Here is a 142,918-nt window from a genome sequence, read left to right on the forward strand (position 1 = left end):
ATGGTTTAATCCTGTTAGAAGGCGATTTTAACTTAATTAGCCCTTAGCGTAAAACATTGATTTTACAGTCTGTCCAATTTTACTCTATTAAAGTCAGTAGAGAATAACTTTAGCTGAGGTGTGGAAACCAGCATTTTAATTGGTCCCATGGGTTGGGATGATGGGTTAAAATCACTCCCAATGTTCCTAGGTTTGTTACCGTCTTGTCAACGAATTATCTTGAATTTACTTAATGGTGCCACCTTGTGGTTCAAATATGTAATAGGTAACAGAAAGTGAATACACTCATTGTTCAACATTGCTATCAATTCTCCTGAATTTTGAAAATTCAGAAAAAAGAGTACACGCCCTAAATTTCAAATAGATCATTTGTAAGTCAGATATTCATGTTATGCTGGACAGAGCACCTTTAACAGGCAGATCCCAACTTACACCTGTATATCAGTAATTAACTAGAATCATTTTGAATTTAAAGTTATATCATAGTTAATGGTTAGAATGATATGTCCCACATTATACATTTCAACATCATAAACACTTCAGGCAAAAGGGAAAATCCTACGTTTTTCTATGACTCAGTCAGTTATTCAGTGAGTTTCCAATCTATTCAAACTGGGAAGATCCCAGTTTATTCCCCTGAAATATGATGGATTAGTTCTCAGACTGGTAGGGGAACTATAATTTATTTCCATGTTCTGGATTAGAGAAGAGGAAATCAGACAGGGCTTCCATTCCTGATCACCACCCAGCAATGAGAAGAGTGAATGTTTGATGAGTGCAGGACTGGGCTTAGATGTCGCACTCAATGTGGTTGAGTAACTTAGTAACACTGGGTGACCAGTGTCCATTGGTCAGTAAGGAAGCACCAATGTCAGGGGAGGAATGGTATGTAGAGAATTGGTGATAGGAAGAAAGAGAATCTTCCAGTACTTAAAATTACAGACTTAGATAACCAACCTTTTTCTTCAATTTCTAGCTTCCAAAACTCTGGTACATAATTTGTACTGAAATTCCAGTGGGTAATTGAGCTCGTCATGGCTGAACAGAGTAGATGCTTAGAGGACGTGGGTAAATCTAGAACTAGCACTAGGGGGCGCTGGTTTAAAAATTAGGGGTCTCCCATTTAAGACAGAGGTGAGGAGGAATTTCTTCTCTCAGAGCTCGTTAGTCTTTGGAATTTTGCTGTCCAGTGAGCAGTGGAGGCTGGGTCATTGGTTATATTCAAGGCTGAGTTACACAGATTTTTGACTGACAAGGGGGTCAAGGGTTATGATTAACAGGCAACAGTGGCAGTTCAGGCCACAATCAGGTCAGGCTCTTATTGAATGGAGGAGCAGGCTTGATGGGCTGAATGGCCTACTCCTGCTTCTATTTATTAGGCCTTATGGAGGTTCCATTCCTCCCATCTGCCTGTTATAATGTTCTGGTTGGATGCTAAAGATCCCAAGGAGCTATTGAAAGAGGGGGGAGATCTCCTGGCATTTTGACCAATATTATTTCCACATGCCCTTAAAGTAGATTAACCTCTTGCTATTATGTGCAAAAAGGCTCCAACATGAGTGAATGAAGAATACAGTTCTTTGCCTCCTTTTACTGGTAGACTGAGGATCGCAGCTGTGGAGGTTGGGGTTGGAAATCCAGACATTCCAAAAACACAGAGGTCTGGCCAAATTTAACGGCAGGAAATCATTATAATTTTGTTAATTCATTCCCACCTGGAAGCTGACCAGATTGACAGGAATCCTGAAATGGCATCTGCTTTCCCAAGAAGAGATAAAGAGCTGACAAGGCTTCTCAAATGATAACTATGTGCTTTTAGTTGACAGGTGGTTGTTTTCTATTGGGATGAAAAAACTTCATTTCATTATCTTATCAGGAAATTATGTTATTTAGTTCTTTCAGTTAACATTGTTCATCTGTAGAAGCTCAGTGGTTAATTAGCTAACTAGTTGAACCTGGTTACTGTAGCCCCAATTCAGTTTACTATAAATTCAGGGTTCTTTAATGCAGCCAAGGCAGAGTGCAGCTGAGGTAACTGGGTGAAGACTTGGAGTTTGGTGAGAGGAGGATTTGGAGGTAGGAGGTGTTCGTTTTCTTTTTCTATCTTTCTCATCTGATATGAATTGGTTCTTGGTCTACTATAGGGAAAGAAGCTAGCTGTTTGGTGAGTATCTGGTAAGTGGGCAAGTTCTAGTCTATCCCTAAGGTTTAAAATAGTACACAATTAGTAAAGTTAATCAAATATATTAAAAAAGCAACATAAATAAGTGATTAATGTAATTAAGTAATTTTTTAAAACATATTAAAGATGGCAGGACAGGTGATGTGTCAAGGCTGCAGCATGTGGGAGCTCTTGGATAACATTGTGATCCAGGGCAAACGCATCTACAGTAAGTGTTTGTGGCTCGAGGAGCTTCGGCTCAGAGTCATTGAGCTGGAGGCTGAGCTGCAGACTCTGCGACTCATCAGGGAGGGGAAAAGTTACCTGGATGCTTTGTACCAGGAGGCAGTCACACCCCTTAGGATAGGGTCTTCTGATTTTGTCAGTGGTCAGGGACAGGAGGGAGTGACTGCAAATGAGGCAAGTCAGGGGACACAGAGGGCAGGAGTGTGAGCCTCTACAATTGCCCAATAGGTTTGAGATTCTCTCAGCTTATTTGGATGAGAGTGGAGGCTACAGGGTGGATGTGCAAACTGACCATGGCACTGTGGTAAAGGAATGTAGTGGTAGTAGGGGACAGTATAGAGAGGGGGATTGACACTGTTCTCTCTAGCAAAGAGAGAGAGTCCAGATGACTGTGCTGCTTGCCCGGTGCCAGGGTTTGGGACATCTGCTCAGGGCTGGAGAGGAACTTGCAGTGGGATGGGGAGAATCCAGTTGTCATGGTCCATGTAGGTACCAATAACATAGGTAGAACTGGGAAAGAGGTTCTGCATAGAGAGTATGAGAAGCTAGGCACCAAATTGAAAAGCAGAACCTCAAAGGTTATAATTTCTGAATTATTACTTGAGCCGCATGCACTTTGGCATATGGTACATAAAATTAGAGAGATGAATATGTGGCTCAAAGACAGGCATGGGAGAAGTGGGTTCCAGTTTGTGGGGCACTGGCACCAGTACTGGGCAAAGGGAGGACTGTACCATTGGGACGGTTTACACCTGAACCATCTGGGTCAGCTATACGAACCGCATAACTAGGGAAGTAGGGAGGGCTTTAAATTAAATAGTGGGGGCAAGAATTAAATAGTGGGGGCAAGGGATCAAATGTGGAAAGATGTGGTGTACCAAAGAGTAGAGACAAGGTAAGAGAGGAAAATAGAAATATGGGAAATGAGGGTCAGAGAACGGCAGGAAGGGGCAGAGAGAAAAACCTAAGAATACACAAAGAATCAAGACTAGGTATCACAAAGATAACAAAAAGACTAAACTAAAGGCTCTTTATCTGAATGCGCATGGCATTCATAACAAAGTAAACAAATTGATAAGGAATAGTAGGGGAAAGAAGTCACTAGTGGGAGTGGTCTACAGGCCCCTTAACAGTAACAGTATGGGGAGGCAGTGGCTTAGTGGTATTGGCACTGGAATCATATATTCCAGAGGCAAAAGGTAATGTTCCGGGGACTTGGGTTTGAATCCAACAATGGCAGATGGTGAAATTTGAATTCAATAAAAAAATCCGGAATCAAAAGTCTAATGATGACCATGAACCAATGTCGATTGTCGTAAAAACCCATCTGGTTCACTAATGTCCTTTAGGACTGAGCAAACTGATGGAGCTGTGGGCTGACAAGCCTTCAGGTCCAGATGGACTTCATCCTAGGGTCTTAAAAGAGGTGGCTAAATAGGTAATAGATGCATTGGTGCTAATTTTCCATTTGCTAGATTCTGGAAAGTTTCCATCAGACTAGAAATTAGCAAATATAACCCCTCTATCCAAGAACAGAGGGAGGCAGAAAACAGGAAACTATAGGCCAGTTAGCTTGACGTTTGTCGTGGGGAAGGTATTAGAGTCAATCATTAAAGAAGTTATAGCTGGGCACTTAAGAAAAACACAAGGTAATCGGGAAAAGTCAGCATGGTTTTGTGAAAGGGAAATCGTGTTTAACCAATTTATTGGAGTTCTTTTGAAGGAGTAACATGTGCAGTGGGTAGAGGGGAGCCTGTAGGCATACTGTACTTGGATTTCCAGAAGGCATTTGATAAGGTGCCACATCAAAGATTATGGTGGAAAATAAAAGTTCAAAGTGTAGGGGGTAACATATTAGCCTGGATAGAAAATTGGCTGGCTGGCAGAAAACAGAGTATGCATAAATGGGTCTTTGTCTGATTGGCAGGATGTGGTGAGTGGAGTCCAGCAGGGGTTATGCTGGGGCCTCAACTTTTACAATTTACTTAGATGAGGGGAGTGAAGGCATGGTAGCTAAATTTGCAGATGACACAAACAGATAGGAAAGTGTGTTGTGAAGAAAACATTAGGAGTTTACAGATGGATATAGATAGGTTGAGTGAGTGGGCAAAAATCTGACAGATGGAGTGTAATGTGGGAAAATGGGAAGTTGTTCACTTTGGCAGGAAGAATAAAAAAGCAGAGTATTACTTAAATGGAGAATGACTGAAGAATTTTGAGGTGCAGAGGGATCTAGGTGTTCTTGTGCACGAGTCACAAAAGGTTAGTATGCAGGTACAGTATGAATCAAGGAGACTAATGGAATGCTATCCTTTATTACGAGAGAAATTGAACGTAACAGTAAGGATGTTATACTTCAGTTATACATGGCGTTGGTGAGACCACATCTTGAATACTGTGTGCAGATTTGGTTTCCTTATTTATAGAAGGGTAAAAATGTGTTGGAAGAAGTTCAGACGAGGTTGACTAGACTGATACCTGGAATGAGCAGGTTGTCTTATGAGGATAGGTTGGACAGGTTGGGCTTGTTTCCTCTGGAGTTGAGAAGAGTGAGGGGTGACTTGATTGAAGCATATAAGATCCTGAATGGTCTTAACAAGGTGGATGTGGAAAGGATGTTTCCTCTTTTGGGTAAGTCCAGAACTAGAGGCACTGTTTTAAAATTAGAGATCGCCCTTATAGGACAGAGATGAGGAGAATTTTTTTCTCTCAGAGGGTTGTGTGACTTTAAACTCTCTGCCTCAGAAGATGTTGGAGGCGCGGTCACTGAATATTTTTAAGGCAGAGGTAGATAAATTCTTGTTAGGCAAGAGAATCAAAGGTTATCCAGGGTAGATGGGAATGTAGAATTCGAAACATAAACAGATCAGCCATATGGCTAGCTAAAACTTTGGCGATCAAAACTGAAGGCTGTCATTTTCAAAACTCCATTCTTTATTGTATGTTCTTCCAGATTTTGGGCATTTAAAGGGTAACATTAAAATTAAATCTGCATGAAAGTGATGTCATAGTTTATTTTTCAAGGGTCCTTTCTAGGTTTTCTTGCATAATTAAAAAGGAAAGGCTTTGCAAATTTGGAATAGCGAACATCTGCCCACACAACACCCCTGCTGTTTGACAGGGTGTTGTGTAAATTCACCGTTGTCAAATTCAAACTGTTCCAGATTGATTGCCATAACACTGGTATCAGTTCTGTCTAATGGAGCTTTAGTCTAGAAATGATACTGGATAAACGGCATTTAAGGAATTAAAACAAAGTCCAGAGCACGATTTCGAGTTAAACCATGATGGCAAGACAAGGGGAGATAAATACAAAATGATAAAAGGCAAGTTCAGTACTGAAAACAGGAAGCACGTGATCACACAAAGTGAAAAATACCTGGAATAGTCTTGAGTGGGGCAGTGGAAACAAACAGAAAATGGCACTAGGACACTAACACTTTTAGCATAAAAGCAAAATACTCTGGATGCTGGAAATCTGAAACAAAAACAGAAAATGCTGGAAAAACTCAACAGGTCTAACAGCTTCTGTGGAGAGAAAACTCTGTTCTTCTCTCCACAGATGCTGTTAGACCTGCTGAGTTTTTCCAACATTTTTAGCATGATGTCTTTCACCTTACACTGTAATGCTCTCGTAGTGTAGTTAAGTATTGACTTTGTATATTGTTTTAATATGTTAAGCGCTAAATTTATTCTTACCCTCTGGTGCCTGTCCACATTATCTTTATTTATTTTATTCTGTCCACAGCATAACTGAGGACTATTTTACTTTCCAATCTGCAATAGCTTACACTGGTCTGTGCTGAATTTCATCTGCTTCTGTTCTGCTCATTTACAAGTTTTATCCAATTCCTTTTGTAGGTCTGCTCTTGCTTTATGAAATTTGACTGTCCATCCTTAGTATCATCCATAAATTTAACCAACTTGCAGTGGGTTTCTGAATCCAAGTCATTACTGTCGGAATAGTCAGAGCCCCAAGAAAACCTTGGACACTTGGTTCCTCCCTTCCACTCCAGCATCTCTTATGGAACGATACAGCATAGAAGGAGGCCATTCAGCTCATTGTGCCTGTGCAGCTCTTGGAATGAGCCATCCAATTAACCCCACTCCTGTGCTGTTTCCCCATAGCCCTGACAAGTGTTTGTTTACGAGTGTATATCCAATTCTCTTTGCTGACTAGCACTTACTGCTTTTTTTAATTCAACGAATTGATAAGCAGATTTTTAACTAAATTTCTGTTAAATTCAGTTTCAGTGATGGCCTTACTTGAGCAATTTTATTGAAGAATTTTTAGAAATCTAAGCAGACCATATCAAAATAAAAACAGAATTACCTGGAAAAACTCAGCAAGTCTGGCAGCATCGGCGGAGAAGAAATCAGTCAACGTTTCGAGCCCTCATGGCTCTTCGGCAGAACTGAAGCATAGTTTCAACAAGGGAGAAATATAAATTGGTTTAAGGTGGGTGGGGGGGAAGAGACACATTGAGGGTGTGGTGTGAGCAGATAATCAAAAGATGTCAGAGACAAAAGGGTCAAAGAGGTGTTGAAGGTGGTGGTCTTTGTCTGAGAAAAGTGCTAATTAAGAATGGAAAACAGGATATTCAAAGTACAGCTCTAGTGGGGGTGGGGTGGAAAGACTAAAGGTTTTAGTTTTAGATTTAAAAATAATGGAAATAGGTGGGGAAAGAAGAATCTATATAAATTATTTAAAAAAAAGGCGGGTGGGAGGGGAAAAGAAACGGGGTGGGGATGGGGGGAGGGGGAGTTTAAGATCTAAAGTTGTTGAATTCAATATTCAGCCCAGAAGGCTGTAAAGTGCCTAGTCGGAAGATGAGGTGCTGTTCCTCCAGTTTGCGTTGGCCATATCATATGGTTTACCACTGTCCACTTAAGACATCGCTGTTAAGAAAAATTGAAGAGATTAGTCAGACAAGATTATCCCCTTCTAAAGAAATGTGGGCTTTATTTACCATATTATTGATGTACAGGTAATCCTCCTCACTGTTCCTGCTGGCATTGCAATTATTTTTTCCGGGCAAGACGAATGAGTTTGTAGTTAGATTACATTTGTCCTTTTTTAAAAGATGGTCCTTTTTAGTGCTAAACCCCAAGCAGCTGCTTCAGTCTGTTCTCAGGATAAGAGTTTTTAAAGTGTGGCTGAACCCCCTTCTTCAAATACAATAGTGTTTATTTTTTCAACCGTTCTTAAAAATTTGCAGCTTTTAATTTTTTCTTTTGTTTTCAGAGATATCTATAAAATTTATGCCTGGAAAATCTAAGCCAAGAGGTTACTGTATGGTGATATAGTGAATAGCTACATCAGGCCCTTTCTGACATGATCCAAATGATAGCAACAGCAGTCCCTGTTTAACTTAACACCACAATGCTTTATAAGTTCTCAGCTTAAAAATTATAGTGATTTCAGTTGCATAGGTCACTTACATTATTGCATTCACCACTCACAGTTCTTTTAATACAACATTTTTTTTTATACCGTGCCCTGCAATGTGTTTGTACAGATACATTCTGTATTCAATCCCGTTAATGTTACAGGGTGCTGTAGGGGTAGATGGTGGCATAGTGGTCACTGGACTAGTATTCCAGACACCCAGGCTAATGCTCTGAGGACATGTGTTCAAATCCCACAATGGCAGCTGGAGGAATTTAAACTCATTCAATAAAAAAAATCTGGAATTGTATTCTAGTCTATGGTGACCATGAAACTATCATCAATTGTTAGGAAATCTCATCTGGTTCACTAATGTCCTTTGGAGAAGGAAATCTACCATCCTTACCCAGCTTGACCTACATGTGATTCCAGATCCACAGCCAATGTGGCTGACTCTTAACTGCCCTCTGAAATGGCCTAGCAAGCTTCAAGGGCAATTAGGGATGGGCAACAAATGCTGGCCTTGCCAGCAACACAAACATCCCATGAAATAATAAATTAAAAACATGCTCTGTTGTAGTCAGGTTTGCTAAAAACAGTGCTAACAATTGAGATACAGGCAACAGTAGGAAGGAAACTTGACCCAAGAAGAGGTAGAATGTTGAAAATAAATTCACAATTCAAACATTTTTTTAAAAATTCAACTGGAATAGAACAGCTTGGAAATTTTCCCTTGGCTTTGATCATAACTGGCAGCTGTCAAATATAGAAAGAAACAGCAGTTGAACCCATATTTATCACTTCTAAGGGGGTGGTGGAGGAGCACCTGCATGACAAAAATCTTAAGAGGCACACGGCATCAATGCTAAAGGAGAATATTCTGACTGTCCACTTGTGGGCCTACCAACGCCCTTCAGGCAGCCAGTGTGCCTCACCTCACTGTGTGTACCTACCTCCCACGTTTAGACTAGCTCCAACTGAGGCTGGATAGGTTGGTGCTGCCAGTGCAGGATGTTCCTGCTCCTCTGAAGCAGGGGATCAAATCTGGGTTGGATGCAGATTTCTCCTCAGATAAGGCTCACCCCAGGTAACTAACAAGCCCTGGAAACAACTGGCAAAGATCAGGAACTGATGCACCTGTATCTCAGCCTACAGGCCTCCAACTGCACTGCCAAAAGTGTCATGCATCTGTTTTTGTAGCAATGTATGAACTACATAATTTAACATGAAAGCTCACTAATGCTATTAAATATTAAAGACTAAAAATGAAACAGATTTGAAATTAAAACCAAATAATCATGTGGAAGGAGACGTGGGGCCTGAAATTCCTCAGAGTGGCAATCAGTGTCAGATTACTAATCTGCTCCTGTTTTTTACCTGAATTTTTTTTCCATTCTGCCTTTCCTGACCTTCTGACTCAGGCCGGGGTGAGGTGGGGTGGTGGGAGGAGAGAGAGATCACAGTAGTGCAGTGCGTCCCTCGGGCTCAGCATCAAAGGGCAGCTCTGTTGAAAGGAAAGAGGCCCTGCCCCATTTTTTACGGCACTAGCTGCTATAAACCAGGTAAGTTAAATGTCCATTGAAGTGTAAGGACTTTTGTCAGGCCAGGGAGAAGGCAAGTGTATAAGGTAAAGGAGGGGAGGGGGGGGCGGTTTATGGGGATGTGGGAGGTCAGGTGAAAGAGGTCGAGGGGGGGTTTGGGCCTTGGGTTGAGTTGGGCCTCAGGGAAGGTGGGGTCGGGGTGGGTGTTGGTCGGGTCTTGTCTCAGGTGCGGGTGAGGGGGTGTCGGGCCTCTCTGGGGGAAGAGGGGGGCGGGGTTTGTGCTGGGTGTCAGGTCTTGGTGGGGGGGGGGGGGGGATTTGTCAGCCATGGGGGGATTGTGTTGAGTCAGGTGTGGGAGTGAGAATTGAGCCTGGCAGGTAGTGAGGGGGGAAGAGTCCCCATGGGGGTGGGGGAATCTGTGGGTTGGAGAGTTCCTGTCTGGGGGTGTAGTCCCTTGTGGATGGGGTAGTCCTGTGGTGGTTGGGGGGGGGGGGGGGGGGGGGAGGGGAGGGAGGAGGAGTGTTACGACCAGTTCCCAGGCCAGGTCCCCCAATTTGTTAACTTCCTGAATGGGACCCCAACTTTGTTAAGCTTCGGGGTGAGGAGGAATGACCTGTCTCCCCTTCTTTATTCAAACACCTCAGTTGATCGCAAGAAGGTTAAAAGGGATCCTTCCCCCCCCCACCAATGGATACCTTTTTGAGTCCAAATGTTATGTTTTAGAAGGAGCCAGTTTGACCAGGCTTTCTTGAGTCAAAGAGAGAGTAAGTTTATTAGTTACTAAAAACCCCCCCAAAAAAATAAAAACACAACACATACACACAGATCAGAAATGAGAAGTTGAGTCCAAATTAAAGTTAAAAAATATATACGCATCAATCTTTGGCTTGTCCGTGAGGCATAGATGGCAAAATGTTGCATGACTCCAGTAGACCTGACTTTGGCAGTTTAACAGTTGGTTTAGAGACACTTAGTTCTGCAGGTTGACTGAAGAAGCTGACCTATTTCCTTTTTGATTGTGGCTTTGCTGACTTGCCTCCAGTAACAGAGAGATAGAGCCTTTGCTGCAAGCTGCAGGGATGCCTAGTTAATCTTCTTCTGCTGTGACTCTCACAGCACACTGGCACACTAGAACACACTAGCAGACTAGCACACATAGATCAGGTCTGCAGCTAGCTTTTTAACACATTTCCTTGTGTATTCCTGGAAGGGAAAAAACATGTCTTTCGTTCAGTCTGTTTTATTTCAACTCACATCATTTACACATTCTGAAATACAACTCAACAGTGATGGTTTTGGATGTCTGCTGAGATATGGCAATCAGTCTCCATTGTCTCCACAATAACTGAAAATTAAAGTTCAGTCTTTTGCATTTCATCTCTTCCTTTCAAGTGTCTCTGTCTGAAGTAAGCCTTGAAACCTTTTTAGGTGTGATATTCCATGTTCTCTCAGGACTAGGCAGTCAAGTATAATCCACATAAGAGTTTTCCAGAAGGTGGTTACTTTACATTCTCAGCCATCTTTTGCTCAGTGTCTTTGCTTGTATGTCAGTTTAACAAGCACATTTCTTCCTTAAAAAGTTCAATATGCCCATAAGTAATTCGGGGCTGTAACCCACTGTCATGACAGGAGACACCTGGGGGGTCGGTGGGGTTGGGATGGGGGAGTCCCGTAGGGGGGAGTAGCCGGACAGGTTTGGGAAAGACCCTTGTGGGGGGTCAGGGAGGTGGGGAAGTCCTGTGGGTGGGAGTAGTCGGGGGTGTGGGGGGAATCCTGTGGGCCTGTATAATAGTTACCCAAAAGTTAGAAGAGGTTTTAACTCTTCTAACTTTTTCTGTATAACCATTGATGTAACCCAGTCGGAACTATCTGTAGTTTGCAATTTAAATTGTATTTTCAGATGGTTCCCAATGCAGGGCAATTGCCTGGGAGATTTTTGCACTTAATTCAAGGTGATTGGTATAAGGATTAGTGGGGACATGAGGAAAAACTTCATCACCCAGAGGGTGGTGGGTGTCTGGAATTTGCTGCCTGGTTTGGTGGTTGAGGCAGAAAACCTCAACTCATTTAAAAGGTACCTGGATCTGCACCTGAAGTGCTATAACCTGCAAGGCTACAGATCAAGTGCTGTAAGGTAGGATTAGAAAAGGCGGCTAAATTTTATTTTTTTTCTTTGGCCGGTGCAGACACGATGGGCTGAATGGCTTCTTTTCTATGGTTCTAAACTATACCGTACCTGTGAACTTCCGAAGGGTTTCCCCAGTGCATCTTTGGGGTAACCCCAATACGACACCCTTGAGCTCAGAAGTATGATGTCTTGCACATTGTGAACAGCCTTCAACTCTGTTTTGTCAGCAGAGTGCTGACTTCACTACAAATCCATTTTATAGTAGATTAGTTGTTTTAACAAGTTACTTTGAAAACAAAGGGTTAAAAGAACATTTCAATGATGCAGCAACATGTCTAAAGCTGGATTTGGGGTGCTGGAAATTTAATGTTACCAATATCGTACATTCTCATGCTTGCAGTTTATTTCTCAAGTCTTTAAAAAAAAAACAGGAAACCTAGTCTTTTCTTTGTTGAATTTCAAAACTAGATAATAATCTGATAGTTTATATCACCTTCAAGTGAAACACTCATTAATTAAACTGCAATTTATTTTGACATGGATTTCTCATTAACATACAACAGGGTGAATTTTAATGCAAGACAACCAAATCTATTTTTAAAATTCATTATTCAGCACTATTTGTGGTTCTTCCAGTCAGTAAGTGGCAGAGAAGGGAGACTTGGTGTAGAAAACCTCCTCATTCAATTGGTCAGTTAATTGGTGAATTATACTTGTCACATGTAACAATTTCTTCCATATGTAGTTTTCCCAAAAATGCAGATAATTATATTTCCATTGGATCAGTTATAAATGAACACAAGAATAATATCATCCAGTTGATTAACCAGCTGCCATTGTCACAATGCTCACAAATGAATAACAGGTTAGTGTTTGGGCAAAAAATACCAGGGAATATCTGGTACCCAACAAACTTCACCCCGGCCGGGAATCAACAGAAGGGAGGAGAGGAGAAAATTGGAGAGCAAAGAAAAGTAGTTGGGATTGTGTTGAGCTTTCACTTTGTGTCATTAATCACTGAATTATGGAACATATTTTTAAAGTGTTTTAAAACTCTCTCCTGAAGTGTTTGGACATTTGTTACTGATAATTCTAAGATGTAATTAACAGCAGACTCTTCTGCTGGCCAATGAGATTTTCAACTTCTTTAAGTCACTTTGAAACAATTATCACTAGTTATAATATTTAACTTTCCATTAACATTTTTTCTAAACTAGGCAGGTCAGTCAAAATTTCCCTTGTTTTTATTTTTGGTTATTCCCTCCTCTCCCAGAGTGTTGACTCCTTCCAAGGATACAATATGCAACCAGTCACCTGTCAGCATCTTGCCCTACCATTGATTATTCGCGTGGAACTCAGCAGATGGTGTCAACAACTTATCCAACCAGGGCCTTACTGAGCCTAATTCTGTCCGTATCCAATTTGATACACTCAGTGGACTCACGGGAAAGTTCACTGGATGGCAAACAGGATTTTTCCCTTCCTAACTCAGTGGCAACGAGGCCATATCTCATGCTGCTACCAAGGTCAGCAAATTCATTACATGAAGAATGAACTTGAGCTTTCCCAGTCTGTATAATTCAACGATTCGTTGCCTAAACTAATTGATCTATTTTCATTAGAAATGGGGAAATTCAAAGATATCAGGGACACTTTACTGTAATGCTGACCTCTCCAGAAAGTCTTCAAAGGGAACTGACTTAATTACAGTATGTTAATAAATTTGATTCGTTTGGAGAGAGAAGGCAAGGTGAGAAAATCCTTAGCAGCAGTTCACCACTATGACATTATGATGTGATCTAAAGCAATTCTGCATTTTTTAATAAACTGTTAAACATTTTTTTGAAAGCTTTGTCCTTTTGTAAACAAAAAGTATTGATTTTACTGTTAATTGTGCTATCACAGTTTATCCATAATAATTAAAAAATAAACTAATCTTACTACAAGAATGTTACAATGCCCCTGAAAGTTTAAGATACTATAAACAACATATCACACCTTAAAACTATCTATAACCAATAGGAGAATTTCTAACATTGTTCCACCATTGAACACAAATGCTGTATGCAATGTGCACTGTAAAATATTCATGAATACCCACTCTCTCAAATTTCTATTCTAAACCACCATTTGATCCAGTGTTAGTCAATTGACAAGTAGCTTATTTCAGAGTGAGTGTAAATCTCTATGCTGACCTGTGCCACATCATAAACTAAGGTGAATCCAACATATAGCATGACTCCCACAAACAGTTCTGGCAAGGTTTCAGACGAACATACAAATTAGGAGCAGGAGTAGGCCACTCGGCCCCTCGAGCCTGCTCCACCATTCAATAAGATCGTGGCTGATCTGAATGTAACCTCAACCTCACAGCTGGAGTGTTTCAGCTTTGAAGAGAGACTAGATAAGGGAAGGCTGAGGGGGGACCTGATTGAGGTGTACAAAATTGAGGGGCGTAGATAGGAAGAAACTTTTCCCCTTAGTGGAGGGGTCAATAACCAGGGGGCATAGATTGAAGGTAAGAGGCAGAAGGTTTAGTGGGGATTCAAGGAAAATCTTTTCACCCAGAGGGTAGGGGGTATCTGGAACTCAATACCTGAAAGGGTGATAGAGGCAGGAGCCCTCACAACATTTAAGAAGTATTTATATGAACACGTGAAACAGCATAGCATACAAAGGCTACGGGCAAAGTGCTGGAAAATGGGATTAGAGTAGATAGCGGATTGATTACCTGCATGGACATGATGGGCTGAAGGGCCTCTTTCTATGCTGTGAAACTCTATGACTCTATAACAAAAACAGAAATACCTGGAAAAACTCAGCAGGTCTGGCAGCATCGGCGGAGAAGAACAAAGTTGACGTTTCGAGTCCTCATGACCCTTCAACAGAACTAAGTATAAATAGGAGAGGGGTGAAATATAAGCTGGTTTAAGGGGGGTGGAGGTTGTAGGGACAAGCAAGCAGTGATAGGAGCAGATAACCAAAAGATGTCACAGACAAAAGAACAAAGAGGTGTTGAAGGTAGTGATATTATCTAAAAGAATGTGCCAATTAAGAATGGATAACAGGACACGCAAGGTACAGATAGCTCTAGTGGGGGTGGGGTGAAATAAGACTAAAAGGGCATAAAAGGTATAGATTTAAAAATAATGGAAATAGGTAGGAAAAGAAAAATCTATATAAATTATTGGAAAAAACAAAAGGGAGGGGGAAGAAACGGAAAGGGGGTGGAGATCGAGGAGGGAGTTCAAGATCTAAAGTTGTTGAACTCAATATTCAGTCCGGAAGGCTGTAAAGTGCCTAGTCGGAAGATGAGGTGCAGTTCCTCCAGTTTGTGTTGAGCTTCACTGGAACAATGCAGCAGGCCAAGGACAGACATGTGGGCAAGAGAGCAGGATGGAGTGTTATAATGGCAAGCGACAGGGAAGTCTGGGTCATTCTTGCGGACAGACTGAAGGTGTTCTGCAAATCAGTCGCCCAGTCTGCGTTTGGTCTCTCCAATGTAGAGGAAACTGCATTGGGAGCAACGAATGCAGTAGATTAAGTTGGGGGAAATGCAGGTGAAATGCTGCTTCACTTGAAAGGAGTGTTTGGGCCCTTGGACGGTGAGGAGAGAGGAAGTGAAGGGGCAGGTGTTGCATATTTTGCGATTGCATGGGAAGGTGCCGTAGGTAGGGGTTGAGGAGTAGGGGGTGATGGAGGAGTGACCAGGGTGTCACGGAGGGAACGATCCCTATGGAATGCCGCCAGGGGGAGTGAAGGGAAGATGTGTTTGGTGACTCTGACTATGACTCTATTCCTACCTACCCCCGATAACCTTTCACCCTCTTGTTAATCAAGAATCTATCTAGCTGTGCCTTAAAAATATTCAAAGACTCTGCTTTCATCGCCTTTTATGGAAGAGAAAATACTCACGACCCTCTGAGAAAAAAATTCTCCTAATCTCTGTCTTAAATGAACGACCCCTTATTTTTAAACAGTGGCCTCTGGTAAGTAGAAGGAGCTCTGCCCCCTGCTCAGCTGCTGGTTGGGATGGGAATTTGTCCATGGTGTATGATTTAAAAAAGGATAAAAAAAACACAGCTTTTATTCAGATGTAGATCTATCCAAATATTTAAGCATCTTTAAGTCAATTTCTATTGACAATTAATTTAATTAATTAAAATTTTCAGGTTTAAATTTAAGTGTTTAAAAAATGGAACTAATTCATTTGGAAAAAGTTGGACCTCAAAAATGCAGTTAAATTCAGAAAAACCAACTTACATTTTTATATAGCGCGTTTAACCTAATAAAACCTCCCACGGCTTAACAGGAGTGATATCAATAAAAAGGCTGCACCACAGAAGGGGATATCAGGACACAGACCAAAAGTTTGATTGAAGGGATAGCTTTTAAGGCACATTTTAAAATGGAGTGAAAGGTTGAGAAGCAGAGAGGCTTAGGAAGAGAATTTCAGAGCTTAGGGCCAGGACAGCTGAAAGTATGACTGCCAATAGCGGAGTGATTAAAATCAGGGATGCATAAGAGGCTAGAATTGAAGGAGTGCAGAGATCTCACAGGCTTTTAGGAGCAGAGGAGGTTACTGAGTTAGGGAGGTGCGAGGCCATGAAAGGAGTTGGAAACAAGGATGCAAATTTTAAATCTAGACATTGACTTACATTGGCTCCCAGTCAAGCAATGAGTTGAGGGATTATGGGTGAATGAGATTAGGATCAAGTTAAGAAATGGGCAACAGGGTTATGAAGTAGCACAAGTTTATGTAAGGTGGAAGATGGAAGATTAGCCAGGGGTGTATTAGAATAGTCAAGTCTTGAGGTAACATAGGCATGGATGAGGGTGTCAGTAGCACACAATCTGAGGGTTGGAGTCAAGCCATGTTATGGAGGAGGATGTAGACTATCTTGTGATGGTCTTGATATATGGTCAGAAACACATTTCGGGTCAAACACAGTACCAAGATTCTGAAGGACCTTACTCATCCTAAGACAGTTGCCACAAATGGAAACAGCAGCCAGAGTACAGATTTTGTGGCAGGGCATAGGCTTCAGTCTTCCCAATATTTTGCTGCAGGAAATTTCTAATCACCCAAAGTTGGATGTCATTTATTTCATTAACTGAATGTTAATTCCTCAGCTTCAGTGGTGGGATTTGATCCTGGATCATTAATCCAGGTCTCTGGATTACTAGTGCCATAACGTAACCACTATGCTACTACCATTTCCCATGTGTAGCAAGCATGGCAGCAGCAGGTGAAGTTGGACCAATGCTTTACACCACCGTGTATTTCCTAATTTCAGGTCTGGGTCTGTTATAGGTCAATTGATAAGAGATTTATTTCTACAATTAATCAACAACTCATTGCCTCATATGACACTCAGGATGATCGAAGGTTTGATCAACTATGGTCTTTTTTCATCTGGCAATTCCTATGGTCTGGCCAAAAAGATGCATGCAACAAGTTATGAATGGGAGGGTGATGTAACTCCACCACATCTCTTCGGGGAGAATTTTCCGCCCATCGGATGGGCCGGTCGGCAGCGGCCGCGGGCAGGCATGGAGCCAATCGCCGCCTGCGATTGGCTACATGTCGCCATTTTATGTGGGCGGGTCAATTAAGGCCCACCCAGTGTGACACGCGCCCGCTAGCGCTCAGCGCTACCTGAGCGAGTGGGGGGAGCAGGGAGAGTCGGGGCCTGCGCTCTTTCGCGTGCGTGCAAAAGAGTGCAGAAATCTCCCTGAGGCACAGAGCAAATAAAAAAAAGTTTAAAGTCATTTACACGTCCCCTCATGAGCTGGGACATGTTTATCAAATGTTTAAAATAAAATTTATTAATGTAATAAACCCTTCATGAAACCTCATCCCATCCGTGGATGAGGTTTCATGGAAAATGCGAAGGCCGCCTGGGCTCTTCGCCTGCCCACCAACCTTAAGTTTGGACAAGCAGCCCTGACAATTACTTTAATTAGTTTATTAATGGTCTTAACAGGCCTTTGACAGTTCAACGGGGCGCGCAGTCGACTCTGGTGCGCGCCCACCGAACTAGAGATCAGAATGATGTGTGGTGACCACGTGTCATTTTTATGCGTTGGCGTGCAGGGCCCACCCCCGCCGAACAGAAGATTCTGCCCTTAAGCTTTTTTAAAAATTGCAACCAGAGAAAGAGATTGTGAAGGTCATTTTCAGCTATCTGGATGTGTGCACTTCACTGTGTGTAAGTCTGTAACAAGTGCCAGTTGAGAAATCTTTGAGATTAGAGCCGTGCGTTATAGTCTTGTATTATTTCAGAAACCATTGATTTTCATATTAGCCAATTAGATGATTAAGAGTTGCATCTGTGTGGCATTTTAAAGGTAATGATCTGGAGTGAATGATCTGAAAGGGTAATGGAAACAGATTCAGTATAACTTTCATGAGGGAATTTGTTACAAAATTGAAGTGTAAAAAATGACAGTGATATGGGGAAAGAGCAAGGAAGTGGGACTAATTGGATAGATCTTTCAAAGAGCTGACATAGACATGGTGGACCAAATGACCACCTTCTGTGCTACATCATTCTATGATTATGCATAGAGAGAGAATTGCAACTTTGCTCCACACCTAACTAGGGAAGACTGACATTTGCTAATATTATAAATATTATCCACATAACATTACCTAAAGATGATACCCTGAGAAAAATCCATAGTTAACAGTGTATTTATTGATCACAATGTCAGCTTGACTCCAGTCCTAATAAATGGGACTCTTATTTCTTAGTCAATGGGATTAATATTCAAGCATCATCCTAAGTATTAGCTACACAGTCTAAATTGATTTCCTTACATTACAACAGTAAGTACACTTGTAAAAGCATGTTTTATAGTTGCAAAGTGATTTGGGACATATTAAGGTTGTGAAAAGCGCTATATAAATAAGAATTCTTTCATAATGTTTCAGTATGGCAATGTGTGAGTGCTGCAAAAAGAGGTAAGTCTTCAAATAATACTGTTTGGTTTCTACGACATGAGAAGAACTCCAACATCGTATGCTCATAATTTTATCCTTATTGCTATTTTTAAAAATGGACGTTTTGCTGAACCAAAAAAGTGGCTGCTACAAGTCACCTGACCACAGGGTTGACCCTTTGCCTGAGAAACACACCAGGAGTTTCAAGAACAAAAGGATTCTTTGCTCAGCTCTGGAATCTCACACCTCATTGTACAAACCTCTTGTAATCACAAGTGGCCTGGAGACTTGCACATCAGAATTCATTATGACTACAGAGTTGCTAACAGACACATATCACACCTGGGACGGGACCAGGCCAAGTTCAAAAGGGATGTCATTTGCATCTGATAAGCTTACCTTGTTAGTGGAGTCAGTGGGTCTGACTAGACAATGGATTCCCAAAAACCAGACCCTCAACATAGATTATAGCTTTTTCAACCACTAATAACTGGGACATTATCAGCCCTGAAATCAAAACCAATTCTAGATGCTGATTAACATCCCCTTTGAAGTCATTGTGGAGAAGGAAGGTCACATGACTTGTGACCATTTTGAAATCCCTCTATGCCTTTGAAAACTGAGAACTAGTCATCTGCTGTTTTAACATCCAACTGGTGAGCCACCAAGAAGCAGGCCCCTCCAGGCAGAACAACAGCCTGTACCTCGAAGCCTGTCTCTGCTGAAAGATTTTGTACCATCGCCTACAGAACTGGCCCAGTCTCTGCGTACCTAATTCATCTTGCGGTTAACTGAAAAGCGAATAGTACAACTCCGGTCGTCAGCCAGCTGAACTCGAACACCTAGCTCAAAAGTGAAAGAAATTCCTCATTGGACTCTGGAAATCATTTGAACAAATATTCATTTCAGTGGTTCTTGTACTGCAAAACTCCTTTACTCTATCCCCCCCTTTACTGTATCTGTGTGTGTGTGTTTGGAGTGGACGCTGTGAACACTCCTTCTCCTGGGTCTTGAATGTGAAAAATAAATTAACCTTCTGAGTTAATCCTAACGAGATTGCTGTGGATTATTAGTAAATTGGATCACAAAAAAGGGATTGGGAAAACATGCCACTGCATATTTTAAAAACTAATTCAAAACAGACAGGTGGTAAGAGGAAATAAATACAATAATCCTGTGTCTGTAACAATACATTAAACCGAGACTCAGGCTGTCTATGCTAAGGTTAAATCTGTCCAGTGGGTGTTTTTTCTTTATCCAATATCAAGATATTTGCATCGCTGGCAAAGTAAATATTTATTGGCCTTGAGAGTCTCTTGGTGTCAGGACTTCCAGATGAACTGCTGACAATAGCTTGATACAGATGTAGGTCATTCCATAGGGAAGCCGAGAGAAACCATTTGATTGTAGGGCTGCCAACTCTCTCGAATTGCTCAGAATGGGACATGGAACTCTAGCATTGCTACAAGCAGCCCAGCCCTTTTAAACTCACTGGAGCAGCACCCCTCTTCCCTGACATCAGCTTGGTGATGTCAACAACCCACAACCACAAAGAAACAGGGCCCACTGGTGCTCCAGGAACAGTGTGCAGGGAGGTGAGGGAGATCGAGAGTCTGAGTTGGGAGCCTGCATGGGGAAAACAGTGGGAGCCCAGGAGTGGGGTGAGGGCAGAGGAGTCACGTTTTTGGCTAGGCGGGTAAGGGGTGCAGGTTGCTTCCTTTAAATTACAATAGCCTGATGCTTTCTGATCACTTTTACTAATATCAGATTTACATTTCTAATTTTTTGAAACTGAATTCAAATTCTAAAATTGAAGTGGTTTGAACGCCACTTGTTAGGATTATTATTTTTGGTCTCAGTAACACAATGTCAGCATATTATACCATAAATGTGTAGTAACTGGCACAGCTATAGGTAGCTATGTGACTACCAGAGGGAGAGGCTAATGCAATCTCCACGGTCCAGACAATGGGAAGCCTGGTGCCGTGTGTATTCCCAGGTTCACCCCCAGGGTGTGAGAGTCCCGGCGATCCTCCGGGCGGCAGGGGGCGCAGGGCCGCGGTTCCTGTCTGCTCTCCGGGGGCGCCGGGCGACGGCAGTGAATGGGGTGTCGCGGGGTCACCGAGAGATGGAGACCCAGTGCAGGCAGTTCCACTGCTATCAGTTCGCAGCTGATGAGGTGTTTCAACGAGGCTTGGCTCAGCTTGGAGAGACGGTGCGGGGATCGGAAGAGCGGCTCCTCGAGGCGAAGATCTACTATTACTCCAGGTAGAGGGTTAGAGAGGGCGGTCCGGGCGCAGGCCGCACACAGCCTCAGTGCCCCTCTCTCCCCCCCCCCACCTATCTTCCTCCATTGGCAACCGCGCATGCGCCCCACACCCGTCCAGCCAGTCGCGCATGCGCCCTGGCTATATTGTGCCTCAGTCTCTGACTTGGCAGAGTTTGATTTCAATTCCACCACTGCATTAATCAGCTCCACCACCTCTAAGGTCAAACCCCAGTTGCTTAAGCGCATTTGCCACTTTTGTTAGTCATAAACTTTGTTCTTAACAGCTCCTCCCCCTCTACCTGTTTGTATATTTCTATCCGACTCTACCTCTCTCTGAAATGCTTTATCTTCCATTCCTTTGTTCTGCTGTTTTGCGGGGAGAGACAGCGCTGATCTTTTCTCCTGGATGACAGCAGTTTCTCTACACGTGGACACTTTCAATAAAAAAAGGAAGTCTGCAATGACAGATATCTGGAGCTAATAGGAAATGGCAGAAATGCATAGCAAGTCAGTGAGCATCTGTCAAGGGAAAAGGCAGGTTATGGTGTAATACAAATTAGCGAAAGAGAAACAAAAAAAATTGGTGAATTAAAAAGTGATGTCAGTCAGAAGTGTCTCTTAACATGAAGAGTGTGGTTGATAACCATTGTTGGCTGCACTAAGTTGCAGAAAATGGGCAGTATCACAACGCTTTTAAAATGTAGGGTCTACATCTGTCATCAGATCCTGGTTGTGGTAATGCTAAATATACAACCCTGTTCCTGTGTGTTTGCACTGCTTTGCTAATTGGTTTCTACATTTCATACTAAAGGTGTTTTTTGAAAATAAGTTAGAGAGGCCATTTTTGTGAGACAGGGACAAACAAATTAGTAAAGATAGCAGTAGGAAGTGCATAAAACAACTGAACAGCAAAATAAGTTAGAACTCTTTAAGGATGAAGGACCTTTTACGTTTTTAATATCAGTATTTATTTTTTGGTGATCTGGATTCTGCCAAACACAAACATTTATCAAAAGTGGTCTCCGGTTCAAGGTTTGGAGAAACCTATACTCACCTGTTTTGCGAATGCATTTGCCCAACGTGGTGTGTACATTCTTCCTGTGGGGATATATCCCAAATACCTGGCTCCAAAGAACATAGGTATGGATTGGCAAAGCTAAATCTTAGAGAGCCCCAAATCCGGCATATAATTTTGAGTCATCATCTTGTCTAAACAACCCTGCACACTTCCCTCCAAAGAAGATAGTCATTAGTTGGTTGTTAAGCAACTGACAAGAACAGCTTTACCCCCTTGCTTGCTTAGTAGCAGGTACAAGGAGCTCCTCATATGCATTACAGTGAGCATGCAACTTATTATAAAATGGAGTGCATTGACACCCTTTTGATTACAGCACAGACACACAGCTACTCTTTGAATGGTGATTCCACCAGTTGCATGTGAGAAGCTTTAGCACTATTCTGGATGCACTACAGAAGGAATGTTGCATTGTAGGATTTGTCTGCCTTTGATAGTATTACAATCCAATTAGGGACCATTAACATTCAAAAATAAATCTGAGTACTTGGCTTTAAACAATAGAACTATGCCACAAGATTTCACTTTTTTTTAAACAAAACAAACTTTATTGTATATAAGAGAATTAATAAAACAAGCACCATTAGCTTAATAATAGAGTTTATATCTATGTCTGTATGCACCAGGTTTGCTTCTTTCTTCCGTCAAGAAATCTTTTATAAGACAAATCAATCTTAGTTATTTACTTATGTAGGGACCACCCATAAGTTTGCCATAGTCCTTTAGAGAATTCTTCTCAGCTCCAGCTATTCTCAAAGCTAAAACTTTCATTTTCCCCTGCTTGACTGTGGGGACCTCAATCACTCATTCTGGTTACTTTTCCAATATTTCAGGGGAAAGATGGTGGTACAGTGGTAATGTCACTGGACTAGTAATATAAAGGTCCAGCTAATGCTCTGGGGAGATGGGTTCAAATCCCACCATGGCAGTTTGTGGAATTTAAATTAAATTCAGTTGGAATTCACATTTAATCTGGAGTTGAAAACTAGTCTCAGTTTTCATCTCTAACATCAATTGCTGTTAAAAATCTATCTGGTTCACTAATGTCCTTTAGGGAAGGAAATCTGCCATCCTTACCTGGTCTTGCTTACATGTGATTCCAGGCCCAAAGCAATGTGGTTGACTGTTAACTGCCAAGCTATTCAGTTCAGGACAATTGGGGATGGGCAACAAATGCTGGCTTTGCCAGTGACCCACATCCCATGAAAGAATTTTTTTAAAACTTCCAATCTAATCTGCTGGTTACTTTCTTTTGCAATAAGGCACTGTGACCTGCTGTAGATTCTCCAACTAGCTTCAATATTCAAACTGAGATTAAGCCTCACCCACCTTCCACGTGGTCAATGATTAAGTTGGTGTTTAACTCTGCTTACTGTGCAGGTCTGTCGTTTATTTTGGCTAACCTCTCTCAGAGAGCTGCAAACTACATGAGGTTCAAACTGCAACTAAAAATCTCTCCCAGCAAACACCCAGATAATTGAAACCAGAGAATGTTTCTAAGCTCTATCCATCTCCATTATGACGTAGCCTGCTCTGGGCTCTCATCAAACTGACCTTCAAATTCATTATCCCTCATTTACAAATTTTTTTTGATCTGATTAAGTAAATGGGTTTTATAACCTTTCAGGATTCACTGACTGCTTTTAAACTAATTTAGCCATAACTCCCAAAACAAAAACATCTCTCTAGACTACACTTCTTTGCAAGCAGAATAGACATCATGTCTTCAGTTCTCCAGCTAAGTAAGCTCACCTAATGTTTTAAGATCTTACCTTTCTAGCTGTTAACCTCTTAACATTGCCCTAACTTTTAAGTGTAATAGATTCCAAGCTGCTTTACTTTTATTTATCCCATGTTCTACAGTTAAACTTTAATTCCTAAAACTAGAAATTATATACTAAAACACGGATCATGAACTAGATATTCACAACAGTAAGAGGTTAAATTGAGGCCCTATTCGCCAGTTCTAGTAAGTCAAATAGATATTAAAAGATATGAAGAGAAAGGTGTCCTCAAAGACAGTCAACTCTTAAAAAATATCACCAAAATAAAATTTACTAGTTCCTCATCTTATGATTGCTTATGGGTCTTCACTACCATAGAATGCTGCTGTATTTGTTTATGAGATCACTATACTTCAAAAGCATCGTATGAAATGCTTTGAAACAAGAGGCACTAAAAAAGTGAAGATTACACAATTTATTTTTATTATTTTATTTCTGTATGAATGCAACAATTTGGTATTACTGTATAAAAGTTTTCTGCTATATGCTGCAGCCTACTGTATTTTGAGGTATTGGAAAACATTGATCAGATTAGCCGAAAGTGGGCCTAGATCTTGCGGCTTAAATTTTCAGCATCAAAAAGAAACACAGCACTATTTCCCTCCTTTTTCCCATCTCCCTCCTTTGTGTTGCAAACATCACCATACCCAAGTAAGTTTACTTATCTGTGGTGCAGTAGCAGCTAACTTTTGTTTGTAAAAATAATTGCTGTGCAAAGTTTAGAGTTAACACTTTCACCTTTTGGTGTGACAGTGACACCATTTGATTCTTGATTCAGTAGGAACAGGTGGAGAACATTTGCTTCCACCCATACACCAACTGAACCAATGTAAGTCCCATACTAACTGTGTCTGTTGCATATTATGAGTTACTGTATGGTAGCTGATGTGTCTGATGGTTTATGCAACTAATTAAAAATTAATGTCAAATTATTACCATAGTTATCCAAATAATTGTGCCTGTGTTTTTCTCTACCTATGATGCTTAACCTACAAAAATAGTGGAAGAATGGAGATTTCCAGTATTTCCAATGGTGTCTATACAAATGATAACCTGGAAAAACTCTCCATTTTGATTGACACTGAGCATCATAGAATCATAGAATAGTACAGCACAGAAAGAGCCATTTGATCCATTGAGCCTGCATCCTACATCAAAAAAGGAGCAATATTCCTGTACTCAAAATCAAGGAATCCTATTTGTGCAAATTACATACAATGTTTTCCTTTTTAATAAGATGAGAGATAATAATGTGGTGACAAAACCAAGGTTGACATCAAGTACCTGAGGGATGGGGTTGATTATCAATGTCAAAGTGTACTGCCTTAAAACATATTTCAGAAAACACTGCTATATAAAAATAAAAATGCAGCTTTTTTAAGTTTACTTCACTGTTTCCACTTTTTGGGGGGATATTGTGACACTGTTACTTCCTGCTTGCGTTAGGATAGGAAATAACATTTGTATTTATTTTGACGGATTAGCACTCCGTATATATACATGTGTATATGATATATAAAAATCCCAACTTTTTCCAGGTTTATTGGACCCATTGACCTTGAAAGCTACAAAGAATGGCTTTCCTCACAAATTACTGATGCCAAGAATCAGAATAACTTAGCTGCAGAGGAAGATATGACAAAGGCTTTTGAGAAGCTACTCAGACAGACTCCGAGTGATCTAGGAGAAAATGACCAATCAGCTACAATAGAAACCACAAACGTCTGTCACACGCCACCCATAGATCAACAAGAAGAGAAAATGAAGGATGCAAAACTGTATTTTCAGATTAGTAAAGAAATAGAAGGTAAAGCTCACAATGCTCCTTATGAACTAACAGAGAACAGTCAAACAAAGGCATCCCATGAAAATAGAACAATTGGTGACATTGCAAATCTTTCTTCTATGACCACAGAAATGAATGAAGAAAGCTGCACCCTATCTTTCTCTCAAGTACTTCACCTTGTGCAAAGTGGACAAGAAATTCCTGACATTCATAAATGGAACATTACGTCAACCAATAGCATGCCTACTGTTTCACAAATGGCAAGGAAGCCCAAACCTTGGGAAAGTGTCTAATATTTTTATTCACAGTATTTAATGAAAATTAGGAAATGGCCTTAATTTATGACAATTGACGCAGTTTACCGGAATTAAAATACAGGCATAAGTAGTTTCAGCTGATTTAGAGGCAGAATTGTGGGCCTCCAGCTGAAGTTTGAATCTTTGCCGTGGCAGGAATTTGAAGTTGGCTACCAGATTTCCCCAGTTCCATTGGACGCAAGGTTTCTGCTCTAAAGGTTTCCATTGTGAGAAAATGAACGTCCAGTCATTCACCTGCAGAGCTTGTATTCTTCATAATCACAAGAGATGCTGTTGATCCAGAATATTCTACCTCCCTGCCTGAAGAATAATCACAGGGGGTGATGATGTGGGAGAGAAGAGGAAAGCAGATAATAGATCTACAGCATGTATAATTGAAGATTGTTATAAAATTGAATGCTGTTACTGTATCTTTTCCCTAATTTTTGTAACAAATAGCATTTGTTGATTGATCACTGCTGCTTGTTTTACCTGTTTTAGATAATCCTCAATTTTTTGTGTGTCATAAGCCAAGTCTATATTTTATAGAAATGATAGGGTTAGTTGCTTCCTTTGAAGATGTGGCAGTGAAGGTGAGAGATGCCTTTCTTCTTTGAACTGTGCTGCCTGAGAGCATGGAATAAATTGCCAAATGCTTTTAATTTAAGTGATTGGCACAAAATATTCTTCTACAAGAGAGTTTAATACATGTTTCTCCTTGTATGAGAGTTGACTGGAGTTTACATGCCAATGTGCTAGCTGTGTAGATGCTGTATTAATGATGCCAGCCATGTGAAAACTTTATTTTAAGCAAAAAATATCTCGGTTCTGAAAGAAAACTACTTCAGCCATCAATTCTTCCACATCAAGTGGCAGCCGTGGCTCAGTCACACCCTTGCTTCTGAGTCAGAAGGTTGTGGGTTCAAGTTTCACTCCAGACACTTTAAACAAAATTCAAGGTTGACACGCCAGTGCAGTACTGACACTGTTGGAAGTGTCATCTTTCAGATGAGACATTAGATCGATTCTTCTTTTGCTTTCTTAAATTACATGAAAGATCCCATGACATTATTTTGAAGAAGAGCAGGGCAGTTATCTCTAGTTTCCAGGCCAATATTTATATGATCAAAACTTGATTAAATGGTCATTTTCACATTGTTGTTCGTGGGAGCTTGCAATGCAGAAATTGACTGTTATGGGAAATGTGGCAGTGAGTACACTTCATGGCCAGAATCTTTGGGTCGGCAAGCGGGGGCAAGCCCTGCTCGCCGATGTGTAAAATGACGCGTGGTGACGTCGGGCGTGCGTCCTGATGTCACTGCATGTCATTCCGATCTTCAGTTTGACTGGCGCACAGCAGAGTCGGCAGCGCACCCGCTGAACTGTCAGAGGCCTGTTAAGGCCATTTAAATATCAATTAAAATACTTAACTGTGCTGCCTGTCCAACCCTAAGGTTGGCGGGCAGGTAAAGAGCCCAGGCGGCCTTCGCATTTATCATGAAACCTCATCCATGGGCGGGATGAGGTTTCATGAAAGTTTTTAAAGTTTAATAAAATTTTTAAATAAAATTCATTAACATGTCCCATCTCATGTGACATTGTCCACCGGCAGGATGAAGTTTCATGACTGAATTAAAATTCACTTTTACTTAAAGTTATGTCGATATCTCAACTCATATGATAGTGACACATGAGGGGACATGGATGGTCAATGAAATTTTCTAAAGAATAACTTTTTCACTTTGGGAACTGATCTCCCTGAGGCAGCACTTAGTCTCAAGGAGACCGGAGCTCTCCGCGCGTGAAGGAGCGCGCCATTCCCTGCCCACCTGCTCAGGGAGTGCACAGCGCTTCCGTGCGGACGTCACGCTGGGCGGGCCTTAATTGGCCTGCCCACGAAAAATGGGGGTGCCGATCGGAGGGCTGCCCGCCCACGCCCGCTCCTACACTTTCCCCCTGCCTCTCCCAATGGGGGGAAAATTTTGCCCTATATAAATACAAGTCTTTTTTTTTCTTTCATCCTGGACTCTCTAAAAGGACTGAGATTCAGTAGAAAATCGCAAGAAACCACAGACAACTGGCTTACTTCTTATGTTAGACCAGAACATTTAATGTGAGGGAGGTGTAAATTAAGCATAAATAAAACTTGATGATCCAGCAAAACTGCAGGATATCAGTCTCATGTTATGAACTACATTATTCAATCATCATGGCTTTGATAATGCAGGAACCATTTCTGTCGGAAGAGTCTAAACAGACGTGCAGTAAGTGAAAACTTCCAATGATTTTTTTTAAAACTATATTTATCCTGTATCTACCTCACAGAACCTTGGAACTACGAGACAAAAAGCCATGGTTTGAAATCTAGGCAAGAGGTATACCTGTATTTAATGCAGAATTTTAAACATGGACCTGTATCTGATAAATTTAAGCGAAGCATAGTAGATGGAAGAAAAGGCTCATCATGCAGCAATGATGCAGTCTAACAGACATCACAAGAACAAAGTGGTTAGGAATGGCGATGCTACCATAACAATGCCTTTCTGATAAACTGGTTATGTATAGGTATAGTGTATGGAGTACAATCAAGAATGATTCAAGAGTTGTTTCATGTTCCACCATTCTTCCCTGCAAAAGTATACATAAGTGCATTGAACAGAGCTGGGAATATTTCCTCCTGTTCACACATTCAGCTAAACCCCCTCTCCCTGTAGGTGAAACAGCTGTAGAATTGCTGTGTTGAGTCTTACTATTTGGAGATCTGGTTACTTAGTTCGGAATTTAATGCTCTAGTGCAGCGGTTCTCAAAGTGTGCGGTCAGTAGGCTGGTCCAAAATATAAATCACTGATGCGCAACACCACAACACAAGTTGTCATAAGCACGAGCGACAGCAATGTAGTTTTATAAGCAAGATTTTAACATACAGCTGTGAGATTGGATTTTCCACACCTGTGTGGCTGAAAACCGAGGAATCATCAGCTGACTGCAGAGCCTGACATGAGACTGAAGCTCTCTAACATGGAACCAGACATCACCTCATTGGTGTTTAATTGAAAGCAATGCAATTCTTCCCATTAATTCTGATGAGGCATTTTTTGTTGCTTTTTAAAAAAGTTACAACTTAATCAACCTTATTGCTAATGGATAGTTTATTCATATTATTTCCCTTACAAAAGATATGCATCAATTTTTGCAGTGGCAAGCGAAAGTGGGTGGAATAGGACCTATAGGCGGTCTGTAGGGTCTTCTGCCCCATCCAAGTAGTTCGCATACTAAAAATTTTAAGAACCACTGCTTTGGTGTTTCAGTTCTCAAGTAGTTCATAAATTAAAGGACACATAAGACAAATAAATGTATTTATGCTGTTTATTTCCCGAAAACATAATTAAAATTACTAGAACTGTGTTAGTGTCAAACTGCAATTCATCACACAATATTTCACTTAACGTCGAGTTTTGCCAAATTAACTTAAAATATAAAAAGGAACAAATTTATTTAGAATATGATAAAACTGAGTGCTTTAATAATAGTGAAGCAACTGGAATATGTGGACTATATACTGGGACACTGGAGGGAGGAATTGCTATTTAGTTTGCTCAAGAAACATTTTCATAAAAACACGTCTGCTGCTCCCATAGCATTGCTCACAGTAAATCTGAACATATTCTCTTACCTGTTTTTCATCTCATCTCTCTCCTTACACTCTTCTGATTCTCTTTCTTTTTGGGTGGAACTTAATGTGGTGTGGTAGGAAAGGGAGCTGACAAGAGCTGCAGGTCACATTTTTAGGTGCTGGATGCTGACAAAGGAGGAATCTTGCAAAGGCTATGGACTACCTTTGAGGTGATGGATTACGAGGCTGCAATCAGTTATTGGATTCACAAACTGAATTTTATGTTTTGATTTTACCCTCATTTTCTGTCTCACTTTCCTATCCCCACTGTTTGTTACAACCCCACTCTACTTCAGCTCACTATTGGAAGTAGGTACATGAATGAGGTGTTCATAGAATAGAACAGGCAAGGAGACCACAATTCTAAGGGAAAACAAGATTGGCTCCTTGTAGATTGGTGGGTAAAATAAACTTTGAATTGGGGTACAATCAAATAAAATGAAATTATCTTTACCTGGCATTGAACTGATTAATAAAATTTATAGGAAGCACACAGAGAATCAGATATTGGAGTTGGATCTTATAGAAGCAGCGATACCATATAGTGTTTGGAGGACTGCATGCTAAGTACACATAGCAAGTAATACCCAGAAGTTACAAAATTGCTGCACAGGAAGTGTGACAAACAGAAAAATGTACTAGATGCAAGAGATTTAATCTAGGTAAAATAATGGTTTTGTTCATGGGGACCTTTAACAGTGGAAAGCTACAGCTTACTTACTCTTATGAATACTGAAGTAATTGCACAAGACTTGCGGCATTGTGGCGTCGCAATTGTATTTTAGCCATCACAATGTTGAACAAAATGGAGGTTGGAGCTAAGAATAATTAATTCTAACTGGGAGTAAAATATTGACGTGGAGGACTATTCAAGTGAGTGCTGTCACTGGGTATGTGTAAGCATATGAATTTGGGAGCCAAAAATTGCCTAGGAAAACACTTCACTGCAAACAATTCTTCAATAGTTAATCTGGACTTGATTTATATGAAAAGCTTTAATTGGAGTATACACATCACCACATTTAACAGTTAATGCACTGCCAGTGTACAAGGTACAACATTTGCAAACATAAATAGCTTCATTTTTGTTCAATAAAAAATATGGCTTTGTACAGCTCTAATTGTTCCACACAAACAAGTGTTGCTCACCTGGTTTAAAATTCTTGTCTGGTAAATAAACAGGATCTCCATAGTTACCTGAAGAAATGCTGGGACTAATGCTTCAAGGATTAAAAGGATAATGCACTTTTTTATTTTCTGCCCCAAAAAGTAAATCTTCTCTAATTTCACAATAAAAAAAAAGGTATTTAAGGTAAGGTGTCCATAACTGTTAACACTCCAGACAGAAAGGGACAATTGAAATTTTAGATGGCATTGGACAGGGAAAGCAAAAATACAAAATACAGCCTGATATTTTTCTGCTATCCACAATGGAAATACTTATCAATCAACTAATTTTCATAAGTGTTGTATATTTGTTAAATATAATTTGTTCAAACTTGTGTTTAAAATAGCTTGGAATGTTTGGTTGTTATATTGACTCCAAAGCAAAGTAAAAAATATAAAAATACAGATAATACAATGCAATTAAAACAAAGATATTCAAAGTGGTGCTTTTTAAAAAAGTTACAACTTAATCAACCTTATTGCTAATGAATAGTTTATTCATATTATTTCCCTTATAAAAGATATGCATCAAAAAAGATAAAGCAACAAGACTATCACCCACAAGTCAATCATTCATCACCATAATCTATGCTTCTTCTGGTCCTTTAGACTCAGGCATCCCATAGATCTTGTTTGCTCTTCCCCAAGCATGCACATATACTTGTTAAATTACAAGTTTTACATTGCAATTTAAATTGAGGAACAGAATCTCTGTTTTAAGCTGTTTTACACCTGTTGTTGAAGAGTTCTTCTATAACTGCCCCATCTGCAAGAGTTGACGTATCTCCAAGATCCTTCTCATTTCGGGCAATCTGCCTCAGAATGCGTCTCATAATTTTACCTTTAAGGCAGGAAATCAAAAACTGAATACAACAGAGTTAAACATGTTTAATAGTGGATAGATGTATTTACACTATATACCATACCAGAACGGGTTTTGGGCAACCCAGGAGCATTCTGTATATAATCAGGAGTGGCAATAGGTCCTATTTTTTCTCGAACTGTAATATTCAAAAATAAAATTGTTAATGGAAATTGACTTTCCGAAATATGAAAGCATACTTTTGATTAGAAAATTCCCTTAAGATAGACTCATTGCATAAACACATAGGATATAGTGTGATGTCGTAGTGTGATATATAGTGTACATGTAGCCTTCAACTAGGAAACCAGCATTTCAGTAAGATGTTTTCATTAATGATTTGGTAATGTCTAATTTTTGAAAAATACCTACAGAATGGAGAAAAACATACACAAATCCATTTGATATGTTGAAATCACAAAGACAATCCTGGTGGTTAAAAAAGGCAGGTTCCATATTCCCAATCAGAAAAAGGACGAATATGAGTTCTAGGGACCATGTCCTAAACACCCAGTCTGATTATCCCCTGCATTTATATTTACATTTAAAGGTAGGTGTTATGTCCTGTAGTTCCCAGAAGTTTGAAATAATCACACTTTTAAACTCAAACGCTGGAGCTTCATCGATTGTTTATCACATTATACCATGTGCTGCAGAGTGATGTATTGTTAGTTTGATACCCAGACTGTAGTGCATTAGTCAGTGATGTGGCACTTTGGATACTTAAGTTTCATATGCATGAACATATAGGTCTTAAATCATATTGGAATAACATAACAGGCTTAGTTATGAAGCCAGCAGATGGACCTCCATACGACGGGTGAAGAGGTATTTCATTGGAAAAATGATGAGGTCCTGCATATATTCCTTCCGCCATAAAACACTGCAGGATGCTCTCGAAACATGTTCACTTCTTAACTGTGTATCCGCATCTTCTGTCACAGACTAATTTCTAAGTGAGAACTTAAGTTTGGAATATGAACAGAGAAACTGATAGGACTGAAGGGTGGACATTGGTATGCCTTTCAACATTGGCAAAGACGGCATGTCATCTGCCAACTTCTGGGACTGGGTTTGGTGTACTTTGAAGGAGTTAGATTTTTAAACTTTTAATTCTCGACATCAGAATAATATTTTGCTACAGAGCTGTTATAAATATCTAATGCAAATGTCCTGCTCTTCTCCACAGGTTTAAAAAAAAAATACCAAATATATCAGACTGCTAATTCCACACAGCTCAATGCACATATTTGGGCAAACCTATAGGAAGATGACAATCGTTTGGAATTATGAATTACTTAATATGCTTGAGTTACTTGGAACAAAACAGAATCTGTGGCATCAGTTAAAAAATATATTAATTATACTCTTCATCTGCACTTCTGATTCTTAATGTGCGGTATAATGCTGCTTAAATTCATTATTGTTACTGAGAACTTTGAATATAGAATTTAAAACTGGAGTTCTGGAGTTTACAAGAGGATTTCAGGGGTTCACAAAGTCAGAGGTTTGCATTTTTCTGCCTTTCTGCAATGTTAGTGCTTTCCTTCAGGCAACTGATAGGCCTTTTTTGGACTGTGGCTGTTTGCGAATCTGCCAATACTTGCAAATTAAAAAACGGATGAAACCCCACTGACATTAAAGGAAGGTGAACATTTACCATTAATGCTGTATTACAGCTGCAGCCAGTGTGAAGCCAACTCTATATTAATAACTGAGGAACTGTACTGTTCTACACTATAGAGTACTGATGGTTACTTTCCAACTTTAGAAATTTCACCGATGGGGCAAGATTGCTGAACAGAGCCCACTTAGATTTAAGTTTACATATGCAGCTTCCTCTTCTCCTAAATTCAAGCATGATGCATGCAGGTAAAATAGATGTGGCCACCCACACCATTCTCAAATGCCCTGACCCTGCACTACTTAGAGCAGTGAAATTACTACCTGTTTAAAATTGCAAGGTTCCATAAGTGCAAGACCTTAGGATCATACGACACAACTCTGCTAACCAGCCTCTGGCTGCCAATATAAGTTTCAGTTGATGGGTTAGTCACCCTATCATTGTTCCATCATTCATTTAAATGTATTCCCCAGCTATTATTTTATCTTTTCGGTTCATCTACATTTTGACATGCACCAGAATGGTCCTGCAAACAAACATTTTCATGCAGTTTGGCAATGTGGTAAAATTACTGTACTTCGGGTTCTTTGAATAAGCCAATGACTGAATGAAGAGGTATATTTGAAAACACTGGCAACTAAATAATGAAAGATGACACTGTGGGATTTATCTTCCACCAAATTCCTTATTTGTACTTTTTCCAGCCACAATTGCAACTTCAGAGCAGGGGGAGGGCTGCATTGTCAGTGACTGTAAAGGTGACGATGTTGATAAACTTGTGTGTGCCTGGATCTGGAGATGTTAGCAACATCTTGCAGTTTGCCATCCACTGTTGCATATGGGTGGCAACAGAGGCTCTATTCAATGAGAGCTAACTACGTATCATTCCCTCTATCCAGAGATGAGCAGGCGGATCGAGCATGTAACTTTAATAGGATTGCAGGCTCCCCCATGGTGAAGGTCACCATTGGCTGCATGCACATCACTTGGCAGGCACCAGATATCAACTCTGCCCAATACTGGAAATGAAAGGAATTCCCTCAATATTCATCTAGTGTGTGACTAGAGGCACTGAATCGTGCAGTCAGGATGTCTTTGTTTTGTGGCAGTCCACTGCATTTAAGCCACCATAGCAAACCAAAGGGTGGCTCCTGGGTGACAAGGGCTACCTGCTGATAAACATGGCTGATGGCTCTGGTGCAAAACCCACACATACGTGCCTAGCATGAATACAATGAAAGCCATGCTGCCACACAAAATGTGACAGAGCAGACCACTGGCATGCTGAAATAATGCTTTTGCTGTTTGAACCACTTTGGAGGAGCCTTGCAATACTCAGCAGAGCTGTTGCCCAGATTTATGGTGGTCTGCTACGTGCTGTACAACTGCATCATCAAGAGGTGACAGCTCTGGCCACCAACTAGACAGCGAGTAGCTGAGCAGCAGGGGCATGAGGAGAAAGAGAAACAAGAGGAAGGAGCCAAACTTGACAAACCTTTTCTACCTGGAACTTATCCAAGGCTGATATTGCTAATCAATATGCCAATTCCCCATTCACCAACACTCCCACACCTTGCCTGTTACTTTTTTTAAAAATTCGTTCATGGGATGTGGGCGTCGCTGGCTAGGCCAGCATTTATGGCCCATCCCTAAATGTTCTCGTACAGAGGGCATTTTTAAGAGTCAACCACATTGCTCTGGGTCTTGTGTCACATGTAGGCCAGACCGGGTAAGAACGGCAGATCTCCTTCCCTAAAGAGCATTAGTGAACCAGATGGGTTTTTACAACAATCAACAATGGTTTCATGGCCATCATTTTCATCATCTGCCGTGGTAGGATTTGAACCCGGGTGCCCAGAGGATTACCCTGGGTCTCTGGAGTACTAGTCCAGTGACAATACCACTATGCCACCGCCTCCCCATCACAGTGACGATCACAGTGCTGTTGGACCACAATGCAACAATACAAATCACCACAAAATAAAAATTCCAAACCAAATTTATATGTGAATTCACTTATAAAGTAAAATCATACTATATTGCATATAAAGGTCAACCAATCACCGTTGTATATTCCCTTGGCGCCTGTCTTCCATATGCCTTTGCCTATCCTAATACTCCTACCAATGCTATCCCAATGGTTTCAGCATAGCTGTTGGAAGGCTGCTGTCTTTCAGCCGCTTGCCCCCTCCCCCACGCGCGCTCGCTCGCCGGCTCCCTCCCCCGCGCGCGCTCGTTCACTCACTCTCTCCCTCGCCCGCGCTCGCTCGCTCTCTACCTCTCTCCCTCCCCCGCGCTCACTCTCTCCCACACAGTCACAATCTCTCACACTACTTACTATCTCATGAGCCTATCAGGAGCAAACGTGGGAAAGGAACAGCCTGTGATTGGAGGAGCAGTTTCTTTCAGAATATTCCATTCCACTTACCGGCATTTTGAAAACTGCCTCCGAGGGCCACATTGGGGCATATGGCCCCCTGGCCGCACATTGGACAAGCCGGCCATACACTTTGAAGAATTTCTATGGGGTGGGGGTGGGGGAGGGGAGGGGACAAGGAAATTAAAGAAAACTGCTTTTTTTTAAAAAAAACTGTTACTAAAAACATGGTGAAGCAATAACTTATCTTTGATAAACATTTGTCAAATGTATTCAAGATACTTTACCATCATTTTTTAAATTAACTGTTGAGTCCAAATCTGCAGTACTCTAGAAACTATTACCTTGATCTTTTAGTTCACAGATCAGTGTTTCAGTAAATTCATGTCCATCCCTCAGAGTGACAAAGCAGTAGAGGCATTCTCCTTTTATGGGGTGGGGGTGACTAACAACAGCAGCTTCAGCTACAGCAGCATGCTCTATTAATGCAGACTCCACTTCAGCTGTACTCAAAAGATGCCCTGTAAACAAATAATATTTTCTTCCCTGAGATAGTGTTACAATGCAATACGATAATAATTCATATTTTGCATACACATTCGAACATCCACAAAACATTTTCCTATAAGTGTGAATCTATGATGGATGATTACTAATATAGCATAGCACAGTTAAATAAAAAAGTGACTAAGTATTTAAACTAAGACAGGGAGGAGCAGGGGCTGAGAAAATAGAATTGAATAATATTCATGCAGAAAACAATTTAGAATTGGGGTATGGAGCAGAGGAATAAAATCAAATGGACGACCAGTTATAAATAGGGAAATATGAAGTACAGGTAGGGTAGGAGATTAGGAAAAAATCCATGAGAAATAGAAAAGCAAAACACAGATTACAATCTATGTTTTGCAATTGGCAGATTGTGGGAAATAAAATAGGGATCTAATCACATAATAAGAAAATCCAGGACTAACAACATTAGTGAGAAGTGAAAAATAAACATACAAGGATATAATATATTTAAGAGGGATAGAAAAGATAAAGAGGTGATAAAGCGCCAACATTGGTACAAGAGGGAATGCGTGGCTGTTGAGTGATTTATGTAGATGTGAAAGGAGTATAGACATAGAGTGAATATCATTCCAACTCCAAAAAGACTTTTACGCTAGAAGATGTGTATTATAGACCCTCACCCACTCTATTCAATGTAGTCTTGAGTGTTAATAATAGGGAAGGAAATGGAGGAGGAAATCTTGTCAGAATTGAGAGATGAGATGACCAAATTATAGTTCAGACGAATTATCTACTTAATGATTGAACAAGGAGCAAGTACCATAGATTTCAGCATATAAGTTGACCCCAACTTTTGGAGGGAATTTTCAAGGCTTCAAATGTTGACTTATACAAAGGAGTATAAAAACAAATCACTGGTGGGGAGGGCAGTTGCTATCTTTGTCTTTTTCACATGGGGGTCTGCTCTGTGTGGGCATGCCTCTCGTGCATCTTTGCAACACAGCCCGTATCCTTTGCATCCAGTTATAAGGTACTGGTAAGTAAAACATCCATTTGTGCAGTGAAAAACTGAGGCTGACTACATAACATCTCGTGGCTGAAATGGTGGAGTTGGGGAGGGGGTCAACTTATATGCCAAGTATATGCAAAAACATGATTTTGCACCCACAAAATGGGGTTATCTTATATGCTGGGTCAATTTATATGCCGTCATCTATAGCAAATGGAGAAAAGGGAATGGAATTCCTACAACGTGTACAGGACTCCTTCCTCAAGCACTACATTAGTAGGCCTATGAGAACTTAAGCAGTGTTAGAGTTGGTTCTGAATAATGAAATAGATCAGGTAAATGGAGTTTCCACCACACTTCTAGCGACGTTACTGCATTGGAGCAAGAGGCGCTCTGAGGAAATTACTGGCCTAGGTCAGCATTCAAGTTTTCAGGCATTCCACTGGTCCATCCTTCAGTAATTCAATGTATCATATCTGTAGCTTTTCTACATTACTGATACGATCAGCAGGAATTTCTGTGGAGGATTCTCCTGACCTACCACCATGAGTTCTGTGAAGATTGGCAAAAAACTCCAAAATGTCACAAAAACAGGATTCACACTATGACAGCCAATCAGGAGAAATCCTGAGGAAATTACCAGGAGATGTGTTTTTTTTAATATTTGTTAATGGGATGTGAGCATTACTAACAAGGCTAGCATTTATTGCCTATTCCTAATTGCCCTTGAGAAACACAGGCACAATGGGCTGAATGTGCTGAAATTGCAATCATTATCTCTAAAGTATGTTATGGCACATTCACAACTGTAGTCAGTGCAATGCAGTTTGGCTTTGCACTGGCATGACAGTTAGAGTAGCTTTCTGAATTGGACATCTAGCCTTAGCTAATAACAAAACCAACCTAAGTGAGACTCTCTAGAGCAGGGGTTCTCAACCAAAGATTCAAAGCCCCCTTGGAGTCCATGAGAAGTCTTCATGGGGTCCACCAAAAATATGATTCTAGCTGACACTGACCCATCACCATCTCTCATCACTGACTGGGGTGATGCCTTCTGGGAGAACAGCTCAGTACAACCAATAAGGATTGAGGACAAGGAGCACAGAGTTGATCAGAAGCCCGGAGCACCTTGAGGTATAACTCATACTAGCTCGCGCAGTCTGAGCCCGGGTTGTCTGCAATGCAGCCACAACACAGATATGCACGAGGATTTCTCATCCTGACAGAGGTGGGCATGAAGCTGGTGCAGCCCTTCCACATCACATATGACAACATAAACCCAGATACTGACTGCAGCTGAGAATCGAACACACAGGAACTGCTACAGAGCCTGAATCACACAACAGCAAAAAACAAAAGATGAATTAATCTGTGTGTAAAGTGTCTAATGGCATATGTAAGAATGAATCTAATTGTGGGGGGGAAGGCGGTATGCAGGGCAAAAGGGACCATTGACATGCTGACTTTAACATTGGGCTACATATTGTATGCAAAGTGTATCACTTTGGGCTTCTGATATTTTTAAAGACTGAATTTCAATGTAATAACTAATAGAAAGCAAACAGAATAAATACAGAAATATTTCATTGTGGTTTCTATGGAGACCATGTTTATTCTGCTGCTGTAAAGCTGGCTGCCATCTTCTTTTATACTGTGTCTGGAATTCCTACATGGTCCCATTCGACTGTCGGTCGCAAAGTTTCCAGTGATTAAAAATTAACAAGTCCCTTTGGGAATTTTGATACCTTTTCCTTAGATTAAAAAATGATGCCATGTGTTCATTAAAAATGTAGACATCTCTGCTTATAGAATCATAGGATGATTACAGCACAAAAGGAGGCCGTTCAGCCAATCCTGTCCCTCCAATTTCTCTGCAAGAGCAACTCGGCTAATGCCACTTCCCCACCTTTTTCCCGTAGCCTTGCAAATTTCCTCTCTTCCGATAACTATCCTCTTTTCTTTTGAAAGTCACGATTGAATCTGCCTTCACCAGACTCTCTGATGGTGCATTCCATGTCCTAAACAATTGCTGCTAAGAATCAAAAACAAAAACAGAATTACCTGGAAAAACTCAGCAGGTCTGGCAGCATCGGTGGAGAAGAAATCAGTTAACGTTTCGAGCCTTCACGGCCCTTCGGCAGAACTGAAGCATAGTTAGGAGAGGGGTGAAATATAAGCTGGTTTAAGGCGGGGGGGCGGGGAGAGAGAAGTTGAGGGTGTGGTGATTGTGGAGATAAGCAAGCAGTGATAGGAGCAGATAATCAAAAGATGTCACAGACAAAAGGATCAAAGAGGTGTTGAAGGTGGTGATATTTGTCTAAGAAAAGTGCTAATTAAGAATGGAAGACAGGATACTCAAAGTACAGCTCTATTGGGGGTGGGGTGGAAAAGACTAACAAGGTTTTAGTTTTAGATTTAAAAATAATGGAAATAGGTGGGGAAAGAAGAATCTATATAAATTATTGAAAAAAAAAGGGGGGGGAGAAACGGGGTGGGGATGAGGGGAGGGGGAGTTTAAGATCTAAAGCTGTTGAATTCAATATTCAGTCCGGAAGGCTGTAAAGTGCCTAGTCGGAAGATGAGGTGCTGTTCCTCCAGTTTGCGTTGGGCTTCACTGGAACAATGCAGCAAGCCAAGGACAGACATGTGGGCAAGAGAACAGGGTGGAGTGTTGAAATGGCAAGCGACAGGGAGGTTTGGGTCTTTCTTGCGGACAGACCGCAGGTGTTCTGCAAAACGGTCGCCCAGTTTGCGTTTGGTCTCTCCAATGTAGAGGAGACCGCATTGGGAGCAACGAATGCAGTAGACTAAGTTAGGGGAAATGCAAGTGAAATGCTGCTTCACTTGAAAGGAGTGTTTGGCCCTTGGACGGTGAGGATAGAGGAAGTGAAGGGGCAGGTGTTGCATCTTCTGCGTGGGCATGGGGAGGTGCCATAGGTGGGGGTTGAGGAGTAGGGGGTGATGGAGGAGTAGACCAGGGTGTCCTGGAGGGAACGATCCCTACGGAATGCCGTCAGGGGGGGGGTGAAGGGAAGATGTGTTTGGTGGTGGCATCATGCTGCAGTTGGCGGAAATGGCGGAGGATGATTCTTTGAATGCGGAGGCTGGTGGGGTGATAAGTGAGGACAAGGGGGACTCTATCATGTTTCTGGGAAGGAGGAGAAGGCGTGAGGGAGGATGTTTTCTCTGCTGTCACTTTGATTTTTCTGCCATTCACCTTACACTGGTGCCCTCTGGTTCTCAACCCTTCTGCCAATGGGAGCAATTTCTCCCTACCTATTCTGTCCCACCCCTCATGATTTTGAATACCGCTAGCAAGTCTCCTCTTAACCTTCCCTTCTCCAAGAACAGCCCCAGCTTCTCTAACCTATCCATGTAACTGAAGTCCCTCAACCCTGGAATCATTCTCATAAATCCTTCACATGCCTTCACATCCTTCCTAAAGTGTGGTGTCCAAAATTGGACACAATACTCCAGCTGAGACTGAACCAGCGTTTGATAAAGGTTATGTTCCGCATAGATTTAGAAACATGTGGCTCTTTGTAGGATGTGTAATTATAACTTTTTCATGAAACCTGGAGTAAATTCCTTGGAACAGTTTCTCATCCCGCTGCAAGCTCAGAAATTTCCCAATCACATATACCAGAATTGCTCTGCAACCCATCCATTGAATTCTATGGGACCACCGCTTACAAGTCTGCCTAAATTGATTTAGTGCTAACAAAATATAGTCCTAGGGCCTTTCCGCAAGATCATGATAATTGCAGATGAGGTAGGTCTGCCTTAATCCAATCATCCAAGTTGTACATTAAATAGATACAATAAAAATAACATTTTTAAAATGTAAAACTAACTTTTATGCAGAAAAAAATACTTATGTTGCAAGGGGTCCAAGGATTTTTTTTATAAGATGGGAGGAGGGAGGCATCCGAAGCAAGAAGGTTCAGAAACCCTTCTCTAGAGCAACAGTTTCACTCGACTTAACTTCACTTAAGAGTTGGCTCAGTCCTTCACATTTGAATTGCGCTCCAGGTTTAGAATTCATAAGAAGTGGTTACTTCTTTGTATCCATTCTAACCTTGTTTGAAAAACATCCAAGAGTATTTTGATTTATAACACAAATAATATGAACTAGAAATCTTACCAGATACATTCAGCATGTCATCAATCCTTCCAGTGATCCAGTAATAACCATCTTTATCTCTCCTGCAGCCTGGCAACCAAGATTCAGTAACTTTAAACTCAAGTTGTGTTTAAATTCAATTTATAGGTGTTCAGCAAAAATGTGAAGCAGAATACAGATAGCACCAAAATATTGCTAACTAATCTGACTTTTTTTAAAAATCATGAATTAGTAAAGTGTACAAACATTCAGGAACTGTTTGATTTACAGTCAGATGAACTGATAATGCAAATATAAATAAATAAGTGTGATCTGATAGCCATTACAGAGACATGGCTGCAGGATGACATAGATTGGGACCTGAATATTGAAGGCTATGTGACATTTAGGTAGGAAAGGAAGTTAGGAAAAGGTGGAGGAATGGCTCTGTTAATTAATGATGGTATTAGTACATTAGAGAGGGATGACCTAAGTTCAGGAAACCAGGATGTAGAAGTGGTTTGGGTTGAGATGAGCAATGATAAAGGCAAGAAGTCACTTCTGGGAGTGGTGTATAGGCCCCCTAAGTGTAACTACATGGTAGGACAGAGTATAAAAGAAGAGATAATGGGAGCTTGCCAGAAAGGTACAGCAATAATCATGGAGGATTTTAATCTACCTATGGAAAAATCAGATGGACAAAGGTTGCATAGATGAGGAACATATAGAATGTTTTCCGGACAGCTGCTTGGAACAGCATGTTTTGGAACCAACCGGATAGCAGGCTATACTAGACCTAGTATTGAGCAACGAGATAGGATTAACTGATAACCTCATAGTGAAGGCACCCCTAGGTAGCAACGATCATAATGTTATTGAATTTTACATTCATTTTGAGGAAGAAACGAGTGCCTCCAAGACTAGTATTTTAAACTTAAATAAGAGCAATTATGAGGGCATGAAAGCAGAGCTAGTTAATGTGAACTGGCAAATGAGGTTAAGGGATAGGTCAGTAGAGATTCAGTGACAGACATTTAAAGGGATATTTCAGAATACACAGAATAGATACATTCCAATGAGAAAGAAAAATTCCAAGAGGAGGGCCCACCATCCGTGGCTAACTAAAAAAGTTAAAGACAGTATCAAACTTAAAGAAAAAGCATATAATTATACAAAGACGGTGACAGGTCAGAAGAGTAAAAAGAATATAAAGAACAGCAAAGAGTGACAAGAAGATTAATAAGGAGGGAAAAATTAGAGTATGAGAGAAAGCTAGCTGGTAATATAAAGACGGATAGTAAGAGTTTCTATAGATATTTAAATAAGAAAAGAGTTAACAAAGTGAGTGTCGGTCCTGTAGAAAGTGCATCTGGGGAATTGATAATGGAAAGTAGGGAGATGGCGGATGAATTAAACAGGTATTTTGCTTCGGTCCTCACTATAGAGGACACAAGTAACATCCCAGAAATAGATGTAAATCAGGAAATGGAAAAGAGGGAAGAACTCGGCAAAATTGCAATCATTAGGAAAGTGGTATTAAGCAAATTGTTGGGGTTATGGGTTGACAAATCCCCAGGTCTGGATGGACTTCACCCTAAAGTCTTGAAAGCAGTGGCTAGTGAGATATTTGATGCATTGGTTTTAATTTTCCAAAATTCCCTAGATTTGGGGCAGGTTCCATTAGATTTGAAGATAGCAAATATAACTCTATTATTCAAAAAGGGAGGGACTCAGAAAGCAGGAAACTACAAGCCAGTTAGCTTAACATCTGTCATAGGGAAAATGGTAGAGGCTATTATTAAAAATTTTATAGCAGGACACTTAGAAGAGTTCAAGGCAATCAGGCAAAGTCAACATGGTTTTGTGCAAGGGAAATCATGTTTAACCAATTTATTGGAGTTCTTTGAAGGAGCCACATGTGCTGTGGGTAAAGGAGAACTGGTGGATGTACTGCACTTAGATTTCCAGAAGGAATTTGATAAAGTGCCACACCAAAGGTTATTGCAAAAAATAAAAGCTCATAGTGTAGAGGGTAATATATTGGCATGGATAGAAGATTGACTAGCTAACAAGAAGCAGAGAGTTGGCATGAATGGGTCTTTTTCTGGTTGGCAGGATGGAACGAGCAGTGTGCCACAGGGATCAGTGCTGAGCCCACAACTTTTTACAATTTACATAAATGACTTGGATGAAGGGATAGAAGGAATGGTTCCTAAATTTGCTGATGACACAAAGATAGGTAGGAAAGTAAATTGTGAAGAGGACATAAGGAGGCGACAAAGTGACATGACAGTCAAAGTGACAGGTTAAGTGAGTGGACAAAGATCTGGCAAATGGAATATAATGTGGGCAAATGTGAAATCATTCATTTTGGCAGGATGAATAAAAAAGCTTATTATCTAAATGGTGAGAGATGACAGAACTCAGATTCAGAGGGATCTGGGTGTCCTGGTGCATGAATCACAAAAGGTTAGAATGCAGGTACAGCAGGTCATTAGGAAAGCTAATAGAATATTATAATTTATTGTGAGGGGAATTGATTACAAAAGTACGGAGGTTATGCTCCAGTTGTACAGGGCACTGGTGAGCCCATATCTGGAGTACTGTGTACAGTACTGGTCTCCTTATTTAAAGAAAGATGTAAATGCATTGGAAGCAGTTCAGAGAAGGTTTACTAGACTAACACCAGGAATGGGCCGGTTGGCTTATTAGGAAAGGTTAGACAGGTTAGGCTTGTATCACTGGAATTTAGAAGAGCAAGAGGCGACTTAATTGAAACCTTTAAGATCCTGAGGAATCTTGACAGGGTGGATGTGGTGAGGATGTTTCCTCTTGTGCGAGAACCTAAAACTAGGGGTCACTGTTTAAAAATAAGGGGTCGCTCATTTAAGACAGAGATGAGGAGAATTTTTTTCTTTGAGGGTTGTGAGTCTTTGTAACCCTCTTCCTCAAAAGGTGGTCGAAGGAGAGCCTTTGAACATTTATAAAGGTTTTCGGGGGTAGGCAGGAACGTGGTGTTGAGGTTACATTCAGATTGGCCATGATCTTTTTGAATGGCGAACAGGCTCGAGGGGTCGACTGGCCTATGCTGCTCCTTGTTCATATGTTTGTATGTAAAGAAAGAAAGAGCATGCCTCCAAATGGCACGTCATGACCCTCAAGGTGCCAAAGTGCTTCAGAGACCATGAGTACTTTTGAAATATTGTCACTATTAAATTGTAGGGAAACAAGGCAGCTAATTTTCACACAGATGGATCTCACAAACAGCAATGAATTAAATAGCCAGTTACTTGTTTTCTTAGTTATGCTAGTTGAAGGTTAATTGTTGGCTAGGACACCAGGGGAACTCCCCTCGGGTGTCTTCTTTGAATTGTGCCGTGGAAACTTTTACATCCACCTAAGGACAGGTGGGGTCTCTGTTTTAAGTTTCACCTAAAAGATGGAACCTCATATCACAGCACTCCCTCAGTACTGCACTGAAGTGTCAGCCTGGATTATGTGCAGAATGGGTCTTGAACCCCTGACCTTCTAACTTAGAGGCAGGAGTGCCATCACTCAATTAAGACTGACCCCCTTGGCCAAAACACCAAAGCCACTTTAAGAAGCTTTTCTAATGAATTTATTTAATCTATAATCCTAGTTACACATATATTGCTGTTCAGAACATGTGACAATTGTTTCTAATTAAATATAATTTCCTTGAAATTTATTTTAAGACAAAAATGAGCATTTCAAACTTAAAGTGATTCCTATGTATCTGACATCGAGCATTAGATATCTTTGCATAAATTAGCTTTCCAAATTGCATTTACTGGCACTCACTGAGATCCCATGTGTGCAAGCAAATCAGTAACCTACTAGAGTCTGATGCAACTCTCAATGGTCTTTGGGGAACAATAGTGTTTCAGCAATGGTATGAAATGGTGTGTAAACATTTGAATTGATAAAAATGAGTACAATTATTAAGGATTTGTTTGTGGTACAGTTGATATGTTACACGTTCACAAAGATGTATAATTTTGTGTGACTGCCTTATTTGTCTGTGCTAATAAACACTCAATATTGTCAGTGGTTAGTATGCACCAATCACATTTGACAACTGCTTATTGGAACAAAGTCATTACTTTCCCATACTAAAACTGCAAAATGTAAATAAATTGAAACGAAGTAAAAATTTAGAAGCTGCAACAAAATTGAATTAAATGAAATAAAGTTATGAAGTTGTAACTGAAAATAAGTGTTCCAAAGAAGAACGTTTGAAGTTAAGGCACTGTTGTAATGTCGGAAAGCATAGCTGCCAGTTATGGTGAAGGGAGTAAGAAATATTGAAGAGGTCAGAATCAGAGAAATGGAGAATTTGAAGATGGGTATTTTGAATAATTTTAGACTATTTATAAACCCAAATTGTTTTGGTATTAGACGTAGGGGGAGAAATTTGTTTCCAGGGCAGGTGGCACAATGGGCCCGCTACCTGCATGGTATTCTTCAATGCTAGAAAAGGTGTTTTGCAAATAAATAAATTTTCCTTTGCAAAGTTCACATTGGCACCTGAATTTACTTCAATGTACTCAAAGCATTATGGCCACAATTTTACGTTGAACGTGCGGGCACATGCCCAACCCAGAATCGCATGACCCAGGCACGCGTCCCGACGTTATCGCGCTCACGTGCACCAATACAATCAGCGGGCACGTGCGGCAGTCGGAAGCGCACCCGCCAACAACTACACGGACAAGCAAGCCGATTAAGGAACCAATTGTCAGCGATGTTATGTGGGCCGTCCACTTTTACGGTTGGCGGGCAGGCCAAACAGCCAGGCGGCCTTCACATTTTCATTACAAACTCCATCCAGGGCTGGATAAAATGTCAGGGGTTAAATGAAATAAAAGGTGAAAATTGAGGGATGAGGTGTTATGTAGTCTGCTGTCAGGTGCTTGAATTTTCAGTATTGACACAGTTTGCAGCAGCTTATTGACCTTATTTCATTTTTACAGTACAGCAGCTCCCCAAGGCAGCTCTACAGCAGCTGTTATCCTTCAGGAGGCACCCGCCCGCACCCTCACTTCTCTCGGCACCCGCACCCCCCCTCCCCCGGCAGTGCTGAGGCTTTCTCAGTACACATTTCACGTTGGCTGCCAGTTAATTGGCCAGTCAGCGTGAAATCGTGGTCAGGGCCCAATCTTGGCCTGAAGCGCATCCACTTCCAGACTCGCCAATCACATACGCTCAACAAGCGCAAGATTCAACCCTATATAGGAATTCTAACATATATATATATATATATATATATATATACACACGCACAGTACAAAGATTAATTGCCAAAATGGACACTGATGCAGTGAAGTGGAGCACATAAATGCCATTTCGCAATGGATTGTGTGGAAAACAATTCCAAATCACAATGAGAAAGATGCATTGAGATATCAACTTAACATATCCTGCAGTTCAAAAGGCATTACATAGGAAATCCATGTCTGAAGAGCCAAGTTTCTCGTCTAATGGCATGCCTTAAATCACAGACTTTGCAGAGTTTGCACTGCATAGATGGAATTTTTACCAAAGTATCTTAAGCTGTGTACTAACTATGATTCTTCTTGATTCTCTTCCCACACCTAGAGATGCAGATGAAGCACATGCTTACATCTGTTTCCGTAGCTAGTTCTTCCTGGAACAGGTCGCCAGCCTGTCACTAGTGGCCATAGCTTGAGTGGCGCCACTCCACATCGAACACAGCTGACCAGGAGCCTCTCCCGCTCTTATCACCTGCCATAGGCGTATTGGAACGATATACAAATTGATACTCAACCTGTTTGGCCATGTTATGAACGCAATTTCCATGGCCATCAAGTCCTGGGGTGGGACTTGAACTAAGAGATTCTGGCTCAGAGGGAGGCTACCCCACTGTGCCACAAGACCTCTACTAAATATGATTGGGGACTTGGAAATAACTTACACTTGTCCCTAAAAATAGCATTTTAAAAAAAATACACTCTTTAAATATTCATTACAAATCTGGTTTAAGCAACTCACCATCTCCTGTGACGAAATATCCAGGAAACTTCTTAAAATAGGTGGTTTCAAACCGCTGATGGTTGCCATAAATTGTACGCATTATGGATGGCCAAGGCTTCTTGAATACCTGTACATAAAGAGGTTTAAAGAATAAGGGTAGTTGAAATGAAGTAATACACTTTGGCATAAAAAATACGAGCCACGCATAGATAAGTTAATCACACTAAGAATGTATGGGTCAAACTACACAACGGAATTAATCTGCATAGTTGAAGGTTCAGTCATAGCTGCAGTATATGAAATAATCTTTATGAAAACTAATACTTAATTCTGTTAAATTTAAGTTACGTTGTGCAGTTATTATAATGATGACAAGAAGGTTTTGTAAAAGACCGCTCTCAGTAACAGAAATAAGCTGCACTCATTATATTGTTCAGACAGGCTGCATGTTAGAGGAGTGGTAGAGAGAGCGAAATGTACTGAAGTATAAGTGCAACAGATATTGCCAGAAGAGGAATGGAGGCCTGACCAATTTCAAAGACTGGCTGCAAATTGCACTGGTGTTTCCATTTAAAGGTTACATTTCTCCCTTTTAGGATCTTGCTGCTTTTCTGTCCAACCCACACACCTCTGACCACATTGAGCGTGTACGCTGCTAATCCAGTTGGTTGCTCCAGTTGGCGACCAGCAGCTATGTGCAATCAGCTCACAGTATCTGCCATTCAATTTTTCCCCCATTGTTCCTTTAGGGAATGACTCTCTCTGATGTCAATGGCAAGATCTGTAAGTGTGATCCATGTTCTACATGGTTCTACGTTATACTTGAAATAAAAGTGGAGGATTGAATCACATGCGGTTTTCTTCAGGCTCAGGCGATGCCTGGAACTTGTGGCCACCAATTAGATAATGTAGAAATGAACTGAGTGCTGGATTATAAATCAGGAAACGCAAGGCAAAATGAAGGAAATTTGCTGGCAGGCAAATGTTCCAAAACGTATGTATGTGATATGGATGCCTCCTAATGGAAATAATGGGAAGCAAAGTTTCAACATCAACTGGACATAATCAAAGCCTCAATGACAGATTTTGCATCTATTACTTTTTCTTTCACAGGCTGCCATAACTCTTTGAAATCCAACTTGAAATTATCCTAGACTTTGACCCCGACTCTCCCTCCTCCCCCTGCCCGCACAGGGAGCGCTCAGCGCTTCCAGGTGTGCGTCATGCTGGGCAAGCCTTAATCGGCCCGCCCACATAAAATGGCTGTGCGCAGCCGATCGCGGGTGGCAATCGGCTGCGCGCCCGCCCGCACCTGCTCTCCCAGTTGTTGCCATTCTGGTTCAGCCCAGCAGTTCCTGGTTTCTGCTGTGTCCAGCTGCACTTCACCTCAGAGTGTCTAATGCTGACACTGAAGAAAGCTAACTTTGCTACTCAGGAAAATAACTTAGTGCATGTGCCATTATATTTCCCTATGCAGAACTCTTCTCCCAACAGTTACATTTTAAATGTTAAATTGTTGGATAGTGAAGGCAGCAATGCCTGCATTTCTGGTAGGTTTAGAAAATTGCATTAAGTTTATCTGCCATGCAGTTTAACACTGCTTCAATCAGGAGTTAGGTTAAACACCTCCTTCAGATTTACAATGCAGGTTTAGCAGGTGAAGGAGAAACACCTTCTCACTAAAAATTGTCATAAAATTATTTATCCTTTCTCCAACTTCACCCCTCTCTCCTGAGGTGTCACTTGATAGCAGCAGTGACCAGGTTTTTCTCCCTTCTAGCTTGGGGAACTGGGCTAATCGCAGATCTCCAGCTATTGCCCTGGTTGATATCAATTAAGAACACAAATAAAGAATTGAGCTTTGGACCTTCTTAGTGAAGAAAAATAGAACAAACCACAGCTTATGTAACACTCCACACACAATGTCAGGTCATCCCTAAGCATCTCACAACCAATGAGACTTATGAGGTGTTGTTGCTAATGCAATATAGCGATGCGTGCACACACAAATTAGATAAATGAATAATTAGGTAATCTGTTTTACTTATATTGATTGAGAGATAGACGTTGACCAGGATACTGAGAAAACTTCCCTGCTCTTCAAGTAGTGTTGTACAATCACTTATGTCCACTTGAGAGGTTGAACATATCATCCAAAAGAAAGTACTCCCAATAGTGCAGCACACGCTCAGCCATGTTTCCAAGTCTATGGAGTGGTGATTTAACCTGCAACCTTCTGACTCAGAGGCAAAAGTACTACTATTGAGTCAAAGTTCCTTCAGTATTATGCACATACATAAGGCCAAAAAAAGTTAAATAAACCCAAATATTTTTTCTAAAACCAGTTCTACTTTTGGCCAACTTAAACTGAATTTGAAGTCTCTGCTGCACTGCCATTTATGTAATTTGTATTCGATGTTTTATACCATTTTTAAAGTGCAGCAGTACACTTGTGGAATAAATTTCATTGATCCAATAAAGCCGCAAACTAGCTACGCATGTACATCCTTTATAATAGACTCCAACATTTTCCCAGTGACAGATGTTAAGCTAACTGGCCTATAGTTACCAGTTTTTTGTCTCCCTCCCATTTTGAATAAGGTTGTTACATTGGCTGTTCTCCAATCCTCTGGGACTTTTCCAGAATCAAAGGATTCTTGGAAGATTACTACCAGTGCATCCACTTTCTCTGTAGCTACTTCCTTTAATATCCTAGGATGCAACCAATCAGGTCCAGGGGACTTATCAGCCTTTAGCCCCATTAGTTTGCCTAGTACTTTTTCTCCAGTGATACTCTATTTATTTCCTCCCCTCCTTTTGCCCCTTGGATTAGTTAGCATTTTTGGAATGCTATTAGTATCTTCTACTGTGAAGACGAACAAAGTATTTATTCAACTCCTCTGCCATTTCCTGGTTCCTCATTATTATTTCCCCAGCCTCATTCTCTAAAGGGCCTATGGTCACTTTGGCCTCTCTCTTCCTTTTTATATATTTAAAGAAGACAGTTCCAAAGACACTCAACCCTCTGAGTGAAAGAATTTCACCTCATCTCTGTCTTAAATGTACGACCCCTTATTTTTAAACAGTGAACCCTAGTTCTAGATTTTACCACAAGAGGAAACATCCTCTCCACAGCCACCCTGTCAAGAACCCCCAGGATCTTGTATGTTTCACCTCTGACTCTTCTAAACTCCAGCGGATACAAGCCTAGTCTGTCCAACCTTTCCACATAAGACAACCCGCCCCTTCCTCGTATTAGTCTGGCAAACCTTCTCTGAACTGCTTCCAACACATTTACATCCTTCCTTAAATAAGGAGACCAATATTGCACACAGTACCCCAAATATGGTCTCACCAGTGCCCTGTACAACTGAAGCATAACCTCCCTACTTTTGTATTCAATTCCCCTCACAATAAATGATAACATTCTATTAGCTTTCCTTATTACTTGCTGTACTTTCATACTAGCCTTTTGTGATTCATGCACTGGGACACCCAGATCCCTCTGAATCTCAGAGTTCTGCAATCTCTCACCATTGAGATAATATGCTTCTCTTTTATTCTTCCTGCCAAAATGGACAATTTCACATTTTCCCACATTATACTCCATTTGTCAGACCTTTGCCCACTCACTTAACCTATCTATATCTTTTTGTAGCCTCCTTATGTCCTCTTCACAACTTACTTTCCTACCTATCTTTGAGTCATCAGCAAATTTGGCAACCATTCCTTCATCCAAGTCATTTACATAAATTGTAAACAGTTGAGGTCCCAGCACTGATCCCCGTGGCACACCACTTGTTACATCTTGCCAACCTGAAAAAGACCTATTTATTCCCCTCTCTGATGCTGAACGTTCAGTGTTCAGCAAAGGACTTAGTTTCATACCCTTGCGCCCTCATCTCAATGAATTTCGGGCTCGGCATGATGCTGAACTCTTCTTCCGCCGCCTTCGTCTCCGTGCTCACTTCTTTGAGCAAGAGTCCTCTCCCCATTCAACGGATCCTTTTACCCGCCTCCAATATTCTCCCTCCAACTGGACCCTCCCTCTGGATTCTTACCTTCTCTTTGATCTTTTCATTGAGAACTGTCGGCGTGACATTAGTCGTCTCAATTTCTCTGCTCCTCTCACCCACTCTAATCTGTCTCTCTCTGAACTTGCTGAACTCCGTTCTCTCAGGTCCAACCCTGACATTGTCATCAAACCTGCTGACAAAGGTGGTGCTATTGTTGTCTGACGCACTGACCTCTACCTCGCAGAGGCTGAGCGTCAACTCGCAGACACTTCCTCCTACCTCCCCCTGGACCATGACCCCACCACTGAACATCAAGCCATTGTTTCCAGGACTGTTACTGACCTCATCTCCTCTGGAGATCTTCCTTCCAAAGCTTCCAACCTCAATCACCCAACCTTGGACGCCCGCTTCTACCTCCTACCCAAAATCCACAAACAGGACTGTCCCGGCAGACCGATCATGTCAGCCTGTTCCTGCCCCACCAAACTCATTTCTTGCTATCTTGACTCCATTCTCTCTCCCCTTGTCCAGTCCCTTCCCACCTACATCCGTGATTCCTCTGACACCCTACATCATATCAACAATTTCCAGTTCCTTGGCCCCAACCACCTCCTCTGCACCATGGACGTCCAATCCCTCTACACCTCCATCCCCCACCGGGATGGTCTGATGGCTCTCCGCTTCTTCCTCGAACAGAGGCCCGAACAATCCCCATCCACCACTACTCTCCTCCGTCTGGCTGAACTTGTTCTCACACTGAACCATTTCTCCTTAAACTCCTCTCACTTCCTCCAAATAAAAGGTGTGGCTATGGGTACGCGCATGGGCCCCAGTTATGCCTGTCTCTTTATGGGGTATGTGGAACATTCCTTGTTCCAGTCCTACTCCGGCCCCCTCCCACAACTCTTTCTCCAGTACATCAATGATTGCTTCGGTACTGCTTCATGCTCTCATTTGGACCTGGAAAAATTTATTAATTTTGCTTCCAATTTCCACCCCTCCATCATTTTCACATGGTCCATCTCTGACAGTTCCCTTCCTTGACCTCTCTGTCTTAATTTCTGGTGATAGACTGTCCACCAACATTCATTACAAGCCTACCAACTCCCACAGCTACCTCGACTACAGCTCCTCACACCCCGCTTCCTGTAAGGACTCCATCCCATTCTCTCAGTTCCGTCGCATCTGTTCTGATGATGCCACTTTCAAAAACAGTTCCTCTGACATGTCTTCCTTCTTCCTTAACCGAGGTTTTCCACCCACGGTAGTTGACAGGCCCCTCAGCCCTGTCCGGCCCATCTCCCGCGCATCCGCCCTCACATTTTCCTCTCCCTCCCAGAACCATGATAGGGTCCCCCTTGTCCTCACTTATCACTCCACCAGCCTCCGCATTCAAAGGATCATCCTCCGCCATTTCCACCAACTCCAGCATGATGCCACCACCAAACACATCTTCTCTTCACCCCCCCCGGCGTCATTCCACAGGGATTGTTCCCTCCGGGATACCCTGGTCAACCCCTCCATCACCCCCTACACCTCAACCCCCTCCCACAGCACCTTCCCATGCAACCGCAGAAGGTTCAACACCTGCCCCTTTACTTCCCCTCTCCTCACTGTCCAAGGGCCCAAACACTCCTTTCAAGTGAAGCAGCATTTCACTTGCACTTCCCTCAATTTAGTCTACTGCATTCGCTGCTCCCAATGCGGTTTCCTCTACATTGGAGAGACCAAACGCAGACTGGGTGACCGCTTTATGGAACACCTTCGGTCTATCCGCAAGCATGACCCAGACCTCCCTGTCGCTTGCCATTTCAACAGTCCACCCTGCTCTCGTGCCCACATGTCCGTCCATGGCCTGCTGCATTGTTCTAGTGAAGCTCAACACAAACTGGAGGAACAGTACCTCATCTTCCGACTAGGCACTTTACAGCCTTCCAGACTGAATATTGAGTTCAACAATTTTAGATCATGAACTCTCTCCTCCATCCCCACCCCTTTTCCGATCCCCCTTTTTTCCCCCCAATAATTTATATAGATTTTTCTTTTCCCACCCATTTCCATTATTTTTAAATGTATTTCCATCCATTGTTTTATCTCTACCTTTTAGCCTATTTCGATCCCTTCCCTTCATCCCACCCCACCCCACCGCCACTAGGGCTATCTGTACCTTGATTGTCCTGCTTTCTACCCTTAATTAGCACATTCCTTAGATAATATCACCACCTTCAACACCTCTTTGTCCTTTTGTCTATGACATCTTTTGGCTATCTCCACCTATCACTGGCCCTCTATCCAGCTCTACCTGTCACACACACACACACCCCCCCCCCCCCCAAGCCACCAACCACTTAAACCTGCTTATATTTCACCTTTTTTCTATTTTTCCTTAGTTCTGTTGAAGAGTCATACGGACTCGAAACGTTAACTGTGTTCGTCTCCGCAAATGCTGCCAGACCTGCTGAGTTTTTCCAGATATTTTTATTTTTGTTTTGTATTTATTCCTACTCTCTGGCTGGCTAACAGGAAGCAATCTTCTATCCATGCCAATATGTCACACCCTACACCATGAGCTTTTATTTTCTGCAATAACCTCTGATGTGGCACTTTATCAAATGCCTTCTGGAAATGTAAGTACAGTAAATCCACCGGTTTCCCTTTATCCACAGCACATCTTACTTCCTCAAAGAACTCCAATAAGTTGGTTAAACACGATTTCCCTTTCACAAAACCATGTTGACTCTGCCTGATGACCTTGAGCTCATCTAAATGCCCTGCTATAACTTCTTTAATAATAGCTTCTAACATTTTCACTACGACAGATGTTAAGCTAACTGGCCTGTAGTTTCCCGTTTTCTGTCTCCCTCTTGTTTTGAATAATGGAGTTACATTTGCTATCTTCCAATCCAGCGGGACCTTACCCGAATCTAGGGAGTTTTGGAAAATTAAAACCAATGCATCAATGTAGATAAGTGTATCATTATATTACTGATCTCAGATTGGTACCCATAGAATGCAACTTGCAGCTGATCTGGATTATACCTTTGGCTGTGCATCATGTTCTACCCAATGACAAAGAACTTCAGCATAAGGCTGCTAGCATATACAGACTTCTGCTGACAAGCCAATCTTTAATATTAGGTAAGAGAGGGCAGGTGCATGATGTCTGTCCTAATAGAATTTTTTGTAACTAAATAGTTGTAAGACAGTCCAATAACCATCTCCCAGAGGGAGATAACTTATAACTAGTGTGAACCCCAAGTGATGTGACATTGCTTAATAGAGACAGTCTCACTTTGCTTGGCTTCAGTACACTTGGGAATTAAACTGCCAAACTGACTTCCAACTTATTGGAGTCCCAATGTGCATCAACTTGAAAGTAGGGTATTAATAGGCAAGCCATCACTCCATAATTAGAAAGCTTTCGTATTTATGAAGTAACTTCAATGCAGTTTCTAACGTCTAATGCAATACCACATTTTTTTAAGTATCAAAAAAAGACAACAATGTTTCATACCAAATAACCTTCCCCCACTCCTTCCAGTTCTTCTCCAGATTCATTAAGAATGGCAGGAACAACACCAAAAAAGGGAAAACTCTGAAAATTAATGAATATCTGCATTTATTTTTAAGATTGTAAAATTGTAGTAAATGTTACAATGAAACATCTGCAAAAAGTTAAAGTAGTTAGAGGCCATTCATAATAAATAAAAATCAGGACTTTTAGTTTTGCACCAGGACCAAACTTCAGCTGGGGTAATGGTAGGACCATTATAATTGTCCTTAACATCCGCAAGCTGGAGAAGGAAAATTGACTCTGACTGCTGGAAATGCACATATTGACATTGGATTGCGTTGAATGGCCTGCCAGGATTTCTTCAAGCTCTCACACAAATAAAACATCACTTGAATAGAGATGATATCTTGGAGGGGGCATCGAATGAAGCTTTGTGGGTAGAGCTTAGAAATAAAAAAGGGGCAACCACATTATTAGGTGTTTATTATAGACCCCCAGATAATCAGTGGGAAATTGAGGAGCAAATATGTGCACAATTTGTGGAGGTGTGTAAAAACAATAACAACAGGGTAATTATATTAGGTGATTTCAACTTTCCCAACATTAATTGGGATAGACATAGTGTTAAGGGCTTGGATGGAGTGGATTTCTTGAAATGTGTACAGGAGAACTTTTTAGGTCAATATGTAGAGGGTCCAACAAGGGACGGTGCATTGTTGGACCTAATTCTGGGGAATGAAGCCAGACAGGTGGCTGAGGTGGTGGTGGGCGAGCATTTTAGTGATAGCGACCACAACATGGTACAGTTTAAGTTTGTTATGGACAAAGAAATGGACAAGTTGCAAAAATATGTTTTGGATTGGGGGAGAGTGGATTTTAGTAAAATAAGGCAGGATCTAGCCAAGGTAGACTGGGAATAGTTACTTGTGGGGAAATCTACAGAGGAGCAGTGGGGGGTGTTCAAAAAGGAAATGGGGAGGGTACAGGCTCAACATGTACCCTCTAGGGTGATAGGAAGGAATAACAAGCCCGGAGAACCATGGATGACCAGAGATATTCAGGTTACGATGAGAAGGAAAAGAGAGGCTTTTAGCAGCTACAAGGGAACCAAATTAGCAGAGGCATTAGTGAAGTACAGAAAGTGCAGGGTGGAGCTTAAGAAAGCAATTAGGAGAGCAAAGAGGGGATATGAGAAAGCTCTGGCTGGTAAAAGTAGGGAAAATCCCAAGATATTCTATAAGTATATCAATGGGAAGAGGATAACCAGGGAAAGAGTAGGGCCCATAAGGGACCAAGGGGGCAATCTATGGGTGGAGCCAGAGAACATCGCTAGAGTTTTGAATGAATACTTCACGTCCATCTTCACCCAGGAGAATGAGGATGAAGGTATCGAACTCAGGGAGAGAGACTGCAAGATTCTTAAGCAAATTGATATTGGGAGTGACAAGGTATTGGAGGTGTTGGCAGGCTTAAAAGTGGACAAATCTCCAGGTCTGGATGATTTGTGTCCCAGACTGCTGAGGGAGGCAAGGGAGGAGATCACAGGGGCTCTGACCCAAATTTTTAATTCCTCTCTGGCCACAGGGGATGTGCCAGAGGACTGGAGAACAGCTAATGTGGTTCTGCTATTTAAGAAGGGTTGTAGAGATAAGCCAGGGAACTACAGGCCAGTGAGTCTCATGTCAGTGGTAGGGAAACTATTGGAGAAATTTCTGAAGGAGAGTATCTATCTCCACTTGGAGAGGCAAGGTTTGATCAGGGATAGTCAGCATGGCTTTGTCAGAGGGAGGTCATGCCTAACAAATTTGATTGAATTTTTTGAGGAGGTGACCAGGTGTGTAGATGAGGGTAGTGCAGTTGATGTAGTTTATATGGATTTCAGCAAAGCCTTTGACAAGGTCCCACATGGGAGACTTATAAAGAAGGCAAAGGCACATGGGATACAGGGTAATTTGATAAGGTGGATTCAAAATTGCTTAGTTGTAGGAGGCAGAGGGTGATGACAGAAGGCTGCTTTAGTGACTGGAAGCCAGTGTCATACCACAGGGATCTGTGCTCGGTCCCCTATTATTTGTCATTTATATAAACGACATAGATGACTACGTGGGGGGTAGGATTAGTAAGTTTACGGATGACACAAAGATTGGCCAGGTGGTTAACAGTGAGGTTGAGTGTCTTGGGCTACAGGAAGATATAGACGGGATGATCAAATGGGCAGATAAGTGGCAGATAGAATTTAACCCTGAAAAGTGAGAGGTGATACACTTTGGAAGGAGTAATTTGACAAGGAAGTATTCAATGAATGGCATGGCACTAGGAAGTTCTGAGGAACAAAGGGACCTTGGCGTGTGTGTCCATAGATCTTTGAAGGCAGAGGGGCATGTTAGTGGGGTGGTGAAAAAGGCATATGGGACACTTGCCTTTATCAATCGAGGCATAGATTACAAAAGTAGGGAGGTCATGTTGGAGTTGTATAGAACCTTGGTGAGGCCACAGCTGGAGTACTATGTGCAGTTCTGGTCGCCACATTATAAGAAGGATGTGACTGGACTGGAGGGGGTGCAGAGGAGATTCACCAGGATGTTGCCTGGGATGAAACATTTAAGCTATGAAGAGAGGTTGGATAGACTTGGGTTGTTTTCATTGGAGCAGAGAAGACTGAGGGGCGACCTGATTGACATGTACAAGATTATGAGGGGCATGGACAGGGTGGATAGGGAGCAGCTGTTCCCCTTAGTTGAAAGGTCAGTCACAAGGGGGCATAAGTTCAAGGTGAGGGGCAGGAGGTTTAGCGGGGATGTGAGGAAAAACTTTTTTAACCAGGGGGTGGTGACAGTCTGGAATGCACTGCCTGGGAGGGTGGTGGAGGTGGATTGCCTCACATCCTTTAAGTAGTACCTGGATGAGCACTTGGCACGTCATAACATTCAAGGCTATGGGCCAAGTGCTGGTAAATGGGATTAGGTAGGTAGGTCAAGTGTTTCTCACATGTCGGTACAGACTCGATGGGCCGAAGGGCCTCTTCTGCACTGTGATTCTGTGAAAGTACTGGCAGGCATCCAATTCCTTTGTCATCAGATCCCAAGCAAGAAGTCAATGCATTCAAGAGAGATAAGGAGGATCTCCTAAAATGCAAGTGAAAGAAACCAAGGAGAAAGGAAAAAGAAAAAGGCTCAAGGGGATATCTTCGTTAAAAAAATGTGATAAAAAGTTGAGCAGCAGAAAGTTGGAACTGAGCTCTGTGTCTGATAAGGAGACACTAAGGTTCAGTTAAAATCTGCTGAAACATTATTGAGCCTAGACGTATTCACCAGCCCCGTCTCAACAATGCCTTACATTTCAAACATGAAATGGTACAGAAAGGACAAAATAACCAGCTTAAATTAAATTCTGTTGTCCATATGAAATGACACATTATACAGAAATAAAACAACCTTATGATCAATTTGCATTCGGCAACTTTTAAGTCTAGGTTGATAAATGACAGTTTACTCACAGCTGACCCTGGCTTTAGTGGGATGGCAGCTGGAAGAGGAGTTATCATGTGACCACCCTGAAAACAACAGAGAATCTATATTACAAGCAAATAGCTGACTAACAAGACTAAAGTGAACACAAAAATAAAGTAAATACCATGGAAGTTGTCACATGCCAGCCTGGTAATGGAAAACTATAAAGATTACCAGCTTAACTGGTTTAGTGCAATTGTCCTTTAATCCAAGATCTCAAATCAGAATAAATGCACAGTTCAATCCAAATGTTCAAATATCAGATTTTCCGTATTGGCATAAATCCACAGTCATAAATTATGAACAAATAAACTTGAAACAAACAGAATTCATTATTCTAGCATAAAAGCACACCACTATAAGGAAATTCAGTATGCAGTTGGTCAATGGCAATAATGTCAATATTCACCAGGAAATTTTTTTAATGACTTAAAAGTTTGAATTTTGTCCAATGTAATAGCACAAATGTAGCACAAGGATACTGAAACATGAGACACAAGTGGCCCAATTGGCATATCATTCAATAGACTTCTTAATGCATAATAATGTTACTTATATACTTTCTCTTACAGCATCAGTTGAGATTTTAAAGTTGCACATGTACAGTTTAAAAAAAAACTTACAGTCTCAGTCTGCCAAAAGGTATCCATAATTGGACATTTCCTGTTACCCACTACATTATAGTACCAAAGCCAGGCCTCTGGGTTTATTGGTTCTCCCACTGTACCAAGGATTTTCAAAGACTCCCTACTAAACCTATATGGGACAAAATCCAAAAATCAAACTTCACAACTTTAAAATAAACACAAAAAATTATGCTTACTGCACTTCTTGCACAGCACATCTGATTATCACACACCAATATTTTGCTCCCAATAACAGTGTCATACCAATAATGGATTGTGAGGAATATAAACCTCAAAACAGTAATGAAAGGATTCATCATCTTCAACCACAAAGAACTCAGCAGGCTCACTGTAGTATGTATTTAAATACATTAAACGCTATATAACTGCACAACTTGGAGTTGGTACAACTTTTAATCAGTGTTGTATATATTTATCATTTAATACTATCAGTTACTGTACATATTGAGATTTTCTTGATTTATGGTTGTAAGGTTAGGCAAGATATACAAGAACATACCAACTTGAAATGAAAAATGATCACTATCAAACCTGCTCCTTCTGCAGCCCATATACAATCCATTCCATCAGACTTTTTATTATTCTTTCATGGGATGTGGGCATCACTGGCAAGGCCAGCATTTGTTGCCCATCCCTAATCGCCCTTGAATTGAGTCGCTTGATTGGCCATTGCAGAGGGCAGTTAAGAGTCAACCACATTGCTGCGGATATGGAGTCACATGTAGGCCAGAGTAGATAAGGACAGCAGATTTCTTCCCTAAAGGACATTAGTGAAGCAGGTAGGTTTTTAACAACAATCGATGATTGTTTCATGGTCATCATTACTGAAAGTAGATTTAGCTTTTATTAATTGAATTTAAATTCCACCAGCTGCCATGATGGGATTTGAACCCATGTCCGCACAGCATTACCTTGGGCCCCTGGATTACTAGTGCAGTGACATTACCACGATGTCACTATCTCCCCATCTCTTGCCACCCATTTAATTTCCTAGGGGAATGTTTTGTGTATTACTCCCTGATTCCCAAAGATAATCAAGAAAAACTCCAGAATATTCATCTTCGTTCATCACATCTCCACTATTCAAACCTCGACTGATGTCATCCTCAGATAATTTCCATCCCCACATATTATCATTTCCAGCTTTATCCAGCACACGAACCTCATGTACCACTGCAGCATTTGAATATTTAAACCCCTGAGCCCTCTACATTCTAGTTCCTGAAAAAGTGGAAGGAATTAACCATTTGTCTAATTTGCAAGCAACTAATGGAAATCGTCTCTATCAGTTTTAATGGATACTTAGTAATTCAGTTTTTAAAAATTCTCACTTTTTAACTGGTTCTTCTCCATATTTCATGAGCAATCGAATAGCCGTGGGTGCAGTGTAAAATGTTGTCACTTTGTATTTGTCAATAATCTCCCAGAGTCGACTTACATTTGGGTAAGTCGGTACACCTTCAAACTGGAAATTAATTTTCAAAAGATTAATTATGAAAAGGTTAAGACAAAATTAGGTATATCTCAGTTCAATATGGTTATGAAATCTCTGTTGAGTTTTACTGTTGCTCAGACAGCTGCTTATATCTGTTCAATTATATGCTTTGCCATTCAAAGACTTGGCACAACTGATCTTGATTGCAACAACGCTGAATCAGATTGAGATCAATCAAAAATTGACAGTGTTAAAGACTTCTCCCTCAGACTCAGTGCAATGTATGCTAGTACTGGAAAATAAACAATGATTGGCAGCATCAATGCATCCTATTACAGAATGCATAAGTTGAGTGGTTGTCACCATTTTCTTTCAGATTTTACCCATTAAGAGTACATGGAATATGAGCAATGAACATGAGCAATTCTTCTTTGGAAACTTCCCTACTCAATTGATTGGTAGATAATATTGATACTTCTATACTAACCATAACACTTGTTGCACCATTGGCCAGAGGTCCATAAACGAGATAGGAGTGGCCTGTAATCCACCCAATATCAGCTGTACACCAATACACATCACCAGGTTTGTAGTCAAACACATATTTAAAGGTTGTAGCAGTATAAAGAAGATAGCCCCCAACTGTGTGTTGCACACCCTTTAAGAGAAAAAAACTGATTTGATTACAAACTTCAGAGCTTTTATCAAATAAACCAATATACAGAAAAAGAAGTTTAATCTGTAGAATGCAGAATACTAAATTTAATACTGTTTACTGCTTGCATCAAAAAAACATTAATCGGCCAATTCTTGGAAATAATGTCAAAAATTGGTGAGGGAAATTGAAAATCTAAGGTGAAGGTCAAGGCCTACTTTCAAAATGACAAGAAGCTAGGAACTGTGAAGGAGAGTGTGAGAGAGATACGAGAGAGAGAGAGAGATACGAGAGAGAGATGAGAGAGATACGAGAGAGAGATGAGAGAGATACGAGAGATGAGAGAGATACGAGAGAGAGATGAGAGAGATACGAGAGAGAGATGAGAGAGATACGAGAGAGAGATGAGAGAGATACGAGAGAGAGATGAGAGAGATACGAGAGAGAGATGAGAGAGATACGAGAGAGAGATGAGAGATACGAGAGATGAGAGAGATACGAGAGAGATGAGAGAGATACGAGAGATATGAGAGAGAGAGAGAGATACGAGAGAGAGATATGAGAGAGAGAGAGATATGAGAGAGAGAGAGAGATATGAGAGAGATATGAGAGAGAGAGAGAGAGAGAGATATGAGAGAGAGAGAGAGAGGAGAGAGAGAGAGAGAGAGATGAGAGAGAGAGAGAGAGATGAGAGAGAGATGAGAGAGAGAGAGAGAGATGAGAGAGATATGAGAGAGAGAGATGAGAGAGAGAGATAGATATGAGGGAGAGAGAGGAGTGAGAGAGAGAGAGGGAGAGAGAGAGAGAGAGAGGAATGTGTGAGAGAGAGAGAGAGGAATGAGAGAGAGAGAGAGAAAGAGAGAGAGAGGGAGGGAATGAGAGAGAGAGAGAGAGAGAGAGAGAGAGAGAATGAGAGAGAGGGAAAGAGAGAGAGGGAGGGGGAAAAAGAGAGAATGAGGGAGAAAGAGAGAGAGAGAGAGAGAGATATATATAAAAGAAAGAAAAAGAGAGATGGAATGTAAGGAGGTGGAGGTCACAATGCAGTTATAAAACTCTGGTTAGACCCCATATAGACCAATGTGTTCAGTTTTGGGTACTGCAGTTCACGAAGGATATTTTGGCCTTGAAAGGGGTGCAGCACAGATTCACCAGAATGATACTAGGGCTAAAGAGTCAATAGTAATTTGTGAATAAAAATCCTCGACACCTAGGGAAACTTTTTCCTGAAAATCTGGAACAGCTGATTAGAACTGTATCTTGGGAACTTTGTCCTTCCTGTTTACTGTAGAAATGGTTTAAATATTAACTGGAATGACAGATTGCTGCACTATTTTAAACAAGTTGCTTCAAAGACACTTGTGCCTTGGGAAGGATTTGTCGACAATGAAATTGCTCTCTAAATTGGCAGATTGCTAGCATAAAGAAATCTCTACGAACCCTTTTGTATCATTGCCAGAGTCAGTTTACAGAATATTTTGTATTTGCACCCAACCATGTGCAGACTGATCAATTTACTGCCCATTTATTTTCATGCAAGCTGCATGCCACAATACATAATCATCTCCATAATCAATTTCAATTCTTCGAACAGTATTTGCCCCCATTTTTCAGCACTTAGTAGATGCAACGCTATAAATATGTAGCTCACACTCACGGTATGGAATCCACATCACACATTGTACAAAATCAAGTCCATTCAGCCCATGACCTTTAAATCCACTAATTTTAATGAATGGAAATGTAAAAGGTTGTACACCTACAAATTCTCATATTCTCCCAATTGAGTCTGTTGGATTATGGAATTTTCCCTGGCCAACATTTTTCTCTCACCCAGGACCACCAGAACAAATGATCAAGATAGGCATTATACACAATGCTTGTATTCCCTTCAGTATAAAAAACAAAGGGTGATCTAACTGAGATGATTAAAGGAATTGATAGAATAGATAAAAACTACTTCCTTTGGTGGGGGTGTCCAGAACATTGGCATAGCCTTAAATTATGACTGGGGTTTGGATTGGGGAGGAAATTTGGATCATCAGGGTTGATGACAAGAAACATTCCTTCACACAAAGAGTTGTGGCAATCAGGAACACTCACCCCTGGAAGTTATAAAAGCTGAATTGCTTTTTGAAGTCTCATCACCTTAATGTAGGCAATCACAACATCCACATTGCATGCAACAAGGTTCTAGAAACAGCAATAAGACGAATGACTAGCAAAACTGCTGTTCTGGTGGTCCTGGGTGAGAGAAAAATGTTGGCCAGGGAAAATTCCATAATCCAATAGGCTCAATTGGGAGAATATGAGAATTTGTAGGTGTACAACCTTTTACATTTCCATTCATTAAAATTAGTGGATTTAAAGGTCATGGGCTGAATGGACTTGATTTTGTACAATGTGTGATGTGGATTCCATACCGTGAGTGTGAGCTACATATTTATAGCGTTGCATCTACTAAGTGCTGAAAAATGGGGGCAAATATTGTTCGAAGAATTGAAATTGATTATGGAGATGATTATGTATTGTGGCATGCAGCTTGCATGAAAATAAATGGGCAGTAAATTGATCAGTCTGCACATGGTTGGGTGCAAATACAAAATATTCTGTAAACTGACTCTGGCAAAGATACAAAAGGGTTCGTAGAGATTTCTTTATGCTAGCAATCTGCCAACTTAGAGAGCAATTTCATTGTCGACAAATCCTTCCCAAGGCACAAGTGTCTTTGAAGCAACTTGTTTAAAATAGTGCAGCAATCTGTCATTCCAGTTAATATTTAAACCATTTCTACAGTAAACAGGAAGGACAAAGTTCCCAAGATACAGTTCTAATCAGCTGTTACAGATTTTCAGGAAAAAGTTTCCCTAGGTGTCGAGGATTTTTATTCACAAATTACTACTCCTATAAACTGGGTGTATAATCTGTACCATGGAGAATTTCAACTTTCCTAGCACTAAAGGGTCTAAAGTTGAAACATTTACTGTAGTAGGAAGAGTAGTTGAATTTTTTGTGGATGCTACTAAGGAATATTTTCTTACACATGCCGGTGAAGCAACTAGGGGTAATGAAATTCCAGAATTCCTTTTTGGCAGTGACTCTAGCGCTGCTTGGACATGCTTGGTCAGCTCTGATCTGAATTAAATTTAAACTTATTGGCCAAACAAAGGCTGCATCCAGTTGTGGTTCCCTCACGTAGAAGTCTTGGAAAAGGTCAGTTGAAGAAGAACAAGAATGATTCCCAGCTTTTAACTACTCAGGAGGGCTTAAAGGGCTGAGTCTATTTACTTCAGAGCAGCATGGGTTTGGAAGCAATCTGTTGGAGATATCGAAAATAATGAAAAAGCTGGACTGCATACCTACCTGATAGGTTATTTCAATTTGACAGATTGGGGAGAACCGTTTAAACTACTCAAGGTTGGAACTTCTTTTCCAAGAAAGGAGCGAGTAGGCCTTTGCAATTAAGTTGCTGGCTTGTGTGGTATGTGCTGACTCTCTGTATGCCTTGAAAAGAAAGTTGGACTGATCTTGACTGGGGCAAAGATTATATTTGATAAAAAGTAACTAGTTTACCGGTTAACATAAACATGGTCAATGTGATCTCCTGGACTGATTTTGATTGCCCTATTTTACCCTCTTGTGTTTTTGCCTCTTCCAGGAGATTTCATGACTGCAGTGTGGAGGGAGTGGTAGGACGTTTCTAGTCATGGTGCTCTAGACATCACAAAGGTGGGGCAGGCTTGATGGAACAGTTGGTCTTTCCTGGTCCATCATGTTCTGCTATTCTAGGAGCAGGGATGTCATTACCTTTGGTTTTCCAGTTGATCCACTAGTGTATAGGATAAAGAGAGGATCTTCAGAATCACACCATTCAGGTGCACATTCATCACTGGCTTCCTTCATTAAATCATGCCACCAGATGTCAACATCTGCATTCCATGGAGTCTGAAATGTATAAAGTCCAGTAAACACTGTTTTAAAATTACAAATAATTATAAAACCAATCACCTGCAGAAATGAATACATCAATCATTGTGTAAATTGATATCATGGAACGTTATTCTGCCATGAATTCATACTGATGCACTTGTGTTCCACAAAAACTGCATCAGGGATAAACAAGCATAAAATACTCATGATCAAAATACTCATGATCATATGTGCAACTTTTAATTCCTCAATCTTGGGGCAGATGACAACAGCAAAAGTAAAAGAACAATATGAATAGTAAATATAAGCTTGCTATCTGAAACAAAAAATGCTGAAAAAATACAGATCAGTCAGCACCTAAAAAAGGGTAAGCAAGCTACAGTTTCAGGTATTTTGATAAAGAGAGTTACTTTGAAAATGTTAAAGATGCTGACTGATATGCATATTTTTGCTTTTGTTAAAAGAAAATAGAAGAATCACAGAATAGTTATAGCACAGGAAGATACCATTAGGCCTGGCTTGTCTGTGTCAACTCTCTGCAAGAGCAATTCATCTAATCCCATTCCCCTGCCTTCTCCCTGTAAGCCCTGCAAATGTTCTCTCTTCAGGCAATTATCCAATTCCCTTTTGAAAGCCACAATGGTACCTGCCTGTTCCAGGCTCTCAGGCAGCGCATTCCAGATCCTAACTACTCAATGCATAATTGGTTAGGATCTGAAATGCATTGATAGCGTGTATGGTGAAGGCAGATTTAATTATGGCTTTCAAAAAGGAATGAATAAATACCTGAAAAGAGCTTGCCCAGATAATATTCGTATTTATATATGTCCTTGTCACAAAATGGCTCCAAGTGCTTCATAAAAAAATGCAATGACTTATGTAGGCAAATATATTCAATTTGTATCAGTAACATTTCACAAATAGTAATGGGGTCAATTACTAATTTTGGTGGTTTTTGCTGAATTACTGGGACACTGGGAGTGCTTCCTGCTCTATTTCAAAATAGTACATGAGATCTGCAAGACTCATCTGAACTATCAGGACAGGCAGAAAGGATCTCACATTAATATTTCATCTGATGATGTGGCAGACTAAATTAGGGACTCAAATCCTGAAACTCGAATACACAATTGCCTGAGGCAAGAGTGCTTTCAACTGAGCCAAGCTTAAGGAGGATGGAAAAACAAGAGGGGCTTTAAAAAAAAAATCTTTCGGTATGTTAATCAGCTATTTGAACAGAGAGGAACCATTTAAATTGCCCAATAAATACTATATATTATAAACTTAATGTACTTATAAACATTGCAGCAAAGTCACAGCAGAAGCTTACAGAGTTTGCATTAATAAATGGTAATGCGGCATGCAGTTCTTAAGATCAAGAATTATGCAACATTATTAATATACAAGAAATTATACGATGAGCTATTTGGCATGCCTTTAGTAACAGGTTGAAGCCATGCAGTCAATGTTCAGCAGTTCAGCATGATTACTTTTTTTTAAAAAATATGGGTCTTGCAGTGCAGCACCACTGATGGTTAACTGATAAATAATTCTCTGTACCACAATCAAGATCAAGATGAATCACTGACACTAAAGAATCCCCATTCATTTACAGAATGGAGTGAAACCCTAAAACTTGAATGGCCTCAAAAATGCAGAAAGACATTTTTCAAACACCACTGTAAATTATATGAAGCCTGAACAGACATGCATCTGCATGTTGTGAGAGAGGTAAAAAGATTGCAAGACTGCAATGTACTATCCAATCACACAATTTTTACCTTTTGTACTCATTACAAGTCCCAAACCTATAGTGTATAAGAAACCAAGGCTGCTTGGATAACTCCCACTACCCAGGGTACACATAACATTTCCTTTCAACAAGGTCTCCCTCATTCTTTGACATTTACATTTTTTACTCTGAAGGCTTGCAGGAAACCAGTGGTTCTTTATAGTCCTTTTCCTGTGTAAAGTAAAAGACTTTAGACACATGAAAACCAGCTGTAGGGGCCATGTTTACATAGTGGGAAACAACACGGGGAATTTAAACCCCCAGAAACAGGTGGATTTGGGGCAGGGAATATAAAAATGTTATAAATCTCAAACTCAAACCCAACCCACCTCAAATCTGTCCACTTCCAGTTTACCCATAGGTGATACTGGAGAAAGACAACCAACTTGCTCTTTGGATGTATGCTCATTTGCATATTTTAATGAGGCTGCGTGCCTCAGATCTCACCTTCATTTTAAATTTTACACTGGATGTATAGACTTCCAATCTGGGAAACCCAACAGCTAAAGGGAAGAGGGTTATACTGGATACGGCTAGCAAGTGCCTTTCTAACATTGCTTGTGGGCCAAGTGAAACAGAGGTTCTACCCCTTTGGTCCAGCAAGCTTATCTGATGAAAAGTCATCGATCTGAAATGAAAACCATTTCTCCCTCTCTACAGATGCTGCCTAACCTGATGACTATTTCAAGCATTTTCTGTTTTTCAGATTTTCATCTGCAGTATTTGCATTTGTATTACCTGTAAATCACTTCCAAGATAGGAGCTCTGCTTTCACCCACAATATTTCTCCACATCCCGAGAGCCACAATTTCCCAACAACCTAGATTTCCGATCCCTAGCCACCTCTGACTCTAACATTTCTAATCTCCCCTTCCGTTTCTGATCTCCCCTATCCTTTCCACCTGGCCTTTCTGATTTCCGCCCAACACAATGTCCCCAGCCACCATTAGCCTCTATCAATCTCCTGGCTCCAATCGCCCCCCTCCTCTCCCACCAGCTAACCCCCACCGCACCCCCCACAACCTCCAGTCTTTGATCTCTCCCTACCTATCACCAGCCTCTGATCCTTTCCTCCCTCCCCCCCAAACCTCCAGCCTCTCCCCATCTCTGTCCACCTCCGGCCTCTGTTTTTGTTTAGGTATTTTTGTTTTTGTTTCTGACCTCCCCCCTCTGTCCACCTCCAGCGTCTGATCTACCCCCCTCCATCCACCTCCAGCCTCCCTTCTGCTCCCACAACCCCTTCTAGTCTCTGATCTCTCCCCATCCCTTACAACTTTTGCAATTCCTCGTTCCCTCCTCTGAGCTCACTGGCTGCAGATTGAAGCTAAAAAAAAATTACCTGCTCGACAGCCAGCCAGCTAATCGTTCTGGTCAGGGAATGAAGACAAAAAATGTTAATCTGGTCTTGTCACTTAATTAGGCAGGAACTGAGGGAAACCAATTCTCTTGGGTTTCCCAAACATTAAAACTGCACAAGCCCCTCCACCTGTAAATATTGGGGACAATGTTTCCACAAGCAATAACAGCTATTTATGTGACAGTAGTACAAGGGCACGAACAAAGGCGCAGGAGTACGCCGTTGAGCCTGTTCAGCCATTCGATGAGATCATTGCTGATCTTTGACTTAAACTCCTTAACTTAACCTGTCTTTGCCCCATATAATTTAATATATTTGGATAACAAAAATCTATCAATTTCAGATTTAAAATTAACAATTCACCCAACATCAATTGCCATTAATGAAGGAAAGGTCCAAACTTCTACCACCAATTTTCCAATTTCACCCCTGAAAGGTTTGGCTCTAATTTTTTGACTATGGCCTATGGTTCTAGATTTCCCAATCTGTGGGAATATTATTTTTTTCTCTATCTGTCCCGTCTATTCTCCTTAATATAATCAAATCCTTGACCAAAATCAACCTTTAACCTTCTAAATTCCAGAAAATACATCCCTATTGGTGTGCAATCTCTCCTCATAATTTAACCCTGGCTGAGCAGAAGGCCTGCCTCTGGGCACCAGCACCGTTTCCAAAATTTTACAAAAAGAATAAAACATCCTTCCAGCCCTCACCCTTCTCACACTCCCTATGCCCCATCCATGCCACCTAATACCCTGTACCCACCCCAGGGTCCCTCATATTCTCCATGCCAACCTATGCCCCAGTACCCACTCCCCATGGAACTTTATAGCCACTATGCCAACTTGGTGCTAACTCATGCCAACCCATGGCCACTCTTTGCCCTTACACCTACTATATCAACTCACACAGCATCCACCATGAGTACACCACAAGACCCATGTAAATTTGAGATAAAATGAAGTTCCATGTATCTATTGCAGACTTCACTATAATGAAAAAAATTCATTCATAAAAATATTACTACATTTACATTCCATCAACTATATGAAGCTTTACAACAACAAACATTTCATTCAAGTGCACAATCCCTTACAACAAGCAGCACTGGAATTCATATTCCCACTTCAAAGAGTCTACAACCACTTTGTAGCTGTCAATCAAACTGAACTGTCAGGCACCCTACCATGAAAATGACCATGAAGCAGTAATTCAGTAATGGAAACCCTCAGGATTATGTCAACAGACAGAGTGAAAGAGCAAGCTGCGGTTTAAAAATACACCTGACATTTTTTTCCAAAGATTTAAGGGGCAAGACTTTTGAATTCCTTGACAGCTTCATAGCTTCCTTTGAAAGACAGGTCATCTTGATGCATTTGACAGGTCCTCTTGATAGGTTCTCTTGACAGTTGACTTTGACAGATCTGTTGACAGTTGCAACGAGCTTGACAGTTCATGAGTTTATGCACTTTTTACAGACATTCATGCCTACCTTTAACAATTCCAAAGGGCACTTGTTATGGCACAGCGGATGGTAAATGCTGAGATACTCAAATCTCAGAGGGTAGCTTGAAACAGCTACCACGGCTGTTTGGCAATTTGTATTTTATTTCAAGATGCGTGCCTTGAATTCAGTAGTAATAAGTCCACCGGGTCTTAAGTATTTTACAAAACTAAATTAAACATTTATTAATAGATTTTAAAGAGATTTTATTCAAAAAGATTTTAAGCACATATATAGGTCTACAAGTTACTACTCTAATAACTCCTAAAGCCCCTAATTAATCTGACTCCCAGTTACACCTCCGTTAAGGCAACAGTAAAAACAAATAAATTTCAACAGGCCCAGGCAAAGCACACAATACCCTGGACAGTGATATTCACAGTGAGTTTTCTTAGCTTTGATTCCTGTAAACAGAAACTTGATGCATAGAGGCTGGAGGCTTTTCACGCTTGTTAGATCTTAGAATGGTTTCCCCTTTACTCATAACCTCATCTCTTTTATACATGTTTCTCCCTTTTTAATGTAAATTCCATTGTTCAAATATATCTTTGCAACTTTACTTTTCTCATAATGTAAATCTTTCATAGAACTCATTTATCAGTAACCTCTGGGAAAAATAAACACACTGTTTGGTTTAGCTTCTTAGGGCTAGGTGCAACATCTTACCATCTCTTTGAATTCAAACTAACCTAATTTATCTAAAAATACAAATGTTCCTCAAACCTCACATTCTAAAACTTCAGCCATGTTTACATATTTGGCATTTCAAACCTAGCTTCCCTTTTGATAACTCAAAAGCTCCAGACCAGCTGCCTCCAATTCATTTAAATCCACCACAAATAAACTAATCCAAACCCCACTATTAACCTACCTTTATAATAAATCACAGTAATATTATGAAAATTATTATATTTTCATGACAGCACTTGACCTCCCCAAAGGGCACCTGACCTCCCCCCAAAGGTGTTCTGGGACCAGATCCACAGTGGTACCTTATCTCTCCAAAGGGGTACTCTAGCTACTCAAAGAAATGCACAAAGTTTAAACCGGCTCTCACCAGGTAAACGCCGAACACTTCAGGTGTCACACTCCTGGGATACAAAACTCTGACTTCAGTGGAGGCAGCTGATTTAAATGGCCAGCTGCCTCCATGAACTTTGCATGCACAAACTGCCCCCATTCCCACCCCACAAAAATGGGAAGTGCTGTGTTTGGGGACGAAACTTATGATTTTTGGGCACTTCTGCCATTTTTGCCATGACGGGTAGGATCTCTGAGGCTCTCTGTTGTGGCAAAAATCCAGGCCTTAATCTAACAATATCTAGTCATTTGGTAGTACAGAACTTGAGTATTACTGAAAAAGGAGACATTTTTTGTTGAAGTTTCTCATCTTGCACTCAACAAGACAATGTTACCATCAAGCGAAAAAGACATTCTGCCTATCATACAAATGATTAGTGTGGTGTAGGAATTTCAGTGCCAGTATGATGCTACGTAAGTAGGCCATATGTTCCAAAGACTGGCAGATCGTATCAAACAGCATATCCCTTCTGCTGTTCACAACGGGCAAGGTACAGACCGTACCCAACCAGCCCATGCTTCCAAACTCAAAACACTGTCTAACATTAGGGCCGCGATTTTCTGTGCCTGCTGGCATCGGACGTATTCGGTGGTATGAATGGGCAAGATAGCCAAAAATCAGTTTCACGATGTCGTGAAACCAGTTTGTGATCGTCCGCTCAGTGGGTTGCATTTCCCGCCATTGGATGTCAGGAATCCCATTATAATACATCTGCATATCATTATAAGGCCAGTCCGTCGGACTCATCCCACCGCAGGATCATCCGCCCACATCAGCAGGAAAACACGCCAACATGTTTCACAACATCATACATTAAGTCGTGCACTTGGCGGGCTGCATTTCGCTCAGAACTTTAAGGTTTGTTTGCCTACCTTGCTTTGGTCAGCACTCGTAGTCATCAGCGCCAGGCTTCACAGACAGCACCATATCACTTTTAAGAAGGGCTCAAGGGCAGGTCTCTACCAGGTCAGCTATATGTGGGTGGCTCTTCAATGGCTGCAGGTCTAGGCTTGCTTGAGGAAGGGGGAGAAGTGGCATCAGGCAAGGAAGAAGCTGCAGGATGAGGGCTGTACTGGGGAAGGAGGATATCTGAGGATGTGTGTGGGGGCACATGTTGATTTGTGCAAGTGGCCTCAGGATGGTGAGGGCTGAGCAGTCAGTCTCCAGAGGAGACGAGGCCAGATGGGTATGTGTGAGAGAATGGGTGGTGATGTCCCTTGAGCTGGCAGTGAGTGAGATGCCAGTGAATGTGTGACAGACTGTAGTGTGAGAGTTTAGAGTGATGAGATGGTTGCCATACTCTGGCTGCACGGATGAAACCATTCATCCTCTATCTGCATTGGATGGCTAACCTCTTCTGTGCAGCATTGGCATTGATTACCACTCCAGCTTGGTAGATGATGGCAGCGGTGATATATCTGCCCCTCCTGCAGCCAGAGTGGGGGTAGAGGACATCACAGCGGGCCCCCACGGTGTCCAAAAGGCGGTCGAGGCTGCAGTCTTCTTTGCTGCGGTTCTGGGCCGGAAGCACTGAGCGCAGCTATCCTTTAAATGTGCCTGGCGTGATGAAACAGCAAGGTGATGGCGTGGCAGGTGAATCAGAGCCTGCCCACCATCGAAGCAGCATGTATCCTGGGAATGCATTATTAATGTGGCGGGTTTGGGATGATACCATAAAAAAAGCCGCCATTGCAGCCAGCGGGTAAAACATCGTTTTTCCCGCCTGCTACCGTACTTAGTGCAAATCTGGGACGATTCCGCCCCAGATGTGATTCCACGATTAGACAACATTTGCCAAATAATCCTCAGTGTGCTGAGAATTACGTTGACAACCAATTTAAGATTGTCAATCAGGCTCAGCGTGTGGCACATTTGTATGTACTGGAAGCTACATCTATTAATACACAGGGACCTGTTCTTTGCAGACAAAAAGAACATGTACACACATTGTGCCTGTTTCAGCTAAACAAAATAAGAGACAGCCACTCATTTACTGGTTCATTCCCCGGGGCAATGTCTTGACCAATCGGAGTCCAGCTGCCTGGTTTAAATTTCAAACAATGCTTGGCAGTTAACTGTCAGTCACCATCACTTGGTGCATTCCCCATGGCACCGCCTCTACCAGAGTGCACTTGCCAACCAATCAGCACTCTCTTCTCATGTGGTATAAATTTGTTGGTTCCTCTGACATTGGCTTTTGCGACCTATCAATATCTCTTAGTAATTTTGAGATATTGATAGAAAGTAATCGCCTACAGGAAAGATGAACTTCAGAGGAAGATTACCATGCCAAACATAAACTTCCTACTTCATTCATTTGTTTTCCACATAGTTGAATCACAGAAAGTTAGTATGCAGGTACAGCAAGTGATTAGGAATGTAAATGGAATGTTGTCATTTATTGCAAGGGGAATGGAATATAATAGTAGGAATGTTTTGCTGCAGCTGTACAGGGCGTTAGTGAGACCACATCTAGGAGTACTGTGTGCAGTTTCGGTCCTCTTATTTAAGAAAGGATGTAAATGCATTAGAAACAGTTGAGGGAAGGTTCACGCGACTGATACCTGGGATTGGGGGTGAGGAGGTGCTACCTTATGAGCAAAGATTAGGCAGGCCTGGTCTATACCCATTGGAGTTTAGAAGAAGAGATTATATTATTGAAACATATAAGATCTTGGGGGACTTGACAGAAAGCCTGCTGAAAGAATGTTTCTCCTTGTGGGAGAGACTAGAAATAGAGGACACAGTTTGAAAATAAGGGGTCTCCCATTGAAGATGCAGATGAGAAGAATTTTTTTCTCTCATTTTAATGGTACGTTAATTATATTGTTAGGATACACAAGTGGAGGGCATTGTTTAATTAAGTACATACAGCACATATAAATAGGGGATCTTTGGGACACTGGATATGTAGGAGGACAGCTGAGGGGCTGAACAAAGTCAATAAACTTTCTTAATAGAGAAAGGCTCTGTGTCTTGATTTCAACTTCACCACCTAGCTTGGACTCTGTTAATATCTCAGAGGGTCGTGAGTCTTTGGTATTCTCATCTCCAGACAGCGGTAGAGGCAGGGTTATAGAATATTTTTAAGGCAGAGCTAGACAGATTCTTGACTAACAAGGGAGTCAAAGGTTATTGGGGGTAGGCCGAATGTGGAGTTGAGGCCACAATCAGGTCAGCCATGGATCTATTGGATGGCGGAACAGGCTTGAAGGGCCGAATGTTCTACTCCTGCTCCTAGTGCGTATGTTTGTATGTATGTACTTAGTGTCACAAAAAGTATGGTAAACCATGTAAGACTCAAATTGAGGATTGCATTGTGTGCTAGTTGAAGTGATGTGTTGAGGAAAGCCATCTCGTCTTTACAGATCAGTTTCTAGCATTTATATTATTCAAGTATCCAGATTGAAATCAGCTTCAAACTTTTCAGAATGTATTTGATGGAACATCACAAAACACACTGCCATCTGGTTCCATAATACACTGTATGGAAATGAAGCAAACAAAATCTTCAATTTGATCAAAGCACATAAGATAGAAGGGGATAAACAGATCGCACTGTAAACTAGAGTTTCAGGCGTACCAACTGAAGATAAAACACAGAAATAGGAGAAGCAGTTACAAATGGCAAGGAAAGCCAAATAAGATCATTCAAAAATAATTGTAACTGGCAGAACAGAAATAAACCACAAGTAGCATGTGGAAGACAGAACTGAAGACTAACACTGAACTTTGGCTTTAATACAATATATCTGGGAAGTCAAAAGAATTTCAAGACACTGAAGAGGGTACAGCAAAGTTCTTAAATGGTAAGTTGTGCCACGTAATTTCTTTCTCAATACACCTCAGTATAATAGTGTCCTGTGTTTCAACTTGAGGACACTTCTGAAACAATATGGACACTGGTCACAGTCTCATAGTACGATAATATAAATGGTTCAATGCTCTTCGCTTATCTTCTTCATAACCAGGCATGGTCAGGTCATATGCTGTGTCTCAGTTTCACAATAACAACTAACCCATTTATACAGCATTTATAAAAATGGGAAAGAAGGATATAAACAGTTCGTAACCAATCCTCATCTAATCTTGATTTGTTTAGTGAATCTTGAACAAAAAACTTGGGTGGAATCCACAAATGTTGGGATTCCATTGAATCTCTAATTTAGGGGTGTTATTTATTTTAAAGAGAGCTTTTATAGCATCAGTAAGTTGTTCAATCTGTGCAGAACAGAATGTGTTAAAAGACCAGCCACCGCAAAGGTAGTCAGTAGAAAGAGTACACAGCAACTATAATATTGCCAGACAGCTCCACAAATAATGTTAATAAACGGGGCAGGGCGAGAGGGAAGAGAAACATATAGCCAAGCTAATGTGCAGGTTTCAAAGGTGGCAGCTACATTAGGACTAAAATACCTGCATCTCACGATGAACATTCTTTGCTTTCTTATTGTCCTTATCCTGTAGAAAGTTCATAGATGAGAGAAGCAACATTTTGGCAAATACACGCTTTCCTTTTGAAAATTTTATACTTTTGTAACTACTACAGCTTTGAGATCTCTCCCATCCAACACCACTACACATAAATTCCAAAGTAATTCTAGGCAGGAAATTGACTAGTAGTTGTTTATTTTTACATTAGTGATGTAAAGGCAGGTTTTAAGAGCTGAAAACGGCACAAACATTTTTGGAAAAAAAAAATCAAGGTTTGCTGTTCACGCTTGCAGAAATCAAAATGAATCATGTCAAACGATGCTATTCAGTTATAATGAAGATTGGAGTGAGAAACATGCAATATAATGTTAAATTCAAGGAGAACTGTGCAGATCAAAGCAACTGAACTAAGCAGCTCCAAAAGGGGTGAGAAAAATCTTCTCAGCACAATAGATTTTAACCTATTTTGCAGTGCCTGTTAAAGTATTTCTGCTTTTCCTTGCCTGGAGGTTGTAGCAGGATCGTTTTGCAGGTGGCGACTGTGCGTTACTTGAAACTTTATCTGTACAAGTTTCTTCTGTGGCTTCTGTAACTCCAAGGTGTTTTTTGACAATGCACTTTCGAACAGGGAAGTTCCTTCAAAGAAAATTACTTTAGAGGCAGGAGCAACTTTCAGAACTTTTTAAAAAAATAACAGCTATAAATTTAAGAAAAAGGAAAGGAACAAAAATAATTACAGACATCAGAAAATCTCATTATCTTTATGATGCACATGCCTTAAAAAGGACAAGATTTTGAAGGTAACTTAAAAGATTACACATTACACACCTCTGTCTGCACTTCCTGAGTGCTTCATCCGCTATCTGCTTCAAGTTTATGGGTTTATCACCTCTGTAAAATCCATCTAAGAAAAGATGAGAGCTAAATATGTTAAATACTTACATTTGAATGTAGCATATTTTTTACTGTATTGTTAACCTAGTGTAAATCAGCCAGTAGGGAATGCAGTAATCCACTGAAGATGCTGGACAAGATGTCAAACCTCTTACTCCATCTCGCACAAACTCCTAGATGCCTTACCACAAGCAGCTTTAAAAATTTACATGAGAAAGGCATCAGAATAATGCCAAGTACTCTGTACTTCATAGTTCCTTTTTTCCTACAGACTAACAAGCAAATACCAGCTCAGTCTATAAGAAAATAGGTACAGGACTAGGCCATTTAACCCCTCCAGCCTGTTCTGCCACTCAATGAGATCATGACTGACTGTGGCCAAACTCCATATGACTCGCCTTTTCCCAATATTCCTTAATATTTCTGGTTAACAAAAATCTATCAATCTCAGATATAAAATTAACAAATTTATCCAGCATCATCTGTTGTTTATGGAAGAGGATTTCAAATTTCTACCACACCTTGTGTGTAAGAATATTTTCTAAATTCAGTCCCTTCCAGCTTCATGAACATATTTAAAATCCCAATCTGCACACACACCGCCCCACCACCCCCACCCCACCCTCCATGTCCTGCCTCACTAAACCCCAGAGATCGTCAGATTGAAGCCTGATTCCTGATGCATTCCGAAATTCCACCCATTTAACCCCACCCACTACTAATCCCACCTATACAATCGCATTAAAATTCTCAATTCCTCTGCCGTTTAAGATGTAATGCAACAGATGAAGTGCTGAAAGTGCTGTATTATTGATACAGCAGGAAGCCTGGAAGCATTGTTATAGGGTAGGCGATAGGCAGAGTTTGTGCAAAACACAACTTTGGGGAAATGGCTGTTGATTTACCTGCTGTAATTAGGAGAGAACAGTGAGAATCCAGAATTCGTTCACACACAGATTCTGCAGAAAATCCTGCAAACTGAATATTAAAATTATAATTATTTGACAATTCAATGATAGTGAATTGGAGTTACGTACAGAATCTGGGTTTAATTACTCAAATTGTAAATATGGTATATTGTGATAGAGAGTGAGCTTCTACACGTAGTCAGAGTTCTGCACATCCTCAGTAGTCACGGTGACGCTGGTGTTAATGCCTGGTGTGTTGGTTGCGTCAATGGACTGTAACTAGAAGAAAATGCAACATTTTTCCAGTGTTGGCATCTTATGTTGCAGGGGAAGGCAAAGAGCAAGGGAGAGGAACCACCCACAGAAAGTGTATCGATTTGGAATCAGTGGCATGCATCACGATTTTATGGATGTCATACAGCACGTTCTGCTAAGAGGGCTGGATATTTGGGCTTAGCCAGTAAGCATGGGGGATTGTGCCCTCGCACCACAGCTTCTCCAACACTCTGCTTTGACATTGCGAAGTTCTACCTGCATTGATAGATGGGATATGGCATTTCCGAAGATTAATTTTAATTTGTTCTTCTATTAGTTGATTACAAATTGAGACAATACTTTACAAATGCAGTCCCAATCGCCCGACAGAGTCCTCTTCAGGTCTCTCTTCCAGGTCATTTTTGCTGACACTATATTTTTCATATTCATCAGGCGGAATTTTGAGTGGGACTCGAAATTGCCGCCGAAGTCAACAGATATTTTACGGGTCTGTTAAATTATCTGCCCCACCCGCTACGATTCCACAGCGAGTGGGACCAGAAAATTTCGGCCGAAGATTCCATACGTCCTTAAAGTGAGTTCTACTGTATCTGTGTTGGGTGCGAAGGCAGTTTCTAGGGCTGTAAGCAACTACCCACGTATCACTAGCTCAACTGACCTGGTCAATGAAGACACTTATTAAACAATTGAACAGATCTTAACATTTAAATTTCCAAATTGTCTATAATTACAGTCACCATGATTATGAAAGCTAGCAACCATATAACTTTTTACTTACCACAATGGAATGTATTGCCCCTATTCTGGCACATGCTAACATGGCAACAACCAATTCTATAATCATTGGCATGTAGATTGAAACTCTGTCTCCCTTCTTCACTCCTGCGGGTTTTAAATAAAAAGACATAAATAGTGGCACATGTGAAGACAGGAAACAACATTTTGGGGTTCTGGTTAGTCCATGAACATTTACATTACAAACCATGCAAGAGAATATGAAGCAATTGAAATTCACAGTCTACTATGTTTCATGTTGTTGTATCTTAATGTAGTTCATACGCAAAATCCAATTGTTTACATGCTGATTTTCATCTTTAAGAGTCAATCAGCCTATCAAAAATTATCACACCCAAGTCTTTACTCAAGTCACTTTACAAAAAAATGGAGTAATAGTTTCAAAGCCTTGAGGTGATTTATCTTTTATCAAAAATAAAAACCATAGCATGGACAACCAGATTCATAATCAGTCATCTATGTTACTTCCAATGGATAGTCATCTGAAAAGAAATTTGTACTCAATTCACCACAATATTTCCCCCCTGTCCATTTTCAAAGAGAAAAATTCACAAATATTCTCCTTTTATGGAAATTACGGACTGAAAATTTGAGCAATACTGGGAAAAGTTGTTGAAGAATGGTATAAGCAGCTACCAAATTTGTTTGCTTATAAAATGTTTCACCATCCACAATTACTAACTCAAGCCAAATTTAATAGACGATTTGCAAAACAATTCCACAGGACCTTAAAAATTTGGATAACTATTCGTGTTTGGAAAAGCTTCTTATGATCTCATGAAATAATGGGAGGTTAAGTAAGTATAGGTACCACTGTTTACAAAGAAATAATAATCCTTAAACAGATATAACAGAACATATGTTAAATATGATTGGAAGGAAACAGCTTAGTTATCAAGTCAGATATTTGAAGAAAATTAAGTTACCCAGGCTGACTCAGGATCCAATGATTTCTCTTGAATTGCTAATTCAGATACAGAGTTCAGTCATATATTCAAGAATATGATGCACCAATATATACTGTCTTTAGGACTGTAGTTCATACCTGCAATTCTCTATCATACAGGTTATCCAAGCTCAGTCTACACCTGTAGGAAGGTATTTAGTAAAAGCTAGGTAATGTCACACACGGACGGTCAAGAATGGACCGTCATAACCAGTGCCGTTCCCCTACAGACACTTCACATATTTGTACAAAATTCCATGGTATGCCGCATTAACTGTTTCTTTAAAAAGTGCAATGGACTTCAATGTGAGCACATTATACATTTGGTTGAAAACTATATCTGCTATTTTTGAATGGGCAGGCTTGTAACAAATTTGCCACACTCTTAACTTCACAGACCTCAGGTGGGATAACAGCAGCTGCATAAAAATACCCAAAACTTTTGCAGTTTGAACCTGGGATGACGGCTGGATTATCCCACTCAGAAACACCCCATGTTAGAAACACAGATATTTATTTTCTGACCGGTGTTTTCCTGTACAAACATTTAACACACGTGTATCATAGTTCATTCCTACATTACCATTCCCAAATAAATAGTTTGAGTTACTCAGGAAGGAGTTTGGAAAAACAGCCAATACTGCTTAGGTCCAATAGGTTTCACTGTGAAGCAGAATATTTGCATTACGGATGGCATATTATCCATCAATATTATTATTGTTTTATGGAGAGTAAATATTCTGTGAACTTGTCACATTTCATTTTTTACCAAACTTATGCCCATAGTGACAGTCTAAGAATAAAGCCAGTAATTGTATCTCATCTACTGATATTCACCCAAGTTGTTGGCAATGACCACTTCTGTGCTCCCCTGTCTGCAATCTTTCTGCCAATTAAAGTGAATGGACGGAAAAGCTTGGTAACTATCTCAGCCTCAGTAAGGTTGTGAATCCTCCAACATTGTTCAGGATTCGTCACAAATTAAAGACTAATCTCCTGGCCATTGCTGTGAGCAAACCATTAAAAAATTAGAGGAGCATTAAAAAATGCTTTTATCCCCTTTTCTTTGAACACTTTTGTTTACTAGTGATAAAAATACTGGATTAGAGATGGGACAAAGGTAGTTCGACTAGGCAAGGTGATTGGAAATGGAAGGTCCTGTGATGATACTTTCAGGAATGCGTCCGACCAGATTTGATAGCCCTAACCCTCAGTGCAACAGCTGAGATAGTACCACTCTAGAATCAATCATACATCATGCTGGCCAACTAAATTCTTCTATATTTGTGTGTACAAGTCTGAACGATATCTACAGTTGTACCTATATTTAAGAAGGGAAATAGAACGTATCCAGAGAATTATAGGCCAGTCGGCTTTACATTGTTAATAAGAAAAATAATTGAAACCCTACTAAAGGGGAGCCTAGAAAAACATATAGGAACCAAAAATATAATGATGAATAGTCAACATGGATTTCAAAAGGGAAAGTCTTGCTTGACTAATCTCGTTAAATTTTTTGAAGAGGTAACAGAGACCCAAGGTTAAGCTCTGGGAACCCGGGTTCGATTCCCGCCACCACAGATGGTGGAATTTGAATTCAATAAAGATCTGGAATTAAAAATCTAATGATGACCATGAAACCATTGTCGATTGTTGTAAAAGCCCATCTGGTTCACTAATGTCCTTTAGGGAAGGAAATCTGCCTACATGTGACTCCAGACCCACAGCAATGTGGTTGACTCTTAAATGCCCTCTGTGAAAGGGCAACTAGGGATGGGTAATAAATGATGGCCTAGCCAGTGATGCCCACATCCCATGAATTAATTTTAAAAAAGAATGTAAATAGGGGTAATGCAGTAGGTGCACTTTATGTGGATTTTCAAAAGGCCTTCAATAGGGTACCACATCATAGATTAATGAAGGTCAGAGAAAGTGGAGTTAAGTGGCAAGTGACAGAATGGATAGCTAGCTGGCTTCAAGAAAGAAAGCATTGAGTAGGGGGTAAAGGTAGTTATTCATAGTGGCAGAAGGTGGGAAGTGGTATTAACCACAAGCGCTGGGACCGTTTTTATTCAGGATTATATTAACACTTTAACTTCTGGAATCAAAATTGACAATTTCTAAATTTGCAGATGACACTAAATTTGAGGGGGATAGTCAATACTGAGGACTGAAACAAATTACAAGAAGATATTAACAGACTTCCAGAAATAGCGTGTAATTGGCAAATAAATCTCAACATAGATAAAGTGAGGTATTACATTTTGGCAAAAGAAATAACGAGGTTGCATTTTAGAAAATAAGGACCAGATTATATGTTGAGGGCAGGCCCCTGCCCCAGTGTAAATGTCGAGGGTGAGCCCACCTCTGCTTAGCCAGTTCACTTTAATTTTTCAAGTGCCAACTCTTTAATTTGTATGAAGTGGCACTTCCATCCATCTCCAGGAGGATGTCCCATCTCATAGGGTTGCTAGCCAATCGGAGGCCAGCAGCTCTGCGCCACCATTAGCGCCACCAGGAGTGGTAGACACTGCTGGTATTGCAGGAGGCCTGGGTGAAAGAGCAACGATGGATGACCTGGAACACAAAGTCCAGGATCTCCCTCTGGCCAGGTTGGCAAGCCTCGGCAAGGGCCCTGGGGGTGGGGTAGATGTTGGTAGGCAAAACTGTGGGGAAGTGGGGCGGGGGGGGGGGGGGGGGGGTTCCCAATTGCCATAGAGGGCCTGGGAAGGATGCAGCCTCCCCTTTCACAGTCCAGCAGCCCACAGGGCCAAACCCGTCAGGCTGCACATTGGGCGCAGGCCTCTCCCACTGCTCATTAAATTGAAGCAGCGGCAGGATGAGGCCCTTAAACAGGCACCGATTGCCTACTTAAGGGCCTTAATTGAGCCATGGGCAGGTGGCCCACATGACACCTCTGACACACATTAAATCATGGCAGGGCAGGCAGGTAGCTGGAGGATAGGTAGGCAGCAGGCACACTGCTGATAGCTCGGTACCCTCATTTACAGCTCCACCCGCCTACTCTCTTGCCTGTGTATGGCCATTAAAATTCAGCCCTAAGAATCTAAATGGGGTAAAGGAGCAAAGGGATAGGGGAGTACAAATACATAAATCACTACAGATATACCAGGTGAACAAGGACATAAAAAAGCAAACCAAACACTAGGGTTTATTTCTGGAGGGATCGAATTCAAAAATAAAGTTATACATAACTGTATTGAATCTTGATTAGACCACACCTGGAGTACTATATACAATTCTGGGTTGCCATGTTATAAAAAAGATATAGTGGGTGTAAGAAAGATTTAGAAGGATGTCACTAGAAATTACTTTCAGGAGAGGATGAACAGGCTGGGCCTATTTTCTTGAGAAGAGAAGGCTGAGAGGTGTCCTAATAGAGGGCTTTAAAATTATGGAAGGTCTTGATAGAACGAATACAGAAAGAATATTTCCACTTGTGGGGAAGAGCAAAAGTAGAAGCCATATAAAATGGTCACCAAGAAATCAAATAGGGAATTCAGAAAAAATTCTTCACCCAGACAGTGAAGAGAATGTGAAACTTGCAACCACAGGGAGTGGCTGAAGCAAATAGTATAGATGCATTTGAAGTGATGCTAGACAAGCATTTGAGGAGAAAGGGGATAGAGGGTTATGCTGTGAGAGTTAGCCGAGGAAGGTCAGGAGGGGGATCAACTGGAGCATGCTACTGAAAGGGAATGTTGTGCATGTACTGTGCCGCATCTCCTATGTAATGTAATCCTATGAATCTTTAGCCAAGATCTGGTGCATGATTGGAAGGTAGGCTTATGGGTCTCCTGGAATAAGCATTTTGACTTCTTAAAATAGTAGCACCAGTAGGGAATTACATATGTAAAACAAGACAGAGCAAGTACATGTCTGCAGCAGCAACAGCATGTGCTTATATTGCGTCTTAAACATTTTAAAGTTCCAAGGTGCTTCACAGGAATATAAGAAAAAAAGTGGTGCCCTTAAGTTGTGGAGGAGTGCCTAGCGTGCCACTCATGTATTCTTGGTGGTGCAACTGAGACAACATTACTTCATATGGTCCAGTCAAAATAGTCAGATTACAAAAAAAGGGTGTAATGTATCTTAACTGAATGAAGACAGAGAAGTGCCATTACTGGGGCTGATAAAAAGTAGGTAATTTTTTTGCAATGCAATCCATAACTTGCTGTGCAGTTCTTTTTAGTGTTTTAATTTATAGTGTCTTGGTCGCAATATACAACTCCAAAAGTGAAATAATCAAATCCATCAATCCTTAAACCCAGAAACTAACTAAAATAAAAAATTCAGGTGAATTTAAAGTTTCTGAAAGTTTTTTTTTCCTTGCATTACTGCTAACAATTTATGCAAAGTTGGAGGTGTAGACAATAGAGGAATTATCGACTTTGATGGCCCTATCATCCAGAAATATAATAAAACATTCTGTTGTACTGCAAGATGTTAGTTATAACTGAGCTATGAGTTTTTTTTTACATAGTTTGAAAACAGTTTTGGTTTTCACTCAACTCAAAATAAGTCAGGAGGATAAGTAGTTCAGGAGCTTACCATGAGTTCGCAGGACATTGGCAAATTTGCAGACCTGCTGTAAGAGTTCTTTGTAAGTCACTTGCATACAATCTCCAGGATCATTCCCCTCCCTGCAATCAAATAAGAGAAACAGATATATTTCTTTCATCTTTATGCAAATTAACACTTATGCATCATGTGAATTAAGACAAACAGAATTATTGGTAATTTACATTTATAACAGGGGAAGTAACATTTATTGTTCAATAGAATTGAAAGGAAAAATGTACTGAGGTACACACAACCATTAATGTTGGGCAGAATTTTCTGCCTGTCGGGCGGGTGGGCCCGCCCTAATCTCCGGCGGGCGGGGAGCCGATCCCCGCCAGAGAAGCGGGCCCTGTCGCCATTTTATGTGGGCGGGCCAATTAAGGCCCGCCCAGCGTAACGGCTGGCGGGAAGCGCTATGCGCTCCCTGTGCGGGTGGGGGGGATTCCCCAAAAGCGAGAGTGCGCTCTTTCGTGCATGCACACGAAAGAGCACACATCTCCCTGAGGCTAAGTGCTGCCTCAGGGAGATCGCTGACAGCTTTAAAGGTATTAAAAATAGAAAAAAAACATCCTTAACATGTCCCCCTCATGTGACAACGAGATGGGACATGTTCATTAATTACAGTAAAACTTTAATAAACTTTTAAAATCCCAGCATGAAACCTCATCCCGCCGCTGGATGAGGTTTCATGTTTTTTCTATTCCCCGCCAGGGCTCCTGGCCTGCCCACCAACCTTAAGGTTGGATGGGCAGGTCCTTTAATTGTTTTAATGATCCTGTCAATGGCCTCAATTGGCCATTGACAGGTCGGCGGGCACGCTGCCGATTTTGCTGCGTTCCCGCCTTCCTGAAGATTTAAATGTGGCGGGATGACATCGGGGGTTCCGCCTGACATCATCCAGTGTCATTTTACACGTCGGCGAGCAGGCCCCGCCCCCTGCTCGCTGACAGCAAAATTCAACCCATTGTATAGAGTGGGTTTACTACCGTTTCCAATGGATTCTTGATTGTGCCAGTGTTGTAGTAGTGAGGCCAGTCACTTTCAAATAGAAAGGTTGGGCAGGGGGAAATTAGATTGTAGGCAGAATGTAGTTACCAAGCCATTGTCACTTGACTACTAATGGCCAGCTAACAAATATGGTACCCATTCTATCAGCTGCAGAAGATTCAAATGGGGAGAATTTTTGTTTTGGAAAAAAAAAGCACTCTGATTATCCAAACCAAAACAGTTGATGGTATGATAAGAAATCTAAGCAAACTGTACAGATATTGAAATAACCTAGCATTCCAAATGGCCTTTAAATGTTTTTGTTGGATAAAAATGAAATAGTTATAACATAGCAGCAGAGGATCATTCACATGCTATGTTAACCTCCTGCATGTGCATTCAGCTCTGTTGTATATCTGGTTTAAACATATTTTGGATTGTGCTGACAAATAACTAGAAATAATCCAAGCATTGCTTAGGTTGGGGGAGGGAAGAGGGCCTGATTACCCGAGGCTGAGGGCTGAGTTTTCCCAGCCCCTGCTGGAGGGGGAGGGGTTTGAGGCATGGGTGGGGGCTAGTGCTGGGAAAACAGGCAGAGCAGCAATGCGGCGGCTCCCTGGTACATTCCTACCACTGGGAAACTTGGGGTGGGCGGGGACTTAGAGCAGCTGCCCACACTACCCAAAGTCCCCAATTAAGGGCGATTAAAAGAGGTCTCCAGCATTTTGCCATATGCAAAGGCCCCCGGCTTAATGAAGGTGGCCTCCCAGTAGTAGTTCTGGCGGCCATCGGAGGCAGAGGCTCCATTCAATGGGGAAGACACCACGTTAATAAATGGCCACAACCTTGGTAGTGCTTGTTACTTGTCCCACAGCCCTAACCCTTCTGTATCCTCCATTTGTGGCCAACAACCAGGAATGTAGGAGCCCTCGCTCCTCCCTACTTACTTCAGCAGTGCTGGCCTCTGATAGTGGAGCTGCTGAAACTCTGGCCCTCTGATTGGGACGGCAGCAACAGGAGCCCACCCGCCATCCTTAACAGAACAGCGACAACAGAGGTGGATAAATCAGGAGGCTGCCTCTAGTAAGATTGCAATGCTGATCTCGCTGCCATCAACTGCAGGCTCAGGACCCCCATTTAGTCCCAACATCAAGGTCCCAAAGCCCATGGGAAAATTCTGCCCTAGTGCCCGGGAATGAGGCATGAAGTTCCAGATGCTACTGTCAGCAATCAGAGAAAGCAACTAATGCTCATATTGAGGTACAGACTAGATGATTTAAAAAGAAAATTACACAGACATTTGAAAAGAAATATTAAAGATTATGCTGAAAAGCAGGGAGATGGGATCAAATTAGGCTACTCCAGGTGAAGAGCAATTGCAAGCACAGATACAAGGGACTGTATTGCCTTTTTTGTGCTATTAATTTCTATGGTTCTAAATGTCACAATGCAACCATAATGGTAGTTACTGTGCACTTACATACTACGTTAATTGTACATTCCTTAGACAAGTGTAGCCATTTTATAATGAAACCCCCCCCCCGACCACAGTTCTATCTTTATGGAGAGTTTCTCCCATTTCAAACTTTCTCTGAATATCTCAAATGTTGATAACTTCAATTACCAATTTGGCACTCACAAAAAGGAAGCCAGCTTCTAGTATACGAATGTAGAACAGTCAGGAGGAACCTTCAGCCATGGCAAAGCAATTCAGATTAAACATTGCCACAGCTGTAGCTACTGAAAATTTCAGAAGTCAAATAGCAGCTCGCGTGTACTTCACTCAAATATATATTCTGCTTCCCTAACTAACTTTAAAAGTTCTTAACTGGCTGTACAGCTGTTGGTCATCTTGAGGTTGAGGAATGAGGGCAATAGATAGGTAAAGATACATATAGAGTGGTTCCATCAACAAAAGCAGTCCAATTTTATGAAATATGGATATCTCCCATCTTTTTAGAGTTTTTTTTTTAAAGTTAGGATCAAGTATCCAACTGTACTTCCACTGCGAGCATCAGGCAACTGATACCCCAGTTAATTGCAGACCCCACACTCTAATGCCTGACAACCAAACCTCAGCTCTAACAGTCAAATGATAATTTCCTAGTATTAGCCTTTTGCTTTGGAATCATGCCCAAGAACTGAATGATCAACAAGGGATCACCAAGTACTGGTTGCATCTCAAGAACACTTGGGTTAGGTTTTGAGACAAATTTCAATCTATTTAGAACAGTGGGCATACCATCTTTAAAAAGGTATAATGGAGGCATCATTCAAAGAATAAACAAGCAGAATGCATAACAAAGAGACTCACCAAGTTAAATTCATTCTTACTGCAGAAAATAATGAAAACGATTCACTGATCCAGTTAAAATGAAGAGCACAAATTGCATTGTGTACAAGTTATTAAACTTTGAACTATGATAGTAGAACTACGGAACACAAATACAAAATTACTAGGCCTAAAACAGCTGTCCCGGAGCTAAGCACTCACGCTATATGAAATATATATAAATACATATATATCATCGTGGATAATTTATAAAAGCTTAAAAACTGGACAAAGGCTTTAAAATGACTGATGCCACGACTGGTTATGTTTCAAACAAAAGGAACTTCCTAGCATTCAGAACAGCTGCCACTGTTATCTCTGAAGAAACGCTAACGACCCTTGTGACTGCAGAGATCAAATGCAAGGGAATTGTACAAAGATCATTTACATTTCTAAGGCCAAGGCCTGGCCAATGGAGATGAGGTCCAATAGGACAAAGGACCCCGAATCTTCTTTTGAAATGATTAATGGTTGAAACATTAGCCATGTCAAGAATCCAGACAAAGGAATATACATCCATTATCCAAACCAAAGTGGAGAAGTGGGAGTCATATCACGTGATCCGCCTAGCTGGGAGAACCAGTTACTCTGCCTTGTGAAGCTGCAAAGCGGCTCCATCAAGCAGGCAGCAGCTCAGAACAAGGACTCAGTCCAGGTGAATGCCTGACCCCCATCTACACTGTTTCTACTGGAACTTCTGAACTTTTGTACCATCGCCTGCAAGCCTAATTTGCCTCTGTGTGCTTATTTCATCGTGGAAGCCATCTCTGTGGAAAGTGAATTATCCAGCATCAGTTTTTAACCTGCCTGCTCTGTGAAAGAATACACCACTGGACTTTGATTCTGGACTCAACTGAAACAATGATTCTCATATTCTGTACCTCTTTCTTATCCTTCATTTACTGTATGAATGCAAAAAGGGGCGGGAGGTTGTGAACCCTCATCCCGTATTTTGAGTGTGTGCAAAATAAACTAACCTTCCGATTTTGCCTTATCTCGAGTTTGCTGTGGAATTGTTAATAAAAATTGAATCACACCAAATCCGAGGGGTCGGGGAAAATATGCCTCCACTTATAAAAGGGGGAAATCAAAATCAAAACACCTTTCTGTTTACGGATAGGTGGCAACAGAAGCTGTTTAAATTAAAACCCCCTCCTGTCCAGAACAGAAATTTGGAGCTTAAGTCCGGGAAAATCCAATTTGAATTTGACCAGAGTTAAAGTTAAGAGGCGAGCCAAATCGAATATAATACTCAACTGGAAGTGAAGAGGAAAACTCAGTGGCTGAAACAAATTTTAAAAGACATGTAACTTATCACAGCAAATTCCTTTTTCCAACACTAAAAGGATGGCAACTTTTGATGCCCAAATATTTGTTCAGCAAGGGAATTTAAATGGTGAAACTTTGGCGGCCCTTAGCACAGAAGGAGGGAGGGAGTGAGGGAGAGAGAGCGCAAGTGAGAGAGTGCGAGAGAGAGAACACAAGAGAGAGAGCCCAAGAGAGCAGGATAGCTAAAATGGCCCTCAACCAACTGGACATTTTTAATTCAAGGACAGCTGTCAGGGAGAGCCCAAGAGGTCTACTCCATGCTGCCTCCTGATGTGTCCTTGAACTATGAGCAGACCAAGGCTGCCATCCTAACTACCTGCGAGTTAGTCCTGGAGGCATATTGCCAGCAATTCCGGAGTACTCATAAGGCCGCCCACACAAACCTACATTGAGTTCAAACGCCGAAGCAAATCGCTAACAATCCCACACCCATGAGGGACTGTGAGAGTTGGTATTGTTAGAGGAATTCAAATATTGCCTCCCCACCATCCTGTGAATACACAGAGGAGCAGAGAATCCTCACGGCCAGGATGCAGCAGACAGCTGTGATCTCACCCACAGGCCTGGAAACTCAGGCAGACTCTTTCCAAACCATGCCCATGAGTATTGGAAAGATAAGCAGGGCAATCTAGAGAGGAAAGGCCCCCAACACAGAAAAAAAAAACATGAAAAGAGGGTGCAAGAAGCCCCCCTGCAGCCCAAAAGGAGAATTCGCGGAGGCTGGTGTGTTCTCATTGCAACAAAATAGGCCATTCCAGACCCAAGTGCTGGAGATTGCACAGCAAGCCAGTTGGCCCAGCAGGGCTTTGCATGAGTAGACTCCGAAGAATGCCCCAATGAGTAGTGCAACAGGGAGAATCACAGAAGCTTTACCATGCACAAGGAGGCCATTTGGCCCATTGAGTCTGCACTGGCTCTCTGAAAGAGCACTCTACCTAGTCCCACTCCCCTGCCTTATCCCCTTAACCTTGCACATTCTCTCTTTTCAGATAGCAATCCAATTCCCTTTTGAATACCTCGAATGAACCTGCCTCTACCACCCGTTCAGGAAGCTCATTCCAGACTTCAACCACCCTCTGGGTAAAATATTTTTTCCTCACATCACTTTTACTCCTTTTGCCAATTATTTTGAATCTGCACACTCTCGTTCTTGAAGCTCACCTGAGTGGGAACAGTTTTTCACTATTTACCTTGTCCATACCCCTCAGGATCTTGAATACCTCTATCAAGTCTCCTCTCAGCCTTCCTTTGAAAGGAATGAATACAGTCCCAATCTCTCCAACCTATCCTCATAGCAACAGTTCCTTTTCTGGTCCACATTTAAATTCACCATAAAGCTACCAGCTAGGTCAATCAATGGCTTACTAGCTGGTGTCTTTGGCTTTGGGAGGGGCGCTCTTCTAACTTGTTCCATGTCCCTGGAACACTTCTGCCCTCAAGTGGAGGTGCAGCTCCAGCTACATCTGGAGGCATCTCACTCCCTATCTGTTCATTGGTTTGGGAACTCCATTTGTCCCTATTTAATATCGGAAAGAAGGTTTCTGCCAACCATACTTCAGTAAAGTCCTTAACCGTTTCTTTTCCAGGCTTATTAACCTGCCTTTCTTCAGGTTCGTTGGCTATGTCGGACATCTCCCTCACTATTTTTTTCCCTGCTTTAGGACTTCTCTGGTCCCTATTTAATTCTGGGATACTTGGTGAATCTAGTTTAGATTCTAGGGACCTTTCCTCTTTTTTAAAATTTTACTGGCCTGGCTTCAGTCCTGCTACATTCAAGCAGCTCTCACTCAAGGTCTATGGGTGCTATTTCATCTTTTTGGGCTTCAGGACCTTCCCCAGCTTCCTGCCCTTCTGCAAATTTCTACTGATTGGCCTTGGACTCTTTTCTTTCTCTGGCTAACATCTTGCTGCCAGCCAGATTATTCCCAAGGGGGAAATCGATTCTTGCTACTGGTAGTTCAGGGACAATTCCTACACGGTCACTCTCTGGGTGGACTATGGAGGGGTGCAAACACAGATCCTCCTCCCGCTCCACTGACCAGAACTTTGGCTTTCAGAGAGGACTCGGGGCAGGTTTAATTTTCCCTCCAAAATTAAGGATTGATTGGCCCCTGTGTACTGGAGCAGTACCACGGAATTGCTCACATTTTGGGACGGGTAGGGGGACACTGCTCCTGACAGGACAAAACTCCGGAAGCTCTTTGGGAGTTTGTCCGACTCAGACACACACAGTGTCATGCCCTCCAAAGGGTAAGTCTCTATATTGAGAGTCTCAAGAACAAGGAACAATCCAGAGCAGGGATAATTAACTGGGGGAAAGCCAACTTCGTTGGGATGAGAGTGCATCAGAGTCGAGTTGGAATCAAATGTTAGCAGAGAAGATGGTGGCTGATCAATGGGCCACCTTCAAAGAAAAAATATTGCAGGCAATGACAAGGTATATTCCCTTGAAGAGGAAAGGTAGGAAAAATAAATCCAGAACACCCTGGGAGATGATAGATATAGAGATGAAGATGAAAAGGAAGAAGTGCGCATACGACAGACGTCAGGTAGAAAATACAATGGAAAATCAGGATGAATATTAGAAGGACCAGAGGGGAAAGTGAAAAAACTAATAAGAAAAGCAAGGAGAGAGCATGAAAAGAGACTGGCAGCTAACATAAACATGAATTCCAAAGTCTTCTATAAGCATATAAATAATAAAAGGATGGTAAAAGATACAGTAGGGCTGAGTAGGGTTTTAAAAAAAAAGGGACTTGCACATGGAGGCAGGAGAAATAGCGGAGGTATTAAATGAGAACTTTGCATCTGTCTTTACAAAGGAAGAAGATGCTACCCAGGCTGAGGTGAGAGACGAAGTAACTGGTACACGTGAATAATTTACAATTTGAGAAGGAAGAAGTGTTGGAAAGGCTATCTTCACTTAAAATTGATAAGGTACCAGGACCGGATGAGATGCAAGCTGGCCCAGAAAGAGTGAGGTTGACGCCTCACTTGGTTGAAAAGCCACCAGGCGGTACAGCGAGAGCTGACCATCCATCAGAGGGCAGTAGTGTCCCAAAAGACACAGAACCTACCACGGAACTGACCAGCAGAGAGACCCCAACCAGGTTGGACCCCATGCTCACCACCTTAATGCAGAATTGAAAGGTAACTGGACAAGGTTGCCCCCTGCAGTTAAAGTGATCCAGAACAACCCACCAGGCTACAGCCCTGTAGCCCTATCCGGTATGGATGCGGGAGAGGCCCCTGCCAGAAGGCCATCTTCCCATCATCCAAGCCCAGAAAGACTGGCCCAAGTTCAGGAGCCAACTGCCCGCCTGTTCCCATGCCAACCCAAAGCACCTAGCAACAGAAGCTGGAACAACCCAGTTGTGCTAGCACCTGTGCCAGACCCTGAACCAGAAACCCCGCAAGAGGCCAAACCCCAATATCCTGACAATCAGCCTAACCACAGTCCCTGGGTCTGAACTGTTGAACCCACAGGTTACCAAAGTGAACAGGCAAGAGCTAATCTGGACAAGAGCAGCTCAGCCCTATGATCCAAAGGCCTGGCACCCACAGAGTGAGAGATGTACAGCATTTGCCTGTGGATTGTCCAGAGCAGCTCGACCATCACTCACCCCCTGAGCGCTAACCACCTGTAAAACCCCCAGACCCTTTTGAGGATACTTAATCAGCGGTCTGACAGGCAGAGTTCTGAAAAGAAGGGGTTTGCTTATGCCTGATCCCCAACAGAGGGAATTCAGACCTTTATCCCCGAATAGACTTTCCCATACAAATGGATTTTGAATCTTCCCAAATCACCTAAACCTTCCAAATTCCAGGACCAGACAATAGGGAACTGCCATTGCCCCTGCTAGTTGTGTGTCTGACATGCCAGTGTGAATGAGAGAATGCATGTATACTTCTTTACTTCCTATTCTTCCTTCATAAGCCACATTTTAAAAAATGAAATAGAATTAATTTTTCTCTCCACGGCAGTGAGGGATGAGCCCAAAGCTAAGACCTTACACTATCTTTTTATGAAATATTCATATATCAGCATGGATGATTTATAAAATCTTAAAAACTGGACAAAGGCTTTAAAATGACTGAAGCTATGACTAGCTATGACTCAAACAAAAGGAACTTCCTAATTTTGAATTCCTCACCCACTAGAGATCAAGAAGCTTATCACACTTTACATCAGACCACTCTGAACTTTGGGGACATCCTTTATCAGAGGGCTGGAAAGTTCAATAGAACAACTCCACCAACAAGAGTGACATCAAGGTTGAAAATAATTTCCCATCCTATTTGGCATCAACCACTTGTATTTCTCCAAAATTAGATAATTTCAAAATCTGGCTTTGGTGCTCATCTAGTTTTTTTGAGTAATTTTGAATAAACATCAAACATTGGAATATATAACCAGGAGCTGGAGAGAAGACATTTGAGCAGATGGGATTCAGAACAGCTGCCACCTTGTTATTTCTGAAGAAACGCTAATGACCCCTGTGACTGCAGAGATCAAATGCAAGGGAACTGTACAAAGACCATTTACATTTCTAAGGCCAAGGGTCTGGCCATTGGAGATAACCAGTCTGATAGGACAAAGGACCCCGAAACCTCTTTTGAAATTATTACTGGTTGAAACATTAACCATCTCAAGAATCCAGTCAAAGGAATATACATCCTTTGTCCAAACCAAAGTGGAGAAGTGGAAGTCATATCACGTGAACCGCCCCACCCCGCCGCCCCCCCCCCCCCACCCCCCCCACCCCCCCCCCACCTAGCTGAGAGGTGAAATCAGTGCTGTTTAAATTAAAACCCCCCTCCTTTACGTAACACAGCATTACAAACTGAGATCTGCTGTAAATGCCTCCTTGGATTTAAGGGTGTTAATCACTTCCTGACACGAAGTAGACTCTCACTACCTAATATCTACACATTAATAGCATAATGTCCTTGTAACCATATATTCATGTTTTTCACAATCATTGGAAAAGTAGATTGAGAAAAAGTCAGGTCAGACAAGGCTAGATATGAACCATTATCCCGCTTTATTTCACAGCAAGTGAACATACATACACCAATTATAATCGATCTCACTTAATTTAATTAGTATAACTTGTTTTCATGTAATAACATAAGTAGTTAAATGCATCAAATACATCAGTTGGTCATCTTGCTTAACTTCAACAAATTAACTCCCAACCGTGCCCCTGCATCATCCTTCTGAGCCTGGCAAAGCTTACTTTCGCAGCTATTTAAAAGCCTGACTACCCTTGTCTCTGTCTTTTTATTTTCATGTTCACAACTCAGAAGTAGGGCCTATGCCAGATAACCACTGCTGACTGCTCAGGTTTGGAGAGTTGCCAACACAATGAATACGAGTCACTTATTGGTCGTTGACCTAGGCTAATGAATTGCTTATAGTTTATAGTCTTTGACCAAACAACAAGGATCAGCACATATGCATTTTAATCACATTCCATGTCTGCCTTTTGTCAAAATAAACTTGCGTGAATACATTATTTTAATACACAATTCTTAAATCTAACTCCACCAACAATGTTTTTTGTGGAAAAATGTTCATTTAATTTGATTAATGTCCTCTAAGCAACAATGCCAAGATGAACAGCAATCATTAATAATTTGGACCAATATTTTAAATACCTCAACAAATCAAGAGTACATCGTTTCTTCTCTCCAGTATCTCAAATTAGTCAACTATTGCATGATGCATAACTACACCTTGCAAAGAGGTTCAACAATGGAACAAGTACAAAATCCTGAAGCCATAATAGACCAGGAAAAAAAGTGAAAATAAGGGTGTAGCTGATGGAACACTAGCACAGGTTCATGCTGCAAGTTGAAGATACTTATCCCCTCTGTGGTGCTCCTTTAAGAAAGGTTTGTGTGTGTACAGGCTTCTACGTGCACTTTTTAATTTTCACAGTAACACAATCCCAAGTATCTTTGTTAAATCAATGCATTTCTTGACCTGGTACTATTATAACATTGCATTTAGGTGACCTACTCTTACTGCTTAGCATCATCCAACAATAAAGGATCAAAAGATTAGCAGGCAAGGCTTTTTTGTATATGTATCTAAGAGAGACACTAGTCAACTAAAGCAATACTATTGATGTAGCTTAAAAGATTTTCCTGAACTCGCCAACTCCTAAATACTGTAATATATCTACTCTGTCATATCCTTACAAATACGCTAAACTAGACAAATCCAAACAGTTTTCCATCAGTCCCATGAAGTTTATCGCTGTTCTCCCTACTCATACAATATGGTTACTAGTGCATGGGCAGTAATCCTGGTTTTTCTCAAAAATAACTCAACCTTTTTGTTTTGCTTAATTAACATACATTGTTGCCCCACTGATTATGAAGATAGTTCCTTCTTCCTTCTCATTGGCTGTCCACAGGGGAAGACTGGCTATATGGGAAACTGAGTGCGTCTCAAGCGCACCCATGAATAGTTCCATAGCATTCAGCATCCTTTTTTCTTCCCTCGAGAATCACAAAGAATCCTAGTCACTCCACCCTTGACTGGCCTGCAACATGGGACATATAGCTCACATTATTTTGCAATTTCCAAGGCTTTAAGTTTACAGTATTATTGAAATACAGACCAAATATTTGGATGCTGTCCTAAAATTGATTGTCACTCAGCCCTGCAACTAAAGTTTGTTTTGGTAAAAATGCCTCAAAATTTAAAATTCCCGCATTTAAATCCCTTCACAGCTTGTGCCTTCCCATCTTTGTTAAGGTCTCCTGCCCTATAGCTGCCTCCAAACTCTTTGTTCCTCTGACTCTGGCCTTGTATGCATCCCCATACACCCACAATTGGCAACTGTATCCTCAGCTGTGTAAGTTCCACACTCTGGAATTCTCCACTGCCTTTCTGTCTCCCTTTCTCCCTTTAAGGCCATTATTAAATCCCACCTCACCATATACTACGACCCCCTTCTTGGCTCAAAGGACCATTTTTATCTGATGACACCTCAGTGAAGCTTTGGGAAGTTTTTCTATATGTCATACATACCTATTGTTCAACAACAAGACATCAAACAACAAAGTACTGAGGGTGAACCCATTGTAGAGAAGGCCCAGAACCTAAGTACATAACCACGAAAGAACAATCAATACCAATTAAACCAGTGCTTAATGCAAAACCCATCTGCATTTCTCAGAAGTCAAACTATTCATTACTGTTATATTTGTAAATGATGTTACAAATACAAAGGTTTTTCAAAAACTGTAAAAAATGACTGCAGCCATTACAAGAGAGGAAAGGTTAATCTTGATTTATTTTAAATCAGGTCTTTCAAAGTAAAATCTAAAAACGTACGGGTTCGTTTCAGTTTTGTTGCTGAGATCACAGATGTTGGTGTAGTAGCAATGCTATTTATAGTGAATCAAGACAAAAACAAGACAACTGGAGGGCACCTGCTACAGGAAGCGAGAGCGCATATAGAGAAATGTGACGCATACCCAACAAAGCTGATTGTAGAATCCTTGAATGGTTACAGCACAAAAGGAGGTCATTCAGCCCATTGTGTTGGTACTGGCCCTTTGAAGGAGCAATTCAACTCATGCCACTCCCCTGCCTTTTCCCCGTAGCCCTGCAATTTTTTCCTTTTCAGATAACGATCTAATTTCCTTTTGAAAGTCTCAATCGTGACACAACCTCTGGATGTTCACCCTCCCCCATAAAAATGCCCTGCAGCTACTCAGTGACGTCCTTGATCCAGGCACCATGGAGGCAACATACTGTCCCAGAGTCATATCTATGGCCGCAGAAGAACCTGTTGGTTCCCCTAACTATGGAATCCCCTATCACTGCTCGCCCACTCTTCCTCCCCTCCTGTGCAGCTGTGCCACTAGCTAGTGAGTGAGATGGACTCAGGGGACTCCTGCACGAGCTACCTGATCCTCCTAGACTGTCTGGCTGTCACCCATTCCCTCTCTGCCTGCACTCTCTTAACCTCCAGTGTGACCGCCCCTCTAAAATATGCTATCCACATAGTTCCCAGCCTTGCGGTGTGCCATTGTGACTCCAGTGGTCACTCGAGTTCCGAAACCCAGAGCTCATGTTTCTGCAGCTGGTGACACTGGGAAGGACCCTGGGAAGTACCGAGGATCAGAGGGACCTTGGTGTGCATGTCCACCAGTCCCTTACGGTAGCGGGGCAGGTAGATAAGGTGGCTAAGACATATGGGATACTTGCCTTTATTAGCCGAGGCATAGAATATAAGAGCAGGGAGCTTATGCTGGAACTGTATAAAACGCTGGTTAGGCCACAGCTAGAGTATTGTGTGCAGTTCTGGAATCCGCATTATAGGAAGGATGTGATTGCACTAGAGAGTGCAGAGGAGATTTACCAGGGTGTTACCTGGGCTGGAGAGTTTTAGTTATGAGGAAAGAGTTGGATAGACAGGGGTTATTTTCCCTGGAGCAGAGGAGACTGAGGGGGACATGACTGAGGCGTATAAAATTATGAGAGGCATAGATAGGGTAGATAGGAAGGAACTTTTCCCCTTGGTAAAGGGATCAATAACCAGGGTGCATAGATTTAAGGTAAGGGGCAGGAGGTTTAGAGGGGATGTGGGGAAGAATTTTTTCACCCAGAGGGTGGTGAGAATCTGGAACTCACTGCCTGAAAGGGTGGTAGAGGCAGAAACCCTCATAACATTTAAGAAGTATTTGGATGTGCACTTGCGATGCCATGGTATACAAGGCTATGGGCCTAGTGCTGGAAAATGGGATTAGAATAGTTAGGTACTTGTTTGACCGGCGCATACTCGATGGGCCGAAGGGCCTTTTTCTGTGCTGTAAACCTCTATGACTCTGCCTCCACCACACTCTCAGGCAGTGCATTCCAGATCCTAACCACTCGCTGTGAGAAAAAGTTTTTCCTCATATCGCCATTTCTTCTTTTGCCAATTACCTTACATCTGTGCCCTCTGGTTCTCAATCCTTCCATCAACCAATGGGAACAGTTTTTCCCTATCTACTCTGGCCAGACCTTCCATGATTTTGAATCACTCTATCAAGTCTCCTTTCAACTGTCTCTCCATGGAAAACAGTCCCAAATTCTCCAATCTTTCAAAGTAACTAAGTTTCTCATCCTTGGGACCATTCTCATGAATTATCTGCACCCTTTTTAATGGCCTCCTATCAGGGCCAGGGAGAGAAATCACAGACCCTGGTTCTTCTCCTGTTTCTGGGCCCCTTATTCACCCCTCCCTGGCCACCCTTTTCCCTCTCACTCAATCATGCATAATACTCTTTCCCTTTTCAAGATTCACCAATCAATTCACCTAACAATCACAAAAAGGTCCTAGTAAAATGGTAACACCTATTGTTGGCATCTGGTTCCAAATATCATCTGATATATATATGCAGCAGGGGTCATTAATATTAAGAGCAGCAATGATATAATAGTTATTTGTTTGCACCTTATAGGTGATCCCACCATGACTATTAAACACACCAGAGTACAAATTTTACTTTAACAGCATCGTGCAATATTGTTAATTTCACAGGAAAATATCCCATTGGTTATTTATAACACTGTGCAGACAATAACATTGATTTCGGTGACTGCTTCAGCCTGCATTAACATGTTCTGCACATTGCACCATATGAACACAGTGACAGTAAATTCATATTTGGGAGAAAAATTCAATTCTTGCAATCCAGATAAACAGCACAAGATCTTTTCCGTTCTGTAGAAGAATTTAAAGAATTTCTCCTGCCTTGGGTACATGATATTATTCAATATAATTATTTCATCAAAGGGGTGTAATTGGATTCTATTTTATCGGTAATCTCACAGGGTAGAAAAATCAAGTGACTCCTGAGCAACAAAATAGAATGATCGAACAACATAGGTCCCAACCACTGTCAATTCGCACCATCCTGAAACTTTCAAATGTTCCTGAGACGAGACATCAAAGTGCAATTACCTGTTCTGAAGTAATAACTGCAGCAGACATGAACTAATAGAATTCTTCTGGAATATACACCCAGCAAAGTACTTTAAGGACCCTTTGCCAAGCAGGAGAGAACACAAAAGACAATGCTGTACTGAACACAGACTGTTTGAAGCTGTGTGCTCCCCCTCTCTCTCGGAAGTGAAGTGCCTGGTTTGCAAGTCACCATCCTGACCAGAGAAATCTGCTGCAAACCGAGATCTTTCTGGGGGAAGAACAACGTGGAAATATGCTCAATACAACTACACCCAGGAAGACAGCCAAACAAAATGGCCGCAACATGGAGCCACAGCATCGAGACTAGCCAAGGATCAGCTAACCGTATACTCCTTTGCTTTACTTTTCATGAACTGTAAAATATCCTCTAAGCCTATTTTCTCTGGTGTGTGTTTGGGTTGAGATGAATCTACACGACTATATGAATGGTGGTTGTGTTTTACCAAGTTTTTTTAACTCGAGAAATAGTTTCAATAAACTTTTCTTGTTCTTAGTTTAACCTAAGAAAACCTGTCTGAATTATTTTTTACAACCTCATGGCATAAATAATGGCACTGTTACTGGATTGGCGAAGCACATCCTCTCTAAATTAAAAAAAAACCCTGTTGGGTCAAACCTGGAGTGGGAGAATAGGGGAGTCATTTCACCCTTCCTCAGGTGGTCATGACAACCTGCATGCAGAAGGCAGAGTGATTATAGTAATGCTGAAATTGGAGGCCCATTGCTGATTCTCTAAGGATAGTTAATCACAGAGCAATCAAATGACATTAGGAAAGTGGCTACAAAGAAATCACTACATTTACAAAACAATTCAACTCTGTAGCTAATACAGCTTTACCATTCTAACTCCTCTAGCACCAACGCACAATATACCATAAAAGGCATCTGCCCCTTTTATGCTAATTGACAAATCCTGGGGATGTATAATCAGAGATCTACCAACAGCTCAAGAAAAATAGATCAAATTGTTAATCTGAATTTTTCAGAGAAGAATGGTACATGGTACAAAAATGCAGTACAGCCTTAACTCAAGAACTGATTGTTTCCCTTTCCCTCAGAAGTTTTCATACAAATTGTGTTGTACCCTGTAAATTTACAGCCTATCCACAGGTTCCATTTGATGTTGCATTATACTAAATAAATGTGCAAATTTTTTAAAAATTCTAATTGTTGTTTGAGGTGTGAGAGAAGCAGACAATTAAGTGGAAAAATGTAATCAATAAACTCCAACAGCAAAAAAAATTATGACAGCAACAGCCTGAGAGAAATAATTTCTAGAAGCACTTAAGTCATAGCATTGGGTTTCTATAAAGGCCCTTTATGGTACAAGCCCTTTATGCTGTTTCTCTGGGATTTCAATGGATGATCAGAAATCCCCACTCCCAGAGAAATTTTACTCCCACAGTGTGACATCTGCTAAATTTTAAACAGGTTGGTGCAGAGTGGGGTGAACCTAGGATGGAGTAGAGATTTGTAAAAACTTTCTTCAGGCAATCTCTTAGTGACAAACAGGGTTTTCACTCCCAGGCTTCGCAAGAATAATAAAATGAGCGATAGTGAGTCAACATCCTGTCTTGCATCACTCCCAGCTTTTAGTTTCTTACATTTATTTTGATGAGACCCAAGGTTCTCAAGCTTCTGATACATCAGCATAGCATGTCATCAGAATTGCGTCTACCTTAGTAATTGTGGCCACCTTAATGAAAATTTAGACTATCCATATGCTGGTTTAAATTCAAAAAAGAGAATTTTGAGAAGTGTACCATATTTAATTCTATGGTACTAAACCACAGAAGTGACCGCCCCTCCCCCACCCCCCAATTCCCACCAAACTATCAGTGAAACTAACTTGAAAGACCGGCTTTAAAAAAGAATTAGAACTGTCAGCCAGCAGGTCTTTCAGGCCTGGAGCTTGTCTGAAGGATGACGAGAACTCCATTAAAAAAAAGCACCGATCCAGGGCACCCCCCACCTAGCCCCCAGATCCCGGTCCTTGGCACCATCTGCACCCCCCTTTCCCAGGCCGTGTTTCCTACCCTGCATCTGAAGCACCATAACCTGCAAGGCTGCGGACCAGGTGCAGGAAGCTGGGATTAAAATGAGCGGCGAGTTTCTTTTTCATTTTTTTCTGGCCGGCACAATGGGCTGAATGGCCTCTTTCTGCACCATAACCTTTCTATGGTTCTATGGTATGGTTCCTTCCTAACATGTGTACAGAGATCCAGGGGCACGTTGGTGGTAATATTTTCGTGAAGCCTGTTGAATTTTCCTCACATCAGATGACATTTCTTATAAAGAAATCAGATATTAAAGCTCATACTTAATAAAAAGCACACAGAGATTGACAGCTGTACCATCATAAATCACCGTACTTTCATATGATTTATCTTGGAGAGTAGCAATTTTAACATCCTTGTTAAATTTCATTATCAACAGCTTGATATGCCCTTTCATCAAACATCTTCAAACAGGGGCACTTTGAGTTGGCATTAGTCACTGCCCCTGAGGTAGTAAAAAACTCAAGAGAATCAATGCGGGCTTCTTTTGCTGTGTCTTAACAAATGGCTCATGAGCAGGATTGGCAAAGGCTTCTAAGTAGATGGCAGGTTCACTCACCCACTAGGGTGGATTACCAGAGAGAAAAAGCATATGGCAAAAAGGGAGTAAAAAATTGCAAGATGAGGTAAAAGTGTAAGAAGCAGAAACAAGTTCCTACGTATGGATTATTATTTATTTTTTATTGTGGCCACCATCCAAACACAACACTATTGCGTGTGTCTGGTTGGATAGCCGCTGTTACCAAGATGCTCAAAATTTTGCACTGTACCCAATCATATGTTTTATAATACCAATATACTGGAATGGAATTCAGCAATACATGAATTTCTTTAATCCTTCCCCATTCCCATGCAACAAGAACTGGACAAAATTCAGGGTTGGGTTGCTAAGTGCCAAGTAGCATTCGCACCACACAAGTGCCAGTCAATGATAATTCCAACAAGATAGACCTTATGAAATTAGGGATGAGCAAAAAAATGCTGGCCTTGCCGGTGACGTCCACATCCTATCAATGAACCTTTTAAGATCTTGAAAGTGTATTTTATGCTAACCAACTTTTTTTGCCGTTCAATCGCTGAATCCACACCATTAGCATCCGGGGGGGGGTCAGCATTGAAACTTAACTGGAGCAACCATATCACTACTGCGGCTACAAGAGCAGGTCAGATCTGTGTACTCTGTGGCGAGTAGCTTACATCTCAACTCTCCAAAGACTGTCCGTCCACCCACAAGGCATAAGTCAGGAGTGTGATAGAATACACTCCACTTGCCTGGGTGATGGCAGCTGCAATAACAATCATGAAGCTCAGTATTATCCAGGACAAAACAGTCCTCTTGATTGGCACCCCATCCACCACCTTACACATTCACTTCCTCCACCACCAACACACTGTGGCTGCAGTATGTACTATTTACAAGATGCGTGAACAACACGCCAAAGCTTCTTCAACAGCACCTTCCAAACTCGTGACTTCTACTACCTAAAAAGAAAAGGGCAGCAGACGCTTGGGAACACCACCACTTGCAAGTGCTCTCCAAGCCACGCACTATCCTGACTAGGAAACATATTGCCATTCCTTCTTTGCCAATGGATCAAAATCCCGAATTCCTTCCCGAACAGCAGGATGGGTATGACACACAGACTGCAACAGTTCAAGGCGGCAGCTCACCACCTTCTCAAGGGAAATTAGGGATGGGCAAAAAATGCTGGCCTTGGCAGTGACATTCACCCCAAATGAACTTTTTAAGATCTTGAAAGTGTATTTTATGCTGTTACACAATGAATAGATCAAAACAAGTGACCTTGTTTAAAATTTATTCACCCAATCACATACCTGCAGTACAAACCCATCAAGGAGCAAAGATTCCATTGGTTCAGAAAATTGACTAACAACTTTATCTAGGGCACAAATGTCAACATTACAACAATGATTGAACAGCATGTAACATGAGCTAACATGGTCATTCTAGGCACTGGGAACATTTTTGGGACATAATCCTTATGCAATGTTGCTCAAGCAGTAATTCAATATTTAACATGATAAAATCAGTCAACATGAAAGCAAGCACTACATTTATTTCTTTGACTTGAGCCCTTAATCATACAAATTTAAAATAGGCTAATCTCTGGTGCCTTTGCTCTTTGAGAAAAAGAAAATAAAATTGCCTTGCTTGGTAGCTCTGTGGATCCACCCCTCTCTTTATCTTCCACTCATTCTTCTTTCCCTCTCTATAAGGCTTACAATTGTCTCCTGTTTCTTTGGATCTCAGCTTCTGTATTTTTTTTTAAAAAACCTTTTTTACCCCCCATTTCCTTTCAACATAGGCTCCTTACTGGGGCTTTGTTATTTTTGGAAAACAATTTTAAGTATCAGATAAAGCTAAGTCCAGCATTGCTGTTTCAAACTACTTATTTTGCTTCTGTACAAATCTGTCTTATAATTTGTAATTTCACCTGAAATATATAGTCTGTCAGGTCTATGTCTTTCCACTTATTAGAATGATCAGGAGAATGAAGTGCACATCTTTCCTGAATGTAACTCCGGAACAGAAATTCACTTTATGCATAAGATTTATCAGTTTTAGATCACAAGAGGTATAAGTTTTCCACACAAGAACTGCTTTCATACTGTGAACAAATAAAGTGTTGGGGGAAGCATAACTGTGACAATTCCTTTCTGAAAATAAATCTGTACAACCTTGCTAGAATATACTGCATGGTTGCATTGACAATGATTGAGAGTTACTGCAAAGATTTTTCCCAGCTAATGTACACACGTCTGCAATGGTTACTGGATCTGATCTAATTGCTGAATATGTTGCCCAGTCATGCTGGGGAATATGTCACCAACTTTGATAATGAGGTAATTCAGATGTTACTTTTTCCTTCTGTTTTCAGTGGAAAATAAATTTCCTGAAGCATATGCTAAAGGTCTAGGCTCCCTCCGGATTGTCTGAACCTCACTGTTAGTCACCGACAAGGGTAGCACCTCTTTACAGGCTAATAACGTTTTCTCCTGGTTGTGTTTTCTGTTAGTCACCTTATAATCAAAATATATGAACTATTTCAAATGGCAACTGCTAATTACAAGCAATCAACAAACTTTGAAAGGCTGAAAACTTCACTCAAAGAAATTAAACCTGCCTCAAGGTTTATTTCCTGCTTATCTCCTTTCTCACAGATGTTAACTCATGACAACTAAGTTACTTCACTTAAAAACAATACAAATATATTCTGTAGCAGACTCATGTACTGAGAACTCTATACCCAGATATGGGACTCCAAAAACCATGCTTGCACCCTTATGAATATATGACCCACCATTCTTTATTTGTTGTAGTCTTTACAGGAGCTTGAAGTCACTAATTTTAGGAATTTAACTGATAAAAGTTAGAGGAAAATGAAAGTGGGAGTCTATCAAGTTGCTTATGAATATTATTTCACATCTTAATAGCTGTAAAGTGCTCAGGCTGTCCCGAATACATGAAAGACTATATATAAATTTAAGATCTTTCTTTCAATGAACAGCAGGTGATGAGATCCTCAGGAAGAAAATAAAGCATAAATATCACTACATAACATGCTCAATTTTCAATTAAGTTGATACCATGTTCAAATGTGGATTCAGTGCAAGGAGCTTCTACTGGTGCATTAGTTGGTTCCAAAGATAAACCAACAGTGGTCCTAAATTTATAAAATTAACACCACCTCAATCTGAAATCCTGCAACCAAACCATATCTAAAACACAATTTGATACTAGCTCCAGTCCAACAGTTGAAGATAACTCAATACATATTAAAACCAATGGATGCCATTACACAATACCAAGTGAAATTGCTCTACATATTTACATTTGTCGTGGCTCAGGAAACAGTGGGGCTTGATATTACAGCGCACTATCCCCAGTGAGTCATGACATTAGCGACAATTGACAATGGTTTTAATTGAATTCAAATTTCATGATCTGCCATGGTGGGATTCGAACCTGGGTCCCCAGAGCATTACCTTGGGTCTCTGGAAACCAGTCCAGTGACAATACCACAGATTTAACTCACTCCCTATAGTTCTACTTGTACTAATCAATTAGACGAGTCTGGCCAGTGGAGCAGCAACACATTGCACTTTGTGGCATCTTCTAAAAAAAAACGGGCAGCTCTGAAACAAAGTGTTACGATTCACTTGATATTTACACTGCTCATTAGAGGACTTAACTTGCTGTGTCCAGTTTAGGTAGTAAATATAGCAAGTTCATGTAGGCTGACAGGAACGTCCTGTGCAAAAGCCCATAGAAAGTCTTTAAAGTGCAAGTCAGCTTTTTGTTCACCACTCAGAGCAAAAACTGGCACAACAGGAAAAACATTAGGTTGAAATTGAAATAAAATTGCTACTTGTCCAAATTTAGTTGTCTTCCCCCTTTTCATGCATCATGCTGTCCCATTGTCATTCAATTTAACCAACAATGTGAAAAACTTAGCCTCTTGTTTCTTTGCCAAACTATTAGTGCTAAATGAATGCACAGGATTAACATTAAATCCTCCCTAAGAAAATCAAAGTAGTGGATTAAAATTAATTCCTCCCTAAGCAAACATTGTCATTTGATTAGATCTGCAGGTTAATTTAGTCAGGACAAAAAACCCGCTAACTTTTGAGAGTTTGTGAAGTATTGTCTATTGCTGATCTAAGTGGTTAAAAAACAGTAACCTCCAAATCTATCCCAATTAAATTGTCTTTATTTTTTGGAGGGAAAGAGAGAAAAATGTACAGAAAGGGAGGAATAGTACCAAATACTCATTCAGCATTCAGCAAAAACAGCTCATAACCCTGCACAATTAAATATTATAAAATATAACAGGAAGGTAAAATAAAAATAGAAGTGGACAGTGGCAGCATAAGGAGTAGCAAACAAACCAGACCAAATACTGAAAAAGGTGGTTTCACAGCACAAGGATAGCAGCAGGGAGATTTAAACATCATGAAGAATGTGAAAATTAGAAGTTCAAGGGATTTCCAAATGGGAGCAGGCTCAATATACTTCAGCAAATCACAAGGCTGAGGATAGAATGGTCAGTTAGAGCCATGGCTGGTCTGTTTAGCATGAATATTGTCATTAAAGATCTGGGGTATTCCTTGGACTGGGCCACAGTTAACACTAACCTGGCTTAGTATTGGTCATTTGTGAGTACAGAAAGACTGGAATTGGTGAAACTAGATCAATACAGCTCTGACATGAAATTGCAGCAACATAGTGGGAAGGTATGAGGTGATCTACAACAGAGCAAGGTAAATGGATTGTGACTGATAGTAAGCAAACAACCATAACAAATTTGGGCACCACGGTCATTCTGCTAAGGTCACAAACAGACCTGGGCGCTGTCAAATTTAAAACCAAATCATTATTTCAGTTAATAATAGTTGAAAGCCAACGGGTAAAGGACTTGCTGACTCAATAAACAGTTTAACAAATCCATGTTGATAAATGAAAACCCCTGCCATATTATTGGTGTAATATGAACAAATATGTGTAAATTGAACAAGTAGCTATACACTAAGTTATGTACTAAGTTTATTTGTGCCAAAATTAGATGAAGATGCTGAGTATTAACAGTATTCAGTTAGTACAGAGTATCAAGGTAAGGTTTCAAGTAAGATAGCATTGGGTAAATATGATGTAAAGCCCAAGAGGTTGGATTCGGAAATCTGAAATCAAGAGGTAAAAATGGGTCATCCCAAGGACAATTATTGTTTCACAGCTAATTTAGTTTCAAACTGCAGTAGTCTAGGAGAGATCCAAGCATCAGGAAATAACTTCAGCAGCATAGTCTTCTACAAAATTGGGTGCTTTAGAAAAGCATAATTAGAGCGCAACAATTTAGCAGCACTTAGGACATCAAATAGGATGTCAGAATCAAAATCATCTGTCTAGTCAGGATGATGGTTCTTCTGGAAAATGTAATAACCTGTCACCAGCAGAATTTCAATAATTCGTGATCGCTCTGTTTGAAAAAACTAAGACAGATGCTGAGGTGTCAATTCTAATTGATTCAATATCTCTGTAACCTCCTCCAGCCCTACAACCATCTGAGAACACTGCACTCATCCAATTCTGATATCTTGCACTTTCCTGATTTTAACTGTTTCACAACTGGCGACCATACTTTTGGCTCCCTAGGCACTAAGCACTTGACCAAGTGTGGTATCAAGCAATCTTGGTAAAACTGAAGTCAATGGGAATCAGAAGGAAAATTCACTGGTTGGAGTCATGCCTAGTGCAAAGAAAGATGGTTGTGGTCATGGACGTGCAAATATCTTAATTCCAGGACATCACTGCAGCTGTTCATAGGGCAGTGCCCTCAGTCCAACCTTCTTCAGCTGCTTTGTCAATGATTTTCCCTCCATTGCAAAGTCAGAAGTAGGGAGGTTTGCTGATGCTGGTACTGTGTTCTATTCCATTTGCAATTCCTCAGGTAATGAAGCAGTATGTGCCCACATGCAGCCAACACTTGGACAACATTCAGGAATGAGCTAATAAGAAGCAAGTAACATTCACACAACACAAGCAGCAGGCAATGACCATCTCCAACAAGAGAGAATCTAATCATTTCCTTTTGACATTCAATGACATTTCAATCTCTGAATCCTTCACCATCAACATCTGGGGGCGGGGGGATCTCACCACTAGCCAAAACTTAACTGGACCAGCCACATAAAGAGTGTGACTACAAGTACATGTCAGAGCCTGGATACTCTGTGGCAACTAATTCACATCCTGATTCTCCACCAGCTACAAGGCACAAGTCAACAATATGATGAAATCACAGAATTGCACGGTGCAGAAGAGGCCCTTCGGCCCATTGAGTCTGCACCGACACATGAGAAACACCTGACCTACCTACCTAATCCCATTTACCAGCACTTGGCCCATAGCCTTGAATGTTATGACGTGCCAAGTGCTCATCCAGGTACTTTTTAAAGGATGTGAGGCAACCCACCTCCACCACCCTCCCAGGCAGCGCATTCCAGACCATCACCACCCTCTGGGTAAAAAAGTTTTTCCTCACATCCTCCCTAAACCGCCTGCCCCTGACCTTGAACTTGAACTTATGTCTCTGCGTGACTGACCCTTCAACTAAAGGGAACAGCTGCTCCCTATCACCCTGTCCATGCCCCTCATAATCTTGTACACCTCGATAAGGTCGCCCCTCAGTCTTCTCTGCTCCAACGAAAACAACCCAAGTCTATCCAACCTCTCTTCATAACTTAAATGTTTCATCCCAGGCAACATCCTGGTGAATCTCCTCTGCACCCCCTCCAGTGCAATCACATCCTTCTTATAAATGTGGTGACCAGAACTGCACACAGTACTCCACCTGTGGCCTCACCAAGGTTCTACACAACTCCAACATGATCTCCCTACTTTTGTAATCTGTGCCTCAATTGAGAAAAGCAAGTGTCCCAAATGCCTTTTTCACCACCCCACTAACATGCCCCTCTGCCTTCAGAGATCTATGGACACACACACCAAGGTCCCTTTGTCCTCAGAAATACTCTCCATTTGCCAGGATAAGTGCTACAAAACACTTAAAAAGCTTGACACCATCCAGGACAAAGCACCCTCCACTACATTACAGGCTCCACCACCCGGAAAACTATGGCTTCAGTTTATACCACCTGCAAGACGCATTGTAGCAACTTACCAAGGTTCTTTGTCAGCACCAATCAAAACCCATGACCTCCAAGCCTAGAAGGACAAAGACAGCAAGTGCATGGAAACAACATCACCTTCAAGTCACGCACCATCTGACTGGGAACTATAATCGCCGTTCCTTCACTCTGACTGGGTCAAAATCCAGGAACTTCCCTAACTGCACGGTGGGTGTACCTACACAGCACATGCTGCAGCAGTTCAAGGCTGCGGCTCACCACCAGCTTCTCAAGGGCACTAAGGGATTGGCAATAAATGCTGATCTTGCTGGTGACGTCCACAACCCAGGAACAAATAAAACAAAATCCATACATTTTTCAAACATGTCATTTGACCCAATTCGCAAAGAAAGGGCATGAAATATGGAGAGAAAGAACACAAGCACACATTAAACTTAATTTCTGTAAATATCCTTCACAATGACCAGACATTAATCAAGCTGCTTTTCCTTCAACCCAATTAGAAAAAAAACATTGAAATACTCTGCGCAACAGCAGCTTAATTGCTTTTGCTCATAAATCTTTCACTGTCTACAAATATCAGTATTAACAAATTGCAGATGACCTGACATTATGAGAAGATGTATCAGAAAAACAGCCATTCAAAAAAAAAATGCTGGACCTTACTACTACTTTTACTTAGTCTCCGGTTAACATACAGTACCCATTTACTAAAGTACTAAATAAAGCTTGATAAAATGTGGATACTGATAGAAGATTATTTTTTAATTGGACTGTTTGTGAGTTACGAGGACAGTAAGCAGACAAGTTACAGTACTGATTTTTCTGTTTCATTAAAAGGAGCTATTTTTGCTAATTCTTTGTAACAATGTGATTTCCTGTAAAATCACAAATAGAAATTAGAAGCAGAAATTTTAGCATGAAATTTTCATCAAGCACAGAAGACCTTTTCCTAATCCTGCAATTGCCACACCCCACCCTATGCAGCTCTCGTGCACCTCCCCCTGGCTTTGCTCCATCATTGGCATCCAACGCCTTCAGCAATCCAGGTCCGATACAAAGAAAAGAAACATCTGCTTTCACATTTCTATCATAGGTGGAACATTTGAATACACAAGATAGTTTCAGTGTTCCAACAAGATAATACATTAAACAACCACAAATAATCAGGATTTTTTTCTTTAAATGGAGAAATCTGAATGAATAATCAAAGCCAGGAATGCAAGGCTGCCTAAGGAAGTGAACACTTTAGAATGCACTTGCTATTGCCCACGCAGTCTCTTCTACATCTGGGAGACCAAATGCGGGCCGGGATTTTTCCAGCCCCATCATGGCTATGGGCCAAGTGCAGGTAAATGGGGTTAGGTAGGTAGGTCAGGTGTTTCTCACGTGTCAGTGCAGACGCAATGGGCCGAAAGGCCTCTTCCACACTGTGTGATTTTGTGATTCTGTGGTGGGACCTGCCGCAGGAGATTCGGTGGCCCAGCCAAAAGTTCATTGACTTTCAGTGGCACCAGACAATCCCTGCAGCGGGCGGGGCTGGAAAATCCAGCCTGCAGATCCAAGTTACCTCTTTGCGGAACACCTCTGTTCTGCAAGTGTAACCTCCAGCTTCCTGTTGCCTGTCACTTTAATTTTCTGCCCCTCTCCCAATCTGGCCTCAACCTTCTATACTGTTCCAATGGAAGCTCAAGGAACAGCATTTCAGCTTTCAATTAGGCAATTTACAACAATTCAGACTCAGAGTTCAACAATTTCAGATTATAACCACTGCACTCATTTTTTTCAGACAGTAGCTGTCTCTAATGATTCTGCTATTCCCATTTGCACCATCTCCAGACTTATCTCTTGTTTCTTTACTTGTCCCGTTACCATCTCCTTGTGCGTTGCACCATCATTCCACTTGTCATTTAATATTTCCTGCCCCCCACCTATCACAAACCTTCTCTTTTGTTCTTTCCTCCCATCACTTTCCCGCCTGAGTACTTGCTTAAAACCTGCTGCATCTCTTCCTCCAGTTCTGACGAATGGACATCAACCTGAGACATTAACTCTGTCTCTCCACGGCCTTACTGTTGCGTATTTCCAACACTTTCTGTTCTTTGTGAACAGAATTACACCACCAATGTTAGAATAATGGGAGATGGCAACTTACCACCATCTTAAGGGCAATTAAGGATAGGAAACAAATGCTAGCCTGGTCAGTGATGCCCACATCTCATGAACATGGTAAAAAAGGTAAGAAAAACACTCGAGTTTGCAGTTTTTTCCTCCCTGTCTATCTCCTTCAGTTCCTTACTGGAATTTCCTTTGACAATGTAATTGTTTGCATCTAATATTCTTAAATTCATTGCAGACAACCACTGTATAAATGCTTCTTGTACTACTGCAGTGTTTAAGCACATCACAAACAACAATGAAGCATTGAATATGTTTAGAAGTGCAATAAAGGAAATTATGCAGCTCCAGTTATGTAGCCAAGAAGAAAAGATCTGGTTTCTGCAGATGTTGATTAGAAATTTGAAAACTGTAGTTTTGGGATGGTGTATCAAAAAGGGGGAAGAGCTGCATACCGTTAGCAACATCATTTTCCTGTGTGGAAAAAAATCCCTGGCACGTACTTTAATAATGAAGCAGAGTGGAAAAGCAATATTTAAATACAACAGTGAAGCTACTGAAGAGAAAAAGAATGAAAATCTATTTGCACTACCACAGTATCAATCTAGATCCCCATTGTTCTTGTAACAGTTAGTGATAAAGTATACATACAATAACCAATTTCACAGAAGCACCAACCATTGGCATGAAGGAACATGTGCAATGACCAGTGTTTAAACCTGGCTCTTAAAAGATGGAAGTGAGCTTTCTGGAATAATCAGGTTGATCTTCTGAGGTCAATGTCACGGGCACTCAGCCACCCAGCTCTAAAAATCTGAAGGAACCTAAGCAGGGTTTAATGTTTGCTTGTATGATGTATTGCCCCAGTCTTAATCATTTTAACATGACCAAGTACCCGTCTCCAGGTGATAACGAGAAGCCAAGTTTATGCCATCAACAGCCTTGTATCGTTAATGCATACAGTATTTTGCTCCAGCACAAACAGCACTCACCAATATGCTCCAAACTCAGACTTGATAACATTTCTGATCCGCACAAGAATACAAGAGCACGTCTGGTTGATAAAATATAATAATGATCAATTCTACCGTCAGCTGCTCCCAAAGATATATGGAAGGGTGCAAAGCAAATAAAGAGATATGATCTAGTATTCCGTTGCCACTCAGTAGGTGGGTTTTGATAGCACTGAACAAATTGTGTCAGTCCTTCACCAGTCAAATGATAAGCAATAGATTTAGCAACGTTTTGTGCTGCTATTTGGTAAATATCGATGGTAGTAGATTAGTTATACTAACTTCATTATTAAAATAAAAATGACAAAGCAATGCATCTCAGATACTTTCTTGCCAGACACAGCTAGCCAGCAGCAACACCAATGACTGTAAATTAGAAAGCAAAATACTGTAGATGCTGGAAATATGGAATAGAAAATGCTGGGAAGAGGAAGCATGAAAAGAAAAAAGGAGAGGCCTGTAACTGTGTGGACGGTAGGGGTGATTAAATGACAGAAGTCCCCGGCTCTGTAACTACTTATAGACTGTCCACATGATATCTTCCAGTTCTGAAGAAAGGTCATTCGCCTGAAATATTAACCCTATGTTTCCACTTCATAGATGCTGCCTGACCTGTGTTTTTCCAGTATTTTCTGTTTATATGTCAAGGTGAATGGCTGTCTGGTAATTACAAAGTGCTGGTTACTCTAGGTTGCTTCTCATTGGCAATTTTCAATTCTTTACAGGCTTTAACTTTTTGATCATTCCCAACTTTGTTCCCCAGAACCATTTCAATTGATTTTGGTTTCTTCTCCTGGCTTACAATTGTTCCAATTTCATTTTACTTCCCTATTAATATTAGGGATATAGGAAATAGCACATTTTCACTTCTTACAACAAGGGATAAAAACAGACCACTTATAGGATGATTACAACATGGTTTGCATACTTGTTAAGGCTTCCTTTATACAGGTACAGTACCTCAAGTTTAGCTATCTGAAAACTGGCAACGTCCAAAAACTAGACTTTTTTTTAAAAAAAAAAGGACATCTTGAACGGTTTTCACCCCCAGAATAACCTTCCCTTAGTCTGCTAACACAGCAGTGCCATGCCAACCTGTGTGATTTTAGGTATAGGGCTTCTGATCTATACAAGCTATTGCAGTCATTCCATTCTCAGCTGGCTGCCAAAGGCAGGGTACATGTCTATGCTAAGAAAGTAATAATGTAGTTTTGATTAGCAGCCTGACCCGAACTGCCTGACTCGAAAACCGTCAAGATCCAAAATCCCACATGGACTCAGTCTCAAGGTTGCCGGTTTTGAGACCTTGTACCTGTAAATGTTCCCAAACTATGTACAAGCAGTATGACCTTTTTGTCTCTCATACCAATCAGAATTATAGCCTCTGAATGAGCTGGAATCACCTCATAAGCAATTATGAAAGTTTGAGATTAAAACAGAGGTCCTAAAAAGTGGATGGATGTAAAAAAGAACATGACATACATGCACTGACTTAGTGTCCAGCAATCTTGTTTTATGATTGTGCCTACCTTGGTTGATCTCACTACTACATAAAGAATGAGTTGAAGCAAGGCAAACTGTTTCCTTCAAAAGATACGCACACACTGTTGCCTCAAACACAACACTGCAGGATTTTAACAAACACATTTAACTTTTCACAGGAATAGAATAAGAGGCCAGTGCAATAAACCACAAATAAATCAAAGAAATCAATGTCAAGAAACAGAGGTTTTCGCATTGGTTTAAAATATAACACCAAATACTTACCGATCACAAACTGTTACAGGGTTTAAAATCATAATGAGAAGCCAGTTATCAATTAATCAATATTGTCATTGGTGTCAGCAAATTACTAACATGTATATTGTTACAAAAAAGACACAAAAATAATTTCTACAGGAATGAGGAAATTAAAACGATATTTCAAATGAGATTTAAAAAAAGCATATTATCACAGAATCACTGAATTGTTACAGTGCAGGAGGTGGTGATTCGGCACATCATGCCTGCACCAGCTCTCCGAATGAGTAATTCACTTAGTACCATTCTCCTGCCTTCTCCCCATAATCCTACACATTCTTCCTTTTCAGATAACAGTGTAATTCTCTTTTCAATGCTTCAATTGAACTCGCCTCCACCACATTCCTGACCTTGACCACTCACTGGTTGAAAAGCTTTTTCTCATATTGCTTTTGGTTCTTTTGTCAATTACTTTAAACCTGTGCCCTCTCGTTCTTGATCCTTTCACGGGTGGGAATTGTCTTTCCCTATCTACTTTGTCTAGACCCCTCATGATTTTGAATACCTCTATCGAATCTCCTCTCAACCTTCTTATCTTCAAGGAAAACAGACCCAACTTCTCCAATCTATCTTCATAACTTAAGTTCCTCATCCCTGGAACCATTCTCATGAATCTTTTCTGCATTCTCTACAATGCCTTAACATCCTTCTTAAAGTGCAGCACGTGGAACTGGATGCAGTACTCCAGTTGAGGCCAGACTAGTATCGTATACAAGTTCACCATAATCTTCTTGCTCTTGTACTCTATGCTCCTATTATTAAAGCCCAGGATACTACATGCTTTATTAACCACTCTTTCAACCTGTCCTGCCACCTTCAATGACTTATGCACATATACACCCAGGTCCTTCTGCTCCTGTACCCCCTTGAGAGCTGTACCCTTTATTTTATATTATCTCTCCATGTTCTTCTTACCAAAATGAATCACTTCACATTTCTCTGCATGAACTTCATCTACCACTTGTCCACCGATTCCACCAACTTGTCTATGTCCTTTTCAAGTTCTACACTAACCTCCTCACAGTTCACAATGCTTCCAAGTTTCATATCATCTGCAAATTTGGAAATTATGCCCTGTACACCAAGGTCGAGATCATCAATATATATCAGAAAGAGCAAAGGTCCCAACACTGACCCCTGGGGAACTCCACCACAAACCTTCCTCCAGCCCAAAAAACAATCCATTAACCACTACTCTGTTTCAGGTCACTCAGCCAAATTCATATCCATGTTGCTAATGTCCCTCTTATTCCATGAGTTATAACTTTGTTCACAAGTCTCTTTGTGTGGCACTATATCAAACACCTTTTGGAAGTCCATGTATACCACATCGATAGCATTGCCCTCATCAATTCTCTTTGTTACCTCTTCAAAATTCTCCAGCAAGTTAATAAAACACGACTTTCCCTTAAGAAATCCATGCTGGCTTTTCTTAATTAACCCACATTTGTCCATATGACTATTAATTTTGTCCCAAATTATTGTTTCTAGAAGTTTCACCACCACCGAAGATGAACTGTCTGACCTGTAGTTGCTGCGCTCATCTTTATGACCTTTTTTGAACAAGGGTGTATTGTTTGCAATTCTCCAGTCATCTGGCACCACCCCTGAGCCTTAGGAATACTGGAGAATTTTGGCCAGTGCCTCCGCAATTTCCACTCCCACTTCCCTCAGTATCTTTGGATGCATCCCATTCGGTCCTGATGCCTTATTAACTTTAAGTACAGATAGCCTAACCAATACCTCCTCCTTATCAATTTTAAACCCCTCAAGTGTCCGAATTACCACCTCTTTCACCATGGCCTGGATAGCACCTTCTTCCAGGGCACTCCTAGACCTCTTCGCCCCTCTCCCTAAAGGTAACTGCTGTAGGCCTCACTCCTCAGGCTTTATTTATTCGCTCCCCAATCTGTGTTTCTCCCACAGGTCCACTCCTCTCCCTGACGGTAAGTGCTGTAAGCTTCGCTCTTCGGGCTTTATGTATCTGCTCCCCAGTCTGCGTTTCTCCCACAGGTCTGCTCCTCTCCACCTCTCTCCCCAGAGGCAAGTACTGTTAATTCCTGTTTCCTTTATTTCTCACATTATAAAACAGTTCATAAGTTGGTTTTCTTTTCTAGAATCCCAGGACGGAGTTATCAAACGCTTACTTATATTGATGTTAGGTCCCAAAATCTGTATTCAGTACATAAATGCACTGGTGAAATATGAGAGTTGTTACCCTGTTAACAGCCAGAAGTACAAACACAAGTCTACATGATTTTAATAAACAATACCTGGCCAACACTAACTACCTTTAAACTGGATGCAACATAAACTGTTCTCCTGAAGTCAGTATATATTGAACAAGGGCTAACTCAGACTACAACTACACAGACTGCAACACCAACCAAAAAGCACAAGAATAATTCTGTATTCACAGTGCCAGAGTAAAAACCAAAGCAACAGCAGAGCTTCAACAGCGCTGGCATTATTAAAAAAAAGGAACATAAAGTTTATCAAATCACTTTTTTTTTTACATTGGCTGAATTGCTTTTCATTCATTTGAATATTTTTGCCGTGTGCGTATAATGTTTAAATTAAAAATGGTGTCCTTTAGTAATTTAAGCACAGATATACCAGCTGCAAGAATCTATAGTTATAAGGAAACTCGACATAATGGAGCAAAGAGGCTTTTTAAACTAATAAGGCAAGTGAAATAAAACTGTTATCTCTAGTTGAGTAAATGACAAGGATCGATTTAAAATTGTTGCTAAGAGTGAAGAGGAGTTTGAGAAATGTTTTTATACGGTTGCTGGAACATGCAGAGTTGCTGACACCTTGCATCTCAAGGAACTAATATTGGATGGAGAGAAAAATATAGGTTATGAGGACAGAGTAGGACAATTGCTCGAGCAAAGAGCCACCACAGACAAAATGGATCAAATGGCCTCCTTCTGTACTGTAAGCTTCTATGGTTCTACAGCAAAATTAAGATGACCATTGTAGTATAAAGGGTAAATGTTAAATACATAAATTGAACAAAATTCTAACATCAAGATCACAAAATGTATTCATTTCAATATTTCAATTTGGTGCAAACTTGCCACTTACCAGTAAAGTGCAATTTTATCCCCCAGTTTTTTCTCATTAACATTTCTGTCCAAGAGATTGTAGCATATGTTGGTGGTGGCACCTTCCATCCATTTGATGTAAATTTTTCCTTTTGTGAGATCGAAGTTATAATCCAAGAAATTGCCAGTTTTGGGAGTTTTCCAGTAGTAGTCTTTTGCAATTTCCCCCCAGAACACTGCACACAAAAAATTAAAACAACATTTCTTAAATATATGCAACACAATGTATTCTGACTGGTGTTCTTGCTAAAATGAGAAATAGAATTAGGGGTGAACGTCTGTGTTAATACTGTAATTAGCTTCTTATCAAAGATAAGAGTTCCACTTTTTGACTTCGGTTGGTGTAACTCCTCTTAAATGTGTAAATATTTATTCTTCCACGATACGGTTTCTTTGCAGCTTGATTCCACGTTATTAACTATTCTCTGCTTCGGCTAGAAGGTTGCACACACTGGGGCTCTCCCGGTGTCACTGACACACAACAGAAACAAAAATAACAAATTCTTAGTCAAGTCACTCAGATGGGGCCCCTCACAGACAAGAGCGGAAAAGAAAGTGCTCGAAGGCCCTGTTGCTTCAACAGGCCTCCAGGAAATGAGAAACTCAACACTCTTCAAACATGTCTAAACGTAATGCAGACAAGAAATGTTACAGGGTTGCAGAAAGGATAAATAAGATGCAGCGCACGTTACCTTCTGGGTTCTGTATGGACTCTGAGTAAAGATCCTTGTACTTTTGGAAATTGGGGACATGAGCTCCATTGACAACTTCAGGAGCAGCATGATAGACATCTTTTTCAACAGGTGTTTTGTCAGGAATCATGGTGACTGTCACACACACACACAGAGAGAGAGAGAGAGAGAGACGGTCACGACTCAGCTGAAGCAATCACCGCTGGAGATGAGGGAGAGAAGCTGCACCACCACGACCCCAGCAATGAGAGCCAGACAGTGACAGCGAGAGCCGAACCCCAAGCTTCCGAAACCACCACACACACACACCCCCCCCCTCCCATTGGCTGCAACTCTGCCAATCGCAGCCCGCTCTTCCTTGCTTCCGCCCCCCCCCACCTCCTCCTTACCAATGGCGCGACGCGAATTCAAGCGCTGAGCCAATCAGAGCTCAGCGCGTCGCACGCGCTGCGATAGGCTGCTACAAAGTCCTCAAAGTGACAACCCCAGATCAATCGGGAAGTCCAGCAAAGCAGTCCTCAGCCGGAAGAGGGTCCTCAGCAGCAACACAGACCTCAGTGGCAAGAGGGTCCTCAGCAGCAACACAGACCTCAGTAGCAAGAGGGTCCTCAGCAGCAACACAGACCTCAGTAGCAAGAGGGTCCTCAGCAGCAACACAGAGCTCAGTAGCAAGAGAGTCCTCAGCAGCAACACAGACCTCAGTAGCAAGAGGGTCCTCAGCAGCAACACAGACCTCAGTAGCAAGAGGGTCCTCAGCAGCAACACAGACCTCAGTAGCAAGAGAGTCCTCAGCAGCAACACAGACCTCAGTAGCAAGAGGGTCCTCAGCAGGGAGGGGGGGGTGGATTTCAGGGAACACTAATTTCAATAGAAACCAAGTTATTATCGAGGGATATACTGTGGCTGCTAGAAATTGGAAATTAAATAAACAGTTCAGACAGCATCTGTGGAGAGAGACAGATACAGAGTTATCATTTCAGGTCCATGACCTTTCACCATAAGTTTCTCAAGCACCTGTAGAGACAATGAAAGGTCACTGACCTGAAATATTGAGCAGAATTTTCACCCTTGTGAGGATAAGCACGAAGCAGGCAGGTACGTTATACGCAGTCAGCCAGCATGCCAGTTTGCCAGCACCCTCCCATCCACAAGCCATTTTCCTGGAGGCGTGTTAGGGGATGGAAGGGCAACCTGTCGACAAACGATGGGTAGCCAATTATCAGAGGCTAACTGGAATATTCCATGGCTTTGGCAAAGATCAGCTACCTGGAGGCGGCATCCTGTCTGCAAACAGGGTGGGGGCGGTGTTCCAGGCAGGCTTTGAGGCCCTCCTCACCTAATTGGCCACAGGCAGCCCTGTGGAGTGGTTCAGTGGTCCAGCAGCTGTGGCCATTTTTAAATTTAAAAGTTGCTGAGAAGGCGCTTCATGATGGGGCCATTCTCACTCCTTCTTACCTGAAATGGCAGGCTGCAGTGCCCTCCGAGTTGGAGGGTCTGCTATTGATCCTCCAGCTTTGAGTGCCTAGCATCCCTAATTGGAAAGCAAGCACCCTCTGGCCATTAAGTTACCAATTCAGGGAAAATCACTGCTGAGTGACTGTCCCCCACATAGTGGTTCCTCGGGACCCTCCATTTAATCCTGACATTGAAGTCCTGACCCAAAACCCTGCCTGTTAACTCTGTTTCTCTCTCTGTTTGTTACTTGACCTGCAAGTAATTCCAGCATTTATTGTTTTATATCAGTGAAAGTGAGGGCAGTTCAATGAAAGAACTGGAGTAGGAGCAAGTAGTGGCAGAGGAAAAGAATGGAGATGGTCCCATGGGTGGTATCAGTGATTCCCTGTACTTTGTGAAATGCGGCACTGTAATGAAATTGAACAGTGAGGGCAGGAAGTACTTTTTTACCCAAACTCTCCCAAAAAGCTGTTGCGATTAAGTCAAGTGAAAATTTCAGAACAGGGATTGCTAAATTTTTCTAAGGCAAATGCTGTTAGCTGTTACAAAATCAAGATGAGTAGATGGAGTTAAGATATGAAGATCAGCCATGATTTAATTGAATGACAGAACAAGTTTAACTGGTTGAATGATCTACCCCTGAGGGTTTGAATGATCTACTCCTGTTCCTTTGTTCCTAGAAGGAATAAAGCTGGTGCCTGAAAGCAAGATTTAAGAAAAGTTTTGAGGAGGCATTTGAAGAAAGGCTGAAGGTGCCACAACTAAAAGTAGAGTGAAGAGAAGTAGAATTGCAGAGGCAACACTTGGGAAAACAGAAGGTGTGCTCAGGAACATCAGACTGAATGACATTGCAGAGGCATGGAAGGTTGAATTCATGGAGAGATTGTAGAAAAGCAAAATACCACAGAACCCTGAAATCTGAAATAGAAACAGATTTCTGGAAACGCTCAGCAGGTCAGGCAGCATCTGTGGAGAGAGAAACATTGCAAGCAGATTGCATTTTACCATTTGGCAGGAAAGGAGGTGGACGGGCTGGTAAAATAGCGGGTAGCTGCATTGGGATTGCTCCCCATTGTAGTCCTGCTGCCAGGGAAGTTTCCCTGCAGCGAGCTTGTGAGGCAGATCGGTTGGCCGCTCCACTGGGGTTGGCAGAAAATTTGCATAATTAAAAGCCTTATTAAGGACCATTTTATAGGGCAAATGACTTCATGGAGGTATCCTCCCTGCAACACCCCAGGGGCTCCATGGCTGAAAGGAGGCACACAGGTATCATAAGCAGCCTCAATGACAATAAGTAAATCGACCAGACAGATATAAAGGTGTGGATAAGAATTTTGAAACTGATGCATAGACACACCATCAGTCATCTGTTTCCTGCATTGCAGCCAGTGTATTAGCTGACACAGTTGTACTACCTCGGCCTTTTGGCTAAGATCAAGTGTTGCAGGGGCGACACCATGGTCCTGCCATGGCAAGGTCGGGTTGGAAGGGCGATAACCAATCGCAATCCGAACTCATACCGTGGGTTACCTATCACCGTCCGAGTCACGGTGAACCACAGCGACGAAGGAGGATCACCTATGGATCGGGGCTTCTTCACCAGGAGGATCCTGTTGAAGGCGTGCGGCTTCCAAGCTACGGAGATCTTCACCCTGCACGACTCCCGCAAAGGTGGTTATTTCGACGTGACGTTCAAGCAAGTGGCAGACTGCGTCCGGCTCCTGAGGGTGTTCGAGGAGAAGAGAGACCTGCTGGAGATGAAGATCCTGACGGCGGAGCCGCACTTTTCTCTGCCGTTGCAACGGGAACGTGAGGTGATGGTGCATGTGTACAACCCCTTCGTCCCTGTCGCCGACGTGGTCACCTTCCTCACCAGGTACTTCGATAAGGTGGGGAGCGGCACCGAGATTCGAGACGACTTGGGGATCTGGACAGGCAAACGCCTGTTTAAGGTCACGCTAAAGACCGATGGTAAGGGAGCCATTTTCCACCCTCCTTCCAGTTTCGCTATCGGGGGAAACCGTGGCTACCTGGTCTACGCTGGGCAACCCAAGCATTGTCGCTCATGCGGCAAGGCTGGTCATGTGGCGGCCAACTGCAGCGCCTCCCTCTGCAAGATCTGCAAACAGGAAGGGCACCAGACAAAAGACTGCAAACAGGCCAAGTGCTGCAACCTGTGTGGCGAGGCAAGTCACCTCTACAGGACCTGCCCCAAACGCTGCCGTACTTACGCACAGGCAGCCAAAGCCGACCACGGGGAAGCAGAAGAAATGTTCCGTGTCACTCCAACCACCAAGGCCCCCAGGGAGCTCAACGGGACAAAGGAGGACACAGAGAGAGACAAGGTGGAGAAAGAGATTGAGGCAACAGAGAGCCAATCAACAGCACTACCCCCTGAACCTTCCAGTCCTCAGGACAGCGAATCAATGGAGGAGGAGGCAGCAGTGGAAAAGCAGCAGGGGGAGTGGCGGACGGTGAAGAACAAGAAAAGTAAGAGGGAGCGAAGAAGAAGCAAAGGCGTTTCCCAGAGAAGCGGCAAGAGGCGTCTCCCATCCGACACGGATGACAAGGGCAGCAGCTCTTCGGATGAGGAAGTGCCAGAGCGGCACCGACAGAAGAGGCGGCAAAGCTCCAGGGCGTTGGAGGACGAGACACCCGAGCTCCAGAAAATTGGAGACAACAAGGAGACCAACGCACCCCAACTTTGCCTGCAACCTGAGGAGGCCAGTGCACCACAGCCCCTGGAATCTGGGAGCAGTGAGGCAATCATCGCACCCCAGCTCCAGGAAGCCGGGAACAGCAACCCCCCAGAGGGGGTGAGTTTTGGAGAAGCTTCTCCAGCAAAGGTCATCTCAAAATCCGCTCACTACGTGAACCTCCAGATGCCACCGGAGCAGAACACGGCCAAGGAGATCTACCTCAGCCCATCCAAAGTGAAGGAATTTGAGCTCACTACGGGTATGAAGGAGCAGACTAAAGGTCTGGGACTCTCAGAGACAGTGGGTTTGGTAGGAGAATAAATGCTTTAAAATGGGTTTAAAGATTGTATCCATAAATGTGCGTAGCATTAAATCTACTACGCGATGTGTTGCGACCTTGGACTACCTAGCCAAGGTCAAAGCTGACCTGTTGTTTCTGCAGGAGTGTGCGATACCGCACCTCAGCTCCTACAGGCAATGGTCACGATGGTGGTCCCACGGGCCATCGATCTGGTCGGGCGGAAACGACTCTCGTTCCTCCGGCCTGGGTATTCTGCTGCGGGGAGGCAACTTCACCGTCTCCGAGGTCAAGGAGGTGGTGGGCGGGCGACTCCTGGTAGCAGACGTAATGTACAAGAACGCTCCACTCCGGTTAATTAACGTGTACGGCCCGGCACAAGGGGCTGAGCGGCTGGAGGTTTTTCAGCAGCTCCCACTGCTGCTGGCGACCTCCAGGCCGGTCATTCTGGGCGGGGACTTCAACTGCATCATCGATGCGGCTGGACGATCCGGCAGGGCCGGAAGCAGATTGGACGCTACGTCCAGATCCCTGATGGAAACAGTTAAGGATGCCAAGCTGCACGACGTCTTCAGCAACCCTGCAGACGGAGCGCAGCATAGATACACCTGGTCGCGGCCAGACGGGTCCATTCGTTCCAGGATAGACTTCCTGTTTGTGTCCCGTGCATTCACAGTCAGATCCACCGAGGTCAAGCCGGTGTTCTTCTCTGACCACTGCCTCCTACTGGCGGACTGCCACTTGGAGGAAGACCTGAGGGTGGGCAGGGGGGCATGGAAGCTAAATGTGCAACTGCTGACCCCAGAGAACATTGAGGAGCTCAAGAGGGATTACAAAGGTTGGAGAACCGTGAAACCCCTCTTTGAGTCCCTGACACACTGGTGGGAAGTGATCAAGGGAAGCATCAAGAGGTTTTTCATCCTCAAAGGCACCCAGAAAGCTAGAAAGGAACAGAGGGAAATGTCCCGACTCCAGGAAAAGATGCAGAATCTGCTCCGGCTGCAGTCGATGGGGGTCGATGTCAAGGAGGAGCTCCAAGAGGTGAAGGGCCAGCAAGCCTCGCACTTTGCCTCGGAGGCCTCCAAGATCATCTTCCGTTCCAGAGTCCGCTCCGTGGAGCAGGATGAGACGTGCTCACGTTTCTTCTTCCAAAAGGTACACAGAGAGCGCTCTGTGATCAGCAGCCTGAAGGAAGAAGACGGCTCAGTAAAGTCATCACGGTCCGACATTCTGAGGATCAGCAAATCCTTTTATGCCGGACTGTATGACGTGAAGCCCACGGACAGCACGGCCTCCCAGTCCTTCCTGTCCTCTATCACGGAGGTCCTAGACCACAGTACGCGGGAGAGCCTAGACAAACCGCTAACTCCTGACGAACTGACTAAGGCCCTCGAGTCCTTCGAGAAGAGTAAAACCCCCGGAAGCGACGGCCTGCCGGCGGAGTTGTATTCGGCTCTGTGGGACTTGATCGGCCCAGACCTGCTAGAAGTGTACGAGAGTATGCTCCTGGCCGGCAGCATGTCAGAATCCATGAGGAAAGGCATCATCACCCTCATCTACAAGCACAAGGGGGAAAGGGAGGAAATTAGAAATTGGCGACCCATTTCACTGTTGAATATGGACTATAAGATTCTGTCCAAGGTCATCGCCAACCGGGTCAAATCCGCTCTGGAATTGGTGATTCACCCTGACCAGACCTGCTCTGTGCCAGGCAGGAAGATCTCTGACAGCCTGGCGCTGCTCAGGGATACGATTGCCTATGTACAGGACAGGGGTGTGGATACCTGCCTCATCAGCTTGGATCAGGAGAAGGCCTTTGACAGAATATCGCACACCTACATGGGGGATGTGCTCTCCAAAATGGGCTTTGGGGAGGGAATTCGAAATTGGATCCAACTGCTCTACACTAACATCAGTAGCGCAGTCTCAATCAATGGGTGGGAAACAGATAGCTTTCCGATTAAATCTGGAGTCAGGCAGGGCTGTCCTCTCTCGCCTGTCCTTTTTGTATGCTGCATAGAACCCTTTGCCGAGTCAATCAGGAAGGATCCGGGCATAAGAGGAGTGACGATCCCAGGCAGTGGAGGCACTCAGGTAAAAGCCTCCCTGTACATGGACGACGTCGCCGTCTTCTGCTCGGATCCGCTGTCGGTGCGCAGACTGATGCACGTCTGCGACCAGTTCGAACTGGCCTCGGGAGCCAAGGTAAATCGTGGGAAGAGCGAGGCCATGTTCCTTGGGAACTGGGCTGACCGATCCTTTGTCCCCTTCACTGTCAGGGCTGACGGCCTGAAGGTGCTGGGGATATGGTTCGGAGGGACCGGGGCATGCGTTAGAAACTGGAAGGAGCGAGTGGCTATGGTGAAAAGGAAACTGGGCATGTGGGAGCGACGCTCCCTCTCCATTGCGGGTAAGAACCTGGTCATCAGGTGTGAGGTACTCTCGCTGTTGCTGTACGTGGCGCAGGTCTGGCCCATTCCACACTCCTGCGCGATGGCGATCACTCGAGCCATCTTCCGCTTTATCTGGAGGTCGAAAATGGATCGTGTCTGCAGGGACGCGATGTACAAGCCTCTAGATAAAGGGGGAAAAAACGTGCCCAACATCGCCCTCATACTGATGGCCACCTTTGTGTGCGGCTGCATCAAGCGGTGCGTAGACCCTCAGTACGCAAACACCAAGTGTCACTACGTGCTGAGGTTCTACCTGTCCCCGGTGTTGCGAAGGATGGGTCTGGCCACGCTGCCGCGGAACGCTCCAAGTAGTTGGACCGTGCCGTACCACCTGTCCCTGGTGGAAAAATTTATGCAGAAAAACACCTTTGACCACAAGTCCATCAGGCAGTGGTCAGCACGTAACGTCCTAGAGGCCCTGAGGGATAAGGAGAGGGTGGACCCTGTGGGATGGTTCCCCGAGCAGACTGTCAAAGTCATTTGGCAGAATGCCTCATCGCCAGAACTTTCCAACAAGCACCAAGACGTAGCTTGGCTGGTGGTGAGAAAGGCCCTCCCCGTCAGATCCTTCCTACACGCCAGGAGTCTCACCCCCTTGCACGATGCCCTCGAGGTGGCTGTGGTGGGGAAGAGACCGTTGTTCACCTCCTTGTGGATTGTGCCTTTGCAAAGAAAGTCTGGAGAGAGATGCAGTGGTTGCTGTCGAGGTTCATCCCGAGCAGTTCTGTGACACAGGACTCTGTGCTCTACGGGCTGTTCCCAGGGACACACACCGAGACAAACATCAACTGCAGCTGGAGGATCATCAACTCGGTGAAAGACGCGCTTTGGTCTGCCCGAAACTTGTTGGTCTTCCAGCACAAAGATTTGTCCCCGACCGATTGTTGCGGACTGGCACAATCCAAAGTCCAGGACTACGTGCTGAGGGACGCACTAAAGCTTGGGGCAGCTGCCGCAAAGGCGCAATGGGGAAGGGTCGCTGTCTAAGACCTTTCTACCACAGCGCACCGAGAGACTGGGAACTGTTTAGAGCCCCTCGGGCTGTACAGATCAAAATGAAAGGCTGTAAAGGACTGTAATATTGTTTGTACTGATGCACCTGGTGATACATTTTGTAAAAGTTTAACCTGGATTGTACCCTTGTAATGTTGTTTTTGAAATGGTTTTGAATGTGATTGAAGATTTTTATGAATAAAGTATATTTTTACAAAAAAAAAGACACAGTTGTACTACCTCGATGAATCAGAGGGTGGATGCAGATTTGAGGTTACTATCAGATCAGCCATGATCTTATTAAGTGGTACAGCAGGCTCGCGGGGCAGAATGGCCTACTCCTGCTCCTTGCTCGTATGCACTAGCACTATTGATGGTGGCAGCAGTTACACAAGACCCAGGTTCAAATCCCACCATGGCATATGATGGAATTTGAATTCAATAAAAATCTGGAACTAAGTCTAATGATGACCATGGAATCATTGTCGATTGTTGTAAAAACCGACCTGGTTCACTAATATGCTTTAGGGAGGGAAATCTGCCATCCTTACCTGGTCTGGCCTACACGTGACTCCAGACCCACAGCAATGTGGTTGACTCGTAAATGCTCTTAAATGGCCTAGCAAGCCACTAAGTTGTAACAAACCACTACAAAGTCACAAAAAATGAATGAAACTGGACGGACTGCTCAGCAGCAACTTAGGCATTAGAAACGACAACGGCAATCTCAGCCCTTTGACCCTGCAAAGTCTTCCTTACTAATATCTGGGGGCTAGAGTTGTCTCTCAGACTAGTCAAGCAACAGCCTGACATGGTCATCCTCACAGAATCATACCTTACAAATAATGTCCCAGACACCACCAGTGTCCCACCAGCAGGACAGGCCCAGCAGAGGTGGCAGCACAGTGGTATGCAGTTGGGAGGGAGTTGCCCTGGGAGTCCTCAACATCGACTCTGGACCCCATAAAGTCTCATGGTATCAGATCAAACATGGGCAAGGAAATCTCCTGCTGATTACCATGTAACGCCTTCCCTCATTTGATGAATCAGCGCTCCTCCATGTTGAACACCACTTGGAAGAAGAACTGAGGGTGGCAAGGGCACAGAATGTACTCAGTGGGGGCCTTCAATGTTCATCACCAAGAGTGGCTCAGTAGCACCACTCCTGACCGAACTGGCCGAGTCCCAAATGACATAGCTGCTAGACTGGGTCTGCGGCAGGTGGTGAGAGAACCAACAAGAGGGAAAAATATACTTGACCTCATTCTTACCAACCTGCCTGCTGCAGGTGCATCTGTCCATGACAGTATCGGAAGGAATGACTGCCGCACAGTCATTGTGGAGACAAAGTCCCGCCTTCACACTGAAGATACCCTCCGTCATATTGTGTGGCACTACCACCGTGCTAAATCTAGCAACTCAAGACTGGGCATCCATGAGGCAGTGTGGGCCATCAGCAGCAGCAGAAATATACTCAAACACAATCCGTAATCTCATGGCCCGGCATATCCCCCACTCTACCATTACCACCAAACCAGGGGTTAACCTGGTTCAATGAAGAGTGCAGGAGGGCATACCAGGAGCAGCAACAGGCATACCTAAAAATGAGGTCTCAACCTGGTGAAGCAATAACACAGGACAACTTGCACGCCACAGAGCATAAGCAGCAAGCGATAGACAGGGCTGAACGATCCCACAACCAACGGATCAGATCTAAGCTCTACAGTCCTTCCACATCCAGTCGTGAATGGTGGACAATTAACCAACTCACTGGAGGAGAAGGCTCCACAAATATCCCCATCCTCAATGATGGAGGAACCCAGCACATCAGTGCAAAAGATAAGGCTGAAGCATTTGCTATATTTTTCAGCCAGAAGTGCTGAGTGGATGATCCTTCTCGGCCTCCTCCAGAGGTCCCCATAGATGCCAGTCTTCAGCCAATTCAATTCACTCTATATGACATCAAGAAACGGCTGAAGGCACTGGATACTGCAAAGGCTATGGGCCCTGACAGTATTCCAGCAATAGTACTGAAGACTCGTGCTCCAGAACTTGCTGCGCCCCTAGCCAAGCTGTTCCAGTACAGCTACAACACTAGCATCTACCCGGCTATGTGGAAACTTGCCCAGGTATGTCCTGTACACAAAAAGCAGGACAAATCCAACACAGCCAATTACCGCCTCATCAGTCTACACTCCATCGTCAGTAAAGTAATGGAAGGGGTTATCAACAGTGCTATCAAGCGGCACTTCCTTCACAATAACCTGCTCACTGACGCCCAGTTTGGGTTCCACCAGGGCCACTCAGCTCCTGACCTCATTACAGCCTTGGTTCAAACATGGACAAAAGAGGCTGAACTCCCGAGGGGAGGTGAGAGTGATTGCCCTTGACATCAAGGCCACATTTGACAGAGTGTGGCTGTTATGACCAATGGGGTTATTTAAAATTCCCAAAGGGAAACTTTAAACAACTGTCATAATCAATAATTTCAAGTGTTATGTTTGAGATGCGACTCTAAACTCAGGAATCAGACCACTAGTTCTCAAGGTTTTAAATTAAACTAAATTAAACATTTTATTAATTTACACAGGTTAAAATATATACACATGGCTACAAATTACTACTATCATAACTTTTAACAAATTCCCAAACTAATTTCCATTAAGGCAACAACAACCCATAGAATTAACCAAAACACCAGGCAAAGCGTTTTCACCTTACAAATTCAAAATGAGGTTCTTTCCATTGTGGAGCCAGTTGGAGGCTTGCAGCTGCCTTTTGATCTTACATTGCCTCTGCCTGCACACCCGAAAACTGCTGAAGTTATACCTACCAGCCCCATTGAATGTTAATTCTCATTGTATCAACAACCTTTTTGAACGTCACCTTTTAACAATGAAACCCCTTTCATAATACCAATTGTATTAGTAATATAAACATATTGCTTGGTAGCTATTAGAAAAACATCAAGTTTTCACTTCACTTCTTGACTGCTCTGTTCAAAAAAAATGCAAATGCACTCTAACTGTTTACATCTCAAACTAGCACATATCAAAGCACCCAGACCAGCTGGCTTTAATCCAATTAGACATACCTGCAGACCAAGCCTCTATTTTAAAAGAAAAATATTTTCCAAAATATTACATACATTAATAGCTTCATGACAGTGGCATCAAGGAGCCCTAGCAAAACTGGAGTCAATAGGCAACTCATCACCACCTTCTCAAGGGCAACTAGGGTTGGGCAATAAATGCTGGCCCAGCCAGCGAAGCCCACGTCCCATGAATGAATAAAACATAAGGGGGAAAATCTCCACTAGTTAGAGTCATACCTAGCACAAAGGAAGATGGTTTTGGTTGTTGGAGGTCCATCACCTGTCTGGAGCAAAAGTAAAACAGGAAAGGTGGCCAAACCATGGCTTACAAGGGAAATTAGAGATAGTATTTGATGCAAGGAAGAGGCATACAAATTGGCCAGAAAAAACAACAGACCTGAGGATTGGGAGCAGTTTAGAATTTAGCAAAGGAGGACCAAGGGATTGATTAAGACGGAGAAAATAGAGTACGAGAGTAAGCTTGCAGGGAACATAAAAACTGGCTGTAAAAGTTTCTATAGCTATGTGAAGAGAAAAAGATTGGTGAAGACAAATGTAGGTCCCTTACAGTCAGAAACAGGGGAATTTATGGTCGAAACGTTAACTGATTTCTTCTCCGCCGATGCTGCCAGACCTGCTGAGTTTTTCCAGGTAATTCTGTTTTTGTTATGAATTTATAATGGGGAACGAAGAAATGGCTGACCAACTAAATACATACTTTGGTTCTGTCTTCACAAAGGAGGACACAAATAACATATCAGAAATGTTGGGGAACACAGGGTTTAGTGAGAGGGAGGAACTGAAAGAAATCAGTATTAGTAGGGAAATGGTGCTAGGATTGAATGCCGATAAATCCCCAGGGCCTGATAATCTACATCCCAGAGTACTTAAGGAAGCGGCCCTAGAAATAGTGGATGCATTGGTGGTCATCTTCCGAGATTCTATAGACTCTGGAACATTTCCTACAGATTGGAGGGTAGCTAATGTAACCCCACTATTTAAAAAGGGAGGCAGAGAGAAAACGGAATTATAGACCAGTCAGCCTGATGTCGGTAGTGGGGAAAATTCTAGAGTCCATTATAAAAGATTTAATAGCTGAGTATGTGGAAAACAGTGGCAGAATCGGACAGAGTCAGCATGGATTTATGAAAGGGAAATCATGCTTAACAAATCTACTGGAATTTTTCGGAGATGTAACTAGTAGAGTTGATGAAGGGGAGCCAGTGGATGTGGTTTATTTGGACTTTCAAAAGACTTTCGACAAAGTCCCACATAAGAGATTGGCGTGTAAAATGAAAGCCCATGGGATTGGGGGTAGCGTACTGAGATGGATAGAAAACTGGTTGGCAGACAGGAAACAAAGAGTAGGAATAAACGGGTCTTTTTCCGAATGGCAGGCAGTGACTAGTGGGGTACTGCAGGGATCGGTGCTGGGACCCCAGTTATTCACAATATATATTAATGATTTAGATGAGGGAATTAAATGTAATATCTCCAAATTTGCAGATGACACAAAGGGCTGGGTGGGAGGGTGAGCTGTGAGGAGATTGCAGAGATGCTTCAGTGTGATTTGGACAAGCTGAGTGAGTGGGCAAATGCATGGCAGATGCAGTATAATGTGGATAAATGTGAGGTTATCCATTTTGGTAGCAAAAACAGGAAGGCAGATTACCACAAATATCTGAATGGCTATAAATTGAAAGAGGGGAATGTGCAACGAGACCTGGGTGTCCTCGTACACCAGTCACTGAAGGTAAGCATGCAGATGCAGCAGGCGGTAAAGAAGGCAAATGGTATATTGGCCTTCATAGCCAGAGGATTCGAGTACAGGAACAGGGATGTCTTGCTACAATTGTACAGGGCCTTGGTGAGACCACACTTGGAATATTGTGTGAAGTTTTCATCTCCTTATCTGAGGAAGGATGTACTTGCTATACAGGGAGTGCAGTGAAGGTTTACCCGATTGATTCCTGGAATGGCAGGACTGACATATGAGGAGAGATTGAGTCAATTAGGATTATATTCGCTGGAGTTCAGAAGAATGAGGGGGGATCTCATAGAAACCAATAAAATTCTAACAGGACTAGACAGGGTAGATGTAGGAAGGATGTTCCCGATGGTGGGGGAGTCCAGAACCAGGGGTCACAGTCTGAGGATATGGGGTAGACCATTTAGGACTGAGATGAGGAGAAATTTCTTCACCCAGAGAGTGGTGAGCCTGTGGAATTCGTTACCACAGAAAGTAGTTGAGATCAAAACATTATATGTTTTCAAGAAGGAGTTAGATATAGCTCTTGGGGCAAAAGGGATCAAAGGGTATGGGGAGAAAGCGGGAGCAGGCTATTGAGTTGGATGATCGGCCAAGATCATAATGAATGGCGGAGCAGGCTCGAAGGGCCGAATGGCCTACTCCTGCTCTTAGTTTCTATGTTTCTATCTCAGCTCCAGGACATCACTGCAGGGGTTCCTCAGGGCAGTGGCCTTGGCCAAACCATAGAGTCATAGAGGTCTACAGTCTTCGGCCCTTCGAGTCTGCGCCGGTCAAACAAGTACCTAACTATTCTAATCCCATTTGCCAGCACTAGGCCCATAGCCTTGTATGCCATGGCATCACAAGGGCACATCCAAATACTTCTTAAATCTTATGAGGGTTTCTGCCTCTACCACCCTTTCAGGCAGAGTGTTCCAGAATCCCACCACCCTCTGGGTGAAAAAAAAATATTCCTCACATCTCTAAACCTCCTGCCCCTTAACTTAAATCTATGCCCCCTGGTTATTGATCTCTCCACCAAGGGCAAAAGTTCCTTCCTGTCTACCCTATCCATGCTCATAATTTTATGCACCTTAATCATGTTCCCCCCCCCAATCTCCTCTGCTCCAGAGAAAATAACCCCAGTCTATCCAATCTCTCCTCATAACTAAAACTCTCCAGCCCAGGCAACATCCTGGTAAATCTCTTCTGCACTCTCTCTAGTGCAATCATATCCTATCTATAATGCAGATTCCAGAACTGCATGCAATACTCTAGCTGTGGCCTAACCAGAGTTTTATACAGTTCCAGCATAACCTCCCTGCTCTTATATTCTGTGCCTCGGCTAATAAAGGCAAGTATCCCATGTGCCTTCTTAACCACATTATCTACCTGTCTTAAGCTACCTTATGGTGGACATGTACATCAAGGTCCCTCTGATCCTCGGTACTCCCCAGGGTCCTACCATCCATCGTGTATTCCCGTGCCTTGTTTGTCCTGCCCAAGTGCATCAGCTCACACTTTTCTGGATTAAATTCCATTTGCCACTGATCAGCCCATCTGACCAGCCCGTCTATATCCTCCTGTAATCTAAGGCTATCCTCCTCACTAATTACCACCCCTCCAATTTTCAGGTCATCCGCAAACTTACTGATCAACCCTCCTGCATTCAGGTCTAAATCATTTATATATACCACAAACAGCAAGCAACCCAACACTGATCCATGTGGAACCCCACTGGACACAGGCATCCAGTCACAAATACACCCCTCGACCATCGCCCTCTGCTTCCTGCCACTCAGCCAATTCTGGATCCAATTTGCCAAATTGCCTTGGATCCCATGGACTCTTACCTTCATTATCAGTCTCCCATCTTCAGCTGCTTCATCAATGACTTTCCTTCCATCATAAGGTCAGAAGTGGGGGTGTTCGCTGATGATTGCACAATGTTCAACACCATTCGTGACTTCTCAGATACTGAAGCAGTCCATGTCCAAATGCAGCATAAGACCTAGGCAATATCCAGGCTTGGGCTAAGAAGTGGCAAGTAATAGTCGTGCCACACAAGTGTCCGGCAATGACCACCTCCAATAAGAGAGATCCCAACCATCGCTCCTTGATATTCAATGGCATTACTATCACTGAATCCCCCACTATCAACATCCTGGGATTACCATTGACCATAAACTGAACTGGGCTAGCCATATAAATACTGTGGCTACAAGAGCAGGTCAGAGGCTAGGAATCGTGCAATGAGTAACCCACCTCCTGACTCCCCAAAGCCTGTCCACCATCTACAAGGCTTGAGTCAGGAATGTGATGGAATACTCCCCACTTGCCTGGATGAGTATAGCTCCCACAACACTCAGGAAGCTTGACACCATCCAGGACAAAACAGCCCGCTTGATTGGCACCACATCCACAAACATTCACTCCCTCCACCACTGACGCACAGTAGCAGCCGTATGTACCATCTACAAGATGCACTGCAGGAATTCACTAAGTCTCCTTCGACAGCACCTTCCAAACCCACGATCACTACCATCTGGAAGGACAAGGGTAGCAGATAGATGGGAACACCACCACCTGGAAGTTCCCCTCCAAGTCACTCACCATCCTGACTTGGAAATATATCGCCATTCCTTCACTGGCACTAGGTCAAAATCCTGGAACTCCCTTCCTAACAGCACTGTTGGTGTACCCATACCACATGGACTGCAGCGGTTCAAGAAGGCAGCTCACCACCACCTTCTCAAGGGCAACTAGGGATGAGCAATAAATGCTGGCCCAGACAGTAAAGCCCACAACCCATTAATGAATTTTTAAAAAGTCAGTGTAAAGCCTTTGTCCGTTTTTAAAAAAAGATAATTTTATAAAGTAGCCAGGATGATATTAACATATAGACTTTTCCTTCATGTCTTCTGGGCACGACAGTTATTAGAGTTCAGTTACCAGTAGAAGCAAAGGCACCAAGAACCCAATGTTAAATCCAGTTATCAAAATTGCAGAAGATTTCAATTAAGTAACTTGGTAAATTCTGTTAGGTGAGGATACCACCAATACTGTAGAAAATCTAAATATATTTAAAAGCATGTTAAAACAGAAGAAAGCCTGTATGTTCCAAAAGGGCAAATGGTAAGACAAAATCAAAATCTGCTGACTAGTCATGTACAAGGTCAAATTAGATTGAAAGCAAAACTGTTTCTACAGACTAAAGTAAAATATTTTAAATCATGACAAGTATCTTGCATAAAAGCAACAAAAACTATTAAAGTAGCTAGAACAGTCAATGGAGAGGACAGTGAATAACTATGGCAGCATTGTAAAAGCTGTTTTTATTTCAAATACTATATCAAAAGTCAGAAGGCTATTAAATATTGCATAGGGCCAGTGAAAGATTACTCTGGACAGATTAAAATTAACTCCCAGGATAGGGCAGATATTTTAACTGAGTATGTGGCATCATTCTCAACTCCTGTGGATAATGTTCAATTAACAGCAAAGAGTTCCATTGTCAATATTAAAATTGTAAAAATTGAGTTTTTCATCTGGGATTTAAAAAGAAGAACCAAAACAAATTAGGTTGTGGCCAGATTACACCCATCCAAGGATGTATAAAGAGATCAAACATGCCCCTTGTGAGCTACTTCCAGTATTAAACAATCTCACCAGTGTTGGGCATTGTTCCCTTAAACTGGAACCCATGTTGTTCTGATTTTCAAACAGCAAGAACTCAGAACCAGAGAAGTACAGGCCTATTAGTTTGATTGAACATTGGTAAGATATCAGAAGGGATGATATGAGGTACTCTCTATAATCATCTAGGCAGAGGATTTCAGACGCCCAGTTTCTGGACTTAAAAAAAATCAAATTAGTAAGACTTTTTTAAGTTTGTTGTATAGTGCAGAGTGGCATGGTAGACATTGGCCCAGAACTTCCGATCTCTGAGGGGATCGTATCCGGGAGGTACCCCAGAAGACACATTGGGGGAGTCCCTGGAAATCCCCATGCCAGAGCTGCCCAGGAAGTTCAACTTCCAATGGGCAATTACCCTGTAACCATCTGATTCTCTGGTTTAAATCCAAGACTTCGGATGGTTCCAACTCTCTTAGCAGAATAGTTACCCTGAAAAAGGTGGAAGGATTAAAACCACTTCTAACTTGTGGGTAACTATACTACTGATCCCCCTGACCTCCTACAGGAGCCCCCTTCTACACCCCCCACTGGACACCCTAACCACCCCCGCACAGCCCCCGACTAACCTCCCTACCCCCCTGACTACCCTCCCAACTACCCCCGAGTACCCTCCTGAAGCCCTCCGACTACACTCCCCACCCCAACTGCCCCCTCGACTACAACCCCACCCAATTAGACTCCCGACCCCGCCAACTACCCTCCCCACCACCCTCTCAACCCCCTGACTATCCTCCCACACCCGCACCATCTAGCCCCTGACCCATTGTACCCCCCCACAACCTAAATGGAATTAGTGGCAAGGTGCTTACAGCAGATTAAGAATTGGCTGTATTCATGTAGACAGAAAATGTTTTTTTAATTGGTTATGCGTCTACTTGGAGATCTATTCTCGATGATGCACCATAGGGACTGGTATTAATGCCATTGCTGTTTACAATCATCATTAATACTAGGACACAGCTGTTGCGGCATGGTGTGGATGAAACAAAGATTTGTGAATGCATTAGGACTGTTACAATAGTGCGGTTTATAAGAATATTGGGCCGTGACTGCCGACTAGCGTCGAAAAGTGCTGGCCCACAGAAATTAGAAGAAATAAATATCTACTTACCTGGTCTTGAAAATAACATTGGGGAGAATTTTTCCCACGTCGGGCTGGCCGGGAGCGGGCGTAGGTGGGCGCGGACCTGATCGCCACCCGTGATCGGGTCCGCGCCGCCGTTTTACGCGGGCGGGCGGGCCTTTTTTCTCGACTCCCGAAGATGGCGGAAGTGGGTTGGTGGCGGCGGCTGTGCACGGACCACCGGGTCCAATGGTGACCCGGCAGCCTGTTTAAATGAAGGCCTGGCAGCCTTTGCAAGGCTGCTTACAATGGCCGGGAGAAGAGCACAGCAGAGGGCTACTGTGCATCACACAAGTCCAGAGGGTAGGCCAGCGGGGCAGGTCAGGCCAGAGAATAGGCCAGGGCGGCAGTGTGCCCCCCCTGGAGGAGGTGGCAGTGCAGCGGGAGGCCCTGATTCCGAGGGACGGGAGGCGGAGGCCTCCCCACCTGACCAAACGTACATGGGAGGAGGTGGGCGAGAGTGTGAGCTCCCATGATGCCATACGGCGCACATGGCTCCAGTGCTGTAAAAGATTCAAGACCTCCTGTGCTCAGGAAGGGTGAGTACCATAAAAGCAAAATACTGCGGATGCTGGAAATCTGAAACAAAAACAAAAATAGCTGGAAAAACTCAGGCAGTCTGACAGCATCTGCAGAGAGGAATACAATTAACGTTTCGAGTCCATATGAGTCTTCATCAGAACTAAGGAAAAATAGAAATGGGGTGAAATATAAGCTGGTTGAGGGGGGTGGGACAGGTAGAGCTGGATAGAGGGCCAGTGATAGGTGGAGGCAAAGAAGAGATTGCCAAAGATGTCATAGACAAAAGGACAAAGGGGTGTTGACAGTGGTGATATTAGCTAATGAATGTGCTAATGGTGACATTAAGGGTAGAAAGCAGGACGAGCATGTGACAGATAGCCCTAGTGGGGGCGGGGTGGGGGGAAGGGATCGAAATAGGCTAAAAGGTAGAGATAAAACAATGGACGGAAATAAATTTTAAAAATAATAGAAATAGGTGGGAAAAGGAAAATATATAAAAATATATATTTTTTTTAAATTTATAAATTATTGGAAAAAGGGAGATGGGAAAGAAGGTGGAGATGGAGGAGAGAGCTCATAATCTGAAGTTGTTGAACTCAATGTTAAGTGTGGAAGGCTGTAAAGTGCCTAGTCGGAAGATGAGGTGCTGTTCCTCCAGTTTGCATTGAGCTTCACTGGAACAATGCAGGCCAAGGACGGACATGTGGGCATAAGAGCAGGGTGGTGTGTTGAAATGGTAAGCCACAGGGAGGTCTGGGACATGCTTGTGGACAGACCGAAGGTGTTCTGCAAAGTGGTCACCCAGTCTGCGTTTGGTCTCTCCAATGTAGAGGAAACAGCATTGGGAGCAGCGAATGCAGTAGACTAAATTGAGGGAAGTGCAAGTTAAATGCTACTTCACTTGAAAGGAGTGTTTGGGCCCTTGGACGGTGAGGAGAGAGGAAGTAAAGGGGCAGGTGTTGCACCTTCTGAGTACCATGTTGGCTGAGGTCACTTAATGCAGCCGTCACCCTTTCCCCCCAGCACACACCCACCCCCTGCAACTCTGAGTACAGCAATGGCATTGAATCCTTCACGGCATGTATCCCTCGCTGGGTGTGCCAGCAGGTATTGCCCATGCCTTGTTCACCCTGAGATGGTTGAGCTAGGATGGGCTCTGCACCCACAGCGTGCGTGACACCGCCACCCAGAGTATAGAATGTGGGTGAAACTCAAGGATCTGCACCTAGGCACAGTGCTGGAACTGGGAAGTGTGTCAAAGTCAGGGTGCTAACATGCTGGGAGGGGAGCTTCCAGGTGGAGGGGCACCAATCCATCTGCTGGTCTTTGCGCTCCACATGCTTGTGCCTCCTTGCTTAGCAAAGTTACACCTTGTGGTGCCAAATGTGAAGGAGGCAGCATTTGGGCAATGGGTGGGGTCAGCCCTGGGTTCTCTGCGTGAGTGTGCGGCAGCTGCTGGGTAACGAAGAACTGGAGTCCTGCAATGTCCCACTCTGGCTGGGTTGGCAGGAATGCGATGGGAATCCAGGTACACGCTGGACTAATCAATGCTCTTCTCTCCTCTTCAGGAGAAGACTGTGCACAATTCCACAGAGTGGATGCGGATTGGCAAAGGCCAGGCCCAGTTGATGATCCTGACACCTTTTGAGCAGCAAGCCATGGATCTGGAGAGGTGCCATGCCCCCGGGTCCACCAGTGGTGATGAGGCTGGGGTGCCATGGGGAGGTATGTTTGGCGAGCACTCAGGTCACCATGTGTGTCCCAAAAGCCATGGCACTGCTGAATGTTCAGTGATTGAAGTTTGCAACATGGCTTGACCATTAATTATGGAAGGATGAGCGCATAATGATCCAGGGAAGCAGCATGCAAATTGACATTGTCTGCACAATGTCACTGTAACTAATCAAATGTCCTTGTTCTTCCTTTCAGCATCATCGGAGCAGGGCTGGAAGGAGGAGGCAGAGGGGCCACCTTTCACCCCTGAGGGCCCAGAGGAAATCCATTCACCAGCGTCACACCATCTCTGCCAGGCAGGCACCGGCGCAGATACTAGCACCTCGGTGGGAATTAGATCTTTGGCTAGTGTCCCGGGGCAAGGCGGTGAGGACACTTCACACTCGCTTGAGGTGCGGGCAGAGACAGAGAATGCCAAGGGTGCCGGCAGTCGGAGGACTGCTGGGGACTAGACACATGCTCAGTCAGTGGCTGATGATGTGCATCTGGACTCGTCCGTGAGGCAGCAAACACTGGAAGTGCAGCAAGGTATGCAGGAGGATCTGGCAGAGATACATGAGGCTATGCGTGGCATGGTGCCTGTGCATGAGGAGTCCATGCGGAGCATCTCCGAGGCAATGAAACTCATAGCCGAGTGTCATGCTTCCTCCATGGAGAAAGTGGCAGCTCTCATGGAGAGGCTCCTCCAGGAGAACAATCAGGGTCTCCTGGGGTTGCGCTCGGACCTGCAAGCCCTCACAGCGGCATTGGCCTCAGCTGGCCATTGCCCATGTGGGAGATGATTTGGGCACCAAGTATCCCAGCTTGGTACCCATCTATCTGCGGTGAGCAGGGAGGTCTGAAGTGACCTTATGTTGGCGCAGCAGCTGCCTGTCATCTGTGCGGGCTCCTCTCAGGGCTTTCTGGATGAGGGCAGTAGCTCCTCTGCCCCTCTGCCAGTGACAGTGGCATCCGATGAGGCTGCGGCAACTGGGAAGAAGCCAGCTATGGAACTGGCCGCTCCCTCCCAGGCGGGGCCATCAAAGGCTTCACGGGCCAGAGGACGTCCACCAAGGTCATCGAGGCCAACAGGACAGCACAGTGAGCAGGCTGTCTCAGGTGCCAGTGCTAGCGAGAGGACAGCACCAAAACGTAGCACCCATAAGCGTAAATTTAAGGCACCTTAGGCACATCACGGGTCTCTCACTGGTGCTTTTATGTTGGCCCATAGTAGTTTATCGAAGATTTGGTGTGATCTCCAACACCTTTTTTTTTTGGTTTATGAAGTTATATTTGTTCTCTCAATAAATTTTGATAATTTGCCATGCCTCAGGGTGATTCCTTACTTCTGCAAGTGGACGGAAACCCATGATGGTATGAGTGAGTTGTTTGACATTGAACTTTATTGACAAGGGCCTTAGTTAATGTTACTATCCAGGCAGATTTTGCACTCAGGTATCGAGTATGGAGCCTGCAGCCCTGGCGTATGTTGAAGGTCCATCTGTGGTGGGCTAGCTGAAGCTTCTTTGGATTAAAGCCTCCCGGATGTCCCTGCCTCCCTGGAGTATCCCTGGATCAGCGTCTACCCCCTCAGCATTCTCCGGTGTGTGTTCATCCTCGGACTCATTGCTGGACTCATCACATGCATCTGGACCAACTGTGTCTACATCTTCCTCATCCACTGCGTCGCCCCTTTGCAGCGCAAGATTGTGGAGAGCGCAGCATGTAACTATTATCACTGAGACACAATCTGGGGGGTATTAGAGTGCGCCCCCTGAGCAGTCCAGGCATTGGAAGCGCATCTTCCAATGGTTCTCTCCACCACAGTCCTTGTGGAGGCGTGGCTCCTATTGTACCGCTGCTCAGCCTCTGTTCTGCATCATGAGTCACCTTTTGAGGGGATAGCCCTCGTCACCCAGCAGCCATCCATCCAGCCGGGCTGGAGCACTGAAGAGCCTTGGCACCTGGGAGTGTCTTGAGTATGTAAGCGTTGTGGGAGCTACCTGGGTACCTTGCACAGACTTGCAGAACCTGCAGCTTGTGATCACACACTATCTGCATGTTCATGGAGTGGAAGCCTTTCCTGTTGACGAAGGCACCGGGCTGACCTGTTGGCGCCTTGATGGCCACATTTGTGCAGTCTATTGCACCCTGGACACGGGGGAAGCCAGCAATCGCTGCGAAGCCTCTGGCTCGCTGTGTCTGGCTGGCCTCGTCCCAAAGGTAATGGATGAAAGTCAATGCACGCCTGAACAAAGCATCTGTAACCTACTTGACACAAGTGTGGACAGCTGATTGGGAGACTCCACAAAGTTCACCCGACCCCTGGAAAGAGCCGGAGGCATAGAAGTTGAGGGCAGCTGTGACCTTTAGCACCATTGGCATGGGGTGCCCACCCACACAGTTTGCGGAGATCTCAGGGCCTATCATCTGACTAATGGAGGTGACTGTCTCCCTTGAGAGATGGAGCCTCCTTCAGCACGGCACTTCAGACATATTGAGGTAGCTGCTTTGTTGCCTGTAAACCCTAGCAGCAGGATAGTGGCATCTCCTGCGGCCTCTTCCGCCTTGGACTTCCTGTTGGCCCTGCACCCTTTGTGCCTGTGCCTGTACTCCCAATGGTGACTCCCCTGGAGGTTGAAGGTGGACTTCTGGCCTCCTCCCCCTTCTGGCCCTCCCTTCCACCTCAGAGGAGGTGCTTCCAGTGGAGAGCACTACTCCCATTCCCAGGCTAAGGGAAGGCTTCCTGAAACCTGCAGGCCCCAAAAATGATCTTTATTGTAGAGTCCTGACCTGAAGGCTTTTACTCCCGTCCAAGTAGCTTGTATGAGTTTTGAAGTATTCCCTCTCACACAGGCAAGTATCAGTAACTTGCACACTTAAATACCTGAAAAATAACATTCGCGACCCCACTCTCTTATCCCACCCGTGGATGAGGTTTATACAAATGTCCCCTACCCGCCTACCCGTTGCGCCCATGCGACATCCTGAAAATCGCATGTGCCCCGAAAAATTGCAGTCAATTGCTGCCCCAAGGGCCTTAGGTACATGATTAATTAATGGCAGGCAAGCATCTGAGAACATCGCGCGCCCGCCCATCTAAATCTCGCGATGGCACACACTGATGTCGGGACGCTCGCCCGACGTCACTGCGTGTCATTTCACACGTCGGCATGCAGGGCCCGCCCCCGCACACCAACGGGAAAATTCTGGCCATTGACACTTCCGTTCGCCAGAGTTGCTTGGGGCCTGCATCAAAACAATCCTCGCAGTCCCCAGCGAAGTCCAGATCCAGCATATTCAAGGAGGCCACACCCCCTTTTTTATTGCACTAGCTGCCATAATGCAGGTATGTTTAAAGGGCCAGTGAAATTGACAGGCCAGGGCAAGGTAAGTGTCTAAGGTAAGTAGATAGGATTTGGGGGTGTCCGGGGGGTTGGGGGGGTGGTTGTCTAGGGGCTGGAGGGGGGTGGTCTGGGGGATTGGGGGGTTAAGCTATGACAGGCTGGTCTGAGGTCTGGGTTGGGGGGCGGGGGGGGGAGGTCAGAAATCCAGAAGGGGTGTCAGAAGTCTGGCGGATGGGAGTCCAAGGTTGGGTTGTGGGGAGCGGGGGGTGGTGTTGGGGGGGGTCGGGGTTGAGGGTGTGAGGTTGAGGGTTCCGAGGTCAAGGGGGAGTCCGAGGTCGGGGCAGGGTCTGAGGTCGTTGGGGGGGGCGGGGGGAGTGGGGGAGGAGTCCCGTTATGGGGGTGGTGGTGTTGGGGAGTTCTGTGGGGTCAGTCTGGGTCTTTACAATAGTTACTCAGAAGTTAGAAGAGGTTTTAATTCTTTTACCTTTTTCTGGGTATCTATTGGTATTATCTTAGCAGAACCACCTGAAATGTGTGATTTAAATTACATTTTTGGAAGGTTCCCGGCAGAGCACAATTGTCTAGAGGAAGTGTGCACTTCTGGGCATTTGGCGTGCAAACCCTTACCTGGGAACTTCCCAGAGGGATTCCCCAGCACATCTTTCGGGTACCCCCCCGAAATCCGATGCTGGGGAATGCGGAAGTTTCATGCTATTATGTTTTAGGACTATATCCTTTGGTTTATAAGATTACTCTATTTTGAGACTGTAGCTTTAAAGATAGGGTAGAAGGACTCATGTGACCTGTGCTGGAGACTGCCTGGCAATTAGCCTGGGCAAGACGTATCATTTTATTGAGAGCGAGGTGAAAGCTATTTACATGTGGAGATAATGCCAGCAAGTTACTATGAGAATACTATGAAAGACACCAGGTCTCCTGATGTCCCAGAAAGGTGTTACAGCTATTAAGTTGTAAACATTGGTGTTGTAAACTATCCTTTTACTCCTAAGATGAAAGGAGATTTGGGATCAGATCTAACTGATTGGCTTTGTATCTAAGTAGAAATGTTAATGTATTTCCCTGTTGCCATGAGAAAGAGGGAGTTTATATATACAATAGAATTTATAGCACCACACCATAGGAAGGATATGAACGCATTGGAGAGAGTGCAGAAGAGGTTCACAAGAATGGTTCCAGGGGTGAGACACTTCAGTTATAAGGAAAGATTGGAGAAGTTGGGACTGTTTTCCTTGGAGAGGAGAAGGCTGGGAGGAGACTTGATAGAAGTTTTCAAAATAATGAGAAGCCTGGACAAAGTACATAGGAAGAAACTGTTCCTGCTCATGAATGGATCGAAAACCAGAGGGCAGTTTTAAAGCGTTTTGCAAAAGAAACAAATGCGAGGTGAGAAAAAACTTTTCCATACAGCAAGTAATTAGGGTTTGGAATGCACAGCCTGAAAGTGTGCTGGAGGCAAGTTCAATTGAGGCGTTCAAGAGGCCATTGGATGATTATCTAAATAGAAATAATGCGCAGTGTTACGGGGAAAAGGCAGGAGATTAGCATTAAGTTAAAATGCTCAGAGAGCCGGTGCAGACATGATGGGCCAAATTGCCTCCTTCTACACTGTAATAATTCTGTGATTCAGAGCAAGCCCTTTTGAGATCAGGTTACAGGCTTCCCTATAAATCCATGAATTTCACAGACTGGATTGTAGGTTTGTCTTGTGTAGTGTTCAACTGAGTGATAGAGATCAAGAAAAGATAGAATTAGCTTGGCCTGTACCTTAAGCAGAAAATGCTGACTCTATCATTCACAACGCAGAACATGGTAGGATCTCATGATCAGTTTGAAGACCGAGTATATGAAGAGTTAAAAGAGACTGAAATATTTGCCTACCTTTGAGCCAGATGAAGAAATCTACTGTGTAATGCTCACAGTGACAGCCCTGGGAATAGAAGTTACTCAGTTGGGTAGAGAGGAAGCAACCCCCTGGAAGCTGGGAGCAACCGTGAACTGTTTTCTATGAGACTTGTGATTCTGTGAGAGTGATAAGGAATAGAAGATACAAAATATAAGTTGCCTACACAAGAGAATAGTATTTAGTGTGATGAAGTTACATTAATTTTCATAATATTTTTCTGGTCTATTGTGAAGTAGGTTTATGTGGTAAGTATATTTGGGTCCGTGGGTGAGGTAATTACATTTGGAGTCAAGTAGACTGCATGTTTGAAATCATCAAAAGAAGCTAGGTGCTTGACATGCTAATGAGTAAACATGGATGCTGGCTGAGCATGTAAGGTGTGAAGAGAATTTGCATTTTTAGATAAATGAAGAGATTTGGATTTCAAAGGGATCTTAGTCTGTTTACAACTAGCCAGATAAGCAAGGCTAAGGAATGTGTTTATTTTTCCCAAAGGTTACTGAAAATATATTGGCAACATGAAAGCTTTTATTGTGAGGAAGATACAGTTGCAAAGACATATGGAACAATAGAGTTTACGTATTAAGAGAGAAACATATATAAAGGAGAATGAAAGACTATGTGTCGGAAGGCAATGTAAGATCTAACAAGAGTGTGTGAAATAGCCTTAATGAAGCCTCCAGCATTTGTGCATAAGTCTGCAATATAACAAAACTGAAGTTGGGGAAAAGCTATTTGGAATTCCACTGTCAAGTGGGTATTGTGTTAATTTGCTGGTTCTAGTAGGGATTCAGCGATGGTAGTGCCATTGAATATCAAGGGGAGATGGTTAGATTCTCTCTTGTTGGATATGGTCATTGCCTGGCACAAATATTACTTGCCATTTATCAGCCCAAGTCAGAACGTTGAAGCACGGACTGCTTCAACAAGTATGAATCAAATGCACATAACAGGAGTTCAAGTCCACTTTTAAAGTTCTTTCCCTGATATAGATGAAAATTTGTTTCACTGCTAGTGACTTTGCCTTCCACCATGCATCATAGTAAATCTCCTTTCTTCTGTTGAGCAAATTTCACAGCGTTTCCATATCCTTGGCTAAACAATTTTATCCTTGGTCTGGTTTGGTTACCCTCGTCAAGGACATCATTGCTGGCTTTGATCATCCCTCTGGCTTTTGAATACTAGCAAGTATAAATTGTAAACACAGAAGAAATTCTCTGTCATAATGCTTTTTACCCACTGTATTCAGTAGTCCCTTTGGTTCTTCTTTTAAACCTGATCTTAAATTGTCACCAGGGTATTGACTTTTTACTCCAGTCTTTGGATCATTCTGTTCAGATTTTACCTTCTAAACTCCATTCTCTTTCAGAGATGTAGGTTCTTTATTGTCCAAATTGGAAAAAATGACTCAGCTAGCCAAACATCTGAATGGTCTTCTTCCTGCTTAAATGCAAGATTATGATTCTTCTTCGCTATTTTAAGGTTCTCAAGGTCACATTGACCATTAGTCAAAAA

General features: G+C 42.5%; 2 protein-coding genes across 4 annotated transcripts; one reads left to right on the plus strand and one right to left on the minus strand.

Annotated features, from left to right (window-relative positions):
- The first annotated feature begins 20,505 nt into the window (after positions 1 to 20,505).
- On the plus strand, positions 20,506 to 26,288 carry LOC144688494 (uncharacterized). Its single transcript, XM_078555130.1, has 2 exons — positions 20,506 to 20,679; positions 25,078 to 26,288. The coding sequence occupies exons 1-2, from the start codon at positions 20,540 to 20,542 to the stop codon at positions 25,616 to 25,618; spliced, it is 681 nt and encodes a 226-aa protein (XP_078411256.1). The 5' UTR covers positions 20,506 to 20,539; the 3' UTR covers positions 25,619 to 26,288.
- Positions 26,289 to 30,271: 3,983 nt separating this feature from the next.
- Positions 30,272 to 116,625, minus strand: acss2 (acyl-CoA synthetase short chain family member 2). 3 transcript variants are annotated; one of them, XM_078555127.1, is made up of 19 exons: positions 116,337 to 116,625; positions 115,625 to 115,820; positions 83,227 to 83,318; positions 77,692 to 77,795; positions 76,635 to 76,707; positions 75,664 to 75,739; positions 75,339 to 75,471; positions 74,818 to 74,862; positions 64,545 to 64,682; positions 60,573 to 60,743; positions 59,982 to 60,115; positions 58,627 to 58,759; positions 57,991 to 58,047; positions 54,495 to 54,575; positions 46,983 to 47,091; positions 40,992 to 41,060; positions 35,670 to 35,846; positions 31,389 to 31,463; positions 30,272 to 31,303 (listed from the first exon to the last, which is right to left on the minus strand). In XM_078555127.1, the coding sequence occupies exons 1-19, from the start codon at positions 116,464 to 116,466 to the stop codon at positions 31,179 to 31,181; spliced, it is 2,118 nt and encodes a 705-aa protein (XP_078411253.1). In that variant the 5' UTR covers positions 116,467 to 116,625; the 3' UTR covers positions 30,272 to 31,178. The 3 variants fall into 3 exon arrangements, with proteins under 3 accessions (XP_078411253.1, XP_078411254.1, XP_078411255.1); XM_078555128.1 differs by lacking the exon at positions 74,818 to 74,862; XM_078555129.1 differs by lacking the exon at positions 40,992 to 41,060.
- Positions 116,626 to 142,918: the final 26,293 nt, after the last annotated feature.

This window comes from Cetorhinus maximus, chromosome 13, assembly GCF_964194155.1.
Source record: "Cetorhinus maximus chromosome 13, sCetMax3.hap1.1, whole genome shotgun sequence".
Lineage (NCBI taxonomy): Eukaryota > Metazoa > Chordata > Chondrichthyes > Lamniformes > Cetorhinidae > Cetorhinus > Cetorhinus maximus.

Bases quoted from the DNA above. Each gene is read 5' to 3' on its own strand.
- LOC144688494 (XM_078555130.1), top strand. From the start codon at position 20,540: ATGGAGACCCAGTGCAGGCAGTTCCACTGCTATCAGTTCGCAGCTGAT. The intron at 20,680-25,077 runs GTAGAGGGTTAG...AACTTTTTCCAG, and splicing joins AAGATCTACTATTACTCCAG to GTTTATTGGACCCATTGACC.
- acss2 (XM_078555127.1), bottom strand. From the start codon at position 116,466: ATGATTCCTGACAAAACACCTGTTGAAAAAGATGTCTATCATGCTGCT. The intron at 83,319-115,624 runs GTAAGTGGCAAG...ATTTGATTGCAG, and splicing joins GATAAAATTGCACTTTACTG to GGAGGGGAATGATCCTGGAG. The intron at 31,304-31,388 runs GTATGGTATATA...CCTGCCTTAAAG, and splicing joins GTTGCCCAAAACCCGTTCTG to GTAAAATTATGAGACGCATT.